The sequence below is a fragment of the Bufo gargarizans genome, chromosome 3 (genome assembly GCF_014858855.1).
Source record: "Bufo gargarizans isolate SCDJY-AF-19 chromosome 3, ASM1485885v1, whole genome shotgun sequence".
NCBI lineage: Eukaryota > Metazoa > Chordata > Amphibia > Anura > Bufonidae > Bufo > Bufo gargarizans.
The window spans coordinates 28,379,754-28,523,932 of NC_058082.1; positions in this window are offsets into that span (position 1 = coordinate 28,379,754).

The window sequence follows — 144,179 nt, forward strand, 5'->3', positions numbered from 1 at the left end:
GGTGGGTGTTAGGAGTGTAAGGCAGGGCCCCAGTGAAGCTTGCTGAAGGCAGATAAATACTGTGTGGATGCAGGTGTTGGTGCATGCAATGATGAGGCCGGGTTTTCAAACTCTGAACAGAACTATATTATATGTAATATAACTGTAGCGTTCAAATACAGTAGACACATTCTTTATCATGCATGGACCAACAGATCTTATATAGGTTGCAATTTCCACAATTCTCACAGTTCTGTAGGCTGCAAAAGTGGTAGAGCAAACTTGTGTTTTTAAGTTCAGCGTACAAGGTGCAGACTATCAGTTATCTAAGAATTCCGTTATGGATTCCACCCCCATGGACCATAAGTTATGGTCCGTAGTAGTGGAATCCATAACGGAATTCTTAGATAACCCGAACCTGAACCTTGTACACCGAACTTGAAGCACAAGTTCACTCAACACTAGTAGACAGGCCCAAATGCTCTCTGAGTCACTTCTCTTAATAAAAAATTCAATTTTCCCAACTGAACCAAGGGGCGACCCCATTTACGACAGACTAAGATTTGTTCCTCTTACAGGTTGCTCTATCTTCAGAAACAAAATCCTCATTTGCTTCCTCAGAGGCAGGTGGTATAAGGCTCTGTCTCCCAGGCTGGCAGGATAATCTCCCCAGGGGTGCTTTCCGCTGCTCCCTCTCTCCTCACTGTCTCAGCTCCAACTGACTGCATCAGCCAATATAAGTTACTCCCCATGGGGAGGGTATGGAATACCCCCCTAGCAACTTTATCTCCCAGGGCCATCTAACCCTTTTTGCATCCTGTAGACAGGGAACTATAACCCGTTCATCAAATTTTTAACCCTTTAAGTGGTGAGGCACTTGTTAGCAGTGGGACACTGCAAACCCCTCTTTTTTTAAAGGAAGCCGCCCCCGATGCAATCTTGACACATGGCTAGGTCACCTGGAAGACAGAGTAAGCATGCATGCATACATAATACCACATTTCCATTCTTGCATTCTTACCTTCTTCTTTGAGCTGCAAAAGAATCCAGCATAGCCACATAACATAGGGCAGTTATATCATAAAGCACAAGTGACAAGGGCCAGTGGCAAAAGACACAGTCTGTGACATAGTCCATAAAAATGCAACAGATAAATCAGTGCAATAACTGGGCCTGTAGAAGCATAGTCCTGGTTCGACAGTTCAGCTTTGAATGTAGCACTTTTTTTCTTATTGGCCCAAATTGCACATGAAACAGTAATGACCCAGACTGCCATTACTACTTCTTTTGGCACCTTGCTACCATTTCCTATTTGCAAATTTATATCATCTAATGTATTTTCTATAATGTGCATATTTATGCCTGAAACTGTTATATTCAAGTGTAATAACCTGGTCCACCATAAGATGGCGGCAGCAACATTGGCAGTATTAGCTTCCCTGGAGAGGAATCTTTTGTTTCCTTCCAGCCCTCTGTAGTTTAGGGAGGAGTTTAGTTAGTTAGTTAGCGAGTAGTTCTAGTCCACCCTCTGTACTCGTACTCAGTCTTAAAAAAAATGGTATCGGGACATCCCTAGTTGTGACACCTGGGACTCCCGCCGATCAGCTGTTAGAAGAGGCCTTGAGCGCCACAGTCTCTTCCTACTGTACACCAGTGACATCACTGTACATCGGTCACATGGCCTAGTTGCAGCTCAGCCTCATTCAAGTCAATGGGGCTGAGCTGCAATACCAAGCATTGCCACTATACAATGTACAGCGCTGTGCTTGGAAAGCTGCAGGGAGCTTGCATCACTCACCAGAGTATCGGTGAGGGCAGCGGCTCCATGAAACTGTTGATTGGATGGGATGCTGGGACATGGACTGCCACTGATGTGATAATGAAGACCTATCCTGCGGATAAGTCATCATTATCATTTGCAGGAAAACCCCTTTAAGGGGTACAGGTCCTTCTAAAAAAATTAACATATTGTGATAAAGTTCAGTATTTTCTGTAATGTACTGATAAACATTAGACTTTCATATATTTTAGATTCATTACACACCAACTGAAGTAGTTCAAGCCTTTTATTGTTTTAATATTGATGATTTTGGCATACAGCTCATGAAAACCCAAAATTCCTATCTAAAAAAATTTGCATATTTCATCCGACCAATAAAAGAAAAGTGTTTTTAATACAAAAAAAGTCAACCTTCAAATAATTATGTTCAGTTATGCACTCAATACTTGGTCGGGAATCCTTTTGCAGAAAGGACTGCTTCAATGCGGCGTGGCATGGAGGCAATCAGCCTGTGGCACTGCTGAGGTGTTATGGAGGCCCAGGATGCTTCGATAGCGGCCTTAAGCTCATTCAGAGTGTTGGGTCTTGCGTCTCTCAACTTTCTCTTCCCAATATCCCACAGATTCTCTATGGGGTTCAGGTCAGGAGAGTTGGCAGGCCAATTGAGCACAGTAATACCATGGTCAGTAAACCATTTACCAGTGGTTTTGGCACTGTGAGCAGGTGCCAGGTCGTGCTGAAAAATGAAATCTTCATCTTCATAAAGCTTTTCAGCAGATGGAAGCATGAAGTGCTCCAAAATCTCCTGATAGCTAGCTGCATTGACCCTGCCCTTGATAAAACACAGTGGACCAACACCAGCAGCTGACATGGCACCTCAGACCATCACTGACTGTGGGTACTTGACACTGGACTTCAGGCATTTTGGCATTTCCCTCTCCCCAGTCTTCCTCCAGACTATGGCACCTTGATTTCCGAATGACATGCAAAATTTGCTTTCATCCGAAAAAAGTACTTTGGACCACTGAGCAACAGTCCAGTGCTGCTTCTCTGTAGCCCAGGTCAGGCGCTTCTGCTGCTGTTTCTGGTTCAAAAGTGGCTTGACCTGGGGAATGCGGCACCTGTAGCCCATTTCCTGCACACGCCTGTACACGGTGGCTCTGGATGTTTCTACTCCAGACTCAGTCCACTGCTTCCGCAGGTCCCCCAAGGTCTGGAATCGGTCCTTCTCCACAATCTTCCTCAGGGTCCGGTCACCTCTTCTCGTTGTGCAGCTTTTTCTGCCACACTTTTTCCTTCCCACAGACTTCCCACTGAGGTGCCTTGATACAGCACTCTGGGAACAGTCTATTCGTTCAGAAATTTCTTTCTGTGTCTTACCCTCTTGCTTGAGGGTGTCAATGATGGCCTTCTGGACAGCAGTCAGGTCGGCAGTCTTACCCATGATTGCGGGTTTGAGTAATGAACCAGGCTGGGAGTTTTTAAAAGCCTCAGGAATCTTTTGCAGGTGTTTAGAGTTAATTAGTTGATTCAGATGATTAGGTTAATAGCTCGTTTAGAGAACCTTTTCATGATATGCTAATTTTTTTAGATAGGAGTTTTGGGTTTTCATGAGCTGTATGCCAAAATCATCAATATTAAAACAATAAAAGGCTTGAACTACTTCAGTTGTGTGTAATGAATCTAAAATATATGAAAGTCTAATGTTTATCAGTACATTACAGAAAATAATGAACTTTATCACAATATGCTAATTTTTTTAGAAGGACCTGTATATTTATCAAAACTGGTGTAAAGGAAAACTGGCCCATAGCAACCAATCAGTTTCCACCTTTCATCTTTCACAGCTCCTTTGGAAAATAAAAGGTGGAATCTGATTGCTTGCTATGGTCAACTAAGCCAGTTTTCAATCAAACCATGGAGAACTGCCTTAAATTGCAAATATAATACATTTAGTATGTCATTTTTATGGTGCATATCATAATATTGCAGAGATTGAATAATAGAGGACACATGGTCTTTGTCAGATTATTACCCTTCAGACTGACCTTAGAACACAGAAGCTTTTAGAAATATATACATACGGATTTTTTACACCCGTATTACTGCATTGTGATTACAGATGAAAGCGTGTATTGTCATCACATGACTCCAGTTTAATAGATGGGCTTTATGTCCGCGCCATTAGAAGTAATTGATTATTACACATTGCCTTTAGCGTTAATTCGGCTCTTCAGAGAGAATATAAAGCAGTGCTCGAATCGCAATGAATATACCATGAATGGTTTAACAGATCTGTAGAATTATTCTAGACTGTGAAAGGGTTGTTGCTGTTGTGGAACACTTTTTTTGAGGCCCGCTACATGGGCAAAGGTACAGTACTTTATGTGGACACCAGAACATCCATATCTTCATTCTGAAGCCATGGGCATTACTATGAAGCACTTCATAGCAAGGATAAAAAATAGAGGGTTTATTTACTAACAGAAATACGTCCATATTAGGTGTATTTATGGCGCAGATTGCAGCACAAAGGTTCTTTGCGCCGCAATCTGCAACTTTTCCCCACTCACACCAGGTCTCAAAAAGTGGGCCTGGCGGGGGAAGAGAAGGGGACGGGCTGGCAGGCACATCTCATGCATTATTTTCTACGCCTTTTTTAAATCTACTCCAGCAAGGGAGCTGGCATAGATTTAGAAGCAGCGTTGGATCCGCCGAAATTATGTATAGGCCAGTGCCTCTACATAACTTCAGCAGATCCACCGCCGGTGCAGGGCCTTATTAAGACCGACGTCTAAAACGCCGGTCTTAGTAAATGACCCCCTAGTTTCCATTCAGGAGCTGACAGAGGCTGAGGTCATGGTTTTAGTCCAAGTTTCTCTACATCAAGCTTGGCAATATATTCATTAAAGGGGTTGTCTCGTGATGACAACCAATTGTCTGTTACTGCAGCGATCACCTGATATTTGTATAGAAACAACAAATTCTTCTGCAGAGTATGTTTAAGTCCTTTACCTAGTTGGTGGTGCTGCTGAACTTGACATAAATCCATCAGAGCGCTGCTCTTGTTTCTGACAACTCTCTCTGCTCTCCCCCTCCCTTCTCCCAGGGTTTCAGACAGTAGCAGGAGCTTGTTCGGGACATAAGAGTATAGAGGGGGAGAGAATCCAAAGAGAACAGGTCACACACACTATAGACAAGGAGCAAAGCACATACAAGCAGTTTGCATGGGGTAAGGCAGCAGTATCCTGGACACACAGATCTCTCTTCTAGTATTTATTACTTGAAGGGACACATACACAAGATAAAAGTCTGAAACTAGGAGAAGGTTGAACATTGAATTTCCAGGGGTCTGAAAATGAATGAAGTATTAAAATATCATGTTATTTATTTTTTTGACATTAAACCCTATAAAAAATGGCAGAACTGTTTGTGCTCCCTTGCCATCCAAAGAAATTGAATAAAAAAATAATCAAATGGTCCCTCATAGGTATCCTAAAAATAGTATCAATGAATACTACAGATCACCCCTACAAAGAAGCCGTCCCACAGCTCCATCAGCAGAAAAAGAAAAAAGTCATGGGTTTGAGAATATAATAAAGTATAGTAAAGCTACTCACCATATTCTTACTGACATGAGAAAAACATAACCTGTCATTTGTATCGTGCAGTGAACACAGTAAAAACCAAAGCCTTCAAAATTATGTAGGAATCGCAGATCCTTAATTACCGAACTAGGCCATGTTCTTCTTCTCTGGGAATGATTTAAAATAGCTGCCAGCAACTCGTCCTAGAATGCAGCTCTGGGAGTGGAGGCAACCATTCCTGCTCACATTCTAGGACAGGCTATTTTAACTAATTTCCAGAGAAACCCTTTAAGGGGTAACTTATATTAAAGTTATAAAATGAGATCTAAGAGGGTCATTTATTATGGGAAGTGCACCACTTTTTTGAGTACTTTTGTCGCAGATTTGGTTGCGAAGGAGATTTGCAGCTGAATCTGCGACTTTTCCCGGCTCATGCCACTGTTCCGATACACCCGTTGCTACCGGGTGCTAGATTATTAGTGCATAAACATTAGTAGGAACAGTATATAATAAATGGCACTGGCTCTGACTGGTGAGTGACTGGCTGTGACTGAGACTGCTGGCACTGTGACTGGTGGCTGATGGCACTGACTGATGGCTGAGATGGCTGGCACTGATTGGTGGCACTGACTGGTGGTGCTGAGACTGCTGGCAGCGGCTGGTGGCTGAGACTGGTGGCTGTGGCTGGTGGCACTGACTGATGGCTGAGACGCCTGGCACTGACTGGTGGTTCTGAGACTGCTGGCAGCGACTGGTGATGCTGAGACTACTGGCACTGACTGGTGGCTTAGACTTCTGGCACTGTGACTGGTGGTTGATGGCACTGAATAATGAAATATGGCTGGCACTGACTAGTGACTGAGACTGCTGGCACTGTGACTGGTTGCTGTGGCTAGTGGCACTGACTGATGACTAAGACTGCTGGCACTGTGACTGGTGGCACTGACTGATGGCTGAGACGGCTGGCACTGACTGGCGGCTGAGACTGCTGGCACTGTGAATGGTGGCACTGTGACTGGCGCCTGTGGCTGGTGGCTGAGACTGCTGGCACTGTGACTGGTGGCTGGTGGCACTGACTGATAGCTGAGACGGCTGGCACTGACTGGTGGCTGAGACTGCTGGCACTGTGAATGGTGGCACTGACTGATGGCTGAGACTGCTGGCACTGACTGCTGTCTGAGACTGCTGGCACTGTGACTGGTGGATGTAGCTGGTGGTACTTACTAGTGGCTGAGACTGCTGGCACTGTGACTGGTGGCTGTGGCTGGTGGCACTGACTGATAGCTGAGATGGCTGGCACTGACTGGTGGCTGAGACTGCTGGCACTGTGACTGGTGGCACTGACTGATGGCGGAGATGGCTGGAACTGTGACTGCTGTCTGAGACTGCTGGCACTGTGACTGGTGGATGTGGCTGGCGGCACTGACTGATGGCAGAGATGGCTGGCACTGACTGGTAGTGCTGAGACTGCTGGCAGCGACTGGTGGCTGAGACTGCTGGCAGCAGCTGCTTTCTGTGGCTGAGAGTGCTGGGACTGTGTGGCTGTGTGATGCACGAACAGTAATAGCGGCGCTCAGACGTGGAGATCACACTATAACCTGCGAGCGGCAGTGGTGACTGGCCGGCACGCAGGTGTGGGCGTCGTGTGGAGCGCCGTGTGTTGACTGGATGGCATGCCGCACCATAATTCAATTATCGGCACACACACATGGTCACGCAGCCCTGATCATGCACATAGGGTTTTTATTATAGTAGATATCTATCCTCTATTATAAAATCCCTGTGTGCCTGTGCATCCGTGCGTGTGTGCCGATTAGTGAAGTGTGCATGCGCGCTGTGCCCAGCTCCGCCGTGCTTCCCCCTCCTGGTTCCTCTGCAACCGACTCACACCCAGGATCCGGGCCCGGCAACATCCGCCTGCCACAGCGTATCTTTCACCGGACACCCTTACGCACCGCCAACACCCATGCACCGGACAGAGAGTGGCCCCGTACCTGCTGCAGCATCGCATCCTGTAGTTCATAGAACTCCCAAAGATCCTGGGAGGACAAAACTGGGAGCACTGGGGACCTCTGATTCTGGACCCCTGGTATCTGGCAGCACATGTGTAAGGGTCAGCCGCTAGAAGTTACATTGCGCTGCATTGCTAGTGATAATGTTTCACACAGACTGTGATGCGTTCTTCCAGCCACAAGAGGCCGCTGTGTCTTTGAGTAAGAAATAAATGAAGTTGTTTGTTCCAGAGGATGTAGGAGGAGTTCAAGTTCCCGGGCTTTGGGCTGGAGTGGTTGTTCCTGGCTGATGTGAGCAACAGAGACTGTAAAGTGTGTCTGAGAAGAGTGATATCGTCAAATTCAGAGACTAGCGACAGGACGGGTATCCTAGCAGAGCTGAACTATGTGGATGCCTGCACCTGCAATCTAGACAGAGAGAGGAAAAGACAACGCGCTGGGACAAGAAAGCGATCAGATCAGGAGCCAGACTACACCTGCCCCCATGTACCAGACCAAGACAAGGAGCTACCTTGTGAGACAATATGATATGACTGATCTCTGCCCAGCTACCTACAGAACTGTGAGTGTGCACCGGTGCTAATCTGCGATAGGGCATAGAGCAGGATACTTTAGTCAGAGCGTTGTAGAAACATGCCCTGGTTAGCAGGGATCAGACAGGAAAATAGTAGAGGAGAGTAGCCTGTATTTTTATGTGCTTGCCAGTTGGAGAGCATTTGGTATATCACGTTTCAGTTACCGTTCCTGTAAGTTTCTGTAAACTTGTTAACACTGTTCCTGTCATTTGTCGATTGCGCCCCTGGTGCATCAGTACAATATTGTTAATCCGATTTTTCAGCCGTTATATTTTGTTATTTAATAAAGCCGGTATCTGCTTCAGCCTTCTTGTCTGCTGTACTGTATTTGAACCCTGCTCTGCCGTCTCCTGCTCCCCTGACCGCTACACAGGGGGCACATGTTAGTCCCCGCAGTGGCCGCATCCTCCTCGCTCCTATTTCGCCCTAACCTCGCCCACCAAAGTCAGGAAAAGGCCGCACATTAGCAAGTGAGGGAAGCTATCACAGGCTGGGAGCATTACACACATATTACACTCCAACCCCCATCATTGTATACATATCACACAGGGATTTTATTATATAGGATTACACTCCAGCCCCCATCATCCTACATAAATAGATAATAAAAGCCCTGTGTGAGTGCCCTGTGTTCGTCTGCCATTTGATATACTGGGCATGCGCGGCACGGGAACCTATCAGCACACAGCGCTCTACACGCCACCCGCACCTGCGCGCCGGCCCGCTGCTGTGCCCAGCTTTGCCGTGCCTCCTTCTCCCCCTCCAGCTTCCTCTGCAGCTGCCTCACATCCCGGTATCCCCATCATTATACACATACTACACTTCTACCCCCATCATTATACACATATTACACTCCAACCCCTATTATTACATACATATTACAGTCCAATGTGGGCTGTAGTTTAATGATGGGGGTTGGAGTGTAATATATGTACAATGATGGGGGTTGGAGTGTAATATGATGGAGGTTGGAGTGTAATATGTATACAATGATGGGGGTTGGAGTGTAATACTTGTGTAATGCTCCCTGCCTGTGATAACTTCCCTCACTTGCTATGGCCATTTCCTGGCTTTGGTGGGCTGCGGGAACTAACATGTGCCCCCTGTGCTGCCAGATACCCGAGGTAGAATCAGAATCAGAGGTCCCCAGTTCTCCCAGTTTTGTCCCCCCAGTCTCTTTGGGAGTTCTATGAACTCCAGGATGCGGCCACTCTCTGCCCGATGCGCAGGTGTGTAAGGGTGTCCGGTGAACGATACGCTGTGGCAGGCGGCGGTTGCAGGGCCCAAATCCCGGGGTGTGAGTCGGCTGCAGAAGAAGCCGGAGGGGGAGGAGGAGGCAAGGCTAAGCCGGCGAGCAGTTGTGGGCAGTGCATGCGGAGCACTGTGTGTTGATTAGCCGGCTCGCCATGCATGTGCACTTCACTAATCGGCACACAAGCACGGACACCAGCATGCACACAGTGCTTTTATTAGTATAGTATAGATATTTATAAAATGAATAAATACAGTACCAATCAAAGTTTGTTTTTAATTTCCTGTGTTATAGATTCATAATGAAGACATGAAGACAATGAGGGAACATTTGGACTTAAAGGGGTTTTGCCATCACATACAATGGGAGCATACCACTTGGATATGCCCCCATTTTTTGATAGGTGCGGGTCCCACCTCTGGAGCAGGGAAATGAGCGGAGGGTGCACTGTGCATGCACAGCCTCCCTCCATTCATTTCAATGGGGCCACCGAAAATAGCCGAGCGCTCGGCTATTTCCGTCTGCCCATAGAAATGAATGGGAGCAGGGGCCGCATGTGCGCTCCCATTCCCTTATATGGGAGCGCTTGGTGGTGGACGGACCTCCAGCCACAGCTCTCCCTGCTCAGTTCTCCTTGTAGGTGCAGGTCCCAGAGGTGGGACCCTTGCCTATCAGACAATGAGGGCATATATTAGCAATATGCCCCCATTGTATGTGATGGGAATACCTCTTTAAGCAGTATTAGCTTTGCACACTCTTGGCATTCTTCCAATCAGCTTCATGAGGTAGCCGTCTGGAATGGTTTTTCCAACAGTGGTGCTGAGCATTGTTGCCTGCTTTTCCTTCACTTTTTAGTCCAACTCATCCCAAATCACCTTAATTAGGTTAAGGTCGGGTGATTGTGTAGGCCTGTGATGGCTAACCTCTGGCACTGTGGTAAAACTACAACTCCCAAGATGTAGACTTGCTTGGCTGTTCTCAGAACTGAATGGAGCATGCTGGGAGTCGTAGTTTAACCACAGCTGGAGTGCCGGAAGTTAGCCATCACTGGTGAAGGCCATGTCATGTTATGCAGTACTTCATCACTCTTGGTCCATTAGCCCTGGAGGTGTGTTTGGGGTCTCACTAAGCACAAACCAGATGGAATGACATGTCTCTGCAGAATGCTGTGTTAACCATGCTGGTTAAGTGTGCCTTGAATTTTGAATAAATCACCAACAGTACTAGAAGTACTAGTAGTAGTAGCAGCAGACCACAGTTCCCCCCTAGCTTTGGATAATATTGAGGACAAAAAGGATGAGATTGTGGACTGAATTGCTCACTCCGCTTCTCTCCTCTCTCTCACTCACAGCAGAATGATGTGGAGGCCACTTCTGAGTCTGACACCGTGCCTTGCAACTATAGAACTAGGGGTCACAGCATTCCTACAGATCCTCCTCCTTGTGGTTCCAGAAAAGCCTTCTAATTGCATCAACTCTGTTGAAGCCATAAAACCTTACGAGCTGGTAAATACACTCTAAGGAGTCTCCCTGTTGATGAGTTGGATAAGAACAGTCAGCATTTGGACTGCCATGAGAAAAAGATTCAGGGGGAGTTGGGGGACCACATGCATATCTGTAGCCACTAGGTGGTTGGGGCAGTGGTAGCCCCAGGAACAGTGGCACTTGGGGCAAATACAGAGCATGGAATCAGGATGACAGCCAAGGAGCCCTCGATGACATATCACAGTCTGATGAGGATTGGGGGGATGAGTGCAACAACTGGACACCTTAGGGAAGATGTGTGTGAGCGTACTAGTGATAAGGTCCCGAGGATAGTAGTACTCACAGTTAAGTTGTCACTTGGGGCCGGCGTGCAGTGGATGGGAAGACAGCACAAAATCTTCCAGGGCACTCTCGGTTGCAGGGAACGCCAGCCAGATGGAAGTGGAGGTGCCCTTGATGTTGGTGGTGTTTAGGGTGCTTTTGGTGGCTGGGCCCCTGGTTCGTGATGCCAGCACCGTAAGGTGCAATTAAGAAATGGAGCAGAAGAATGAGGAATGAGGCAGTAGTTAAACCAAACAGGAACTTTACTTGTCAAATGTAGTAAGGCATCCAATAGCATCACTTGCTTACAGATGGCAAAAAGGGTAAAGCTGCAAATCCAAATTAGCAGGCTCCTTATGTTGAATTGTAGAGGTTAACTCCAGCTCACTTTATTAAAGGCAATGTTCTTACTTGTACTTGGTTCCTGATCCTGCTTTTACCTCTCATCCTTTCAGTAGTAGTTCAGATCCTCTGTATATAAGTATTCTCACAGATAGCCTTTCTGTCTTTAATTATGGTGGGTAGCCAGTAGCTTAGACTCTCTCCACCTGATGCAAAGGTGACTAAAACCTGGTAAACGGCAATTATCTTCCTTGTACATTACTGCATGGAATATATACAAAGACAATGATGGGGTTTAAAATTGTGTTTATTTATATCTAAATATTAAAAGTTATTTTATATAAAAACAGTTTTTATAAAAGCAGTTTTTGGCAGATTTGTTGTTGGGGATGGGGAGTCTTCTTTCTTAAGTGACTGTTCAGTTGGGATGTGTAAAAATGTGGTGTTTATTTGTGTTTATTTGTTGTAAAGGTTGGCTGGGGTGTAAGGTGTGTGGGTACTTGTGCCGGATGGTTCTTGGTTAGGTATTAGGTGTGGTAAAACTTCGGTGCGGTGTGTGAACTTCAGTGAGGATATGTGGCCACTGAGGAAGGAGCAGATTAAAAATCTCTGAAACGCGTCTGGTAAAAGGAACTCGAGGGTCATATACATTTATTCCTATTTCCACCTTTTTTCTTATATTACTTCCATATCCGTTTTTTGGGAAATCGTTTGAATTATCTTTTGAAAACCTTAAAACCAATCAGAAAGAACCACCCAAGAGCCGCCCAAAACTTAGGAGGCCCGCCCAAAACTTAGGGACCAATCGCAACCACCGCCAGGAGTGACGTGTTACCCCACCCTGTCACGTGAGACGACACAACACACCCACAACGGACCACGTGGGACGTCTCGTAGGTCCTTGCAGGGTAAAGAAAGCAACCCGACAAGCGGAACAAAACACAGCAAATTGGTAAAGTACGATCTACCCAACATAGAGACCTCTAGTGATGAAAGTATGTAGTGCATGTTACCAGCTTGTACTATGGATTCAGCAGCATAGACAAAGAAATAGTGCAAAATGACATCATAATACACAACAATTTGGAGTGGACCATACACACATATGTGGGACACTACATGAGGTGGCTCCAGCATCGGCAATGTATGTCCAAAACTGTCCAAAAAACTGCCAGGGCCAGATTTGCTTCTGTTATGGTCAGTTTGGGAACTGATGATGCCATTAATACTCAAAACATGCAAGATGTAAGTTAAGCTCGGCTACCGCTAGCTATGTGCAAGTATCTCCCATCTGGCAGTTTTTCTCAATGGTGCCAGCAGTCAAAAGCATTGCCGTGTGCACAATCTGCAGGATGAAAATAAGCTGTGCGCATTCAAACAGAAACCTAGGCACCACGGCTCTATTGCAGCACATGAAGCAGCAGCATACGATCCAGTTGGAAAATAGAACTGGCCACCAGCATTCGGAACAGTAGTGTCCTTTTCTGCGGCAGCCAAGCCACATCCACATTGTCATCATCAGTTACTGCTTCTTCGGCTCAGACTACTCCTCTTACTCTGCTCTGTCGTCAGCCATCAATAACAGAATATATACGCTGCCATACCACTTAGTGAATTCTGATGGCATGCACTCAGCCTCACTCGAAGATACCTAGCCATCATTATTTTTCTAAAAAAACAATCCCTGTCTTGCACTCTCACATGGTGGGGAACATGAGCCGCTCCTTGCAAATCTTGCTGTGCGGCAAGGTACACCCAACAGTGGACGCCTGTAACAGCTGTTACAGACAGGGACAGTACATGCCTTTGAATGTTTTTATGTGGCAGTGGCAATGCAGCACCCCAGCAACAAGGCCAGGTCCTATTGACACGTCCACTATTGTGTCTATCTGTTCCCACACCAGGCGCTTATTTGCCTCCTCCACATCCTGCTCAGTAGATATCCTCCTGTTCGAACGAACACGAACGAGCACGAACGTGTGCACCCCGTGGTCGTGCTGCGGCCCGCAAAATGCAGGCCGCAATGCACGAACACAGTCTGTGGGGCAGCCGCAGCAGATTGCGGACCCATTCACTTGAATGGGTCCGCGATCCGGCCTTTCTGCAAAAAGATAGGACATGTTCTATCTTTTTGCAGAACGGAAGTACGGGACAAAACCCCACGGAAGCACTTCGTAGTGCTTCAGTAGGGTTCCGTTCCATGCTTCCGTTCCGCACCATTTCGCATCTCCGGATTTGTGGACCCATTAAAGTGGATGGGTCCCCGCATCCATGATGCGGAATGCCCACGGAACGGCACCCGTGTATTGCGGATCCGCGAAAAAAATCCTGAATGATCGTGATCGGTGATCTCTTTAACGTTTAGTGAAATCAAATTGAAGAAAAACAACAGTAGAACTCAGGGCTATGGTTAATAGTGAAAGTAAGAGCATTTCCACACGCACAATGCAAAGAAATCAAGGGATTGGGACTGAACAGCTGTGTAGCTGTAAGAAAACCACTAATCAGTGAGGCAAACCAGAAAAAAGGCTTCAATTTGCTAGGGAGCATAAAGATTGGACTCTGGAGCAATGGAAGAAGGTCATGTGGTCTGATGAGTCCAGATTTACCCTGTTCCAGAGTGATGGGTAAGAAGAGAGCCAGATGTAGTAATGCACCTATCATGCCTAGTGCCTACTGTACAAGCCTGTGGGGGCAGTGCTATGACCTGGGGTTGCTGCAGTTGGTCAGGTCTAGGTTCAGCAACAGTATGTGCTCCAAGAATGAGGTCAGCGACTACCTGAACATACTGAATGACCAGGTTATTCCATCAATGGATTTGTTCTTCCCTGATGGCACCGGCATATTCCAAGATGACAATGCCAGGATTCATCAGGCTCAAATTGTGAAAGAGTGGTTCAGGGAGCATAAGACATCATTTTCACACATGGATTGGCCACCACAGAGTCCAGACCTTAACCCTATTGAGAATCTTGGGGATGTGCTGGAGAAGGCTTTGTGCAGCAGTCAGACTCCACCATCATCAATGCAAGATCTTGGTGAAAAATGAATGCACCACTGGATGGAAATAAATCTTGTGACATTGCAGAAGCTTATCGAAACAATGCCACAGCGAATGCGTGCCGTAATGAAAGCTAAAGGCGGTCAAAAAAAATATTAGAGTGTGTGACCTTTTTGGTTTTTTTGGTGGCGATTTTTGGGACAGACAGTGTACATTAGATAAGCATACTAAAATTATACAGGGCCCCACGACCATCAGTGAGTGGGACACTGCATATATGATTTTAAAAAAAGATTCTAGATGTCACTTTTGTGCCCTACATGTTTTTTCAGATGTGTAACTTTTTGGGGTATTTGTGGCCTTTTATATGAAAAGGAATACTTATACAATATCCAGTTTTCATAGGCAACTATCTTTTAAATCTCAGGCGTAGTTAGCTACACTGTATGCCGAAGCTGAGTAATGCCGCATGAGTCGGGTCATATGGCAATTAGTCATACTGTATGTATTATAGTGCCAGCCACACAACAGTGCCAAGGCTTCAATGGGAAATTCTTTAAAGGTGTTGTCCCACAAAAAATATTCTGAAGTTTTCAAACTAGCACCTGGATCTAAATACTTTTGTAATTGCATGTCATAAATTTTTTTTAGTTTGTATCAGTAGAGCACCACCTGCTGTATGTTCTTTTTCTATTTATTTCTTGACCTTGTTGATCTAGACGCACATGCTCAGTTCCATCCTTCTACTGCCTTCTGAGTTGTGATAGGGAGAGAGCTGCAGCAGAAAGGACACACCCCTGAGTTGCCAGCTTAATATAAATCTAGCAAAGCAATTGCAGCATTGAATGGGAAGAGTTCTGGATCCATGTGAGTTACAGGGCTTGTTCTAGCTTTATTAGGCTACTTTTACACCTAGTAGTAATAAAGATATGGCACTCATATATCTGGAGGACTGCTCAAAACAAACTACTTTATTTAAGTTCAAATATTAATAATTCACAATATTAAAAAGTCATAGTATTAAAAGGTCATACAAGATACGTAAATTGTATAGAAATTAACAAACAAATGGATAAAACATCACAAAAATGACAATGAAGATAAAAGTCACTTGAGGTAGGAATTTAACTGATTGTCACATAGGTCAGACAGCATATAAGTGCTTGGTATATCCACCACAAAGAAATCTAATTATCGATAATTCACCTGAAGCAAAGTTCTCGATTGTATAGTCACCAAAAATTCGATTACTATAATCGTCGATTCTCGGTAATATCATGTACTTATACACTTTTCACTACCGCACTTGCGTTTTTTCAATTGGAAGTAAGATCTTGTTGTAATATATAATATGTATGAGACCTATTAAATATGGAGAGGTGCTATATCTTCAAATAATCTCACTTTATTACCAATTTTATTGTATTCCACTATTATAATCCGGGCCGGATTTTTGTTGCCATGAGACTTGAATCCTGATCTAAAGACTGGATTCTGCACCATCTGGATCCAATTAGGAAAGAGGATATAAAAAGGTGGTTTAGTGGTAGCCAGGTTACCACTGAGGAAGAAGTCAGTACCTTTTGGGACTTCGAAAACGCGTCTAGGAGGAACCTGGACCCCATAATACCACCACTTTGGCGTACGCAAGAACATCTTCACCTTTATCTCCTCATCAATAACCTTCTAAGAGACTGACTCGTCCCATACAGAAACTTGTGCTCGTTAACTTCCTGGAGTGATACAGTTCCATTCCCAGCTTGATCGGAGCTAGTGAGGATTCGAGCACGAGGGACGCTGAAGGAGCGGTGATCAAACGAACAAGCCGCACTCTGATGCTGGAGGTAAGGGAATAAGATAGCTCGATAATAGGTGGCACGCCACCTAGAGCTAAAACTCCAGAATTACTCAAAATAACGATAAGCCTATGAACTGTTACATAAGAACTATTTGACTCTTCCAGCCGCTCGAACCAATAAACAAATCGAAAAGTGTATAAGTAAATCATATTACCGAGAATCGACGATTATAGTAATCACATTTTTGCTTCAGGTGAATTATCGATAATTAGATTTCTTTGTGGTGGAAATACCAAGCAGTTATATGCTGTCTGACCTATGTGACAATCAGTTAAATTCCTACCTCAAGTGACTTTTATCTTCAACATTTTTTGTGATGTTTTATCCATTTGTTTGTTAATTACTATACAATTTACGTATCTTGTATGACCTTTTAATACTATGACTTTTTAATATTGTGAATTATTAATATTTGAACTTAAATAAAGTAGTTTGTTTTGAGCAGTCCTCCAGATATATAAGTGCCATATCTTTATTACTACTACAAACCGGATTCCAAAAAAGTTGGGACACTATACAAATCGTGAATAAAAACTGAATGCAATGATGCGGAGGTGCCAACTTCTAATATTTTATTCAGAATAGAACATAAATCACGGAACAAAAGTTTAAACTGAGAAAATGTACCATTTTAAGGGAAAAATATGTTGAATCAGAATTTCATGGTGTCAACAAATCCCCAAAAAGTTAGGACAAGGCCATTTTCACCACTGTGTGGCATCTCCCCTTCTTCTTACAACACTCAACAGACGTCTGGGGACCGAGGAGACTAGTTTCTCAAGTTTAGAAATAGGAATACTCTCCCATTCTTGTCTAATACAGGCCTCTAACTGTTCAATCGTCTTGGGCCTTCTTTGTTGCACCTTCCTCTTTATGATGCGCCAAATGTTCTCTATAGGTGAAAGATCTGGACTGCAGACTGGCCATTTTAGTACCCGGATCCTTCTCCTACACAGCCATGATGTTGTGATTGATGCAGAATGTGGTCTGGCATTATCTTGTTGAAAAATGCAGGGTCTTCCCTGAAAGAGATGATGTCTGGATGGGAGCATATGTTGTTCTAGAATCTGAATATATTTTTCTGCATTAATGGTGCCTTTCCAGACATGCAAGCTGCCCATGCCACACGCACTCATGCAACCCCATACCATCAGAGATGCAGGCTTCTGAACTGAGCGTTGATAACAACTTGGGTTGTCCTTGTCCTCTTTGGTCCGGATGACATGGCGTCCCAGATTTCCAAAAAGAACTTCGAATCGTGACTCGTCTGACCACAGAACAGTCTTCTATTTTGCCACACTCCATTTTAAATGATCCCTGGCCCAGTGAAAACACCTGAGCTTGTGGATCTTGCTTAGAAATGGCTTCTTCTTTGCACTGTAGAGTTTCAGCTGGCAACGGCGGATGGCACGGTGGACTGTGTTCACTGACAATGGTTTCTGGAAGTATTCCTGAGCCCATTCTGTGATTTCCTTTACAGTAGCATTCCTGTTTGTGGTGCAGTGTCGTTTAAGGGCCCGGAGATCACGGGCATCCAGTATGGCTTTACGGCCTTGACCCTTACGCACAGAGATTGTTCCAGATTCTCTGAATCTTCGGATGATGTTATGCACAGTTGATGATGATGGATGCAAAGTCTTTGCAATTTTTCGCTGGGTAACACCTTTCTGATATTGCTCCACTATCTTTCTGTGCAACATTGTGGGAATTGGTGATCCTCTACCCATCTTGGCTTCTGAGAGACACTGCCACTCTGAGAAGCTCTTTTTATACCCAACTATGTTGCCAATTGACCTAATTAGTGTTAATTGGTCTTCCAGCTCTTCGTTATGCTCAAATTTACTTTTTCCAGCCTCTTATTGCTACTTGTCCCAACTTTTTGGGGATTTGTTGACACCGTGAAAATTTGAATCAACGCATTTTTCCTTTAAAATGATACATTTACTCGGATTAAACGTTTGATCTGTCATCTACGTTCTATTACAAATAAAATATTGACATTTGCCATCTCCACATCATTGCATTCAGTTTTCATTCACAATTTGTTTAGTGTCCCAACTTTTTTGGAATCCGGTTTGTATTTTAATTAAACCCCTGGTGTTTTGGAGTTAACACACAGATATTGAGCACCATCCTTTCCTACTGATTGGTAGAGCCACCCCATCTTGTTAGGCTACTTTTACACCTGCTTTTTTAAATGGCAGGCTGTTCTGGAAGAGGAAACGACTGCCGGATTTCACTGTATCTGGTGTAGCTGGGTACTAGCATTAACTGCTGGACACTATTGACTATGATGGGATCTGGCAGGGATCATGTATGCACTGGCTTTTGCCCGGCCGGTGAATGTCAGTATCTGGCTATGCCGGATACATGGAAATCCGGCAGGCTCTCTCAGCAGATGTGAAAGAAGCCTTAGGCCTCATGCACTCGACCGTTGTGTGCATCCGCTTCCGTTCCGTCATTTTTTACAGTTTAGCGGAGGTCTCATTCATTTCTATGCCGCTGTAAAAAAACTGCTAGTCCTCCATTTTTGCTCCGCGGCCGTGATCCGCGATTCCAGTCGATCAAAAAAATATAACCAGTCCTATTCTTGTCAGTGGAAAACGAAGGACGAACCCATTCAAGTCAATGGGTCCGTCAAAAAAAACGGATGCACAACTGGTATGTCGTCCGTGTCCGTTTTTTTCTACAAGACGTTGGTGCAGTAAAATTACACTTTTCATTAACCTTCCTTTTTTTCCCCCTGTCAGACAAAAAAAAAGGAAGACACGAGGAAACACAACTGAAGCAAAATTGGACACGGACCACTGAAGCCAAATCACTGACAGTGAAAAAACACTGTCGTGTGCATGAGGCCTTAGGCCTCATGCACACGACAGTATTTTTTCACGGTCTGCAAAAACGGGGTCCGTAGGTCCGTGATCCGTGACCGTTTTTTCGTCCGTGGGTCTTCCTTGATTTTTGGAGGATCCACGGACATGAAAAAAAAGTTGTTTTGGTGTCCGCCTGGCCGTGCGGAGCCAAACGGATCCGTCCTGAATTACAATGCAAGTCAATGGGGACGGATCCGTTTGACGTTGACAGAATATGGTGCCATTTCAAACGGATCCGTCCCCATTGACTTTCAATGTAAAGTCTGGAGTCCCTTTTATACCATCTGATCGGAGTTTTCTCCAATCCGATGGTATATTTTAACTTGAAGCGTCCCCATCACCATGGGAACGCCTCTATGTTAGAATATACTGTCGGATATGAGTTATATCGTGAAAACTCATTTCCGACAGTATATTCTAACACAGAGGCGTTCCCATGGTGATGGGGACGCTTCTAGTTAGAATATACTACAAACTGTGTACATGACTGCCCCCTGCTGCCTGGCAGCACCCGATCTCTTACAGGGGGCCGTGATCAGCACAATTAACCCCTCAGGTGCGGCACCTGAAGGGGTTAATTGTACTATAATATCCCCCTGTAAGAGATCAGGGCTGCCAGGCAGCAGGGGGCAGACCCCCCCCCACCTCCCCAGTTTGAATATCATTGGTGGCCAGTGCGGCCCCCCCCCCTCCCTCCCTCTATTGTAATAATTCGTTGGTGGCACAGTGTGCGGCCCCCCCCGCCCCCCCCTTCCTCCCTGTATTGTAATAATTATTCGTTGGTGGCACAGTGTGCGCCCCCCATAGGCCCCCTCCCTTCCTCCCTGTATTGTAATAATTATTCGTTGGTGGCACAGTGTGCACCACCCATCGCCACCCCCTTCCTCCCTGTATTGTAATAATTATTCGTTGGTGGCACAGTGTGCGCCCCCCATCGGCCCCCCCTTCCTCCCTGTATTGTAATAATTATTCGTTGGTGGCACAGTGTGCGCCCCCCATCGGCCCCCCTCCCTCTATAGCATTAACAACATTGGTGGCCAGTGTGCGGCCTCCCATCTCCCCCCCCCATCATTGGTGGCAGCGGAGTTCCGATCGGAGTCCCAGTTTAATCGCTGGGGCTCCGATCGGTAACCATGGCAACCAGGATGCTACTGCAGCCCTGGTTGCCATGGTTACTTAGCAATAGTACAATAGTAAAAGATTCATACTTACCTGGGAGCTGCGAAGTCTGTGTCCGGCCGGGAGCTCCTCCTACTGGTAAGTGACAGGTCTGTGTGGCGCATTGCTGTCACTTACCAGTAGGAGGAGCTCCCGGCCGGACACAGACATCGCAGCTCCCAGGTAAGTATGAATCTTTTACTATTGTACTATTGCTAAGTAACCATGGCAACCAGGGTTGCAGTAGCGTCCTGTTGCCATGGTTACCGATCGGAGCCCCAGCGATTAAACTGGGACTCCGATCGGAACTCCGCTGCCACCAATTATGGGGGGGGGGGCGATGGGGGGCGCACACTGTGCCACCAACGAATAATTATTACAATACAGGGAGGAAGGGGGGGCCGATGGGGGGCGCACACTGTGCCACCAACGAATAATTATTACAATACAGGGACGAAGGGGGGGGCCGATGGGGGGCGCACACTGTGCCACCAACGAATTATTACAATACAGGGAGGAAGGGGGGGGGGGGGCGGGGGGGCGCACACTGTGCCACCAACAAATTATTACAATAGAGGGAGGGAGGGGGGGCCGCACTGGCCACCAATGATATTCAAACTGGGGAGGGGGGAGGGGTCTGCCCCCTGCTGCCTGGCAGCCCTGATCTCTTACAGGGGGATATGATAGTACAATTAACCCCTTCAGGTGCCGCACCTGAAGGGGTTAATTGTGCTGATCACGGCCCCCTGTAAGAGATCGGGTGCTGCCAGGCAGCAGAGGGCAGTCATGTACACAGTTTGTAGTATATTCTAACTAGAAGCGTCCCCATCACCATGGGAACGCCTCTGTGTTAGAATATACTGTCGGATATGAGTTTTCACGAAGTGAAAACTTAGATCTGAAAAAGCTTTTATGCAGACGGATCTTTGGATCCGTCTGTATGGAAGTAACCTACGGCCACGGATCACGGACACGGATGCCAATCTTGTGTGCATCTGTGTTCTTTCACGGACCCATTGACTTGAATGGGTCCGTGAACCGTTGTCCGTCCAAAAAATAGGACAGGTCTTATTTTTTGGACGGACAGGATACACGGATCACGGTCTCGGCTGCAAAACGGTGCATTTTCCGATTTTTCCACGGACCCATTGAAAGTCAATGGGTCCGCGAAAAAAAACGGAAAACGGCACAACGGCCACGGATGCACACAACGGTCGTGTGCATGAGGCCTTAGAAAGAGATTTTCATGCACTATATGATGTCTGATTTTCATTTTTTACATTTATTATGAGATAACCTCTTTAAGAAATGCTGTCCAAAGATTTTCTTGTATTTAAAGGCTATGTAAACCTTCAGAGGCAATTTTTTATGATTGAATCTTACTCATTTTTGGCTAAAAATCATATTTTCAATTGGCCTTTATTTAAAAATATTGAACCAATCTGTCACAAAGCGTTAACTATTTTTCTAACTTTGTGACTGGTACTTTCAATTTCAGTTTGTGCTGGTCATCTAATAAACCTTATCTGTAAACTACTAAGAGGTCATAAATAGAGTTGAGCGAACACCTGGATGTTCGGGTTCGAGAAGTTCGGCCGAACTTCCCGGAAATGTTCGGGTTCGGGATCCGAACTTCGTCCCGAACCCGAACCCCATTGAAGTCAATGGGGACCCGAACTTTTCGGCACTAAAACGGCTGTAAAACAGCCCAGGAAAGGGCTAGAGGGCTGCAAAAGGCAGCAAAATGTAGGTAAATCCCCTACAAACAAATGTGGATAGGGAAATGAATTAAAATAAAATAAAAATTAACCAAAATCAATTGGAGAGAGGTCCCATAGCAGAGAATCTGGCTTCCCGTCACCCACCACTGGAACAGTCCATTCTCAGATATTTAGGCCCCGGCACCCAGGCAGAGGAGAGAGGTCCCGTAACAGACAATCTGGCTTCATGTCAGCAGAGAATCAGTCTGCATGTCATAGCAGAGAATCAGGCTTCACGTCACCCACCACTGCAACAGTCCATTTTCATAAATTTAGGCCCAGCACCCAGGCAGAGGAGAGAGGTCCCGTAACAGACAATCTGGCTTCATGTCAGCAGAGAATTAGTCTGCATGTCATAGAAGAGAATGAGGCTTCACGTCAGCCACCAATGCAACAGTCCATTGTCAGATATTTAGGCCCAGCACCCAGGCAGAGGAGAGAGGTCCCGTAACAGAGGATCTGGCTTCATGTCAGCAGAGAATCAGTCTTCATGTCATAGCAGAGAATCAGGCTTCACGTCACCCACCACTGTAAGAGTCCATTTTCATAAATTTAGGCCCAGCACCCAGGCAGAGGAGAGAGGTCCCGTAACAGAGGATCTGGCTTCATGTCAGCAGAGAATCAGTCTTCATATCATAGCAGAGAATCAGGCTTCACATCACCCACCACTGCAACAGTCCATTTTCATAAATTTAGGCCCAGCACCCAGGCAGAGGAGAGAGGTCCCGTAACAGACAATCTGGCTTCATGTCAGCAGAGAATTAGTCTGCATGTCATAGCAGAGAATGAGGCTTCACATCAGCCACCACTGCAACAGTCCATTGGCATATATTTAGGCCCAGCACACAGGCAGAGGAAAGAGGTCCCGTAACAGAGGATCTGGCTTCATGTCAGCAGAGAATCAGTCTGCATGTCATAGCAGAAAATCAGGCTTCACGTCAGCCACCACTGTAAGAGTCCATTTTCATAAATTTAGGCCCAGCACCCAGGCAGAGGAGAGAGGTCCCGTAACAGACAATCTGGCTTCATGTCAGCAGAGAATCAGTCTGCATGTCATAGCAGAGAATCAGGCTTCACTTCAGCCACCACTGCAAAAGTCCATTGTCATAAATTTAGGCCCAGCACCCAGGCAGAGGAGAGAGGTCCCGTAACAGAGAATATGGCTTCATGTCAGCAGAGAATCAGTCTTCATGTCATAGCAGAGAATCAGGCTTCACGTCACCCACCACTGCAACAGTCCATTTTCATAAATTTAGGCCCAGCACCCTGGCAGAGGAGAGAGGTCCCGTAACAGACAATCTGGCTTCATGTCAGCAGAGAATCAGTCTTCATGTCATAGCAGAGAATCAGGCTTCACGTCACCCACCACTGCAACAGTCCATTTTCATAAATTTAGGCCCAGCACCCTGGCAGAGGAGAGAGGTCCCGTAACAGACAATCTGGCTTCATGTCAGCAGAGAATTAGTCTGCATGTCATAGCAGAGAATCAGGCTTCACGTCAGCCACCACTGCAACAGTCCATTGGCATATATTTAGGCCCAGCACACAGGCAGAGGAGAGAGGTTTCGTAACAGAGGATCTGGCTTCATGTCAGCAGAGAATCAGTCTGCATGTCATAGCAGAAAATCAGGCTTCACGTCAGCCACCACTGTAAGAGTCCATTTTCATAAATTTAGGCCCAGCACCCAGGCAGAGGAGAGAGGTCCCGTAACAGACAATCTGGCTTCATGTCAGCAGAGAATTAGTCTGCATGTCATAGCAGAGAATGAGGCTTCACGTCAGCCACCACTGCAACAGTCCATTGGCATATATTTAGGCCCAGCACCCAGGCAGAGAAGAGGTCCCGTAACAGAGGATCTGGCTTCATGTCAGCAGAGAATCAGTCTTCATATCATAGCAGAGAATCAGGCTTCACGTCACCCACCACTGCAACAGTCCATTTTCATAAATTTAGGCCCAGCACCCAGGCAGAGGAGAGAGGTCCCGTAACAGACAATCTGGCTTCATGTCAGCAGAGAATCAGTCTGCATGTCATAGCAGAGAATCAGGCTTCACTTCAGCCACCACTGCAAAAGTCCATTGTCATAAATTTAGGCCCAGCACCCAGGCAGAGGAGAGAGGTCCCGTAACAGAGAATATGGCTTCATGTCAGCAGAGAATCAGTCTTCATGTCATAACAGAGAATCAGGCTTCACGTCACCCACCACTGCAACAGTCCATTTTCATAAATTTAGGCCCAGCACCCTGGCAGAGGAGAGAGGTCCCGTAACAGACAATCTGGCTTCATGTCAGCAGAGAATCAGTCTTCATGTCATAGCAGAGAATCAGGCTTCACGTCACCCACCACTGCAACAGTCCATTTTCATAAATTTAGGCCCAGCACCCTGGCAGAGGAGAGAGGTCCCGTAACAGACAATCTGGCTTCATGTCAGCAGAGAATTAGTCTGCATGTCATAGCAGAGAATCAGGCTTCACGTCAGCCACCACTGCAACAGTCCATTGGCATATATTTAGGCCCAGCACACAGGCAGAGGAGAGAGGTTTCGTAACAGAGGATCTGGCTTCATGTCAGCAGAGAATCAGTCTGCATGTCATAGCAGAAAATCAGGCTTCACGTCAGCCACCACTGTAAGAGTCCATTTTCATAAATTTAGGCCCAGCACCCAGGCAGAGGAGAGAGGTCCCGTAACAGACAATCTGGCTTCATGTCAGCAGAGAATTAGTCTGCATGTCATAGCAGAGAATGAGGCTTCACGTCAGCCACCACTGCAACAGTCCATTGGCATATATTTAGGCCCAGCACCCAGGCAGAGGAGAGAGGTCCCGTAACAGAGGATCTGGCTTCATGTCAGCAGAGAATCAGTCTTCATATCATAGCAGAGAATCAGGCTTCACGTCACCCACCACTGCAACAGTCCATTTTCATAAATTTAGGCCCAGCACCCAGGCAGAGGAGAGAGGTCCCGTAACAGACAATCTGGCTTCATGTCAGCAGAGAATTAGTCTGCATGTCATAGCAGAGAATGAGGCTTCACATCAGCCACCACAGCAACAGTCCATTGGCATATATTTAGGCCCAGCACACAGGCAGAGGAAAGAGGTCCCGTAACAGAGGATCTGGCTTCATGTCAGCAGAGAATCAGTCTGCATGTCATAGCAGAAAATCAGGCTTCACGTCAGCCACCACTGTAAGAGTCCATTTTCATAAATTTAGGCCCAGCACCCAGGCAGAGGAGAGAGGTCCCGTAACAGACAATCTGGCTTCATGTCAGCAGAGAATCAGTCTGCATGTCATAGCAGAGAATCAGGCTTCACTTCAGCCACCACTGCAAAAGTCCATTGTCATAAATTTAGGCCCAGCACCCAGGCAGAGGAGAGAGGTCCCGTAACAGAGAATATGGCTTCATGTCAGCAGAGAATCAGTCTTCATGTCATAGCAGAGAATCAGGCTTCACGTCACCCACCACTGCAACAGTCCATTTTCATAAATTTAGGCCCAGCACCCTGGCAGAGGAGAGAGGTCCCGTAACAGACAATCTGGCTTCATGTCAGCAGAGAATCAGTCTTCATGTCATAGCAGAGAATCAGGCTTCACATCACCCACCACTGCAACAGTCCATTTTCATAAATTTAGGCCCAGCACCCTGGCAGAGGAGAGAGGTCCCGTAACAGACAATCTGGCTTCATGTCAGCAGAGAATTAGTCTGCATGTCATAGCAGAGAATCAGGCTTCACGTCAGCCACCACTGCAACAGTCCATTGGCATATATTTAGGCCCAGCACACAGGCACAGGAGAGAGGTTTCGTAACAGAGGATCTGGCTTCAAGTCAGCAGAGAATCAGTCTGCATGTCATAGCAGAAAATCAGGCTTCACGTCAGCCACCACTGTAAGAGTCCATTTTCATAAATTTAGGCCCAGCACCCAGGCAGAGGAGAGAGGTCCCGTAACAGACAATCTGGCTTCATGTCAGCAGAGAATTAGTCTGCATGTCATAGCAGAGAATGAGGCTTCACGTCAGCCACCACTGCAACAGTCCATTGGCATATATTTAGGCCCAGCACCCAGGCAGAGGAGAGAGGTCCCGTAACAGAGGATCTGGCTTCATGTCAGCAGAGAATCAGTCTGCATGTCATAGCAGAAAATCAGGCTTCACGTCAGCCACCACTGTAAGAGTCCATTTTCATAAATTTAGGCCCAGCACCCAGGCAGAGGAGAGAGGTCCTGTAACAGACAATCTGGCTTCATGTCAGCAGAGAATCAGTCTTCATGTCATAGCAGAGAATCAGGCTTCACGTCACCCACCACTGCAACAGTCCATTTTCATAAATTTAGGCCCAGCACCCAGGCAGAGGAGAGAGGTCCCGTAACAGACAATCTGGCTTCATGTCAGCAGAGAATTAGTCTGCATGTCATAGCAGAGAATGAGGCTTCACATCAGCCACCACTGCAACAGTCCATTGGCATATATTTAGGCCCAGCACACAGGCAGAGGAGAGAGGTCCCGTAACAGAGGATCTGGCTTCATGTCAGCAGAGAATCAGTCTGCATGTCATAGCAGAAAATCAGGCTTCACGTCAGCCACCACTGTAGGAGTCCATTTTCATAAATTTAGGCCCAGCACCCAGGCAGAGGAGAGAGGTCTCGTAACAGACAATCTGGCTTCATGTCAGCAGAGAATCAGTCTTCATGTCATAGCAGAGAATCAGGCTTCACGTCACCCACCACTGCAACAGTCCATTTTCATAAATTTAGGCCCAGCACCCAGGCAGAGGAGAGAGGTCCCGTAACAGACGATCTGGCTTCATGTCAGCAGAGAATCAGTCTGCATGTCATAGCAGAGAATCAGGCTTCACGTCAGCCACCACTGCAAAAGTCCATTGTCATAAATTTAGGCCCAGCACCCAGGCAGAGGAGAGAGGTCCCGTAACAGACAATCTGGCTTCATGTCAGCAGAGAATCAGTCTTCATGTCATAGCAGAGAATCAGGCTTCACGTCACCCACCACTGCAACAGTCCATTTTCATAAATTTAGGCCCAGCACCCTGGCAGAGGAGAGAGGTCCCGTAACAGACAATCTGGCTTCATGTCAGCAGAGTGTCACGAGGGTGTCAAGAGCCACGCCTGACTCCGTTGTACCCGGGGTCAGGAGGTCGCAGCGGTTGGCTGCACGCTCTATGTCAGATAGGGAAGTTTCCTTATTGTAGCTTTCTGGGTTTGCTTTACAAACCCTTTTGGCTCACTCAGGGATCCGTAGCTCCTTCTCTCAGCTGTTCCTTGTCCAGCACTCCTAATCCTCCTTATATTCTCCTCTCACACTTCTCTGGTTGCCAGATATAGAGCTTCCTGCCTGGACATCTATTCTGACCCACTGGAGCTGTGTTGCTGCGTTCTCTGAGTGTTGCCTTAGAACGCTACCCTCCGGATCCCTGTTGGACCTTTGTGGATAATTGTTGCCGTCCACCTGGGTGTTTGTGTTTGTCTGTGTTTGTCTGTCCTCTCCCTGGTGTTTCCCTCTTAGTGCAGTGGTGAGGACTAGCGATCCCACCGGCCCGTTCATTATCTAGGGCTCATTTCAGGGAAAGCCAGGGTTTAGGCACGTGATCGCCGCACGGGTGAGGAACCCGTCTAGGGACGTCAGGGCAGGCAGGTGCCAGCTGCAAGGTGAGTTAGGGGTCACCACCTTTCCCTCTCCCTTGGGCAGGGCTTTCCCTGTTTTCCTCCCTGTGTGTGTTGCCGGTCATTATATTATATCTGGCCCTTATTTTTGTGTAGGTAAAAAAAAAAAAAAAAATTTTTTTACCTACTTAGAATCCAGTATGGATCCAATTGCTGCTCTGTCCGAACAATTTCATGGCCTGTCTTTGGAGGTGGCAGGATTGAAGGCGTCGGTCCTCCAGCAACAGCAGCAATTACAACAGACCGCAAGCCCAGCGGTTGCTACTGGTAACCAGGTTGTTGCGGAACCCAAGGTCCCTCTCCCTGACAGATTTTCTGGGGGAAGGGACAAGTTTTTGACTTTTCGTGAGGCCTGTAAACTATACTTTAAACTGCGTCCTTACTCCTCTGGTAATGAAGAACAGCGGGTGGGTGTTGTTATTTCCCTGCTGCAGGGGGACCCGCAGTCCTGGGCGTTCTCTTTACCTACTGATTCCCAGGCTCTTCGGTCAGTGGATGAGTTTTTCGGGGCCTTGGGTCTCATATATGACGACCCTGACCGAGTCGCACTGGCTGAATCAAAATTACGGAGACTCCTACAAGGAGAGCGGCCGGTAGAGAAGTATTGCTCTGACTTCCGTAGGTGGGCTACGGATACCCAATGGAACGACCCGGCTCTCAGGAGTCAGTTCTGCTCTGGGTTATCCGAAAGGGTTAAGGATGCGCTTGCATTGTATGAGACCCCCTTTTCCCTTGATGCAGTTATGTCCCTTTCTATCCGTATAGATAGACGCCTTAGGGACAGGTTGAAAAAACGGGAGCCATTGGTAACCCCTCCCAAGCAGCAGTTAGTCTGTACGGACTTAGACGAGCCTATGCAGCTAGGAGGAACTACTCGTCAGGTCCGTCCTCCTGAGGTTCGCCGTAGGCGTGGGGGTTGTTTTTTTTTGTGGGGAGAGGGGTCATTTCATTAATGTCTGTCCTTCTTTCCTCAGAAACAAAAAACCGTCGGAAAACTACTAACCCCAGGCTGTGTGGAGGATGTCAGCCGGGGGGTATACGTTTCCTCCATACGTACATCGCAATTTGTGTTGCCAGCGGTTATTGTTTTTGGTGATAAGACAGAGACTATTTCTTTCTTTCTAGACAGTGGAGCAGGGGTAAATTTGATAGATGCCCATTTTGCCCGCACTATGGGTTTGTCTCTCTGTACACTACGGAGACCTATTCCCATATTTGCTATTGATTCTGCTCCTCTGTCTCAGAGAAATCTCACCCACATGGTTCATAATTTACACCTTCGGGTAGGGGATCACCATAACGAGATGCTCTCATGTTTTGTTCTGGAGGGGCTTCCCGCTCCGGTAGTGCTGGGTCTTCCCTGGTTGGTAGCGCACAATCCAGTGGTGGATTGGCAGGCCAGGGAGATATTGGAGTGAAGTGAGCCGTGCAGAGAAAATTGCTTAAATAGCAATTGCTTAGTCGCCTCCATAGCTACCCTACCTACATTTGTTTCGGACTTTGAGGACGTTTTTTCTGAAAAGGGTTGTCAGAAGTTACCACCTCATCGTCCTTATGATTGCCCGGTTAACCTTATTCCCGGCGCAAAATTACCCAAGACCAGGTTATATAATCTTTCAGGTCCAGAGAGACAAGCCATGAAGGATTATATCTCCGAGAGTTTGGCTAAGGGACACATCAGACCCTCTTCTTCACCCGTGGCTGCAGGGTTTTTCTTCGTTAAAAAGAAAGATGGGGGCCTGCGTCCTTGCCTAGATTTTCGTGAATTAAATCGGATAACCATCCGAGACCCATACCCTCTTCCTCTCATTCCTGACCTGTTTAACCAGATTGCGGGTGCTAGGTGGTTCTCCAAACTCGATCTTAGGGGGGCCTACAATCTGATTCGTATTAAAGAGGGGGATGAGTGGAAAACAGCTTTTAACACCCCTGAGGGGCATTATGAAAATCTAGTTATGCCTTTCGGCCTGACCAATGCTCCTGCCGTTTTTCAACATTTCGTTAATGACATTTTTAGTCATCTAATCGGCAGGTTTGTGGTAATATACCTAGATGATATCTTAATTTATTCGTCTGATCTGAGAACACATGAGGAGCATGTCAGACAAGTACTACAGGTCCTACGGACGAATGAATTATATGCTAAAATTGAAAAATGTGTTTTTGCCGTTCAGGAGATACAATTCCTAGGTTATTATTTATCTGCGTCAGGTTTCCGTATGGATCCTAGGAAGGTCCAGGCAATTTTGGATTGGGATTTCCTGAGAACCTCAAAGCACTACAACGGTTCTTGGGCTTCGCGAATTTCTATAGGAAATTCATTAAAAATTATTCGGTGATCGTAAAACCCCTTACTGACATGACTAGGAAGGGGACTGATTTTTCTAAATGGTCTGACGCCGCTAAAGTTGCTTTTTCCTCTCTAAAAAAGAGGTTTACCTCAGCACCTGTACTAGTCCAACCTGATGTCTCTCAGCCTTTTATTGTTGAAGTCGATGCATCAGAGGTGGGAGTGGGGGCTGTACTGTCTCAGGGTCCGTCTCCTGGCAAATGGCGTCCTTGTGCTTTCTTTTCTAAAAAACTATCTGCAGCAGAACAGAACTACGATATTGGCAATAGGGAACTGTTAGCTATTAAACTTGCGTTTGAGGAGTGGCGTCACTTTTTAGAGGGGGCAGTCCACCCCGTCACTGTGTTTACGGACCACAAAAATCTGCTGTACCTCGAATCAGCTAAGCGTCTCACCCCTAGACAGGCTAGGTGGTCGCTATTTTTTACCAGGTTTAACTTTGTGATTACCTATCGTCCTGGGGTAAAGAATACCAAGGCTGATGCACTATCTCGTTGTTTCCCTGGAGGGGGTAATGTGAGTGATCCGGTACCCATTCTACAAAGAGGAGTGGTTGTCTCTGCGGTACACTCTGCTTTGGAGGGGAAGGTGTTAGAGGCCCAGGGGGACGCCCCGGTCTCTTGCCCCTCAGAGAAATTGTTTGTACCGTTGAACCTACGTCTCGAATTATTAAAGGAACATCATAATTCAGCACTTGCTGGGCACCCGGGTAGTAAAGCAACCTTAGAGCTATTGTCTCGTCGTTTTTGGTGGCCAAGGTTGCGTCAGGATGTATTGGATTTTGTGTCTTCTTGTTCTACCTGTGCGCGCGCAAAAGTTTCACATACACGTCCTGCAGGGTCTCTATTACCACTCGTCATTCCCAATAGACCATGGACACATCTGTCTATGGATTTTATCACTGACTTACCTTTGTCTGCGGGTAAAACAGTGATTTTGGTAGTAGTAGACAGGTTTAGCAAAATGGCACACTTTATTGCGTTACAAGCACTACCTAATGCTAAAACTCTTGCTCAGGTATTCGTCAGAGATCGTGAAGCTTCACGGGGTCCCCTCCGATGTTGTTTCGGATCGGGGAACCCAGTTTATTTCTAAATTTTGGAAAGCTTTTTGTTCCCGTTTGGGGGTTCACTTGTCCTTTTCCTCAGCTTTCCATCCTCAGTCGAATGGACAGACTGAGCGTACCAACCAAAACCTGGAGACATATCTAAGATGTTTTGTGTCTGAAAACCAAGAGTTGTGGTCGTCATATTTACCGTTAGCTGAGTTTGCCATAAATAATCGCCGTCAGGAATCCACTGGCAAGTCACCATTTCTTGGTGCATATGGTTTTCATCCCCAATTCTGTACTTTCAAAGAGGGGGGGTCTTCTGGGGTTCCTGAAGAGGAACGGTTTTCGTCATCTCTTTCATCAGTATGGCAGAAGGTGCAAGCTAACTTGAAAAATATGGGAGGTAAATACAAATGCATGGCTAATAAGAGACGGTCGCCAGGTCCGGACCTAGGAGTGAATGACTATGTGTGGTTGTCTACTAGGAATATCAAGTTGAAGGTTCCCTCTTGGAAACTGGGTCCTAGGTTTATTGGTCCTTACAAGATTGTAGCCATCATCAACCCCGTGGCTTTTCGCCTGGAGTTACCTCAGACTTTTAAAATCCATAATGTCTTTCATAAGTCGTTACTCAAAAAATATGTTCCACCTCTAGAACCGTCACCGCTGCCACCCCCTCCTGTTGTCGTGGATGGTAGTTTGGAATTTCAGATATCCAAAATTATTGATTCTCGTCGGGTCCGCCGCTCTCTCCAATATCTGGTGCACTGGAGAGGTTACGGTCCCGAGGAAAGAATGTGGGTTCCTGCGTCTGAGGTAAACGCCGACAGGCTAGTTCAGATTTTTCATGCCTCTCATCCTGAGAGACCTGGTCCTGAGTGTCCGGAGGCCCCTCGTAGAGAGGGGGGTACTGTCACGAGGGTGTCAAGAGCCACGCCTGACTCCGTTGTACCCGGGGTTAGGAGGTCGCAGCGGTTGGCTGCACGCTCTTTGTCAGATAGGGAAGTTTCCTTATTGTAGCTTTCTGGGTTTGCTTTACAAACCCTTTTGGCTCACTCAGGGATCCGTAGCTCCTTCTCTCAACTGTTCCTTGTCCAGCACTCCCAATCCTCCTTATATTCCCCTCTCACACTTCTCTGGTTGCCAGATATAGAGCTTCCTGCCTGGACATCTATTCTGACCCACTGGAGCTGTGTTCTCTGAGTGTTGCCTTAGAACGCTACCCTCCGGATCCCTGTTGGACCTTTGTGGACAATTGTTGCCGTCCACCTGGGTGTTTGTGTTTGTCTGTGTTTGTCTGTCCTCTCCCTGGTGTTTCCCTCTTAGTGCAGTGGTGAGGACTAGCGATCCCACCGGCCCGTTCATTATCTAGGGCTCATTTCAGGGAAAGCCAGGGTTTAGGCACGTGATCGCCGCACGGGTGAGGAACCCGTCTAGGGATGTCAGGGCAGGCAGGTGCCAGCTGCAAGGTGAGTTAGGGGTCACCACCTTTCCCTCTCCCTTGGGCAGGGCTTTCCCTGTTTTCCTCCCTGTGTGTGTTGCCGGTCATTACACAGAGAAACAGTCTTCATGTCATAGCAGAGAATCAGGCTTCACGTCACCCACCACTGCAACAGTCCATTTTCATAAATTTAGGCCCAGCACCCAGGCAGAGGAGAGAGGTCCCGTAACAGACATTCTGGCTTCATGTCAGCAGAGAATTAGTCTGCATGTCATAGCAGAGAATGAGGCTTCACATCAGCCACCACTGCAACAGTCCATTGGCATATATTTAGGCCCAGCACACAGGCAGAGGAGAGAGGTCCCGTAACAGAGGATCTGGCTTCATGTCAGCAGAGAATCAGTCTGCATGTCATAGCAGAAAATCAGGCTTCACGTCAGCCACCACTGTAGGAGTCCATTTTCATAAATTTAGGCCCAGCACCCAGGCAGAGGAGAGAGGTCCCGTAACAGACAATCTGGCTTCATGTCAGCAGAGAATCAGTCTTCATGTCATAGCAGAGAATCAGGCTTCACGTCACCCACCACTGCAACAGTCCATTTTCATAAATTTAGCCCAGCACCCAGGCAGAGGAGAGAGGTCCCATAACAGACGATCTGGCTTCATGTCAGCAGAGAATCAGTCTGCATGTCATAGCAGAGAATCAGGCTTCACGTCAGCCACCACTGCAAAAGTCCATTGTCATAAATTTAGGCCCAGCACCCAGGCAGAGGAGAGAGGTCCCGTAACAGAGAATCTGGCTTCATGTCAGCAGAGAATCAGTCTTCATGTCATAGCAGAGAATCAGGCTTCACGTCACCCACCACTGCAACAGTCCATTTTCATAAATTTAGGCCCAGCACCCTGGCAGAGGAGAGAGGTCCCGTAACAGACAATCTGGCTTCATGTCAGCAGAGAATCAGTCTTCATGTCATAGCAGAGAATCAGGCTTCACGTCACCCACCACTGCAACAGTCCATTTTCATAAATTTAGGCCCAGCACCCTGGCAGAGGAGAGAGGTCCCGTAACAGACAATCTGGCTTCATGTCAGCAGAGAATTAGTCTGCATGTCATAGCAGAGAATCAGGCTTCACATCAGCCACCAATGCAACAGTCCATTGTCAGATATTTAGGCCCAGCACCCAGGCAGAGGAGAGAGGTCCCGTAACAGAGGATCTGGCTTCATGTCAGCAGAGAATCAGGCTTCACGTCACCCACCACTGCAACAGTCCATTTTCATAAATTTAGGCCCAGCACCCAGGCAGGAGGAGAGAGATCCCGTAACAGACAATCTGGCTTCATGTCAGCAGAGAATTAGTCTGCATGTCATAGCAGAGAATGAGGCTTCACGTCAGCCACCACTGCAACAGTCCATTGGCATATATTTAGGCCCAGCACAAAGGCAGAGGAGAGAGGTCCCGTAACAGAGGATCTGGCTTCATGTCAGCAGAGAATCAGTCTGCATGTCATAGCAGAAAATCAGGCTTCACGTCACCCAGCACTGTAAGAGTCCATTTTCATAAATTTAGGCCCAGCACCCAGGCAGAGGAGAGAGGTCCCGTAACAGACAATCTGGCTTCATGTCAGCAGAGAATTAGTCTGCATGTCATAGCAGAGAATCAGGCTTCACGTCAGCCACCAATGCAACAGTCCATTGTCAGATATTTAGGCCCAGCACCCAGGCAGAGGAGAGAGGTCCCGTAACAGAGAATCTGTCTTCATGTCAGCAGAGAATTAGTCTGCATGTCATAGCAGAGAATCAGGCTTCACGTCACCCAACATTGGAACAGTCCATTGGCATATATTTAGGCCCCGGCACCCAGACAGAGGAGAGGTTCATTCAACTTTGGGTAGCCTCGCAATATAATGGTAAAATGAAAATAAAAATAGGATTGAATGAGGAAGTGCCCTGGAGTCCAATAATATATGGTTAAGGGGAGGTAGTTAATGTTTAATCTGGACAAGGGACGGACAGGTCCTGTGGGATCCATGCCTGGTTCATTTTTATGAACGTCAGCTTGTCCACATTGGCTGTAGACAGGTGGCTGCGTTTGTCTGTAATGACGCCCCCTGCCGTGCTGAATACACGTTCAGACAAAACGCTGGCCGCCGGGCAGGCCAGCACCTCCAAGGCATAAAAGGCTAGCTCTGGCCACGTGGACAATTTAGAGACCCAGAAGTTGAATGGGGCCGAACCATCAGTCAGTACGTGGAGGGGTGTGCACACGTACTGTTCCACCATGTTAGTGAAATGTTGCCTCCTGCTAACACGTTGCATATCAGGTGGTGGTGCAGTTAGCTGTGGCGTGTTGACAAAAGTTTTCCACATCTCTGCCATGCTAACCCTGCCCTCAGAGGAGCTGGCCGTGACACAGCTGCCTTGGCGACCTCTTGCTCCTCCTCTGCCTTGGCCTTGGGCTTCCACTTGTTCCCCTGTGACATTTGGGAATGCTCTCAGTAGCGCGTCTACAAACGTGCGCTTGTACTCGCGCATCTTCCTATCACGCTCCAGTGCAGGAAGTAAGGTGGGCACATTGTCTTTGTAGCGTGGATCCAGCAGGGTGGCAACCCAGTAGTCCGCACAGGTTAAAATGTGGGCAACTCTGCTGTCGTTGCGCAGGCACTGCAGCATGTAGTCGCTCATGTGTGCCAGGCTGCCCAGGGGTAAGGACAAGCTGTCCTCTGTGGGAGGCGTATCGTCATTGTCCTGCCTTTCCCCCCAGCCACGCACCAGTGATGGACCCGAGCTGCGTTGGGTGCCACCCCGCTGTGACCATGCTTCATCCTCATCCTCCTCCACCTCCTCCTCATCCTCGTCCTCCTCGTCCTCCAGTAGTGGGCCCTGTCTGGCCACATTTGTACCTGGCCTCTGCTGTTGCAAAAAACCTCCCTCTGAGTCACTTCGAAGAGACTGGCCTGAAAGTGATAAAAATGACCCCTCTTCCTCCTCCTCCTCCTCCTGGGCCACCTCCTCTTCCATCATCGCCCTAAGTGTTTTCTCAAGGAGACATAGAAGTGGTATTGTAACGCTGATAACGGCGTCATCGCCACTGGCCATGTTGGTGGAGTAATCGAAACAGCGCAACAGGGCACACAGGTCTCGCATGGAGGCCCAGTCATTGGTGGTGAAGTGGTGCTGTTCTGTAGTGCGACTGACCCGTGCGTGCTGCAGCTGAAACTCCACTATGGCCTGCTGCTGCTCGCACAGTCTGTCCAGCATGTGCAAGGTGGAGTTCCACCTGGTGGGAACGTCGCATATGAGGCGGTGAGCGGGAAGGCCGAAGTTACGCTGTAGCGCAGACAGGCGAGCAGCAGCAGGATGTGAACGCCGGAAGCGCGAACAGACGGCCCGCACTTTATGCAGCAGCTCTGACATGTCGGGGTAGTTGTGAATGAACTTCTGCACCACCAAATTCAGCACATGCGCCAAGCAAGGGATGTGCGTCAAATTGGCTAGTCCCAGAGCTGCAACGAGATTTCGCCCATTATCACACACCACCAGGCCAGGCTTCAGGCTCACCGGCAGCAACCACTCGTCAGTCTGTTGTTCTATACCCCGCCACAACTCCTGTGCGGTGTGGGGCCTGTCCCCCAAACATATGAGTTTCAGAATGGCCTGCTGACGTTTACCCCGGGCTGTGCTGAAGTTGGTGGTGAAGGTGTGTGGCTGACTGGATGAGCAGGTGGAAGAAGAGGAGGAGGAAGCCGAGAAGGAGGAGGTGGCAACAGGAGGCAAAGAATGTTGCCCTGCGATCCTTGGCGGCGGAAGGACGTGCGCTAAACAGCTCTCCGCCTGGGGCCCAGCTGCCACTACATTTACCCAGTGTGCAGTTAGGGAGATATAGCGTCCCTGGCCGTGCTTACTGGTCCACGTATCTGTGGTTAGGTGGACCTTGCTACAGATGGCGTTGCGCAGTGCACACTTGATTTTATCGGATACTTGGTTGTGCAGGGAAGGCACGGCTCTCTTGGAGAAGTAGTGGCGGCTGGGAACAACATACTGTGGGACAGCAAGCGACATGAGCTGTTTGAAGCTGTCTGTGTCCACCAGCCTAAATGACAGCATTTCATAGGCCAGTAGTTTAGAAATGCTGGCATTCAGGGCCAGGGATCGAGGGTGGCTAGGTGGGAATTAACGCTTTCTCTCAAATGTTTGTGAGATGGAGAGCTGAACGCTGCCGTGTGACATGGTTGAGATGCTTGGTGACGGAGGTGGTGGTGGTGTTGGTGGTACATCCCCTGTTTGCTGGGCGGCAGGTGCCAACGTTCCTCCAGAGGCGGAGGAAGAGGCCGAGGCGGCAGCAGCAGAAGAGGCCGAGGCGGCAGCAGCAGAAGAGGTAGCAGGGGGCGCCTGAGTGACTTCCTTGGTTTTAAGGTGTTTACTCCACTGCAGTTCATGCTTTGCATGCAGGTCCCTGGTCATGCAGGTTGTGCTCAGGTTCAGAACGTTAATGCCTCGCTTCAGGCTCTGATGGCACAGCGTGCAAACCACTCGGGTCTTGTCTTCAGCACATTGTTTGAAGAAGTGCCATGCCAGGGAACTCCTTGAAGCTGCCTTTGGGGTGCTCGGTCCCAGATGGCGGCAGTCAGTAGCAGGCGGAGTCTCTTGGCGGCGGGTGTTCTGCTTTTGCCCACTGCTCCCTCTTTTGCTACGCTGTTGGCTCGGTCTCACCACTGCCTCTTCCTCCGAACTGTGAAAGTCAGTGGCACGACCTTCATTCCATGTGGGGTCTAGGACCTCATCGTCCCCTGCATCGTCTTCCACCCAGTCTTGATCCCTGACCTCCTGTTCAGTCTGCACACTGCAGAAAGACGCAGCAGTTGGCACCTGTGTTTCGTCATCATCAGAGACATGCTGAGGTGGTATTCCCATGTCCTCATCATCAGGAAACATAAGTGGTTGTGCGTCAGTGCATTCTATGTCTTTCACCGCTGGGGAAGGGCTAGGTGGATGCCCTTGGGAAACCCTGCCAGCGGAGTCTTCAAACAGCATAAGAGACTGCTGCATAACTTGAGGCTGAGACAGTTTCCCTGGTATGCATGGGGGTGATGTGACAGACTGATGGGGTTGGTTTTCAGGCGCCATCTGTGCGCTTTCTGCAGAAGACTGGGTGGGAGATAATGTGAACGTGCTGGATCCACTGTCGGCCACCCAATTGACTAATGCCTGTACCTGCTCAGGCCTTACCATCCTTAGAACGGCATTGGGCCCCACCATATATCGCTGTAAATTCTGGCGGCTACTGGGACCTGAGGTAGTTGGTACACTAGGACGTGTGGATGTGGCAGAACGGCCACGTCCTCTCCCAGCACCAGAGGGTCCACTAACACCACCACGACCATGTCCACGTCCGCGTCCCTTACTAGATGTTTTCCTCATTGTTATGGTTCACCACAACAACAAAAATATTATTTGGCCCAATGTATTGTATTCAAATTCAGCGGGATATAAATTTGAGGCCTAGTATTTAGGCGCTGGGTGACCGGTATGAATTTAGTGACAGAATTAGACTTGGAAATGCACAGTAGCGTGTGTGTGAAGTTATTCTGAATGACCCAATGTGCACCTTGAATATTATATACCCTTTTAGGGATAGATTTCAAATAGCTCTGATATAGCAGAAACCACTAAATTATGAAATTGCTAAATTGGGAATTGTATTTCAACCCAGAACAAAAAATGTGCTTTGGCGGACACTAAATAACTTGCCCATCCACAACAGGACAGCGGTAACGAGAGATTTAGCGGGATATAAATTTGAGGCCTAGTATTTAGGCGCTGGGTGACCGGTATGGATTTAGTGACAGAATTAGACTTGGAAATGCACAGTAGCGTGTGTGTGAAGTTATTCTGAATGACCCTATGTGCACCTTGAATATTATATACCCTTTTAGGGATAGATTTCAAATAGCTCTGATATAGCAGAAACCACTAAATTATGAAATTGCTAAATTGGGAATTGTATTTCAACCCAGAACAAAAAATGTGCTTTGGCGGACACTAAATAACTTGCCCATCCACAACAGGACAGCGGTAACGACAGATTTAGCGGGATATAAATTTGAGGCCTAGTATTTAGGCGCTGGGTGACCGGTATGGATTTAGTGACAGAATTAGACTGGGATATGGCCAAAAAATAACCACTCTATTGCTGGTTAAATGCACTTGGTGTGACAGCTTGACCAACCACACTACTGAGGGTTAAATGCACTTGGTGACGGGCGCAGCTTGCCCCTGATGTAGTATATGGCCAAAAAATGAACAGACTATTGCTGGTTAAATGCACTTGGTGACAGGCGCAGCTTGCCCCTGATTTAGTATATGGCCAAAAAATGAACAGACTATTGCTGGTTAAATGCACTTGGTGTGACAGCTTGACCAACCACACTACTGAGGGTTAAATGCACATGGTGACGGGCGCAGCTTGCCCCTGATGTAGTATATGGCCAAAAAATGAACAGACTATTGCTGGTTAAATGCACTTGGTGACGAGCGCAGCTTGCCCCTGATTTAGTATATGGCCAAAAAATTAACAGACTATTGCTGGTTAAATGCACTTGGTGTGACAGCTTCACCCTGATGTAGGCTTTAGCCAAAAAACAACCACACCATTGAGGGTTAAATGCACTTGGTGACAGGCGCAGCTTGCCCCTGATGTAGTATATGGCCAAAAAATAAACAGACTATTGCTGGTTAAATGCACTTGGTGTGACAGCTTCACCCTGATGTAGGCTTTAGCCAAAAAACAACCACACCATTGAGGGTTAAATGCACTTGGTCGCAGCTTGGATGCACTTGGTCGCAGCACCGCACAAGACACAAAATGGCCGCCGATCACCCCAGAAAAAAGTGACTGACAAACGGTCTGGGCAGCCTAAAAACAGTGAGCAATTGAATTTCAGCAGCTCAATGACCCACAGCTGCAGATCGATCAATAATCAAGTCCTTTGGAGGAGTTAATCTGCCTAATCTCGCCCTACTGTCGCAGCCGCAACCTCTCCCTACGCTAATCAGAGCAGAGTGACGGGCGGCGCTATGTGACTCCAGCTTAAATAGAGGCTGGGTCACATGGTGCTCTTGCCAATCACAGCCATGCCAATAGTAGGCATGGCTGTGACGGCCTCTTGGGGCAAGTAGTATGACGCTTGTTGATTGGCTGCTTTGCAGCCTTTCAAAAAGCGCCAAGAAAGCGTCACAAACGCGCCAAGAAAGCGACGAACACCTAACCCGAACCCGGACTTTTACGAAAATGTCCGGGTTCGGGTCCGTGTCACGGACACCCCAAAATTCGGTACGAACCCGAACTATACAGTTCGAGTTCGCTCATCCCTAGTCATAAACACTTATTTAAGGGTACTTTCACACTTGTGTTAAAGTTTTCCGGTATTCAGTTCCATCACAGGGGTTCAATACAGGAAAAAAAAACACTTCAGTTTTATCCTATTGCATTCTGAATGGAAAGCATTCCGTTCAGGATGCATCAGGATGTCTTCAGTTCAGTCACTCTTACTGTATTTGGCCGGAGAAAATAACGCAGCATGCTGCTGTATTTTCTCCGGCCAAAATCCTGGAACACTTGCTGGAATGCCAGATCCGGCATTAATTTCCATTGAAATGTATTAATGCCGTATCCGGTACTAAGTGTTCCGGAAAACCAGATCCGGTTTCCCGATCTGCGCATGCGCAGACCTTTAAAAATGTGAAAAAAATTAATACCAGATCCGTTTTTCCAGATGACACCGGATTTTTACGGTGTTTCAATGCATTTGTCAGACGGATCCGGAAACAAATGCTATCCGTTTGTATACGGATTTCCATATCCGGCAACGGAACTGCCTGCCGGAATCCAACAACGCAAGTGTAAGAGTACCCTAACCCACATTCTTATCTGTAAGATAAAGATTGAGCTATAATAAGTGTTTATACAGGGAGTGCAGAATTATTAGGCAAATGAGTATTTTGACCACATCATCCTCTTTATGCATGTTGTCTTACTCCAAGCTGTATAGGCTCGAAAGCCTACTACCAATTAAGCATATTAGGTGATGTGCATCTCTGTAATGAGAAGGGGTGTGGTCTAATGACATCAACACCCTATATCAGGTGTGCATAATTATTAGGCAACTTCCTTTCCTTTGGCAAAATGGGTCAAAAGAAGGACTTGACAGGCTCAGAAAAGTCAAAAATAGTGAGATATCTTGCAGAGGGATGCAGCACTCTTAAAATTGCAAAGCTTCTGAAGCGTGATCATCGAACAATCAAGCTTTTCATTCAAAATAGTCAACAGGGTCGCAAGAAGCGTGTGGAAAAACCAAGGCGCAAAATAACTGCCCATGAACTGAGAAAAGTCAAGCGTGCAGCTGCCAAGATGCCACTTGCCACCAGTTTGGCCATATTTCAGAGCTGCAACATCACTGGAGTGCCCAAAAGCACAAGGTGTGCAATACTCAGAGACATGGCCAAGGTAAGAAAGGCTGAAAGACGACCACCACTGAACAAGACACACAAGCTGAAAGGTCAAGACTGGGCCAAGAAATATCTCAAGACTGATTTTTCTAAGGTTTTATGGACTGATGAAATGAGAGTGAGTCTTGATGGGCCAGATGGCTGGATTGGTAAAGGGCAGAGAGCTCCAGTCCGACTCAGACGCCAGCAAGGTGGAGGTGGAGTACTGGTTTGGGCTGGTATCATCAAAGATGAGCTTGTGGGGCCTTTTCGGGTTGAGGATGGAGTCAAGCTCAACTCCCAGTCCTACTGCCAGTTTCTGGAAGACACCTTCTTCAAGCAGTGGTACAGGAAGAAGTCTGCATCCTTCAAGAAAAATATGATTTTCATGCAGGACAATGCTCCATCACACGCGTCCAAGTACTCCACAGCGTGGCCGGCAAGAAAGGGTATAAAAGAAGAAAATCTAATGACATGGCCTCCTTGTTCACCTGATCTGAACCCCATTGAGAACCTGTGGTCCATCATCAAATGTGAGATTTACAAGGAGGGAAAACAGTACACCTCTCTGAACAGTGTCTGGGAGGCTGTGGTTGCTGCTGCACGCAATGTTGATGGTGAACAGATCAAAACACTGACAGAATCCATGGATGGCAGGCTTTTGACTGTCCTTGCAAAGAAAGGTGGCTATATTGGTCACTGATTTGTTTTTTTTTGTTTTTTGAATGTCAGAAATGTATATTTGTGAATGTTGAGATGTTATATTGGTTTCACTGGTAAAAAAAAAATAATTGAAATGGGTATATATTTGTTTTTTGTTAAGTTGCCTAATAATTATGCACAGTAATAGTCACCTGCACACACAGATATCCCCCTAAAATAGCTAAAACTAAAAACAAACTAAAAACTACTTCCAAAAATATTCAGCTTTGATATTAATGAGTTTTTTGGGTTCATTGAGAACATGGTTGTTGTTCAATAATAAAATGAATCCTCAAAAATACAACTTGCCTAATAATTCTGCACTCCCTGTATTGTCAGAGAGCAGAGATAAGGAGCCCGTCAGCTCCCCAACTGATGGAAAAGACAGAAAGTCCAAAGGGTGCTACTAGAGCATCTCAGCTCTGTACAGAAAAAAGGATTCCATATTTTTAATAAAGACCAACTGAAAAAAATATGTTTAGCTCAAAATGAATACAATGCAATAAAATAAAAATTGCCCCCAAAGGTGTACATACTGTAGCCTTCAAGCATCTCAGTTCCATAATTCAGGCAGATCATGCTCCATATATTACTTACAGCACTTGTACACCTTCTGCCATCTATTTATACTGAGCATTAAACTAAGTAGCATGTTAGCAGTCTGCCGTACTGTGCAATAAATTTGCACTTACTGGGATATTATACGCTTCTCCCTCATCGGTTTTGTTGTGATAGCATTTGTATTATGTTTCACATCAAGCATTTTAATGTCAGGAAGAGACAGATCGCACGCAGACAACTTTTCATCTCTATGAGTCATGAGTTTTAGATTGTGTAACATAATATCTAGACAGTGGTAATGAAATTTTGCATCAGCCAATTTTTTTAGCCAGACACAGAGTTGAAGCTAGGGATTTAGCACAGGGGGTGGGGTAAACTCTCCCAAGGCCTGCGTGGGGCCCAAAGCCAGGTATCATCTCATGACCACTACCAATACCATTAAATAGTAACTGAGTAATATTACCCCACTGCGACATAACAAAACAGTCCAGTTTTGTCTCATCTGTCCAAAGGACATTCTCCCAGAAGATTTGTGGCTTGTCAATATGCATTTTCTACAGCTCTTACAGTTGGTTCTCTTCAGTGCATGATAAAACTGTCTGTCTGCAGCCACCACTAGGGGGTGCTAAGTGGATAGGAATTTATACCATTACAATTGATATCAATGGAAGCTGTAAATAATCTCTTTGCACCGAAATAGTGGTGGCTGCTGGAAAATGCAGAAAATCTATGTTAGGAAGCAGTTCAGTGCTGGGACCCGCTCCCCAGGTCACCTACCAGTCGTGTGTACTGCCTCCATGGTAGGTACACCACTGCTTGAGCTTTCCTTTGCATACTGAACTGGACTTTTCAAAATTTCTTGCAGTGCTACAAATGAATGATGGATATAAGCTTAGAAATATCTTTATATTCGGCTGACAGGTTTCTTTTAAGTGGGATATCGCCTGCAAATTAGCAAGAGCCTGGAGTTGGCAAAAATCCTAACATCGTACCCTGCATAATCACATCCCTATATATCTTTGTGCCACTTTTTACTGCATCTGTCCCACGTCTCCTATAGTTATGTAAGTCTAATGATCCCCATATAGCAAATTATTCTTTTCAAATCTTCTGTCAATACCCGTATGACTCGGCAGAGCAGCTGCCAGAAGCATAACATTATAATAATTCTTGAATTAATGGAAAACATTACATTTAATTTTGCAGACAAATTTTACTTCTTTTTTTGTCTCGTAGATTCCTTTCAACGTCTCAAGTACAACAAAGGAATATTCTTACAAAGGTTGTCAGACGTCTGTTCTATTGTTTGGATTTTCAATCCCCATTTTGAGAGTTTTATACTTAGGTTAATAAGAGCTTTTATGCCATCAGTAAATAGCTAAGACAGGCACTCTGCATTTGAAACCATCCAAATAAAGTATATTTTTGTATAAATAAATGGTATTTAATATTATACAATCACATAAACAAATAAAACCAAGGAAAACACAAGTAATAATAAATTAGCCAAACAACATAAAAAAAACTAAAATCAAGGTAAAAATATATACCCCGTTCAGTGGTAATATCACACTGTTGGTTGTATGGGTTTGGTCGCCACCTTCTAAGGCCTCGTTCACATCACCGTTTCTCCTTTCCGTTCTCCGGCTCCGTTGAGGAGCAGGAGAACGGATAGGACGGATTCTGCAGATAACTGAGACCTAACTGAGCGTAACGGAGCCTAAAGACCCCATAGACTATAATGGGGTCCGTTCGGTGTTAGAACATGATTTTTGAGCGGAGACGAAAGTCCTGCATGCAACGAGGCCTAATATATACCGTAGGTATATATCATACATACAGCCATATTATAGTGCCATAGTGTATGTATAATATTATAATCAATTGTGTACAATTGCTTTGCTTCTTCTAAATAAAGCCATAGATTATGAAGAAGGTTTCTATATTCTGTATGGATAATCCACGTTGATCATGCTTAAAAGTCTCTTAGTTTATTCAGTGCATCAAGGTCTGGTAAGGCTACTTTCACACTAGCATTCGGCTGTCCGCTTGTGAGTTCCGTTTGAAGGCTCTCACAAGCGGCCCCGAACGCATCCGTCCAGCCCTAATGCATTCTGAGTGGATGCGGATCCGCTCAGAATGCATCAGTCTGGCAGCGGAGGCAAACGGATCCGTCCAGACTTACAATGTAAGTCAATGGGGACGGATCCGTTTGAATTTGACACTATATGGCTCAATTTTCAAACGGATCCGTCCTTTCAATGTAAAGTCTGGACGGATCCGTCTGAAGCTACTTTCACACTTAGAATTTTTTCTACAATATAATGCAGACGGATCCGTTCTGAATGGATCCCATCGTCTGCATTATATGAGCGGATCCTTCTGGGCAGACCCCAGACGGATCCGCTCTGAATGCAAGTGTGAAAGTAGCCTTAGTTTGTTTGGTACATCCAGATGGCAAAGCGGTACATTGAAATGGTAATTGAAGTGTTAGTCTGTTTATTATGCCAGAATGGTAAAGCGATACATTAAAATTTTATTTGTTTCATATTGTGTCCGTCGTACACTTATACTTGCATTTGGCTGCCTTTGCAATCTCCTATGTTTGCATTAATTGTTTCAAAGCGTAAGGTTCTAACAGTGGTCAATGTTAGGCACTCACTGTTAGTTATTAGCGTTTACCCACGTGGTGATATGCGAGCTTACCTCCGCGTCTGTATACCAAGTACTGATGCTTGTTACCTCTATTGCGGCAGAAGTCTCGCGGTCTCCGTGGCTTGGCGTCCCACGTGTTTAGACGCTTCAACCTTAAACTGCCCAAGTCCTCTAAACATGAAAGTTGTAAAGAATGAAAAGTTGTATTTGTGGAGCGCTCAACACACTTGTTAGAAAAGGGTCTTCCTCATATATCCATGGATTTCTTTACCAAGTGGGTACTGGATCCTATAAGTCAGGAATGGCCAACCTTACAGACACAAAGAGCCAGAAAAAAAAATCGTATGACTGCCAGGAGCCACAAGCTATCTGTTTACACAAATATGCGTGAACACGACAGTATTACTGCAATTGAGTTATCAAACATTTAAAAGACAGCTTTAGTGAGACTTCTGGCAATCTTTGTTTTTCACAATGTGCTTCAAGATTTCTCAGATGACACCCCATGCTCAGATGACCACCCTTATGCTCAGATGACAGCCCATGCTCAGATGACCACCCTTATGCTCAGATGACCGCCCATGCTCAGATGACCGCCCCATGCTCAGATGACCGCTCTATGCTCAGATGACCACCCCATGCTCAGATGACCGCCCCATGTTCAGATGACCGCCCCATGTTCAGATGACCGCCCATGCTCAGATGACCGCCCCATGTTCAGATGACCGCCCCATGTTCAGATGACCGCCCATGCTCAGATGACCGCCCATGCTCAGATGACGCCCCATGCTCAGATGACGCCCCATGCTCAGATGACGCCCCATGCTCAGATGACGCCCCATGCTCAGATGACCGCCCCATGCTCAGATGACCGCCCCATGCTCAGATGACCGCCCCATGTTCAGATGACCGCCCCATGTTCAGATGACCGCCCATGCACAGATGACCGCCCATGCACAGATGACCGCCCATGCTCAGATGACGCCCCATGCTCAGATGACCGCCCCATGCTCAGATGACCGCCCCATGCTCAGATGACCGCCCCATGCTCAGATGACCGACGTCATTGGTGGCAGTGGCTACAGACCCTCCCCTCCTCTTACCCTCTGCATTCTCATTGGTGGCAGCGGCAGCAGCACAGGGGAGGGCGGGACTGCTTTCTTCTTCCTTCTCCCGTGCTGCTAATATTTCGATACCTGCGACATCCCTGGCCCGCTCCCCTGCGAGCTGCATATGTAGAGGAGACCGCGCTCCTCTTAGAGCCTCAAGTGAAGGGGCGAGATGCCGCGGGTTGGCCACTCCTGCTATAAGTGTATCTCCTAATGCCAGATGCGTTTCAGAGTTTGCCTAACTCTTTCCTCAGTGGCTATGTACACTTGTACTTCCTTCCCACTTTTATACCTATCTTTCCGGTAGTCACAAAAACCCAAACTGGATTTTTTACTCACATCAGGTTTTATTGTTATTTACTCCCAATCTCAGAGGTAGATCTTGTATATATTCATCTTTGTACATCCATACGTTTTAGTTTTTTTCTTTATTACTGGTATGTCATATTACTGACATACCAGTAATATGACTGTGAGGTAGAGGCCAATTTTCCTCACTTAAGGGGAAAAATCCATTCAGGCATCAGAATAACTCCCTGGATCAACGATCTCTCTCTAGTAGCTGTAGCCTGTAATATTATTACACTCCAGAGATACATCCAGGCCCCTCTTGAACACTTTTATTGTACTCATCATCACCACCTCCTCAGGCAGAGAGTTCCATAGTCTCACTGCTCTTACCGTAAAGAATCCTCTTCTATGTTTGTGTACAAACCTTCTTTCCTCCAGACGCAGAGGATGTCCCCTCGTCATAGTCACAGTCCTGGGGATAAATAGATGATGGGAGTGATCTCTGTACTGACCCCTGATATATTTACACATAGTAATTAGATCTCCCCTCAGTCGTCTTTTTTGTAAAGTGAATAACCCTAATTTTTATAATCTTTCTGGGTACTGTAGTTGCCCCATTCCAGTTATTACTTTAGTTGCCCTCCTCTGGACCCTCTCCAGCTCTGCTATGTCTGCCTTGTTCACAGAAGCCCAGAACTGTACACATCTATGCCCCTTTTGATGCAACCCATTATCTTATTGGCCTTGGCAGCAGCAGTCCTTTTCCACGTCAGTGTTACCCAGTGTTTTACCATTTACATAGTGTGTACTGGTGACTTGCATTAGTCCTTCCCACGATGGCTAATTCCTCTCCCTCTGATTCTCCCTGGGCCGCGCATGCCATGAATGGAGGGCACAATCTGATAAAGATGTCCTATCCTGATAGGTCATCAATATTGTAGTCCTGGAAAGCACACTAGTCACATATACACTAAGTCACTATTATTTGAACAACCCTTACATAATTGAATAGTACTGGTGAATATAAGAAACTTTGTAATATATGTTATCAGAGAAAATGCCTTTTTCTCCCCTCACCTCTCTCCAAAACTAGAGTTCTCTGCTAAGTCCATTATGATATACAATACAGCTGTCAGCTCACTGAAGGATTACATTACATGCTACCTATAGAAGACTCTGTAGAGGGGAGGAGGAATGCTGCTAGAGGGAGAAAGAGGCATTGGATTCTGATAAGAGACCAAGTGAGCATTCAGCTGACAGCTATTCCATTAAACTCCACCATCAACATGCATATCCATGGCTCAGCCGAGTGTCCGTGTTTTTTGAAAGGGGAGAGATTAATAAGTCACATCTGGAACCCTATTTCACATGTTTAACCCAGAGTCATCAAATACAAAGAAAATATTCAACATTTCGGGTAATAACCCTGCATTAGGCTGGATAAGATGAGGTGACGTCTGATACTGGGATGGGAAGATCTAAAAATGTCAGTGCTCCAGTATAGTGAGAACTTAGTAGGATATAAGTAGCGCATACATTGCTCCTGAATGAACTGGAGCGGTGGCCATGAATGCGCGTGACTCTCTCCATTGGGACTTGAGTATTTGCTCAACCATCTATATCTCAATGAAGAGGGCCACATACATGCTGGTTGCCTCTTCTATATTGATTATATTAGGGTATCAGGGGGTTGGGTCTGGGTTCTGGAGGTAAGTTGGGACCACACCAGCCTAAATTTGGCACTGCTAAATCTATATGTTGAACAGAGCCTAAAATAGGGTAGAAATTACCTCCAAGATCTTGTAAGACTTAGGTTAGGTCTGGTTTGATTTTGAGTGAATTCACTTTTTTATTTTCATTCATATACATTATTAACACTCAAATTGCATCCCAGGGAAAATGCATAAAAAATTGGCTTTTTTAACCTCTGCTGTGATGTTGATTGATTTATTTGACATCACAGGAACATATACAGAATAGCTGCAATAAAAAATGTTGTGCCTAAAGGTCATGGATGGACCAGCGACTAGAGTATACTATGATCACAAATGCTGTACTGACATAGAAGTGAGAAATGTTGTCTCTCAGGGTTCCATACACATCATTCAGAACATCATATTGAACAATTATTGAAGCCAATCTCGGTATTTGTGCTGCTTGTAGACAGCACTTATCTTAATAACAGTAATCCGCCATGTTTGCCTTTCAGTCTATTGATTGTGATTGTGTCCATCAGCCTCGGTAATGATGGGAATGACACTGATGTAAGAAAGTCATGATGTTCCTCTCAGAAAATAAATAATGATGGCAAACAGTCTGTGTACTAGGTTTACAATGTACATATCAGTTACCAGAACAAAAGAAACAACAACTTCAGCAGGATCAACCTTAAAGGGGTATTCTAATCTCATGCAATGGGGGAAATATCACTAGGATATGCCCCCATTGTCTGATAGGTGCGGGTTCGAGAACAGAGCGGGGAAGGTGGTGACCAGAGGACCTAGGGTTTCCCTGGGTCTGGCCACCACCAAGTGCTCTCCCCAATAGTAATGATTGGGAGCACACCACGCTTGTGTGGCCACCGCTCCCATTTATTTCTATGGGGTCGACGGAAATAGCCGAGGCCATTTTTGGTGGCCCCATAGAAATGAATGGAGGGCGGTTTCGCAATTGCTGTGCTCCCTCCATAGATTTCGGGGCTCCGTTCTCTGTACAGCTGCAGAGGTGGGACCCACACCTATAAGACAATGGGGGTATATCCATACCCATTGTCTGAGATGGGAAAACCCCTTTAGTATATCAAGTATACTACCTGGTAAGGTTGATCCTGCTGAATAAAATGATACCTGCTCTCTGAAAATTACTCTTTATGCACGCTAGAACACCAGTGCACCGAGGAACAAGTGCTTCATAAATAAAGTGGCACTCCTTCTGAACGCCACATTTCTCCATGTACACCAGATAACTGGCAAAAAATACATTGATAAATCTCCAGTTTCACTTCTATTACAACCACCACTAGGGGGAGCTCAGTGCATAGGAATATATACAATTACCATTGACTGGAAAGGGAAATAATCACTTGGCAATGAGCTCCCACCAGTGGAAGCTGCAGGAAAATGCAGTTTGTTCTTGTCGGGAAAAGAAGTTCAGCGCAGAGCCCCCTTTCCCCGGGGGTCCATGGCACGCATGGTCTCTAGGGATGGGCAAATCGATTTGTACAAATTGATTTGTTAATCTGAACAAATTCTTGGTCTGTAAAGGGCTGTCTCTCTACAGATGATTCCCTGTCTTGGGGGTAGATTGACTGGCCTCACGACATCTCACGACTCGAGAGCAGTCAATCTGCTGCCAGGATAGGGATTCATCTGTAGAGGGACAGCCCTTTAGGGTGCCTACAAACGTGCCAGAAAATCTGCAAAATCAAGACTTTACCACATGTTATCCTATGGGGCTTAAAACCGTTCACCCTTGCACTATGTTCTACTGCAAAAATTAAAATTTCTCAGCCTAAATAATTAGAGATGAGCGAATCGAATCCCATGAAGTGGAAGTCGATCTGAATTTCAGGATAATCGATTTAACCTGAAATAGTATAAAAAAAAAAAATTCTAACTTACCTCCTCCATTTGCGTGCCGCCAGCCTCCATCTTGCTTGAATATCTTGGCTGAAATCCCGTGCAGCGCGAGATTACATCATCATACCTCATACGTCACCACACCAGCTGGCAAGATGGCGGCGGCCGGCCTGTTGAGAGAAAACGGAGGCGGTATGTTTATTAGAATTTTTTTTTTATTGTTAAATTTACACTGCGATCATGTATGAATGTGGCACCTGGGGGGGTACAATGATGGAGGCGGCGTTATCGCAGCTCCCTGTCATTGCACCCGCTACTTACAAAAAAATGTGCTTCGTGACAAAGTAATTCGTCACAAATCGAATTTTTGGGGAAATTCGGCGAATCAGCCGAATCAAACTTTTAAGAAATTCGCTCAGCTCTATAAATAATGTTTTGTTCGGGATTTTCTGTATGAGAATCTCTTTATTCAATTCAATGGGAAACTGATTCTGCAGTGGAAAGCTCGGCAGAAAAATCCAAACGGAAAAACAAAAAACTAAATCTGCACGATTTTGCTGTGGATTTTTCCACAGTGTCTTCATCTGCACAATAAATGTGCAACTGAATTACGGTAAATGGAGAGATTCTCATACAGGAAATCTGCAACAAAATCTGCATGATGATTCACACCAAAAAACGGTGGAAAAATCTGCATCCGCGGAATTTCTGAGGCAAATGTTTCCCCACGTGTGAAGGCATCCTTACAGATGGAGAATTTGTTCAGATGAATGAATCAATTCATACACATTGATATGCTCCTCCCTAAAGACCACACAAGGCTATGATAATCTTGCGCATGCGCTGTTAATGTGAGTAGCAGTGCGAGTGCGGCTGATCTGCCTGCAAATATAAAAAAGCGATCGTGTATGGAGCAATAAAATTCAGCGGCGCATGCAAAGTCATACACAGATAATCGGTAGCGCTAGTAATGGTAATGACACATGCTCGAGATTATTAGAGATGAGCGAAGTTCTGAAAAAAAATTCTGCTTCACCGAATTTCATAAAGAAATGTGATTTGTGACGAATTAGGAATTTTGTATGTAGCGGGCGCAATGACAGAGAACGGCGATCACGCCATCCCCAGTCATTGAACCACTCAGATGCCACATTTATCGCTGATCACTGCATCTGAGGCTACCATTTAGGCCTTTCAGGGGTTAATCAGGGTTAAAAAACAACAACTCACCTTATCCATTTGCTTGAGTAGAGGCCATCACGGCCATCTTAATTGAAGACACCACGCAAAATCTCACACAGTGACGTGATAACATCACGCTGGTCAAGCGCGTTGACATCATACATCACCCCGCACAAGATCTTCAATCAAGATGTCCTCTTCATGCGCAAATGGATGAGGTGAGTACGGTTTATTTATTTATTTTTTACCGCCCTTTTAGGGAAAATTGATTGATTTAACATGAAGCGCGAGGAAATTCATCTTCATGGCGAATCAAATTTGCAAAGGGGCCACACAGTCTGCCTCTTTGGTACTGTATGTACTGTACAAACTTGTCTATGCCTCTTTACATCCAAATAACATCACATAAGAAATTTTTGATATTGAAACTGTCAATCTATACTCATTAAAGGCTATGAATATTATATATTTTGGGCTAAAAATATTTTTTTCAATTGGTCTTTATTAAAAAGTTTCAGCCACTTTCTCAGTATAACGGCGCAGAGCAGCAGGGTTCTGTGCTTACATTGAATCCCGTTATCTGACGGCTCATGTGAATCCCTTATCAGTGATCTCCTGAAGCTCATAAACACTAATCTGTAAGGAGCTGGAATGATTATTTATGAGCTCAGATCAGGGCTACAAACTCTGCTGGATGAGGGCACTGGAAGTAAGTAGAAACTGTCTGCAGATGCACGCTCAATTAACCCCTGTGGTACAATAACTGCTGGAAATGTTTTAATAAAGACCAAATGAAAAAATGGGTAGAATGCAATAATAAACCAAATAACCACAAAGCTGTCCATATGTAGAAGAGTTAACACACATGCTTTATGAGACGTGTTATCTAAACTAAATGTGTTAAGCAAACACCTTCAATGGCTTTTCTTTCAAGATAACGCGATGAGTTAAGAAATTTGAGTTAAGAGTTTGTGTGTTAACCCTGCTACATCTGTATAAATGAGAATCTTGTGCTTTTTCTGCACTGCTACCTAATCAACATGCGGTCCTCAAGATCAATTTTATAGAAAGGTGAATGTTAATATGTAATAAATTAAGTGGACTAATTTTTACCAAATTAAAAAGTGGTAAAAAGTCATTATCCAGAGCTGATTCGGTGTTCGTGACTTGAAAACGTAAATCCCACCTAATGAGTCCCGGCTCCATGTATTCTGTCACTGCCCAATATTGAGTAGACTCTTCTGCTGATTGCATGTGAGGAGAGAAATCTGTTATTAAATACACTGTTTTCTAAACAGCCATAGCGCTACTGTAATGGCAAATAATGATGTGGCGTGTTCTGCAAAGGAACACTTCTAAATCAATATCATCGTGGCGAGAAACTAACCTCTAGTCTTTACAGCTGCAAGGGAGAAATCTCCAAATTGCTTAGAATTTGTTTTTGATTCTTAATCTAAGACAGATGACCAGCAGAGCTCGGACTGAGCAAGATCCACAAAGTCAAATTCTTAGATTTTTTTTAAATTTAATTAGAATAATCTGCTGTAGATGTACGATAATCCGCTCATTAAAATGAAGACTTTTTGTGAAAAAATAGAAATAATTAACTGTCCATTGCTTGCTGAAGGTCAACAATCATCTTTGTAGTCAAACTGCCAGGACAGAAAAAAAAACATCCCAAGGGAAAAGAGAAAGAAGCTGTACTTGGATATGAGATAAAATGAAGTGAATTTGTGTTGCAATTCTCAATGGAGAGAAGTGGATTCTTGAATTGCAATATCTTTGGTGCTGGCTAAACTGAGGAGCGGAGTTCTGATTCCCAGATTACTCACTGCAAGGAACGTTTGGCGCTGAAGTGAAGTTAAGGAGTGAAGGCAGGGGTCATCACCAGAAAACCAGAGGTAGATGAGAACCAGGCTACAAACGTAAAGGAGGCAAGGATAAGGTCAAAGTCAGGTAATACACAGTTAATGGAAAATACACTGACGAGCAAAAGGGTAACAATGTTTTGAACTTTTACTTTCAGGCTCCATATCTCACCATCCACTACAGCTTCCAACGTGAGACTCCCATCATTTTATAGATAATCATCTTGGCTATCTCATACATAAATTGGACTTGCAACTGTATTTAGAATATGATTCGTTCTGCAGATTCTTGTCATGTAACTGCATTGTTACTGTTTTGCTCCTGGTGGCAGAACAATTTTTTTCTTCTTGTATACTACAAATTACAACCTGTTCTCACATTCCCTAATAGATCAGTGTGTTATTAGGTTGAGTCCCAAGCAAAAGGTCACTGGTTCGAATCCAAGTGAGCAGCCATGAAGAAGATTTCCCTAGAAAAGTGAAACACCATTATCCAGTTCATCTGGTATCTCGGCCAAGAAAATCGCCAAACTGCCATGACAGTTGGAAGCATACGAAATGAAGTCCGTCTATCCATTCCAAAGCCAAGAGGTGAACGTCATGATGCTCCTATCTAACCTGGGAACTACACCATCCTCTGTGCCATTCCTTTACTAGATGTACAGGACCTATGATGACAAAATGCAAAAAAGTACGTGGACAGTAGAAGATTGCAAATGGGTGATTTGGAGCAATGAGACAAAAGACCATAGACTGGGCTCTGATGGTACAAATGGGTCTGGAAGAAACAAGGGAAAAGGGGGCTAAAGGATTGAGAAATTAAAGGAACTGTCAAGTTCAGTGGAGGAAGCCTGATGATATGGGGTTGTTTCATGGCCAAAAGCATTAAATACTTGACCAGGATCGATGGTGGTCTCAATGCTGAGCTATATCTGAGTATCCTACAAGATGAGTTACTTCATATGCTCGAGTACTATGGGTATGAAAAGGATGACATAGTGTTCCAGCATGACAACGACCTGAAGCATATGTCGAGATTGGCAAAGAAATCATTCAATGACAATGAAGTAGAGGTGCTGGATCGGGCCCCACATTCCCCAGACCTCAACCCAATCGAACACTTGTGGATAGAGTTGAAGAAATAAGTGTATTCGTACCCAAGTGAGTCGACCAGTATGCACCAACAGTGGGAACGTGTAGAAGAGAACTGGGAACAGATTTTGATCAAGACATGCTTGAATCTGATCGAGAGCATGCCCAGAAGTATCCAGGCAGTGTTGAAAGCCAAAGGTTGGATTTACAAAATAAAAAATAAAAAAATGTAGAATTTTATGAGCAAAATAGTAACAATGCAGTAACATGTTCAAATATTAACTAGTTATGTGGTGGCTCACCTGTTGCAATTTATGGAGTAAGGTGCTCTTTTAAAAAATGTTTACCCTGAAAAACCTCACAAAAAGACATATATAGAATTAATTAGATTAACATGCACTCTATCATCCAGGACTGTATTGAGAACACAATATCTGAAAATTCGTATCTAAAAAAATTATAAATAGAAAATAAATAAAGGAATAAGAGTCTCTCGGATTAATTAATAGACATTTTTTTCACAAGATATTGCAAAAAATAAAAATAAAAAAGCATCTGAACTGCAGGAACATTTTTTTATTTTTCTCTTTCTCTCATTCCTTCTTTGACAAAGAAATATTATAAGACAGACATTATATGGGTCTAAGATATACAATACACTGTATCCATTAAACAATTAATGGTGGAGAAAATCCACCTTATAATATATAGTACAGACCAAAAGTTTGGACACACCTTCTCATTCAAAGAGTTTTCTTTATTTTCATGACTATGAAAATTGTAGATTCACACTGAAGGCATCAAAACTATGAATTAACACATGTGGAATTACATAAATAACAAAAAAGTGGGAAACAACTGAAAATATGTCATATTCTAGGTTCTTCAAAGTAGTCACCTTTTGCTTTGATTACTGCTTTGCACACTCTTGGCATTCTCTTGACGAGCTTCAAGAGGTAGTCACCTGAAATGGTCTTCCAACAGTCTTGAAGTAGTTCCCAGAGATGCTTAGCACTTGTTGGCCCCTTTGCCTTCACTCTGCGGTCCAGCTCACCCCAAACCTTCTCGATTGGGTTCAGGTCCGGTGACTGTGGAGGCCAGGTCATCTGGCGCAGCACCCCATCACTCTCCTTCATGGTCAAATAGCCCTTACACAGCCTGAAGGTGTGTTTGGGGTCATTGTCCTGTTGAAAAATAAATGATGGTCCAACTAAACGCAAACCGGATGGAATAGCATGCCGCTGCAAGATGCTGTGGTAGCCATGCTGGTTTAATATGCCTTTAATTTTGAATAAATCCCCAACAGTGTCACCAGCAAAGCACCCCCACACCATCACACCTTCTCCTCCATGCTTTACGGTGGGAACCAGGCATGTAGAGTCCATCCGTTCACCTTTTCGGCGTCGCACAAAGACACAGTGGTTGGAACCAAAGATCTCAAATTTGGACTCATAAGACCAAACCACAGATTTCCACTGGTCTAATGTCCCTTCCTTGTGTTCTTTAGCCCAAACAAGTCTCTTCTGCTTGTTGCCTGTCCTTAGCAGTGGTTTCCTAGCAGATATTCTACCATGAAGGCCTGATTCACACAGTCTCCTCTTAACAGTTGTTCTAGAGATGTGTCTGCTGCTAGAACTCTGTGTGGCATTGACCTGGTCTCTAATCTGAGCTGCTGTTAACCTGCGATTTCTGAGGCTGGTGACTCGGATGAACTTATCCTCTGCAGCAGAGGTGACTCTTGGTCTTCCTTTCCTGGGGCGGTCCACATGTGAGCCAGTTTCTTTGTAGCGCTTGATGGTTTTTGTGACTGCACTTGGGGACACTTTCAAAATTTTCCCAATTTTTCGGACTGACTGACCTTCATTTCTTAAAGGAATGATGGCCACTCCTTTTTCTTTACTTAGCTGCTTTTTTCTTGCCACAATACCAATTCTAACAGTCTATTCAGTAGGACTATCAGCTGTGTATCCACCTGACTTCTCCACAATGCAACTGATGGTCCCAACCCCATTTATAAGGCAAGAAATCCCACTTATTAAACCTGACAGGGCACACCTGTGAAGTGAAAACCATTTCAGATGACCACCTCTTGAAGCTCATCAAGAGAATGCCAAGAGTGTGCAAAGCAGTAATCAAAGCAAAAGGTGGCTACTTTGAAGAACCTAGAATATGACATATTTTCAGTTGTTTCACACTTTTTTGTTATGTATATAATTCCACATGTGTTAATTCATAGTTTTGATGCCTTCAGTGTGTGTCACGGAAGGTGTACAGGAAACAAGACAACACAAAATGAATATACAACTCACTGGATCCAAAACTAAGGAACAAAAAGGGAGACCCCTGCATCAGACCTGGCACTCTCCCTGACTGCTCAGCCTATGCGAAAATCCCAATGGTAGATGATCGCATATCCTCGTACCTCGACTGTATAACACCTGAACACCCTATAATAGTGAGGGGACACGACCACCGGCTCACTACACTAGATACGGAGGGAGTCAGGGTCACCTGGGATCCAGCAAACAGAAAAACACAAATGAATAGACAACACTTATCTTGTAGAAGACTGGGAAGTAGGATCAGCATGCACACACACTCCAGGAAGTAATATAAACCGCAAACTGATGCACTATGGGGAGGAATTTAAAGGGATGCAATCAGTACAACTACATGACAGCTGAGAGAGGCTAATGAGATGAGGAACTGAAAGCAAAACAAAGGAAGCTCAAGGAGGAGGTTCTGAAAGGCACCTGTCAGAGCTTCTCAGGTGTCTGGTGGTGACAGTACCCCTCCCTCTACGAGTGGACTCGGGACACTCAGAGCCCACCTTCTCAGGATGGGACCTATGGAAAGCCCTGATGAGACGAGTGGCCTTAATGTCCGTCACTGGGACCCACATCCTCTCCTCAGGACCATAACCCTCCCAATGAACGAGGTACTGGAGAGAACCGCGGACAACACGAGAATCCACAATCCTAGAAACCTGAAATTCAAGATTACCATCAACCATAATCGGAGGAGGAGGCAAAGACGAGGGTACAATGGGTTGGACATAAGGTTTTAACCACCTCCCGACCGCCTAACGCACGGATGCGTCCGGAATGTGGTTGATCTACTCCTCCTGGACGCATCCGTGCGTCATCTCGCGATAGCCGAGATTTCCTGTGAACGCGCGCACACAGGCGCGCGCGCTCACAGGAACGGAAGGTAAGCGAGTGGATCTCCAGCCTGCCAGCGGCGATCGCTCGCTGGCAGGCTGGAGATGTGATTTTTTTAACCCCTAACAGGTATATTAGACGCTGTTTTGATAACAGCGTCTAATATACCTGCTACCTGGTCCTCTGGTGGTCCCTTTTGTTTGGATCGACCACCAGAGGACACAGGCAGCTCTGTAAAGTACCACAAAACACTACACTACACTACACCCCCTGTCACTTATTAACCCTTTATGAACCACTGATCACCCCATATAGACTCCCTGATCACCCCCCTGTAAGGCTCTATTCAGAGGTCCGTATGATTTTTACGGATACATGGATCGGATCCGCAAAACACATGCGGACCTCTGAATGGAGCCTTACAGGGGGGTGATCAATGACAAGGGGGTGATCACGCATATAGACTTCCTGATCACTTCCCTGTCATTGATCACTCCCCTGTCATTGATCACCCCCCTGTAAGGCTCCATTCAGAGGTCCGTATGATTTTTACGGATCCACGGATACATGGATCGGATCCGCAAAACACATGCGGACCTCTGAATGGAGCCTTACAGGGGGGTGATCAATGACAAGGGGGTGATCACGCATATAGACTTCCTGATCACTTCCCTGTCATTGATCACCCCCCTGTCATTGATCACCCCCCTGTAAGGCTCCATTCAGACGTCCGTATGATTTTTACGGATCCACTGATACATGGATCGGATCCGCAAAACACATGCGGACCTCTGAATGGAGCCTTACAGGGGGGGTGATCAGTGACAGAGGGGTGATCACCCATATAGACTCCCTGATCACCTCCATCATTGATCACCCCCCTGTAAGGCTCCATTCAGACGTCCGTATGATTTTTACGGATCCACTGATACATGGATCGAATCCGCAAAACACATGCGGACGTCTGAATGGAGCCTTACAGGGGGGTGATCAATGACAAGGGGGTGATCACGCATATAGACTTCCTGATCACTTCCCTGTCATTGATCACCCCCCTGTCATTGATCACCCCCCTGTAAGGCTCCATTCAGACGTCCGTATGATTTTTACGGATCCACTGATACATGGATTGGATCCGCAAAACACATGCGGACGTCTGAATGGAGCCTTACAGGGGGGTGATCAAAGACAAGGGGGTGATCACGCATATAGACTTCCTGATCACTTCCCTGTCATTGATCACCCCCCTGTCATTGATCAGCCCCCTGTAAGGCTCCATTCAGACGTCCGTATGATTTTTACGGATCCACTGATACATGGATCGGATCCGCAAAACACATACAGACGTCTGAATGGAGCCTTACAGGGGGGTGATCACCATGCCCCTCACGGAATACCTTGGGGTGTCTTCTTTCCAAAATGGGGTCACATGTGGGGTATTTATACTGCCCTGGCATGTTAGGGGCCCGAAAGCGTGAGAAGAAGTCTGGGATCCAAATGTCTAAAAATGCCCTCCTAAAAGGAATTTGGGCCGCTTTGCGCATCTAGGCTGCAAAAAAGTGTCACACATGTGGTATCGCCGTACTCAGGAGAAGTTGGGGAATGTGTTTTGGGGTGTAATTTTACATATACCCATGCTGGGTGAGATAAATATCTTGGTCAAAAGCCAACTTTGTATAAAATTTTTTGGAAAAGTTGTCTTTTGCCAAGATATTTCTCTCACCCAGCATGGGTATATGTAAAATGACACCCCAAAACACATTCCCCAACTTCTCCTGAGTACGGCGATTCCAGATGTGTGACACTTTATTGCAGCCTAGGTGGGCAAAGGGGCACACATTCCAAAGAGCACCTTATGGATTTCGCAGGCCATTTTTTACACATTTTGATTGCAAAGTACTTCTCACACATATGGGCCCCTAAATTGCCAGGGCAGTATAACTACGCCACAAGTGACCCCATTTTGGAAAGAAGACACCCCAAGGTATTCCGTGAGGGGCATGGCGAGTTCCTAGAATTTTTTATTTTTTGTCGCAAGTTAGTGGAATATGAGACTTTGTAAGAAAAATAAAAAAAAATAAAAAATCATCATTTTCCGCTAACTTGTGACAAAAAATAAAAAGTTCTATGAACTCACTATGCCCATCAGCGAATACCTTAGGGTGTCTACTTTCCGAAATGGGGTCAATTGTGGGGGTTTTCTACTGTCTGGGCATTGTAGAACCTCAGGAAACATGACAGGTGCTCAGAAAGTCAGAGCTGCTTCAAAAAGCGGAAATTCACATTTTTGTACCATAGTTTGTAAACGCTATAACTTTTACCTAAACCATTATTTTTTGCCCAAACATTTTTTTTTTATCAAAGACATGTAGAACAATAAATTTTGTGAAAAATTTATATATGGATGTCGTTTTTTTTGCAAAATTTTACAGCTGAAAGTGAAAAATGTCATTTTTTTGCAAAAAAATCTTTAAATTTAGATTAATAACAAAAAAAGTAAAAATTTCATCAGCAATAAAATACCACCAAATGAAAGCTCTATTAGTGAGAAGAAAAGGAGGTAAAATTAATTTGGGTGGTAAGTTGCATGACCGAGCAATAAACGGTGAAAGTAGTGTAGTGCAGAAGTGTAAAAAGTGGCCTGGTCATTAAGGGGGTTTTAGCTAGCGGGGTTAAAGTGGTTAATAAGGACTTATGAAAAACATTATGGATCTTCCAAGTCTGAGGAAGATCAAGACGGTAGGCAACAGGATTGATGACAGACAAGATTTTGTAAGGCCCAATAAACTTAGGACCCAACTTCCAGGAGGGAACCTTCAATTTGATATTCTTGGTAGACAACCACACCAGATCACCAACATTCAGGTCCGGACCAGGCACACGTCTCTTATCTGCCACACGCTTATATCTCTCACTCATGCTCTTTAGATTATCATGAATCTTTTGCCAAAGACAAAGACGAGGAGAATCTGTCCTCATCAGGTAAACCAGAAGACCCCTCTCCCGAGAATGTCCCAAACTGCGGATGAAACCCATATGCACCAAAAAATGGTGACTTATCAGAGGACTCCTGACGACGGTTATTTAAAGCAAACTCAGCAAGGGACAAAAAAGAACACCAATCCTCCTGATTCTCCGCCACAAAACAGCACAGATATGTCTCCAGATTCTGATTGACACGCTCTGTCTGGCCATTCGACTGCGGGTGGAAAGCAGAAGAGAATGACAACCGAACCCCCAAGCGAGAACAGAAAGCCTTCCAGAATCTGGAAACAAACTGCGCACCCCTATCAGAGACTATGTCTGAAGGAATACCATGCAATTTGACAATGTGATCAATAAATGCCTGCGCCAGCGTCTTAGCATTGGGCAAGCCAGGAAAAGGGATAAAATGCACCATTTTGCTAAAACGGTCCACCACCACCAGAATCACAGTCTTCCCCGAGGAACGAGGCAGGTCCGTAATGAAGTCCATGGACAGATGGGTCCAAGGACGGGAAGGAATGGGTAAGGGAAGGAGAGGACCTGATCGCCGTGAATGAGGGACTTTGGCACGAGCGCAGGTCTCGCAGGCTGCCACAAAACCCTCAACCGACTTACGAAGCGCCGGCCACCAGAATCTCCGAGCGATGAGATCCACTGTGGCTCTTGCCCCCGGGTGCCCAGCAAGGACCGTATCGTGGTGTTCTTTAAAAATCTTGTGTCTTAAAGCGAGAGGCACAAACAACCTCCCAGGAGGACAAAGATCAGGAGCCTCTGACTGGGCTGCCTGCACCTCTGCCTCCAATTCAGGAAAAAGAGCAGAGACCACCACACCTTCAGCCAAAATGGGACCCGGGTCTTCAAAATTCCCACCTCCCGGAAAACAACGTGACAGGGCATCTGCCTTCACATTCTTAACCCCAGGGCGGAACGTGACAACAAAATTAAACCTTGAAAAGAACAAAGACCATCTGGCCTGTCTCGGGTTCAGACGCTTGGCTGACTCCAAGTAGGCCAGATTTTTATGGTCAGTAAACACGGTAATAGGGTGTCTGGCTCCCTCTAGCCAATGGCGCCATTTCTCAAAAGCCAACTTGATGGCCAACAACTCCCTATCTTCCACATCGTAATTTCTCTCTGCGGAGGAGAGTTTCTTCGAGAAAAGGGCACACGGTCGCCATTTGGCAGGAGAGGAACCTTGAGACAAGACCGCACCCACACCCACCTCAGAAGCATCAACCTCAACTATGAAGGGTAGAGAAATATCAGGTTGTACCAAGATGGGAGCGGAAGCAAAACTCTCCTTGATATCAGAAAAGGCCTTACGCTCCTCTACCGACCAGGAAGAAAAATCTACCCCCTTTCTAGTCATATCAGTGAGTGGTTTAATAACAGAGGAATAATTCAAAATAAACTTCCTGTAATAATTGGCAAAGCCCAAAAAACGCATCAGCGCCTTCTGATTTTCAGGAAGCTCCCACTCAAGCACAGCGCAGACCTTCTCGGGGTCCATGCGAAAACCAGAAGCGGAGAGAAGAAACCCCAGAAATAGAATTTCTGGAACCGCAAACACATTTTTCCAGTTTCGCGTACAATTTATTCTCCCGCAGGATGAGCAAGACCTGACGTAAGTGTTCCTTATGAGTTTTGAAATCAGGAGAAAAAATCTAAATGTCATCCAAATACACTAATACAAATTTCCCCATTAAATGATAAAAAATGCTGTTCACAAAATGCTGAAAAACGGCTGGGGCATTCATCAAACCAAAAGGCATAACCAAATTCTCAAAATGGCCCTCAGGGGTATTGAAGGCCGTCTTCCATTCGTCTCCTTCTCTGACCCTGACCAGGTTGTATGCCCCTCTTAGATCTAATTTGGAAAAAACTTTAGCCCCAACAATCTGGTTAAACAGGTCCGGGATCAGAGGAAGCGGATAAGGGTCACGAATTGTGATACTGTTCAGCTCCCTGAAATCCAGACAAGGTCTTAAAGAACCATCTTTTTTCTTAACAAAGAAAAAACCAGCGGGTCGTATGTGTCCTTTTCTCAGACTCTCAGAGATATAAGCACACATAGCGACCCTTTCAAGTTGGGAGAGATTGTATAAACGAGATTTAGGCAGCTTGGCGCCTGGGATGAGATTAATAGGGCAATCGTACTCCCTGTGCGGGGGCAAATCCTGAACTCCGCTCTCAGAGAAGACATCCGAAAATTCAGAGAGAAAAGATGGTACAGTCTTAGTAGAAACCTCAGAAACAGATGTCGTGAGGCAATTCTCTCTGCAAAAGTCACTCCAACCATTTATTTGCCTCGCTTGCCAATCAATGGTGGGGTTATGTTTAGTGAGCCAGGGTAGCCCCAACACTAGAGGAGTAGGCAATCCGCTAAGGACGAAACATGACACATCCTCAACATGAACATCACTCTCAATTAAACGGATATTGTGAACTATGCCCTTTAATGATTTCTGAGAAAGTGGAGCGGAATCAATAGCAAAAACAGGAATATCCTTTCCCAAAGTGCATACCTGGAAACCATCAGTTATCGCAAATTGATTATCAATGATATTGACAGCTGCTCCACTATCTACAAAAATCTCACAAAAAATGTTCTTGCTCTCTGGCGCCACCCTGGCAGGCAGGACAAAACGGGAACTACAAGCAAACGGAAAACCTTCAATTTCCGCCTCAACATTGCCAATGTTAACAGATGGAACATTTTTAAAAGATTTTTTCCTTTTTGTTTCTTTATTACTCCCAAAAAACTGCCTGAATCTCCTAGAGGGACAAACATTTGCCAAATGATTTATACCTCCACAACAAAAACAAACCTTCCCATGCGGGCTGAATCTTCTATTGTCAGAGGCAATCAACCCCAGCTGCATGGGTTCCTGCTCAGAAGGGGTTGACAGCGACTGAGACCCCTGCGCACTGAATGAGACCACCGCACTGTGCTGGGATTGAGTATGACAGGAAGGAGTGATCTCTCCTCTCTCTCTAAGACGCCTGTCAATACGAACAGCCCGAGACATGGCAGAGTCCAAGGAGGTAGGGCTCTCATGAAAGGCAAATGCATCTTTCAATCCCTCTGAAAGACCATGGCAAAATTGACTTCGGAGTGCAGCATCATTCCAACCAGTATCAGCTGCCCATCTCCGAAATTCTGAGCAGTATATCTCTGCGGATTGTTTACCCTGGCATAACAGACGTAGTCTAGACTCAGCCAAAGCAATACGATCCGGATCATCATATATCTGACCCAGGGCTAAAAAGAATTCATCCACTGAACGGAGGGGCCGTGCCCCCACCGGCAGCGAAAAGGCCCACAACTGAGCGTTACCCCTGAGCAGAGATATAATGATCCCCACCCTCTGTTCCTCATCACCAGAGGAATGGGGAAGAAGGCGAAAATGGAGTTTGCAAGCCTCTCTAAAACGCACAAAATTCTCACTACCCCCAGAGAACGTATCCGGGAGCGAGATCTTAGGCTCAGAACAAACTCCATGAATGCAAGCTGAACCGGTCACTTGAAACTGAGAAAGAGTCTTATGGAGATCTGCTACCTCCAATGAAAGACCCTGGAAGCGTTCAGTAAAAAGTGAAACCGGATCCACGCTTGAGACGGTTTTGGCGGTTTATAATGTCACGGAAGGTGTACAGGAAACAAGACAACACAAAATGAATATACGACTCACTGGATCCAAAACTAAGGAACAAAAAGGGAGACCCCTGCATCAGACCTGGCACTCTCCTTGACTGCTCAGCCTATGCGAAAATCCCAATGGTAGATGATCGCATATCCTCGTACCTCGACTGTATAACACCCTATAATAGTGAGGGGACACGACCACCGGCTCCCTACACTAGATAAGGAGGGAGTCAGGGTCACCTGGGATCCAGCAAACAGAAAAACACAAATGAATGGACAACACTTATCTTGTAGAAGACTGGGAAGTAGGATCAGCATGCACACACACTCCAGGAAGTAATATAAACCGCAAACTGATGCACTATGGGAAGAAATTTAAAGGGATGCAATCAGTACAACTACATGACAGCTGAGAGAGGCTAACGAGATGAGGAACTGAAAGCAAAACAAAGGAAGCTTAAGGAGGAGGTTCTGAAAGGCATCTGTCAGAGCTTCGCAGGTGTCTGGTGGTGACAGTGTGAATCTACAATTTTCATAGTCATGAAAATAAAGAAAACTCTTTGAATGAGAAGGTGTGTCCAAACTTTTGGTCTGTACTGTATATGTTGCTATCTTTATTTATTAGTTGTTTTTGCTTTCATCAGCTATTCTAGCTTGTTATATGTGGTATAGATATTTTATGTGTGTTGGGTGAGAACTGTGGATTGACATGAAAGGGCTGATCCATTTTGGATTTTTCAAATGATATCTTCAAGTGATCTTCACCCGATGTATCTATAATTTAAAAAGCCTCCTCTAGAGATTGCATTTGTATACCACTGAGGAAAGAGCGTGCAGGCTCTGAAACGCGTCTGGTGATTGAACAAATGCAATCTAAGAAGTTCTCTTGAAGGATATTTGCAAAGATTGATAACCGCAAATATAACCCACTCAAAGGAAGGAACATTACTATTCACAGAGGGTATCATAGCGGCTATTCAGCTGGGGTGAGATTCCAACAACCCCATATTGAGCGTTGACCCAGCAATCTGGAGTAAAGGCAAGTTCAGTAACACGTGGGACGCCACGTGAGCAGGGCCGTCTTCAATATTGATTGGACCCTGGGCAAGAATTTATTTGGGCCCCCTGGATCCCACCTTCCCACACCCTAGCATGCAATAACGCCCTTCACCACAACACACACAGGAAAAAAAAATCCACACACCTCGTAGAGTAGTAAACTTATAATCATGAGTGGCCACTAGAAGTGTTCCTTGGCAGTTCCTTTTTGTCTGAAAAGGCAGTGTTTACATTAAAAAGCTTGCAGAGACATGCTATAGACACCAGAACTACTACGTTTAGCTGTTGTGGTTCTGGTGACTATAGTGTCCCTTAATATAGAGAGAAAAAAAAAAAGAATCAGCACAAAAGTATCAAATAAAATGGCTGTATCATTATTCTAAAAATTAAAAAAGCACAACTTCTGACACAAATATATAGTATTTTGCAGATTACTTTTTTTACAATGTGCAGATAGTACTGTACTACTAACCCCTCCATCCACCCCTACATACAGGGTAATACAGCGCCCCATACCTCTTACATCCAGTGACGTCTCTTTGATGTAGATGGTCTCTTTCGTCATCTTCTCCTTTCAGACCTTCAGACCAGACCACAATTTTTCAGCCATTTCTCATCTCTGCAGTTTGACAAACAAAATCTTAGTTTACTACTTTTCCATCATCCTCCCATCTTCTGGACAAATCATCCTTCCACCCCCAATACTGTGCCGCTGTGCCCCCCAATACTATACTGCAGAAACAGATAAACCCCCTGATAATACTAGTACCATGCAGATAGTGCCCTTCAATAATTATTGGCACACAGTGCCCTAAAATAACTGCGCCCAGCAAATAGTGCCCCTGACACTAATAGTGTAAACATAACTTCCCCCCAAAATAATTGTGGTAAGCTGATACTGTGCCAAGGTGCCCCCACAGTAATAGTGCTCCAAAAGGTCCCACCAATAGGAATAATTCTCTGCTAGAGCACACATAGTAGTAATAGTGCTCTTACAGTGCCCCCAACATGTCCCCACTGTGAACCAGAAGTAATAATGCTCCCATAGTGCCCATACTAGTAATCGTTTTCCCCATAGACTCCCAGTAGTAATAAAGCCCATCATAATGCCCCCCAGGAGTAATAATTTTCCTTATAATGTGCCAGTGCAAAAAATGCCCCCTTTAAATGCCCCCAGTTGAGCTAATGTCCCCATAGTGCCCCCATAATGTGTCAGTATAAAATACCGCTATATAGTGCCCCCAGTAAATACCCCATAGTGCTCCTCTCTCCCCTTCTTCCTAGTGCCCCCCCATAATATACCAGTATAAAATGTCCCATATATAGTGCCCCAGTAGATGCCCTCAGTGTCCCCCATAATTTGCAAGTATAAAATACCCCTTTTTAGTGCCCCCATATAAAATAATCCTTCTTTGTGGCCTCAGTAGAAGCCCCCATAGTGTTCTTCTCCCCTTTCCCCCATATAAAATACCCCTTCTTTGTGGCCCCAGTAAATGCCCCCATAGTGCCCCCAATAATTTGCCAGTAAGTGCCCCCATAGATGCCCCCATAGTGCCACGCAATAATGTGCCAGTAAAAATTGACACCAATAATGTGCCAGTAAGTGCCCCCATAGATGCCCCCCAATCATGTGCCAGTAACAAGTACCCCATAGATGCCCACCAATCATGTGCCAGTAACAAGTACCCCCATAGATGCCCCCAATCATGTGCCAGTAACAGTTTCCCCCATAGATGCCCCCCAATCATGTGCCAGTAACAGGTACCCCCATAGATGCCCCCCAATCATGTGCCAGTAACAGGTGCCCCCATAGATGCCCCCCAATCATGTGCCAGTAGTAGTACCATATAAAAAAAATAAACACTTTGCTTACCTCTATCAGGCTGGCAGCGATGCGATGCAGGCCTCTTCCGGCCTGTGTCCTGTGCTGTACAGCTCAGGCGGCGCGATGACGCCATCGCGCCGCCTGCACCGGCCTCCGATAGGCTGCAGGCCTAGTGCCTGCCGCCTATTATAGGAACGGTGAAGGGAGACGCCTCTCCCTCCCCTGCCCCACCGCAGCCCTTCCATTATTCCTTTATTTTATTTTACACCAGGCAAATTAAACGACATTTAATTAAATGTATATATATATATATCTTTAATGGAGTATAAACCAATAACTCTATAGCACGGATCACTATATCCATGTGTAAATATATATATATATATTTTTTTTTTCATTTTTTCTTCTTTTTTATTTTTTTTCACAAAGTTTTGCACAATCACTGGAAGTGCCCCCCCATGGACGTCACGTCGCGCGGACCCCTTTGGGGCTAGGAATCCCAAACTTTTAGGGTTTGTAGAGGAGGTGTAGGGCTACAAGAGGAGCCCTCGAGCTAGTCTGAGACACCTTCCCTCAAGGAATAGCAGCCCCTTTGATTAATCATGGTAAAAATAAATTTTTTACGTCAATTATGAGAATCCGATTCAGGCAAAATTACAGCAAAAAAAGGATCGCAAATCGATTCCTTTGGACTATTTTTTATATATTTTTTATTTTTTTTGTATGCTTTTTACCAAGTTTTTATGTATTAATTATTGATATATATTAGCATTTATGAAATATCACATAAATTGTATTTAATTAGTCTTTTTATATCTAATTAAAATGTGGGTTCTCAATATAGTCCTGGATGATAGAGTGCATGTTAATCTAATTAATTCTATAATGCAGTAACATGACAAGAATCTGCATAACTAATCATATGCTAAATAGTCACAAGTCCAATTTATGTATGAGATAGCCAAGATGATTGTCTATAAAATTATGGTAGTCTCAAGTTCGAAGCTGTGGTGGATGGTGAGATATGGAGCCTGAAAGTGTATCTTCTTCCACAGCCTTTGTTGTTCGGCTGAATTCCTCCTTAAATAGGCTGAGGCCGCCATGAGCTCAGGGTCAAAGGATTGGGAAGAATAAATTACAGTTTGATTTCCTTGGACAACTGACTTTACCTCTTGGTGGTGTCTGTTCACTGCATGGTAAAGACGCATGCTTGAGATTATTAGGGATTAGCGAAGTTATGAAACTGTGATTCACCTGCTTCACAGAATTTCACAAAGAAATTCGATTTGTAAATTACTTTATCACAAAGTGCATTTCTTTGTATGCAGTGATGAGCGGCAGGGGCAATATTCGAATTTGCGAATTTCGTGACTATTTGGGCAAATATTCTTCATATATTCGCGAATTCGTGATCTCCAGTCATTACCGTAGTTTTTTGATTGTGAAAATCTGCAATCGTAAAATTTGCAATAAAAATTTGCGATAAAAAATTTGTGATACAAAAATTTGCGATCGACACTACTCTCATTGGCCCACAAGCAAGAAGCAGTGAGGGATCATGGGTACTGATGAAAAAAAATCTAGAATATTCGCAATTACGGAGATATAGCACTATATTCTAGATGTTCGCAAATTCTTGAAGTGTCAATATTCGCGCTAAAAATGTGCGATTACAATATTCACGATCTACACTATTTGTATGTAGCGGGTGAAGAATATGGCTGTATTGGTGCCTCAGAGGCTGTTTCAAAGCAACATGGTGCCCGTAAACTAATCCATCAAACTCTGCGCTGCAAATGCCAAAAGGTGGTCTTTCCCTACTGAAACCTGCAACGTACCCAAAGAGCAGTTTTTATGGCCACATCTATGTTATTTCCGTACCCAGTAGAACCGGACTAACAATTTAACCGGTATGGTATGTCTAAAATGGCACAAGCTGGTCACAGCGTATTGGGGAATGAAATGCCATACTGTATCTGTGCAAAACTTGCAATTTTCATTTTGCACAATCCTTTGCTGATTAATTCCTGCAAAATACCTGTGATGTCACAATGCTCCCTCCACCCCTTGATAAATAACTTGAGGGGTGTAGTTTCCAAAATGGGATCACTTATTGGGGGGTTTTATTTTCTGGGTACCTCAAGGGCACTGCAATTGTGATGTCGCACCCAAAAATCATTCCAGCAGCTTCCCTCTAGAAGCCAATGATACTTCTTTCCTTCCGGGCCCTGTGGTGTCTCCATACAGTAGTTTACGATCACATATGAACTGTTGCTATATTGAAGAAAAAATGGATAACCAACTGTAGGGTGCTTTTTTTGTACTGCTACCCGTTGTGAAAATGAAAAATGTGCAGCTAAAGGGCCCTTTTTATTTAAGAAATAACATTTTTTATTGTCACTGCCAAGTGTATCTAAATTCTATGAAATCCCTGTATGGTCAAAGTGTTCACTACATTCCTCAAAAGATTTCTTGAGAGGTGTAGTTTCCAAAATGGGTTCACTTTTGGGGTGTTTCCTCTGTGGAGACACCTCAGGATCCCTTTGAAATGTGACATGGGTGCCCTACAACTAAATATACCCTCCAAAAATCATATGCACTCTTTCTCTTCTTAACCCTGCCATATGCCCATACAGCAGTTTACAACCACATATGTAACATCTCAGAGTTATGTTACTACACTCTTTTACCCCGCTACAACCTGTTAAGTGTATTTGTACTGTCATCTTGTGTAATTTAATATCACATCCTCAATAATGTGCATTTTCTAAGCCTGTTACATGTACTTTGCTGTAATTTCCATGTACACCAGCAGGTGGCAGCAATGTTACCAGGGACTTAGAGACAGTTTAGCATATCTAGACTGGAATAGTACATTCCAGTTTACCTCCACCCTCTTTGAGGAGGTGTGGAATGTTCCCACATCCTGCCTCATGGGGAGGAAAGGAAGTTATAATTAGTGTGCCAGCTACCCCTGCTTGGGAAAGGCTGTGCTGGTAGTGCAATGAGCAGGACACTGGTACAATGGCCAATGATGCAGTGGGTCAGGATATGTGTATATATATTTATGAGTTGCTCGTGACGCCAATTGCAGCTTGCGCAGGTACTGTTGCAGGGCCCTTTAAGATGTTATAGTTCACGTACCAGATGAGGCATGCCAGAGGGGGAAAATGTCTCTGTATAGCAGATATGGTAGTGTCAACGGTGTCTCCTACCTTGGTACGGCTGGACTCCTGGATCCTGGCTCACTTGCAATAAAATGAGTGTTGTTAATAGGAGTAACTGAGGAACTTTGGTAGCAGTAAATGAGATCCAGACTTGGAGATATAATCCAACTTGTCTTTACTAAGTAGCAGCAGTAATCCATACAAGTAACAGCATAAGTCTTTTAGGTATCAGCAGGTATTGGCAATGTATGGCAGGGATCAGTATCTCCTCTGCATCTATGCTATGTGCCTGCAGAATCTGCCAGGTATCTATCTTCTGCTCTGTCTGTCTTCTGCTTGTAATGGGCCTGACTAGCTGAGGAGGAACTTGGCTTCTCCTGGACTCTGGATATGTACTCACAGCTTGGCTCACAGGGAATGCTTCTTCCTGGAGGCTGGAGGTGGCTGCTTTTCTTGTCAACCAGCTGAGGCTGAGGGCTCAGGCTGGGAAGGTTCTCTGGTCTCAACCGAGACCGGGTCCTGACTTGGGATCCCTATTTTCTGGGAGCTCCAACTAACACAACCTTCCCCCAGTAGGGGTGGCTGGTATACTAACTGTAACTTCCTTTCCTCCCCATGAGGCAGGATGTTGGAACATTCCACACACCCTCAAAGAGGGGGGAGCTAACTGGAATTGAACTATTCCAGTCTAGCAATACTAAACTGTCTCTAAAAACAATGCTGCCACCTGCTGGTGAACATGAAAATTACAGCAAATACATTTAACAAGGGTTTATAATGCACATTTGTGAGGCTGTAATGTTAAATTACACAGGATGACAATGCAAACACACTTAACAGGTTGTAGCGGGGTAAAAGTGTTTCGTAACATAACTCTGGGATGTTACATTCTCCTTTACTTTATGTTAAGCCGTCCTCGGCTTACGTCTAGGAGGGTGAAGGAATCAGCTCTGGGTACCCAATGAAATACAAAGTGCTGCGTGAATTACACATAATGACATACTTAGACAAAACATGAAACAGATTTCCCAAGGTTCCTGCCCGCTAGAGTAAGGTGTCCAACACACAGTTTCCTTCTCTTGGTATAACCAGGTAACCTAAATACTGCACAAAGCAAACATCACTGACTGACTTTGTATGTTCTGGCCCTAAAACATCAAAGAAAGCATGGGGGTGTCTTTACTCCATAATCCTACTATTGTGTAATGCAATGCCCGCAAATAGAAGGGTGGCTTTATCCTGTATTCCCTTCCCTGCACCATAGCCTGAAGAAATTTGGCTTGTAGCACGATCACTATGATGACTGAGGGGAAGCTAAAATATGTCTCTAAGGCTTGGGGCGCCTTACCTTAGGCAAAAGCTCAGAAGGGGAGGTATTTATCGTCTCCATGTCTTCTGGCAATGTCACAGGAGGAGGGTAGCTTAATCCCGTTGCTCTCCTGGAAATGAGACACCTCAGGATGGGAACAATACTGAACATTTAACAAGCGAGAAGGAGCAGCCTAAGGCTTCTAATGATTCCCGAAGCAGCAGGGGTACCTGTGTAGAAACTGTATCTGCCTGGACTTACCACTTGGCCCTACCCACAGACGTGGACTGTCTTCATAGGGATGTTGAATACTAATGGCCTACACCCAGGGATGTATACCGGGTGTAGGCCATTAGTATTCAACGTTCCTATGAAGACAGTCCATATAAGGAGGGGAGAGAACAAGAGCTGTAAAAAGGCACACTTTAGTAATTTTTTGTTAAGTGCAATGGTTAAGTGCAATTGTTACAATAAGTGCATAAATTCACATTGTGGCACCTAGAAGGAGAATACACACAATGGGCATGTTATCTTGAACGTTGCATAACATGTAAACTTGTACAATAAGTGCAATAATATTATGCAAATATCAATGCAATGATACGCTCAAATAAGGCTTGAGTCTTTTTCCTTGAAGTGCTTGACTGTGGACAGGAACAAAAAGTCCATAAGTCACTTGTAATCCAATGGGCAACAATAGAGTTAATTATAATCCATACAAGGTAGTGGGTAATTTGCACAGTGAGTAGTTTTCCTTACAGGAAAGTATGGAAATCTTCCTCCTGGGTCCCATGTTTGAGGAGGCAAAAGTTCTTTCTTAAACTGTCTGGTGCTCTCTGCAGCTGTAATGGGGCACCACTGACCTCTGGTGGTGGTTGTAAGTACTGGCTGTGCAGACAGCCTGAAGAATGCAGCTGCGACTTGCTGCAAGCCGGGATCCCTAGCCGGTGCAGAGGTGGACAAAACCTCCGGCTGAAGGGTCTCTGGTAGGCAAACTGAGGGTGCCGGTGGCAGCTTCCAAGGAAGGACATAAGGTTGCACCCTGGGGTTAAATGTCAGCACAGAGTTATTTATCTGCCCCACCTGTAGAGCTGGAGCCGCAGGGATTTCAGGGCTTACTATGGGGACCTCTGGGTTTAAACGTCCCGCTCTAGCGGTATTGGCTCTGGGCGGCGGAGTGGAAGTTCCGGCCGCCTCCGCCGTACCAGTATGTGTGCATGACGGAGCAGGCTTGGGCCTATCAGGGGTATCGGGACCCACAGGGAGCGGTGCAGGGGCCATTCCGGACCGGGCCTGGGCCTCAGGGAGCGCATCTGCTCCTACCCGATTGCCTCCTGGTGATGCGCGGGAGCCTCCACGATAGGTGATGTCATCAGGGCCGTCTCCGGAGCTGCAGACGCCGTCGGTGATGCGGGTAGGTTCGGAGCTTGGGCAGCTCGGCTGGCGGTGGTATCCGCAGGAGCAGGCTTGACGCTGGCGGCCATCTTGGGGGACGTCTTGTCTGTGCGTTCGGTCATTGCGGAGGGATCCACAGCCTCCGGTGTCCGGACTGGAGATAGGACGTCTTCATCCGCGGGAGCGGGTTCCGGAACGGTGGCCATCTTTGTTTGAGCAGCGGCGGCGGTCTTGCCACCAGTTGAGGAACTCACAGCCTCCGGGGACACTCCAAAAGCGCTGGGGCCAGCTCTCTTCACAAGCTGGGAGACCCGGATTTCTGGTGGGTGAGCCTCGTACACTGGTTCTTCTGGTATCACCATCTGGCCCCACTTTGGCTTTGGGGACTGCACCATCTTCCTTGGCTCCTCTGTCACAATCAGTGCAGGAAATGAGGCTGGAGCCCAGAGGGAGGAGTCTGCAGTTTTCCCGCTTCTAGGGGGGCGTATTCGATAATTTTGCGCTCTTGAAAGTCATAAAGATGCTGCGCCATGAGGGAAACATGGCCGATTAACCCTTGCAGTGCTGACGCGCACAATGCAGCGTTTTCTGGTCCCGCAATGAAAGTAATAAAGTCCATTTTCATTTTTTTTTTTTTTGCACAATCTGCAGCTCTTGCAATACTGTGAAACATGCGATTTGATCCGGTTCTGTACACAATTGGATCCGATTCTGTTGGACAGGGATAGGCACACAATTTAATCCGATCCTGTTCCCGTGACGCCACTTATGCAATGAGCAGGACACTGGTACAATGGCCAATGATGCAGTGGGTCAGGATATGTGTATATTATATATTTATGAGTTGTTTGTGACGCCAATTGCCGCTTGCGCAGGTACTGTAGCAGGGCCCTTTAAGATGTTATAGCTCACGTACCAGGTGAGGAATGCCAGAGGGGGATAATGTCTCTGCGTAGTGTCAACGGTGTCTCCTACCTTGGTACGGCTGGACTCCTGGATTCTGGCTCACTTGCAATAAAATGAGTGTTGTTAATAGGAGTAACTGAGGAACTTTGGTAGCAGTAAATGAGATCCAGACTTGGAGATATAATCCAACTTGTCTTTACTAAGTAGCAGCAGTAATCCATACAAGTAACAGCATAAGTCTTTTAGGTCCTAGCAGGTATTGGCAATGTATGGCAGGGATCAATATCTCTTCTGCTTCTATGCTATGTGCCTGGAGAATGTGGCAGGTATTTATCTTCTGCTCTGTCTGTCTTCTGCTTGTAATGGGCCTGACTAGCTGAGGAGGAATTTGGCTTCTCCTGGACTCTGGATATGTACTCACAGCTCGGCTCACAGGGGATGCTTCTTCCTGGAGGCTGGAGATGGCTGCTTTTCTTGTCAACCAGCTGAGGCTGAGGGCTCAGGCTGGCAAGGTTCTCTGGTCTCAACCGAGACCGGGTCCTGACTTGGGATCCCTATTTTCTTGGAGCTCCAACTAACACAACCTTCCCCCAGCAGGGGTGGCTGGTACACTAACTGTAACTTCCTTTCCTCCCCATGAGGCAGGATGTTGGAACATTCCACACCCCCTCAAAGAGGGGGGAACTAACTGGAATGAACTATTCCAGTCTAGCAATACTAAACTGTCTCTAAACACATTGCTGCCACCTGCTGGTGAACATGAAAATGACAGCAAATACATTTAACAAGGGTTTATAATGCACATTTGTGAGGATGTGATGTTAAATTACACAGGATGACAATGCAAACACACTTAACAGGTTGTAGCGGGGTAAAAGTGTTTCGTAACATAACTCTGGGATGTTACATTCTCCTTTACTTTAAGTTAAGCAGCCCTCGGCTTACGTCTAGGAGGGTGAAGGAATCAGCTCTGGGTATCCAATGAAATACAAAGTGCTGCGTGAATTACACATAATGACATACTTTGATGACTATGATGACTGAGGGGAAGCTAAAATATGTCTCTAAGGCTTGAGGTGCCTTACCTTAGGCAAAAGCTCAGAAGGGGAGGTATTTATCGTCTCCATGTCTTCTGGCAATGTCACAGGAGGAGGGTAGCTTAATCCCGTCGCTCTCTTGGAAATGAGACACCTTTAGGATGGGAACAATACTGAACATTTAACAAGCGAGAAGGAGCAGCCTAAGGCTTCTAACGATTCCCGAAGCAGCAGGGGTACCTGTGTAGAAACTGGATCTGCCTGGACTTACCACTTGGTCCTACCCACAGAGGTGGGCTGTCTTCATAGGGACATTGAATACTAATGGCCTACACCTGGTGATGTATACCGGGTGTAGGCCATTAGTATTCAACATTCCTATGAAGACAGTCCGTATAAGGAGGGGAGAGAACAAGAGGTGTAAAAAGGCACACTTTAGTAAGTTGCAAAATTTTTTGTTAAGTGCAATGGTTAAGTGCAATTGTTACAATTAGTGCATAAATTCACATTGTGGCACCTAGAAGGAGAATACACACAATGGGCATGTTATCTTGAACGTTGCATAACATGTAAACTTGTACAATAAGTGCAATAATACTATGCAAATATCAATGCAATAATATGCTCAAATAAGGCTTGAGTCTTTTTCCTTGAAGTGCTTGACTGTGGACAGGAACAAAAAGTCCATAAGTCACTTGTAATCCAATGGGCAACAATAGAGTTAATTATAATCCATACAAGGTAGTGGGTAATTTGCACAATGAGTAGTTTTCCTTACAGGAAAGTATGGAAATCTTCCTCCTGGGTCCCATGTTTGAGGAGGCAAAAGTTCTTTCTTAACCACCTCCGGACCGCCTAACGCGCCGATGCGTCCGGAAGGTGGTTGCTTTTCTCCTCCTGGACGCATCGGCGCGTCATCTCGCGAGACGCGAGATTTCCTGTGAACGCGCGCACACAGGCGCGCGCGCTCACAGGAACGGAAGGTAAGCGAGTGGATCTCCAGCCTGCCAGCGGCGATCGCTCGCTGGCAGGCTGGAGATCCGAATTTTTTAACCCCTAACAGGTATATTAGACGCTGTTTTCATAACAGCGTCTAATATACCTCCTACCTGGTCCTCTGGTGGTCCCTTTTGTTAGGATCGACCACCAGAGGACTCAGGTAGGTCAGTACAGTCCCACCAAACACCACACTACACTACACTACACCCCCCCCCCCCCCTCCCCCGTCACTTATTAACCCCTTATAAACCCCTGATCACCCCATATAAACTCCCTGATCACCCCCCTGTCATTGATCACCGCCCTGTCATTGATCACCCCCCTGTCAGGCTCCGTTCAGACGTCCGCATGATTTTTACGGATCCGATCCATGTATCCATGGATCCGTAAAAATCATGCGGACGTCTGAATGGAGCCTTACAGGGGGGTGATCAATGACAGGCGGGTGATCACCCATATACACTCCCTGATCACCCCCTGTCATTGATCACCCCCCTGTCAGGCTCCATTCAGACGTCCGCATGATTTTTACGGATCCGATCCATGTATCCATGGATCCGTAAAAATCATGCGGACGTCTGAATGGAGCCTTACAGGGGGGGTGATCAGTGACAGGGGGGTGATCACCCTGATTACCCTGATCACCCCCTGTCATTGATAACCCCCCTGTAAGGCTCCATTCAGACGTCCGCATGCGTTCTGTGGATCCGATCCATGTATCCATGGATCCGTAAAAAATCATGCGGATGTCTGAATGGAGCCTTACAGGGGGGGTGATCAGTGACAGGGGGGTGATCACCCTGATTACCCTGATCACCCCCTGTCATTGATAACCTCCCTGTAAGGCTCCATTCAGACGTCCGCATGCGTTCTGTGGATCCGATCCATGTATCCATGGATCCGTAAAAAATCATGCGGATGTCTGAATGGAGCCTTACAGGGGGGTGATCAGTGACAGGGGGGTGATCACCCTGATTACCCTGATCACCCCCTGTCATTGATAACCCCCCTGTAAGGCTCCATTCAGACGTCCGCATGCGTTCTGTGGATCCGATCCATGTATCCATGGATCCGTAAAAAATCATGCGGATGTCTGAATGGAGCCTTACAGGGGGGGTGATCAGTGACAGGGGGGTGATCACCCTGATTACCCTGATCACCCCCTGTCATTGATAACCTCCCTGTAAGGCTCCATTCAGACGTCCGCATGCGTTCTGTGGATCCGATCCATGTATCCATGGATCCGTAAAAAATCATGCGGATGTCTGAATGGAGCCTTACAGGGGGGTGATCAGTGACAGGGGGGTGATTACCCTGATCACCCCCTGTCATTGATAACCCCCCTGTAAGGCTCCATTCAGACGTCCGCATGCGTTCTGTGGATCCGATCCATGTATCCATGGATCCGTAAAAAATCATGCGGATGTCTGAATGGAGCCTTACAGGGGGGGTGATCAGTGACAGGGGGGTGATCACCCTGATTACCCTGATCCCCCCCGGTCATTGATAACCCCCCTGTAAGGCTCCATTCAGACGTCCGCATGCGTTCTGTGGATCCGATCCATGTATCCATGGATCCGTAAAAAATCATGCGGATGTCTGAATGGAGCCTTACAGGGGGGGTGATCAATGACAGGGGGGTGATCAGGGAGTCTATATGGGTGATCACCCCCCTGTCATTGATCACCCCCCTGTCATTGATCACTCCCCCCTGTAAGGCTCCATTCAGACATCCGCATGATTTTTTACGGATCCATGGATACATGGATCGGATCCACAGAACGCATGCGGACGTCTGAATGGAGCCTTACAGGGGGGTTATCAATGACAGGGGGTGATCAGGGTAATCAGGGTGATCACCCCCCTGTCACTGATCACCCCCCCTGTAAGGCTCCATTCAGACGTCCGCATGCGTTCTGTGGATCCGATCCATGTATCCATGGATCCGTAAAAAATCATGCGGATGTCTGAATGGAGCCTTACAGGGGGGGTGATCAATGACAGGGGGGTGATCAGGGAGTCTATATGGGTTATCACCCCCCTGTCATTGATCACCCCCCTGTCATTGATCACCCCCCTGTCATTGATCACTCCCCCCCTGGTAAGGCTCCATTCAGCCATTTTTTTGGGCACAAGTTAGCGGACATTTTTTGTTTGTTTTTGTTTTTTCTTACTAAGTCTCATATTCTACTAACTTGTGCCAAAAAATAAAATCTCACATGGACGCACCATACCCCTCACGGAATCCAAATGCGTAAACATTTTTAGACATTTATATTCCAGACTTCTTCTCACGCTTTAGGGCCCCTAAAAAGCCAGGGCAGTATAAATACCCCACATGTGACCCCATTTCGGAAAGAAGACACCCCAAGGTATTCGCTGAGGGGCATATTGAGTCCATGAAAGATTGAAATTTTTGTCCTAAGTTAGCGGAAAGTGAGACTTTGTGAGAAAAAAAACAAAAAAAAATCAATATCCGCTAACTTATGCAAAAAAAAAAAAAATTCTAGGAACTCGCCATGCCCCTCATTGAATACCTTGGGGTGTCTTCTTTCCAAAGTGGGGTCACATGTGGGGTATTTATACTGCCCTGGCTTTTTAGGGGCCCGAAAGTGTGAGAAGAAGTCTGGGATCCAAATGTCTAAAAATGCCCTCCTAAAAGGAATTTGGGCCCCTTTGCGCATCTAGGCTGCAAAAAAGTGTCACACATCTGGTATCGCCGTACTCAGGAGAAGTTGGGGAATGTGTTTTGGGGTGTCATTTTACATATACCCATGCTGGGTGAGAAAAATATCTTGGTCAAATGCCAACTTTGTATAAAAAAATGGGAAAAGTTGTCTTTTGCCAAGATATTTCTCTCACCCAGCATGGGTATATGTAAAATGACCCCCCAAAACACATTGCCCAACTTCTCCTGAGTACGGCGATACCAGATGTGTGACACTTTTTTGCAGCCAAGGTGGGCAAAGGGGCACCTTTCGGATTTCGCAGGCCATTTTTTACACATTTTGATTTCAAGGTACTTCTTACACATTTGGGCCCCTAAATTGCCAGGGCAGTATAACTACGCCACAAGTGACCCCATTTTGGAAAGAAGACACCCCAAGGTATTCCGTGAGGGGCATGGCGAGTTCCTAGAATTTTTTATTTTTTGTCACAATTTAGCGGAAAATGATGATTTTTCTTTTTTTTTCTTTTTTCCTTACAAAGTCTCATATTCCACTAACTTGCGACAAAAAATAAAAAATTCTAGGAACTCGCCATGCCCCTCACGGAATACCTTGGGGTGTCTTCTTTCCAAAATGGGGTCACTTGTGGGGTAGTTATACTGCCCTGGCAATTTAGGGGCCCAAATGTGTGAGAAGAACTTTGCAATCAAAATGTGTAAAAAATGCCCTGCAAAATCCGAAAGGTGCACTTTGGAATATGTGCCCCTTTGCCCACCTTGGCAGCAAAAAAGTGTGACACATCTGGTATCGCCGTACTCAGGAGAAGTTGGGCAATGTGTTTTGGGGTGTCATTTTACATATACCCATGCTGGGTGAGAAAAATATCTTGGTCAAATGCCAACTTTGTATAAAAAAATGGGAAAAGTTGTCTTTTGCCAAGATATTTCTCTCACCCAGCATGGTTATATGTAAAATGACACCCCAAAACACATTCCCCAACTTCTCCTGAGTACGGCGATACCACATGTGTGACACTTTTTTGATGCCAAGGTGGGCAAAGGGGCACATATTCCAAAGTGCACCTTTCGGATTTCACCGGTCATTTTTTACAGATTTTGATTGCAAAGTACTTCTCACACATATGGGCCCCTAAATTGCCAGGGCAGTATAACTACGCCACAAGTGACCCCATTTTGGAAAGAAGACACCCCAAGGTATTCCGTGAGGGGCATGGCGAGTTCCTCGAATTTTTTTTTTTTGTCGCAAGTTAGTGGAATATGAGACTTTGTAAGGAAAAAAGAGAAAAAAAAAAAAAATCATCATTTTCCGCTAACTTGTGACAAAAAATAAAAAATTCTAGGAACTCGCAGTGCCCCTCACGGAATACCTTAGGGTGTCTTCTTTCCAAAATGGGGTCACTTGTGGCGTAGTTATACTGCCCTGGCAATTTAGGGGCCCAAATGTGTGAGAAGTACCTTGCAATCAAAATGTGTAAAAAATGCCCTGCAAAATCCGAAAGGTGCACTTTGGAATATGTGCCCCTTTGCCCACCTTGGCAGCAAAAAAGTGTGACACATCTGGTATCGCCGTACTCAGGAGAAGTTGGGCAATGTGTTTTGGGGTGTCATTTTACATATACCCATGCTGGGTGAGAAAAATATCTTGGTCAAATGCCAACTTTGTATAAAAAAATGGGAAAAGTTGTCTTTTGCCAAGATATTTCTCTCACCCAGCATGGTTATATGTAAAATGACACCCCAAAACACATTCCCCAACTTCTCCTGAGTACGGCGATACCACATGTGTGACACTTTTTTGCTGCCAAGGTGGGCAAAGGGGCACATATTCCAAAGTGCACCTTTCGGATTTCACCGGTCATTTCTTACACATTTTGATTGCAAAGTTCTTCTCACACATTTGGGCCCCTAAATTGCCAGGGCAGTATAACTACCCCACAAGTGACCCCATTTTGGAAAGAAGACACCCCAAGGTATTCTGTGAGGGGCATGGTGAGTTCCTAGAATTTTTTATTTTTTGTCGCAAGTTAGTGGAATAGGAGACTTTGTAAGAAAAAAATAAAAAAATAAAAATCATCATCATTTTCCGCTAACTTGTGACAAAAAATAAAAAGTTCTATGAACTCACTATGCCCATCAGCGAATACCTTAGGGTGTCTACTTTCCGAAATGGGGTCATTTGTGGGGTTTTTCTACTGTTTGGGCATTGTAGAACCTCAGGAAACATGAAAATCAGAGCCGTTTCAAAAAGCGGAAATTCACATTTTTGTACCATAGTTTGTAAATGCTATAACTTTTACCCAAACCATTTTTTTTTTGCCCAAACATTTTTTTTTTATCAAAGACATGTAGAACTATAAATTTAGCGAAAAATTTATATATGGATGTCGTTTTTTTTGCAAAATTTCACAGCTGAAAGTGAAAAATGTCATTTTTTTGCAAAAAAATCGTTACATTTTGATTAATAACAAAAAAAGTAAAAATGTCAGCAGCAATAAAATACCACCAAATGAAAGCTCCATTAGTGAGAAGAAAAGGAGGTAAAATTCATTTGGGTGGTAAGTTGCATGACCGAGCGATAAACGGTGAAAGGAGTGTAGTGCCGAAGTGTAAAAAGTGGCCTGGTCATGAAGGGGGTTTCACCTAGCGGGGCTGAAGTGGTTAAACTGTCTGGTGCTCTCTGCAGCTGTAATGGGGCACCACTGACCTCTGGTGGTGGTTGTAAGTACTGGCTGTGCAGACAGCCTGAAGAATGCAGCTGCGACTTGCTGCAAGCCGGGATCCCTAGCCGGTGCAGAGGTGGACAAAACCTCCGGCTGAAGGGTCTCTGGTAGGCAAACTGAGGGTGCCGGTGGCAGCTTCCAAGGAAGGACATAAGGTTGCACCCTGGGGTTAAATGTCAGCACAGAGTTATTTATCTGCCCCACCTGTAGAGCTGGAGCCGCAGGGATTTCAGGGCTTACTATGGGGACCTCTGGGTTTAAACGTCCCGCTCTAGCGGTATTGGCTCTGGGCGGCGGAGTGGAAGTTCCGGCCGCCTCCGCCGTACCAGTATGTGTGCATGACGGAGCAGGCTTGGGCCTATCAGGGGTATCGGGACCCACAGGGAGCGGTGCAGGGGCCATTCCGGACCGGGCCTGGGCCTCAGGGAGCGCATCTGCTCCTACCCGATTGCCTCCTGGTGATGCGCGGGAGCCTCCACGATAGGTGATGTCATCAGGGCCGTCTCCGGAGCTGCAGACGCCGTCGGTGATGCGGGTAGGTTCGGAGCTTGGGCAGCTCGGCTGGCGGTGGTATCCGCAGGAGCAGGCTTGACGCTGGCGGCCATCTTGGGGGACGTCTTGTCTGTGCGTTCGGTCATTGCGGAGGGATCCACAGCCTCCGGTGTCCGGACTGGAGATAGGACGTCTTCATCCGCGGGAGCGGGTTCCGGAACGGTGGCCATCTTTGTTTGAGCAGCGGCGGCGGTCTTGCCACCAGTTGAGGAACTCACAGCCTCCGGGGACACTCCAAAAGCGCTGGGGCCAGCTCTCTTCACAAGCTGGGAGACCCGGATTTCTGGTGGGTGAGCCTCGTACACTGGTTCTTCTGGTATCACCATCTGGCCCCACTTTGGCTTTGGGGACTGCACCATCTTCCTTGGCTCCTCTGTCACAATCAGTGCAGAAAATGAGGCTGGAGCCCAGAGGGAGGAGTCTGCAGTTTTCCCGCTTCTAGGGGGGCGTATTCGATAATTTTGCGCTCTTGAAAGTCATAAAGATGCTGCGCCATGAGGGAAACATGGCCGATTAACCCTTGCAGTGCTGACGCGCACAATGCAGCGTTTTCTGGTCCCGCAATGAAAGTAATAAAGTCCATTTTCAGTTTTTTTTTTTTTTGCACAATCTGCAGCTCTTGCAATACTGTGAAACATGCGATTTGATCCGGTTCTGTACACAATTGGATCCGATTCTGTTGGACAGGGATAGGCACACAATTTAATCCGATCCTGTTCCCGTGACGCCACTTATGCAATGAGCAGGACACTGGTACAATGGCCAATGATGCAGTGGGTCAGGATATGTGTATATTATATATTTATGAGTTGTTTGTGACGCCAATTGCCGCTTGCGCAGGTACTGTAGCAGGGCCCTTTAAGATGTTATAGCTCACGTACCAGGTGAGGAATGCCAGAGGGGGATAATGTCTCTGCGTAGTGTCAACGGTGTCTCCTACCTTGGTACGGCTGGACTCCTGGATCCTGGCTCACTTGCAATAAAATGAGTGTTGTTAATAGGAGTAACTGAGGAACTTTGGTAGCAGTAAATGAGATCCAGACTTGGAGATATAATCCAACTTGTCTTTACTAAGTAGCAGCAGTAATCCATACAAGTAACAGCATAAGTCTTTTAGGTCCCAGCAGGTATTGGCAATGTATGGCAGGGATCAATATCTCTTCTGCTTCTATGCTATGTGCCTGGAGAATCTGGCAGGTATTTATCTTCTGCTCTGTCTGTCTTCTGCTTGTAATGGGCCTGACTAGCTGAGGAGGAATTTGGCTTCTCCTGGACTTTGGATATGTACTCACAGCTTGGCTCACAGGGGATGCTTCTTCCTGGAGGCTGGAGATAGCTGCTTTTCTTGTCAACCAGCTGAGGCTGAGGGCTCAGGCTGGGAAGGTTCTCTGGTCTCAACCGAGACCGGGTCCTGACTTGGGATCCCTATTTTCTTGGAGCTCCAACTAACACAACCTTCCCCCAGCAGGGGTGGCTGGTACACTAACTGTAACTTCCTTTCCTCCCCATGAGGCAGGATGTGGGAACATTCCACACCCCCTCAAAGAGGGGGGAGCTAAACTGGAATGAACTATTCCAGTCTAGCAATACTAAACTGTCTCTAAACACATTGCTGTCACCTGCTGGTGAACATAAAAATTACAGCAAATACATTTAACAAGAGTTTAATGCACATTTGTGAGGATGTGATGTTAAATTACACAGGATGACAATGCAAACACACTTAACAGGTTGTAGCGGGGTAAAAGTTTTTCGTAACATAACTCTGGGATGTTACAGTAGGAGCTCCCAGAAATAGGGATCCCAAGCCAGGACCTTGTCTCGGTTGAGACCAGAGAGCATTCCCAGTCTGAGCCCTTCAGCCTCAGCTGGTTGACAAGCAAGCAGCACCTCCAGATCTCCAGGAAGAGCCATTCCCTGAGAGCTAACTGTCAGTAACTATCCAGAGACCAGGAGAAGCCAAATTCCTCCTCAGCTAGTCAGTCCCATACACAGCAGAAGACAGATAGCCCAGAATATAGATTCCTGCCACATATTACAGCCACAAGCAGACGACTAATCCTGCAAGAGAGCTCCAGGCACATGATAGAAGCAGAAGAGATATTGATCCCTGCCATACATTGCCAAATACCTGCTGGGACCTAGAAGACTATTGCTGTATCTCATATGGATTTATGCTGCCTCCAGTAAAAACAAGTTGAATTATATTCCAAGTCTGGATCTCATTCATTACTACCAAGTTCCTCAATTACTCCTACTAGCAACACACTCATTTATTGCAAGTGAGCCAGGATCCAGGAGTCCAGCCGTACCCAGGTAGGAGAGACCGTTGACACTATACCTACTACCACACAGAGACATTACCCACTCTGGCATTCCTAACCTGGTACGTGAGTTGCAACACCTTAAAGGGCCCTGAGACTGTACCCTGCACACGCTGCAATTGGCGTCACGAACAAAAACCATAGACTTCTATACCCATATCCGGACCCACTGCATATTTTGGCGTCCGCGTAACCGTACCACGGTCGTGCTCATTTCACATATACGGTAGGATGTTTCTGTAAACAGTAGAATCAGGGTAAAAAATATTGAGGTTTGTTTTTGCTGTTATCCCTTACTATGTTATAGAAAAAAGCTAATTAAAATTAAAATTCTGGAAAAAAAATACATTTTTAAATTTCACATTTTTTTGAGCTTCAGGCCACAAAAACTGCAAGCGAGTTCTGCAGTTAGATTTTCCTAAGTACTGCAAAATTACAGAAAAGTGTGAAAAATTACAGATCAGTGTATAGTTTAACGCTAGGCCATAGTTCAGCACAAGGACATAGGAACCAAGGTTTGTTAGAATTTCTGTGGGCATTGTTTGCTTGATTCTAGCAAATTCTCCAATTACAGCAGTCAGGGGTCTAAATTTTTTTCTTTACCAATCCCCATTTAAACATATGCTCCATGGACAATGCTACTAAGAGCCTGTCCTGTGCAATGTATACGTGCCTTCAAGAGCCATTGGAGGGTGAATACATTTGCACTAGATGCAAGCATGTTGCATATTTGGAGGCCCAGATTCTGGATCTAAATGTGCAGCTTGCAACACGCAGAAGCATTGAAAACCTGGAGAGAGGTTTGACCTCACTGTGCAGGAACTGGCTAGGGTCAGTGAAATTGAGGTGGAGGAGGGCAAGATCAGGACTATCAGGTCAGCAGTTGGGTTACTATTACAAGATGGCGTAGAGGGAAAAGTGCCAGGGAGGCTAGTCCTGAGCTGGAACACCCTAGTAAATAGGCCTACTTGTCTGACATCAGGGACGAAAGCCCAGGATGACTGATATAGGAAGGATGGAAAGAGGAGTGCAGCAAAGGTCAGGAAGATGCTGGTGGTAGAGGACTCTATTATTAGGCAGATAGACAGGGTCATCTGTGGTCGAGACTGTGAATGCCAAACAGTGTGTTGTCTTGTGGGTGCTCAGGTTCGGTATATTGGGGATCGGATAGATCAATTCTGGGAAGGGGTTAGGGAGGACCTGGTGGTTATGGTACACATTGGTACCAATGACAAAGTCAGAGGGAGATGGAAAGTCCTTAAAAATTATTTTGAGAGAATGCTACCAGTGACATGACTATCACTAGAAAGACAACGGCAGCTTAGGGAGTTAAATAAGTGGCTCAGATCCGCCGCCATGCCGCACAGCGCGGTGGGTTTATCAACAGAGGAAGGCGGGTCTGGGGGCCGGCATCTGGATTTGGAATGACAGCGGGGACAGGTGCAGTCCCTCTAATGCACCAGCCCCGCTCACTGTAGTATAATCTTATCTAACCTGCATTGTTAAGATATAATAATTATGTGTAATACATCTGTATTACTTACAGCATTAAGTTCCGTAGCAGAGAGGAGGGAGGAGGCAGGCAAGGAATTCCGGCGGGCGGCGCGTCACTCACTACGTCATGCACCTGCTCCACCCACTTTATGAAGCAGGCGGCACGGGAGCGTGACATAGGGAGTGACGCAATGCCCGCCCATCCTCCCGGCCTGCCTCCTCCCTCCTCTCTGCTACGGAACTTAATGTTGTAAGAAATACAGATGGATTACACATGATTATTATATCTTAAAGCAAACCTTTCACCAGGATTTCACATAATAAACTATTACCAGTACCTTATAGATTATCCTCATTGTGTTTCAATGCATTCTTGTGCCGCTTTCCTGGGATGGATATTCATGAAAAAAACGACTTATAAAGTCCTCGTCTCCAGCTCCTGAAGTCACGCTAGAAGTCAAGGGGGTAGCCCTTCCCTCACTCCGGGCTGTAACTCCCCTGCCCTAACCCCGCCTCTAAGTAGTGTAACTGACACCCGGCTCAGTCGCCAGGACCGCGCTTGTACAGGCGGCGCATGCGCCGTCGGACTCGAGCGCGATCCTGTAACTGAATCGCGCATGCACCGTCCCCGATGCCTGCCTGTCTTCTCTTCCTCACGAGCGATCCGTTACAGTACAAGCGCGGTCCCGGCGTCTGAGCCGGGTGTCAGTTACACTACTTAGAGGCGGGGTTAGGGCAGGGGAGGTACAGCCCGGAGTGAGGGAAGGGCTACCCCCTTGACTTCTAGCGTGACTTCAGGAGCTGGAGACGAGGACTTTATAAGTCATTTTTTTCATGAATATCCATCCCAGGAAAGTGGCACAAGAATGCATTGAAACACAATGAGGATAATCTATAAGGTACTGGTAATAGTTTATTAAGTGAAATCCTGGTGAAAGGTTCGCTTTAACAATGCAGGTTAGATAAGATTATACTACAGTGAGCGCGGCCGGTGCATTAGAATACAGGGACTGCATCGGTTCCCGCTGTTATTCCTAATCCAGATGCCACTGTATTTGGGGTTATTCACACTGCAGGGACACTGTTATGGGGGGGGGGGGGATCTGTGGATGGCACATAGCATAAGATGCTATATATGTGTCATCCACACATCCCCCCCCCCCATCACAGTGCCATCCACATATCATCATAACAGTGCCATCCACAGATCCCCCATAACAGTGCCATCCACAGATCCTCCATAACAGTGCCATCCACAGATCATCATAACAGTGCCATCCACAGATCCCCCATAACAGTGCCATCCACAGATCCTCCATAACAGTGTCATCCACAGATTCCCCCATAACAGTGCCATCCAGATTCCCCCATAACAGTGCCATCCACAGATCCCCCCATAACAGTGCCATCAACAGATCCCCCCCATAACAGTGCCATAAACAGATCCCCCCCCATAACAGTGCCATCCACAGATCCCCCCATAAGTGTTTGGATCACTTTGTTTCTTACACCATTCACACAATTCTTATGCACAGGATTCGTAGGATTCTAGATTCTAAAGATTCGATATATTCGAGAACCTTTTCGGATTCAGATTCGGATTTAAAAAAAATTGGATTCGTCCCACCTCTACTTAGAAGCTGGTGCAGGAAGGAAGCGTTTGGGTTCATGGACAACTGGGCTGACTTTTCTGTCAGTTAAAGGCTTTACAGTAGGGACGGGCTGCACCTTAATGGGGAGAGTGCAGCTGCTATAGGGGAAAGTGGTTAGATGGCTGGAGGAGCTTTTAAACTAGGATCTGGGGGGAGGTAAGGGGGTCATACTAATATTGGCGTAGATAGTGTAGATAGAGAGTGGGATAAAGGAGGGGACAATGAGGATTTAATGGGGGCTGCGGTTAATGAGGAAGATAGGGAGGTGACTGGACATAAATGTACACCCATGAAAAACAGAGCTGGTGGTAACATGGACCTGTTACAAACCAACAATATCATCCAAGGGACCCAAAAATTCCCAGATATTCACCTTCTGGGAACTGAATGTGAGAAATTAAATAGTAACTTAAAATGTATGTTCACAAATGCCAGAAGTCTAGCGAGAAAAATGGGGGAGCTGGAGGCTATGGTACTAGAGAAACATAGCTGTAGTTGGTGTGGCTAAAGGGCTTCTGTCACCCCACTAAACCTTTTTTTTTTTTTTGCTTACTTATAATCCCTACACTGCGATTTATGGCTACATGATCTAATTAATCATTTTGGTCCTGTAGATTTTGTTAAAAACGTGCTTTAAAAATATTCAAATTACCTTGCTACCAGCAAGTAGGGCGGCTACTTGCTGGTAGCAGCCGCATCCTCCGATCCTAAAGACGCCCCCTCCGCATTGTGATTGACAGGGCCAGGGAACGGAATCGTTCTCTGCTGGCCCTGCCTGTTTGCATTCAAAATCTGGCGCCTGCGCCGCGGCCGTACCTGTCTTCAATCGGCGCAGGCGCACTGAGAGGTGGCCGCTCGCTCGGCCGCTCCATCCTCAATGCGCCTGCGGCGGGTGTAGATGTGACGTCATCGGCGCAGGCGCATTGAGGATGTAGCTCGCTCGGCCGCCTCTCAGTGCGCCTGCGCCGATTGAAGACAGGTACGGCCGCGGCGCAGGCGCCAGATTTTGAATGCAAACAGGCAGGGCCAGCAGAGAACGATTCCGTTCCCTGGCCCTGTCAATCACAATGCGGAGGGGGCGTCTTTAGGATCGGAGGATGCGGCTGCTTACCAGCAAGTAGCCGCCCTACTTGCTGGTAGCAAGGTAATTTGCATATTTTTAAAGCATGTTTTTAACAAAATCTACAGGACCAAAATGATTAATTAGATCATGTAGCCATAAATCGCAGTGTAGGGATTATAAGTAAGCAAAAAAAAAAAAAGGTTTAGTGGGGTGACAGAAGCCCTTTAAGACATGGCTGGACTCTTCACATGACTGGGCTGTTAATATTCAGGGTTTTACACTCTTTAGGAAAGATAGGGTCAATAGAAGTGGCGGTGGCGTGTGTCTGCATGTGAGGAGTGATCTGAAGGAGAGTATGAAAGAGGAAATTGTGGTTGAGGATGTTGAAACCTTATGGGTGGAATTACAAAGGGAAATAAATATGCCACAGTAAGCTCCAGCTCACCTGTACCTTTTTTGTACCAGACGTGCACAGTTGTAGTCTCATTCCTGACCTTTTGTAATCCATAGAGTAAAAACCAGCCCTGTTCTTAAAAGCTGTGACGATACTTTATTCTTGAGTACAGCAGCAGGTAATGATTAAAGACATGTAGTTTGTCTGAAATGTATTTACACTCGAGGTGCCATGATTATTTGTATGCGCCTGCTGTACTCAAGAATAAAATATTGTTAAAGCTTTTAAGAACAATGCTGGTTTTTACTTTATGGATTACAAAAGTGAAATAAACTCTGAAAAAAATAGTACTTGGTGTTATTTATAGACCCCCTAACATCACAGAGGAGATAGAGAGGGCAGCACAGGCTGGTACAGTGGTAATAATGGGAGATTTTAAATTCCTAAATGTTGACTGGAGTAATGGTTCTGCCTCAACTGCAAAGGGGAGAAAATTCCCCAACTTGCTATAGGACCACTTTATGGGCAACTTGGTAGAAGCTCCCACTAGGGGCAATGCTTTTTGCATCTAGTAATTTCTAACAATATAGAATGTTACTGTTCATGTAACTCTTGGTAATATTGATCACACTATAATTTTATACCCCCTAAACTATAAAAAGCAAACTCTGACTGGGAGACAAAAACAATTAATTTGAGGGCAACATTTCAGGGCATAGACTAGGATCAGCTACTGTCACATAATACTAAGAATAAATGGGGGAGCTTTAAATCCACATTGGGTAATTACTCTGCAAAATGTGTTCCTATAGGTAACAAGTATAAACATCTACAATTAAACCCTACATGGCTTACATCTACTGTAAAAAGGGCAATACATGAAAAAAGGGCATTTAAAAATCTGAGGCTGTAGCCTGTAACGTTTACAAAGGGCTTAATAAAATCTGTAAAAAGAGAAAAAAAATCTGCAAAAATACAAAAAGAACAGCAGGTGTCAAAAGAGAAAAAAAAATATCTAAAAATTCTTTAAATATATAAATGCTAAAAAAACAATGTCAGAGCAGGTAGTTTCCCTAAATATTGGAAAAAGGGGGGGGGAGGTCACTGAAGATAAGGAAAAGGCAGATTTACTAAAGTAATTTTTTAGCTCTGTATATACAAAAGAAGAGAAAGGAGCTGATATTGGTGGTGCGAGGGTTGTTAGTACATCCAGTGATATATTCAACTGGACAAGTGTAGATATGGTCCAAGCTAAGTTAAATAAGGTAAATGTGAACAAGGCTCCGGGTCCAGATGGTGTCACGAGGGTGTCAAGAGCCACGTCTGACTCCGTTATACCCGGGGTCAGGAAGTCGCAGCGGGTGGCTGCGCGCTCTATGTCTAAAGATCACGTTGTTTCTTAGTGATTGTTTTCTGTGTTTGCCTTGCAATCCTTTTTGTCTCACTCAGGGATCCGTAGCTTCTCCTCCTCAGCTGTTTCTTGTCTGCCACTCCCAACCTCCTTATATTCTCCTCTCACACTTCTCTAGTTGCCAGTTATAGAGCTTCCTGCCTGGACATCTATACTGACCCACTGGAGCTGTGAATCCTGGTTGTTGTTCCAGAGTGCTTCCCTCCGGATCCCTGTTGGGCTTTTTGTTGTCTCCTGTTGTCGCCCACCTGGGATTATATGTTTAGTCTGTATTGTCTGTCCTCCCCTTGGTGTTTTCCTTTAGAGCTAGTGGTGCGGACTAGTGTTCCCACCGCCCTGTTCACTATCTAGGGCTCATCTTAGGGAAAGCCAGGGTTTTAGGCACGTGATCGGCGTACGGGTGAGGAACCCGTCTAGGGACGTCAGGGCAGCCAGGTGCCAGCCGCAAGGTGAGTCAGGGGTCACCACCTTCCCTCTCACTTGGGCAGGGCCTTCCTCTTTCCCTCCCTCTGTGTCACGTATGTGATAGTCACGCCGATCGTGATAGATGGATTACAACCAAGAGTGCTTAAAGTTCAGCGTTCATAATTATTAGAGATTCTCTAGAGACTGGTACAGTGCCAAGTGACTGGCGCAAGGCAAACGTGATGCCATATTCAAAAAGAGCTCTAGGTCCTTCATAGGTAATTATAGACCAGTTAGTTTAACTTCTGTTGTGGGAAAAATCTTTGAAGGACTCTTAAGGGACTATATACAGGAGTATGTGACTTTAAATAATATCTTAAGTGATAACCAGCATGGGTTTACTAAGGAAAGAAGTTCTCAGAATAATCTGATTTGGTTTTATGAGGAGGTGAGCAGTAGCCTGGACAGCGGGGCGGCTGTGGATGTAGTGTTTCTGGATTTTGCAAAGGCTTTTGATACTGTCCCTCATAGATGTTTTATAGGTAAAATAAGGACTATAGGCTTGGAAAGTATAGTTTGTAATTGGATTGAAAACTGGTTGAAGGTTGTCCAGAGAGTTGTGGTCAATGATTCCTATTCAGAATGATCCCAGGTTATAAGTGGTGACCCCAAGGTTCAGTGCTGGGTCCTCTATTATTTACTTCATTTATTAATAACATTGAGGATGGGATTAATAGCACCTTTTCTATTTTTGCAGATGACACCAAGTGATGTAGTATTGTGCAGTCTATGGAAGATGTCCAAAAACTTCAAGCTTACTTGGACACTCAGTGATTGGGCATCAACTTAGAAAATGAGGTTCAATGTGAATAAATATAAAGTTCTGCATCTTGGTAGTAATAATCTCTGTGCTTCATATGTCCCAGGGGATGAAACACTGGGAGGATTTGGGTGTCCTTGTAGATGGTAGATTAAATAACAGCACACAATGTCAATCAGCTGCTTCTAAGGCCACCAGGATATTGGCATGCGTTAAAAAAGGCATGGACTTGCGGGGCAAGGATGTAATATTACCACTTTACAAAGCGTTGGTGCGGCCTCATCTGGAACATGCAGTTCAGTTTTGGAAACCAGTCCATAGAAGGGATGCCCTGGAGCTGGAAAAAATGTATAAAGGAGAGCAACTAAACTGATAAGGGGGATGGAGGGTCTTAGGAAAAATTAAAATAATTAAATTTATTTAGTCTTGGGAAGAGACGTCTAAGGGGGGGACATGATTAACCTATACAAATATATAACTGGGCCGTACAAAAAATATGGTGAAAAACTGTTCCATGTAAAATGCCCTCAAAAGACAAGGGAGCACTGCCTCCGACTGGAGAAGAAAAAGTTCAATCTCCAAAGGTGTCAAGGTTGCTTCACTAGGAGAACAGTGAATCTGTGAAATAGACCATCTCAGAACGTCGTAACAGCAGGAACACTGGACAGTTTATAAAAAGGCCTAGATAAATTCTTCAAATTAAATTACATTAATGCTTATGAAAATGTGTACCAATCTGAGTCTAACTCCCTTTTCTAAAATTCGTGTCCCCTCCTATCCCTTGGTTGAACTTGATGGACTTATGTCTTTTTTTAACCGTATTAACTATGTAACCACCATTTTGCTTTAATTCCTGTGGATACCTAAATGGTTAACACAGTTTCTGAATTCAGTTTTGAAAAATGTGAGTGTGTAGTTCATAAAATAGGGTCATTTATGGGTGGTTTCTGTTATGTAGGCCCCTCAAAGGGACTTCAGAATTGAATAGATCCTTAAAATGTCAGTTTTGGAAACTTTCTTTAAAGTTTGAAATTATTTCTAAAATTCTAAAACTTCTAACATCCTAAAAAAATTAAATTACATTTACAAAATGATGCAAACATGAAGTAGATATATGGCGAATGTTAATTAATAACTATTTGTATTAAAGTATCATTATCTGTCTAAGAAGCAGAGGATTAAAAGGCAGAAAATAGCATTTTTTTCAAAATTTTCAGTAAATTTTGGATTTCTTTATAAATAAAGGTAAATCATACCTACCCAAATTTATCACTAAGGGCTCTTTCACACTTGCGTTCTTTTCTTCCGGCATAGAGTTCCGTTGTCGGGGTTCTATGCCGGAAGAATCCTGATCAGTTTTATCTTAATGCATTCTGAATGGAGTGAAATCCGTTCAGGATGCATCAGGATGTCTTCAGTTCCGGAACGGAACGTTTTTTGGGCGGAGAAAATACCGCAGCATGCTGCGCTTTTTGCTCCGGCCAAAAATCCTAAAGACTTGCCGCAAGGCCGCATGCCCATTGAAAGGCATTGATCCGGATCCGGCCTTAAGCTAAACGTCGTTTCGGCGCATTGCCGGATACGACGTTTAGCTTTTTCTGAATTGTTACCATGGCTGCCGGGACGCTAAAGTCCTGGCAGCCATGGTAAAGTGTAGTGGGGAGCGGGGGAGCGGCATACTTACCATCCGTGCGGCTCCCGGGGCGCTCCAGAGTGACGTCAGGGCGCCCCAAGCGCATGGATCACGTGATCACATGGCACGTCATCCATGCGCATGGGGAGCTCTGATGTCATTCTGGAGCGCCCCGGGAGCCGTACACGGACGGTAAGTATACTGCTCCCCCGCTCCCCGCTCCTACTATGGCAACCAGGACTTTAATAGCGTCCTGGCTGCCATAGTAACACTGAAAGCATTATGAAGACGGATCCGTCTTCAAATGCTTTCAGTACACTTGCGTTTTTCCGGATCCGGCGTGTAATTCCGGCAAGTGGAGTACACAACGGATCCGGACAACGCAAGTGTGAAAGAGGCCTAAGTTGAAGTATGATGTGTCACAAAAAAGCTGTCTCAGAATTGCCTGGATAAGTAAAAGCATTTCAAAGTTATTACCACAGAGTGATACATGAGATTTGCAAAATGAGGCTTAGTTAGGAAGGTGAAAACTGGCTTGGTCTTGAAGGGGTTAAGAGAAATGGAATCACATCCTAGAATTTCGTTCACAATTTTGGCAGTGAATGCAGTCAATTTCTTCCATTTACTTCCAATTCCTAATTATAGCTGCAGATCTGCTGAGAAGCGGCGCTGAATGAAAAGGACACGAGGTAAGTAGGGGCGATTTGTGCTCATCAAGCTTCCGCCCAGCTGGAGGCAAAGCAGCCTCAGCTCTGCATACTGTATGTAGTCACACAGGTGGGGGAGAAGAAGGGGGGGGGGAATTGATATTTTGGTGAACATGTAGAGAAGACAGCAAAGGAGTAGAGAAGATTTGAAGGAATAATAGACAAGAGCTGGAATCTAAAGTAACTATTGTGGAAACCCCAAGGTATAAAATTACTTTTATCTACAAAGTATCACAGCACAGTCAGCAGGGTAACCTACAATTCATCTATATACGAGATATGATCTGTACTTCAATATCTTATATCTTCCAGAAATCAAATTTCGTATTTGTCATTTATTCCTCCACTTGTCAGAAAGCAGAACCAAGAACATACACTCAAAGGAAGCATAAGGAGGAATAAGGAGGAACCATAGGGAACATGATGATGGACGGAGGAGAACCTTAATTGAAATTTCTTACACTAAAGACCTGCTTTGCATATGCTCTTAAAGGAATCATACAGGATCAGAAATGCGTGGCTGCCTTCTTCTAGAAACGGCACCATACCTCGCCATGGGTTGTGTATGATACTGCAGCTCAGCTCAACAGAGTTTTACTGAAACACACAAACTGTGGACAGTTGTGTCGCTGTTTTTGGCAGAACCTAACCATGTGTTTTTCCCTCTCCCGTGCAAAATTCACAAAATGTATTGTTATTCTAGACTGTGTGATAAATTTAGCGCATTTTGAGCTAGAGAGTGGAAAAAACATGTATTGCTCTAGACTGTAAAAGCAGACAACTTTAAAGGGGTTTTCCAGTGTTATCATAAACTTTCCAAAGTATGTCCAATCCATTTACTCACTAACATAAAATGCATAATTAGAGATGAGTGAACTGATTATAAATGAATCTGATTGATCAAAATTTCACAAAAATTTTTCTTCCAAACAAATCAGAAGTAGTGAAGATTTGCTTCAGATAAATTGTGCAAAACAGCACCTGCAATCTTACTTTTAAAATTCATTACAATAGCAAGGGAAACAGGGAAGAAGAAGATGGAGGATCACATGACCCCAGGCGGGGTCCACAATGTTTTGCAGTCAGCCAATCAGGAGGGAGGATTTTGACTGGTCAGTCGGTCTCTGTTCTAGCTCTGAAGAACCGACAATATTGTGAGCTCAGCCACTGTGGCCAATGCTGCAGGGACAGTGTGGGGATTGTGCAAAATATATATTTTGTCGTGTAGATTGAATTACTAGATGGAAAGTCAGGTTTTATCATTAGAGACAGGATAGGTGCTTTTAGGGCAACTGAAGCTATTCATAACTTCATGTATTGCACTACACATGAGCTTTTAAAGAGACATTACTTTCATTATTGTGCAAGAGCAAGCCTTTTTTTTGTCCAAAAACCATTTGCTAAGCTTCACTGCACAGGCTTAGAGAGATCCACATGTAATGCTTCTCTGAGTGAGACATGCAAGCCAGTTCTTCTCCCAAAAGGCCAAGAGTACTGAGTCTCTCAAGAGAAAATTTCGCTGGTTAGCTGAGTGGCCTTGGGAGGTGCTCTTTCTAATTAGGGAGACCACCTAGTATACACAAGGAGTTTAATAGTAAAGCCAATGCTGTTCTGCATTTCTAGGAAACATATATGCAAATTAGCATATCTTACATCTGCTGGCATCAGATAGGCTTAGTGTTCTATTCTTTTTGGAAGGAATGCTAATTAGAATTTCTTTCCTGGAAACCTTTGGGTTCCTGGGTTTCTCATAATATTGGGACATTCAGTACGGTTGTCTTTTTGGAAGGAGAGCCACTCACTGGCTGTGATGTGAACTGAAGCCTGTTTAGGGTTTTGCTGACATGTAGGAATAATGTATCTTAATTAGTATTATTATAAATTTGGGTCTTTTATGAAATTTGCAGACGGTAAGGATATACACATCTGGACAAATTAGCAATTAAAACCCAAATACTGTTCTAGCACAGGGACAATCTGTTGTTGGTGACCACCTCTGAGGAGTACTATCAATGGAATGTGACCGTTAAGGGGCGACCTTCAAGTTATATCTTCGAACCAAATGATTGTATTGTATTTGTTTCTTTGTGTATATGAAATCTGGACAATAAAGAAGGAGCATTGATAACTTATTTTTCCTATACTACCGTGTGTTTATAAACACGAGCAGATGCCCCCCCCGTTAAGGCATAATGTTCGTCTGCTTGTTCAGAACAAGCCACTGTTTTTTCAAATACCACAGCATGTGTTTAAACATGGGCAGGCATCTAAAAACTATAAAGGGACAATTTTTTGAACTTTTTTTTTTTTCAATTTAAAAAAAGCATAACTCCTAAGGTGAAGTGTTTTTAACCCCTTAGTGACCACCCATATGCCTTTTTATGGCGGTCACTAAGGGGCCTTAGGCTAAGCCGCCGCTTTTTTACGGCAGCCCACATGAGAGCCGCGGCCCTGCCCTAATAGCCCGGACTGGCAGGAGTGCCGATCCAGGCTGTTTAACACCTTACATGCCGCGAGAAATGCTATTGCGGGGTGCCGATGTGTGTGAAGGCTGGCTGTGGTCTTGTGTAGGCCCCAGACCAGCCTTGAGTAATTTCCAGCAGGCTGCGCCTCTGCTGGTCAATGTTAGAATAGCCATTAAAATGTAATGCACTATAGGGATAATGCATTGCATATTAAAATCTATCAAAAAACTGTCTGTTATAGTCCCCTTTATTCAACCAAAAAATCCCTTTAAACAATTAAGCTTTTTTTTTTTTTTGAAAATTCGCTTTTCAATGAAAATAAATTGCAAAAAAAGAAACTCTCCCATATGTTTGGTATTGCCGTGTCCGTCATGACCCGGACTACATAAATATCACATAAATTATCCCCTACGGTGAACACAAAAAAAAAAGATAGAATTGCTCATTTATTCTTAGTTGCCACAGAACAAACGTAATAACAAGCAATCAAAAAGCGCCATTTACTCCAAAATGATACCAATGAAAAATACAAGTCGTCAGGCAAAACTAAAGCCCTCACACAACTCCAGAGAAAGAAAAATAAAAAAAGTTATAGATCTTGGGAAGCAGCAATGCAAAAACATTTTTTTCTCTTAAAAAAAGGGGGTTTTATGCAAAGAAGTAGTAAAACAGAAAAAAAAAACAATATGTATTTGGTATCACTGTTCTCGTACTGACCCAGAAAATAAAGATATTAAGTTATTCATACCGAAAAATGAATGCCGTAAAATTTATAACGTAAAAACGCAGTGGCAGTATTGCTTTTTTTCCCATCTCACTCCCAGAAAGATTTAATAAAAGTTAATCAGAAAGTTATATGTACCCCAAAATGGCGCCATTAAAAACTACAACTTGTCCCGCAAAAAAAAACAAGCCCTCATAAAGCTATATAGACGGAAAAATTAAAAAGTTATAGCTCTTGCAACGCGACGATGAAAAAAGGAAGAAAAACGCTTGGTCAGTAACGCCCAAAACAGGCTGGTCACTAAGGGGTTAAACATGTTGTTTGTTTACACCATCAACCATGGATTCACCCTTAGACCTATATTACTATAGAGCTTGAGGGGAGGTGGGTCAGAAGGAAAAAAATAATCTAAAAATAAAAGAAAAATGAGAGAGAAAAAAAATCTGTCCTCAGAGTGTTATACACCAATTTTCAGACCAGTTTGAACGCACTTAGGTAGAATTTATTCATACCCAAATCTAATTTTCTGAACACGTAAAATTAATTTCAAGAAATTCCCTCATCTTTAGTTATTTTAGTTGGTAGACTATAGAGCAGGGATCAGTAACCTTCGGCACTCCAGTTGTTGTGAAACTACAACTCCCAGCATGCTCCTTCTACTTGTGTGGGAGTTTAGAGAACAGCCAAGCAAGTGTGCATGATGGGAGATGTAGTTTCACAACACCTGGAGTGACGGAGGTTGCTGACTAGAGTTGAGCGAACACCTGGATGTTCGGGTTCGAGAAGTTCGGCCGAACATCCCGGAAATGTTCGGGTTCGGGATCCGAACCCGATCCGAACTTCGTCCCGAACCCGAACCCCATTGAAGTCAATGGGGACCCGAACTTTTCGGCACTAAAAAGGCTGTAAAACAGCCCAGGAAAGAGCTAGAGGGCTGCAAAAGGCAGCAACATGTAGGTAAATCCCCTGCAAACAAATGTGGATAGGGAAATGAATTAAAATAAAAATTAAATAAATAAAAATTAACCAAAATCAATTGGAGAGAGGTTCCATAGCAGAGAATCTGGCTTCCCGTCACCCACCACTGGAACAGTCCATTCTCAGATATTTAGGCCCCGGCACCCAGGCAGAGGAGAGAGGTCCCGTAACAGAGAATCTGTCTTCATGTCAGCAGAGAATTAGTCTGCATGTCATAGCAGAGAATGAGGCTTCACGTCAGCCACCACTGCAACAGTCCATTGGCATATATTTAGGCCCAGCACACACACAGGCAGAGGAGAGAGGTCCCGTAACAGAGAATCTGGCTTCATGTCAGCAGAGAATCAGTCTGCATGTCATAGCAGAGAATCAGGCTTCACGTCAGCCACCACTGCAACAGTCCATTGTCATAAATTTAGGCCCAGCACCCAGGCAGAGGAGAGAGGTCCCGTAACAGAGAATCTGGCTTCATGTCAGCAGAGAATCAGTCTTCATATCATAGCAGAGAATCAGGCTTCACGTCACCCACCACTGTAAGAGTCAATTTTCATAAATTTAGGCCCAGAACCCAGGCAGAGGAGAAAGGTCCCGTAACAGACAATCTGGCTTCATGTCAGCAGAGAATCAGTCTTCATATCATAGCAGAGAATCAGGCTTCACGTCACCCACCACTGTAAGAGTCAATTTTCATAAATTTAGGCCCAGAACCCAGGCAGAGGAGAAAGGTCCCGTAACAGACAATCTGGCTTCATGTCAGCAGAGAATCAGTCTTCATATCATAGCAGAGAATCAGGCTTCACGTCACCCACCACTGTAAGAGTCAATTTTCATAAATTTAGGCCCAGAACCCAGGCAGAGGAGAAAGGTCCCGTAACAGACAATCTGGCTTCATGTCAGCAGAGAATCAGTCTTCATATCATAGCAGAGAATCTGGCTTCACGTCACCCACCACTGTAAGAGTCAATTTTCATAAATTTAGGCCCAGAACCCAGGCAGAGGAGAAAGGTCCCGTAACAGACAATCTGGCTTCATGTCAGCAGAGAATCAGTCTTCATATCATAGCAGAGAATCAGGCTTCACGTCACCCACCACTGTAAGAGTCAATTTTCATAAATTTAGGCCCAGAACCCAGGCAGAGGAGAAAGGTCCCGTAACAGACAATCTGGCTTCATGTCAGCAGAGAATCAGTCTTCATATCATAGCAGAGAATCAGGCTTCACGTCACCCACCACTGTAAGAGTCAATTTTCATAAATTTAGGCCCAGAACCCAGGTAGAGGAGAAAGGTCCCGTAACAGACAATCTGGCTTCATGACAGCAGAGAATCAGTCTGCATGTCATAGCAGAGAATCAGGCTTCACGTCAGCCACCACTGCAACAGTCCATTGTCATAAATTTAGGCCCAGCACCCAGGCAGAGGAGAGAGGTCCCGTAACAGAGGATCTGGCTTCATGTCAGCAGAGAATCAGTCTGCATGTCATAGCAGAGAATGAGGCTTCACGTCAGCCACCACTGCAACAGTCCATTGGCATATATTTAGGCCCAGCACACACACAGGCAGAGGAGAGAGGTCCCGTAACAGACAATCTGGCTTCATGTCAGCAGAGAATTAGTCTGCATGTCATAGCAGAGAATGAGGCTTCACGTCACCCACCACTGCAACAGTCCATTGGCATATATTCAGGCCCAGCACCCAGGCAGAGGAGAGAGGTCCCGTAACAGAGGATCTGGCTTCATGTCAGCAGAGAATCAGTCTGCATGTCATAGCAGAGAATGAGGCTTCACGTCAGCCACCACTGCAACAGTCCATTGTCATAAATTTAGGCCCAGCACCCAGGCAGAGGAGAGAGGTCCCGTAAAAGAGGATCTGGCTTCATGTCAGCAGAGAATCAGTCTGCATGTCATAGCAGAGAATCAGGCTTCACGTCAGCCACCACTGCAACAGTCCATTGTCATAAATTTAGGCCCAGCACCCAGGCAGAGGAGAGAGGTCCCGTAAAAGAGGATCTGGCTTCATGTCAGCAGAGAATCAGTCTGCATGTCATAGCAGAGAATCAGGCTTCACGTCAGCCACCACTGCAACAGTCCATTGTCATAAATTTAGGCCCAGCACCCAGGCAGAGGAGAGAGGTCCCGTAACAGAGGATCTGGCTTCATGTCAGCAGAGAATCAGTCTGCATGTCATAGCAGAGAATCAGGCTTCACGTCAGCCACCACTGCAACAGTCCATTGTCATAAATTTAGGCCCAGCACCCAGGCAGAGGAGAGAGGTCCCGTAACAGACAATCTGGCTTCATGTCAGCAGAGAATTAGTCTGCATGTCATAGCAGAGAATCAGGCTTCATGTTAGCCACCACTGCAACAGTCCATTGGCATATATTTAGGCCTAGCACACAGGCAGAGGAGAGGTTCATTCAACTTTGGGTAGCATCGCAATATAATGGTAAAATGAAAATAAAAATAGGATTGAATGAGGAAGTGCCCTGGAGTCCAATAATATATGGTTATGGGGAGGTAGTTAATGTCTAATCTGGACAAGGGACGGACAGGTCCTGTGGGATCCATGCCTGGTTCATTTTTATGAACGTCAGCTTGTCCACATTGGCTGTAGACAGGCGGCTGCGTTTGTCTGTAATGACGCCCCCTGCCGTGCTGAATACACGTTCAGACAAAACGCTGGCTGCCGGGCAGGCCAGCACCTCCAAGGCATAAAAGGCTAGCTCTGGCCACGTGGACAATTTAGAGACCCAGAAGTTGAATGGGGCCGAACCATCAGTCAGTACGTGGAGGGGTGTGCACACGTACTGTTCCACCATGTTAGTGAAATGTTGCCTCCTGCTAACACGTTGCGTATCAGGTGGTGGTGCAGTTAGCTGTGGCGTGTTGACAAAAGTTTTCCACATCTCTGCCATGCTAACCCTGCCCTCAGAGGAGCTGGCCGTGACACAGCTGCCTTGGCGACCTCTTGCTCCTCCTCTGCCTTGGCCTTGGGCTTCCACTTGTTCCCCTGTGACATTTGGGAATGCTCTCAGTAGCGCGTCTACCAACGTGCGCTTGTACTCGCGCATCTTCCTATCACGCTCCAGTGCAGGAAGTAAGGTGGGCACATTGTCTTTGTAGCGTGGATCCAGCAGGGTGGCAACCCAGTAGTCCGCACAGGTTAAAATGTGGGCAACTCTGCTGTCGTTGCGCAGGCACTGCAGCATGTAGTCGCTCATGTGTGCCAGGCTGCCCAGGGGTAAGGACAAGCTGTCCTCTGTGGGAGGCGTATCGTCATCGTCCTGCCTTTCCCCCCAGCCACGCACCAGTGATGGACCCGAGCTGCGTTGGGTGCCACCCCGCTGTGACCATGCTTCATCCTCATCCTCCTCCACCTCCTCCTCATCCTCGTCCTCCTCGTCCTCCAGTAGTGGGCCCTGGCTGGCCACATTTGTACCTGGCCTCTGCTGTTGCAAAAAACCTCCCTCTGAGTCACTTCGAAGAGACTGGCCTGAAAGTGCTAAAAATGACCCCTCTTCCTCATCCTCCTCCTCCTCCTCCTGGGCCACCTCCTGTTCCATCATCGCCCTAAGTGTTTTCTCAAGGAGACATAGAAGTGGTATTGTAACGCTGATAACGGTGTCATCGCCACTGGCCATGTTGGTGGAGTACTCGAAACAGCGCAACAGGGCACACAGGTCTCGCATGGAGGCCCAGTCATTGGTGGTGAAGTGGTGCTGTTCTGTAGTGCGACTGACCCGTGCGTGCTGCAGCTGAAACTCCACTATGGCCTGCTGCTGCTCGCACAGTCTGTCCAGCATGTGCAAGGTGGAGTTCCACCTGGTGGGCACGTCGCATATGAGGCGGTGAGCGGGAAGGCCGAAGTTACGCTGTAGCGCAGACAGGCGAGCAGCGGCAGGATGTGAACGCCGGAAGCGCGAACAGACGGCCCGCACTTTATGCAGCAGCTCTGACATGTCGGGGTAGTTGTGAATGAACTTCTGCACCACCAAATTCAGCACATGCGCCAAGCAAGGGATGTGCGTCAAATTGGCTAGTCCCAGAGCTGCAACGAGATTTCGCCCATTATCACACACCACCAGGCCGGGCTTGAGGCTCACCGGCAGCAACCACTCGTCGGTCTGTTGTTCAATACCCCGCCACAACTCCTGTGCGGTGTGGGGCCTGTCCCCCAAACATATGAGTTTCAGAATGGCCTGCTGACGTTTACCCCGGGCTGTGCTGAAGTTGGTGGTGAAGGTGTGTGGCTGACTGGATGAGCAGGTGGAAGAAGAGGAGGAGGAAGCCGAGAAGGAGGAGGTGGCAACAGGAGGCAAAGAATGTTGCCCTGCGATCCTTGGCGGCGGCAGGACGTGCGCCAAACAGCTCTCCGCCTGGGGCCCAGCTGCCACTACATTTACCCAGTGTGCAGTTAGGGAGATATAGCGTCCCTGGCCGTGCTTACTGGTCCACGTATCTGTGGTTAGGTGGACCTTGCTACAGATGGCGTTGCGCAGTGCACACTTGATTTTATCGGATACTTGGTTGTGCAGGGAAGGCACGGCTCTCTTGGAGAAGTAGTGCCGGCTGGGAACAACATACTGTGGGACAGCAAGCGACATGAGCTGTTTGAAGCTGTCTGTGTCCACCAGCCTAAATGACAGCATTTCATAGGCCAGTAGTTTAGAAATGCTGGCATTCAGGGCCAGGGATCGAGGGTGGCTAGGTGGGAATTTACGCTTTCTATCAAATGTTTGTGAGATGGAGAGCTGAACGCTGGCGTGTGACATGGTTGAGACGCTTGGTGACGGAGGTGGTGGTGGTGGTGTTGGTGGTACATCCCCTGTTTGCTGGGCGGCAGGTGCCAACGTTCCTCCAGAGGCGGAGGAAGAGGCCGAGGCGGCAGCAGCAGAATAGGCCGAGGCGGCAGCAGCAGAAGAGGTAGCAGGGGGAGCCTGAGTGACTTCCTTGGTTTTAAGGTGTTTACTCCACTGCAGTTCATGCTTTGCATGCAGGTGCCTGGTCATGCAGGTTGTGCTCAGGTTCAGAACGTTAATGCCTCGCTTCAGGCTCTGATGGCACAGCGTGCAAACCACTCGGGTCTTGTCGTCAGCACATTGTTTGAAGAAGTGCCATGCCAGGGAACTCCTTGAAGCTGCCTTTGGGGTTCTCGGTCCCAGATGGCGGCGGTCAGTAGCAGGCGGAGTCTCTTGGCGGCGGGTGTTCTGCTTTTGCCCACTGCTCCCTCTTTTGCTACGCTGTTGGCTCGGTCTCACCACTGCCTCTTCCTCCGAACTGTGAAAGTCAGTGGCACGACCTTCATTCCATGTGGGGTCTAGGACCTCATCGTCCCCTGCATCGTCTTCCACCCAGTCTTGATCCCTGACCTCCTGTTCAGTCTGCACACTGCAGAAAGACGCAGCAGTTGGCACCTGTGTTTCGTCATCATCAGAGACATACTGAGGTGGTATTCCCATGTCCTCATCATCAGGAAACATAAGTGGTTGTGCGTCAGTGCATTCTATGTCTTTCACCGCTGGGGAAGGGCTAGGTGGATGCCCTTGGGAAACCCTGCCAGCGGAGTCTTCAAACAGCATAAGAGACTGCTGCATAACTTGAGGCTGAGACAGTTTCCCTGGTATGCATGGGGGTGATGTGACAGACTGATGGGGTTGGTTTTCAGGCGCCATCTGTGCGCTTTCTGCAGAAGACTGGGTGGGAGATAATGTGAACGTGCTGGATCCACTGTCGGCCACCCAATTGACTAATGCCTGTACCTGCTCAGGCCTTACCATCCTTAGAACGGCATTGGGCCCCACCATATATCGCTGTAAATTCTGGCGGCTACTGGGACCTGAGGTAGTTGGTACACTAGGACGTGTGGATGTGGCAGAACGGCCACGTCCTCTCCCAGCACCAGAGGGTCCACTAACACCACCACGACCATGTCCACGTCCGCGTCCCTTACTAGATGTTTTTCTCATTGTTATGGTTCACCACAACAACAAATATATTATTTGGCCCAATGTATTGTATTCAAATTCAGCGGGATATAAATTTGAGGCCTAGTATTTAGGCGCTGGGTGACCGGTATGGATTTAGTGACAGAATTGGAAATGCACAGAAGCGTGTGTGTGAAGTTATTCTGAATGACCCAATGTGCACCTTGAATATTATATACCCTTTTTGGGATAGATTTCAAATAGCTCTGATATAGCAGGAACCACTAAATTATGAAATTGCTAAATTGGGAATTGTACTTCAACCCAGAACAAAAAATGTGCTTTGACGGGCACTAAATAACTTTCCCAGCTACAACAGGACAGCGGTAACGAGAGATTTAGAGGGATTTAAATTTGAGGCCTAGTATTTAGGCGCTGGGTGACAGGTATGGGTTTAGTGACAGAATTAGACTTGGAAATACACAGTAGCGGGTGTGTGTGAAGTTATTCTGAATGACCCAATGTGCACCTTGAATATTATATACCCTTTTTGGGATAGATTTCAAATAGCTCTGATATAGCAGGAACCACTAAATTATGAAATTGCTAAATTGGGAATTGTACTTGAACCCAGAACAAAAAATGTGCTTTGACGGGCACTAAATAACTTTCCCAGCTACAACAGGACAGCGGTAACGAGAGATTTAGAGGGATTTAAATTTGAGGCCTAGTATTTAGGCGCTGGGTGACAGGTATGGGTTTAGTGACAGAATTAGACTTGGAAATACACAGTAGCGGGTGTGTGTGAAGTTATTCTGAATGACCCAATGTGCACCTTCAATATTATATACCCTTTTTGGGATAGATTTCAAATAGCTCTGATATAGCAGGAACCACTAAATTATGAAATTGCTAAATTGGGAATTGTACTTCAACCCAGAACAAAAAATGTGCTTTGACGGACACTAAATATCTTGCCCAGCAACAACAGTACAGCGGTGGGTAACGAGAGATTTAGAGGGATTTAAATTTGAGGCCTAGTATTTAGGCGCTGGGTCACCGGTATGGATTTAGTGACAGAATTAGACTTGGAAATGCACAGAAGCGTGTGTGTGAAGTTATTCTGAATGACCCTATGTGCACCTTCAATATTATATACCCTTTTAGGGATAGATTTCAAATAGCTCTGATATAGCAGAAACCACTAAATTATGAAATTGCTAAATTGGGAATTGTACTTCAACCCAGAACAAAAAATGTGCTTTGACGGACACTAAATATCTTGCCCAGCAACAACAGTACAGCGGTGGGTAACGAGAGATTTAGAGGGATTTAAATTTGAGGCCTAGTATTTAGGCGCTGGGTCACCGGTATGGATTTAGTGACAGAATTAGACTTGGAAATGCACAGAAGCGTGTGTGTGAAGTTATTCTGAATGACCCTATGTGCACCTTCAATATTATATACCCTTTTAGGGATAGATTTCAAATAGCTCTGATATAGCAGAAACCACTAAATTATGAAATTGCTAAATTGGGAATTGTACTTCAACCCAGAACAAAAAATGTGCTTTGACGGACACTAAATATCTTGCCCAGCAACAACAGTACAGCGGTGGGTAACGAGAGATTTAGAGGGATTTAAATTTGAGGCCTAGTATTTAGGCGCTGGGTCACCGGTATGGATTTAGTGACAGAATTAGACTTGGAAATGCACAGAAGCGTGTGTGTGAAGTTATTCTGAATGACCCTATGTGCACCTTCAATATTATATACCCTTTTAGGGATAGATTTCAAATAGCTCTGATATAGCAGAAACCACTAAATTATGAAATTGCTAAATTGGGAATTGTACTTCAACCCAGAACAAAAAATGTGCTTTGACGGACACTAAATATCTTGCCCAGCAACAACAGTACAGCGGTGGGTAACGAGAGATTTAGAGGGATTTAAATTTGAGGCCTAGTATTTAGGCGCTGGGTCACCGGTATGGATTTAGTGACAGAATTAGACTTGGAAATGCACAGAAGCGTGTGTGTGAAGTTATTCTGAATGACCCTATGTGCACCTTCAATATTATATACCCTTTTAGGGATAGATTTCAAATAGCTCTGATATAGCAGAAACCACTAAATTATGAAATTGCTAAATTGGGAATTGTACTTCAACCCAGAACAAAAAATGTGCTTTGACGGACACTAAATATCTTGCCCAGCAACAACAGTACAGCGGTGGGTAACGAGAGATTTAGAGGGATTTAAATTTGAGGCCTAGTATTTAGGCGCTGGGTCACCGGTATGGATTTAGTGACAGAATTAGACTTGGAAATGCACAGAAGCGTGTGTGTGAAGTTATTCTGAATGACCCTATGTGCACCTTCAATATTATATACCCTTTTAGGGATAGATTTCAAATAGCTCTGATATAGCAGAAACCACTAAATTATGAAATTGCTAAATTGGGAATTGTACTTCAACCCAGAACAAAAAATGTGCTTTGACGGACACTAAATATCTTGCCCAGCAACAACAGTACAGCGGTGGGTAACGAGAGATTTAGAGGGATTTAAATTTGAGGCCTAGTATTTAGGCGCTGGGTCACCGGTATGGATTTAGTGACAGAATTAGACTTGGAAATGCACAGAAGCGTGTGTGTGAAGTTATTCTGAATGACCCTATGTGCACCTTCAATATTATATACCCTTTTAGGGATAGATTTCAAATAGCTCTGATATAGCAGAAACCACTAAATTATGAAATTGCTAAATTGGGAATTGTACTTCAACCCAGAACAAAAAATGTGCTTTGACGGACACTAAATATCTTGCCCAGCAACAACAGTACAGCGGTGGGTAACGAGAGATTTAGAGGGATTTAAATTTGAGGCCTAGTATTTAGGCGCTGGGTCACCGGTATGGATTTAGTGACAGAATTAGACTTGGAAATGCACAGAAGCGTGTGTGTGAAGTTATTCTGAATGACCCTATGTGCACCTTCAATATTATATACCCTTTTAGGGATAGATTTCAAATAGCTCTGATATAGCAGAAACCACTAAATTATGAAATTGCTAAATTGGGAATTGTACTTCAACCCAGAACAAAAAATGTGCTTTGACGGACACTAAATATCTTGCCCAGCAACAACAGTACAGCGGTAACGAGAGATTTAGAGGGATTTAAATTTGAGGCCTAGTATTTAGGCGCTGGGTGACAGGTATGGGTTTAGTGACAGAATTAGACTTGGAAATACACAGTAGCGGGTGTGTGTGAAGTTATTCTGAATGACCCAATGTGCACCTTCAATATTATATACCCTTTTTGGGATAGATTTCAAATAGCTCTGATATAGCAGGAACCACTAAATTATGAAATTGCTAAATTGGGAATTGTATTTCAACCCAGAACAAGAAATGTGCTTGAACGGACACTAAATAACTCGCCCAGCTACAGCACTAGGGACAGATTTAGCTGGATATAAATTTGAGGCCTAGTATTTAGGCGCTGGGTGACCGGTATGGATTTAGTGACAGAATTAGACTGGGATATGGCCAAAAAATAAACAGACTATTGCTGGTTAAATGCACTTGGTGTGACAGCTTCACCCTGATGTAGGCTTTAGCCAAAAAACAACCACACCATTGAGGGTTAAATGCACTTGGTGACAGGCGCAGCTTGCCCCTGATTTTGTATATGGCCAAAAAATGAAGAGACTATTGCTGGTTAAATGCACTTGGTGTGACAGCTTCACCCTGATGTAGGCTTTAGCCAAAAAACAACCACACCATTGAGGGTTAAATGCACTTGGTGACAGGCGCAGCTTGCCCCTGATTTTGTATATGGCCAAAAAATGAACAGACTATTGCTGGTTAAATGCACTTGGTGTCACAGCTTCACCCTGATGTAGGCTTTAGCCAAAAAACAACCACACCATTGAGGGTTAAATGCACTTGGTGACAGGCGCAGCTTGCCCCTGATTTTGTATATGGCCAAAAAATGAACAGACTATTGCTGGTTAAATGCACTTGGTGTGACAGCTTCACCCTGATGTAGGCTTTAGCCAAAAAACAACCACACCATTGAGGGTTAAATGCACTTGGTCGCAGCTTGTGCTGGCGCACCACAAGACACAAAATGGCCGCCGATCACCCCAGAAAAATGAGACTGACAAACGGTCTGTGCAGCCTAAAAACAGTGAGCAATTGAGGATCAGCAGCTCAATGATCCACAGCTGCAGATCGATCAGTTAATCAAGTCCTTTGGAGGAGTTAATCTGCCTAATCTCGCCCTACTGTCGCAGCCGCAACCTCTCCCTACGCTAATCAGAGCAGAGTGACGGGCGGCGCTATGTGACTCCAGCTTAAATAGAGGCTGGGTCACATGGTGCTCTGGCCAATCACAGCCATGCCAATAGTAGGCATGGCTGTGATGGCCTCTTGGGGCAAGTAGTATGACGCTTGTTGATTGGCTGCTTTGCAGCCTTTCAAAAAGCGCCAAGAAAGCGTCACAAAAGCGCCAAGAAAGCGACGAACACCGAACCCGAACCCGGACTTTTACGAAAATGTAAATATACAGTTCGAGTTCGCTCATCCCTATTGCTGACCCCTGCTAAAGAGACTGCTTAAAGGGGTTATCCAACCCCTATAATACTCCCTAGAATGCCCTGGCCCTTAATACAGGTTATATTTACCCTGCTCCCCGGTACCCGCATCGCTCCTTATGCCACTGCTGAACCCACCATGCTAGGGACGCTCGTCCCAGTCGGGGCCTGCTATTGGCTATCAGCGGCAGTCGTGCGGGCATCAGGAGCAACGCAGGTGCTGGGGAGCTGGGTAAATATAACTGGGGCACTAAAGGCAGGGTCATTATAGGGGTTAGATAACCCCTTTAAATGCTTATTTAGTAACCGGTCAAATAAATATTCCAGTGCATCCACCCTCGCTGTCTCACTGATGCCTGTCCACCTGCTCCTTACATCCTGACAAGATATCTTAGATATAAATATGGGTTTGTGTAGCATAATGAGGCAGCGCCCTGCTTAATAGACAGTATTTCTTATGACCTTTTTAGGATGCATGTAATAAATTGGTGGTCACCCGGACAGGAAATAAAGTGGCTACTAGACAACCTGAAGAATGCACATGGGTCTCATGGTAATAAAACAAACAGACTTTAAAAGAAAGGGATCTAATATTTATTGCATTGTGTACAGCCAGTCACTCTGGCAGATTTAGGCCTTTACAATCATTTCCATAGGAAACAAGCACTAGACATACAGCGCTTTAGCAGCAGGCAGAGACTAAGGTCAGACATCAATTTCAGATTCATACTTTAGACAATCAAGTAGTTTCATTACAATAATTGAATCGTCTTTCTGCAGAACACAATTATTGTAAGTGCATGGCAATAAGCTGCACAAACAAGCAATTAACTGATTAGAAAATAAATATTTCAGATGTTGGCAAAGAACATGGGGAATAAGCTGATGGCATGAGATGATTGTCGGCACAGGCGCACGTCGGGGGCTAATGCGCTGCTAATTTTAAAGATGCATTAAATAAACCACGATTAAAGCAATTAAACAGCAATTAGAATACATCGTACGGTAACCAAAGTACAACGTCTATCAGTAAAGACAAGCGTCACATACATTTCAAGGTGATTCCGTTAATACAGTTTAGTTTCTTTAGCCAAGAACCCAATGTTCTGGAAATTAGTACGACCCAGCATCGCCAAGTAAAAACATCTTCCAGATACATGACACATACAGAGCAAAATCAAGTATTAGGAGGGGAATTTATCATAAGGGGAATATTTGAAGTCAGTTTTATCAGATGTCGCATGTTGTTTGATAAATTTGACTTAGGGTCCATTCACACGTCCGTAACGTGTTTTACGGATCCGCGGACCCGCAAAACACGGACATGGCAATGTGCATTTTGCAGACGGCACATCGCCAGCACTAATAGAATATGCCTATTCTTGTCCGTAATTGCGGACAAGAATAAGACATGTTCTATTTTTTTCGGGAACGGAAATGCGGACCCGGAAGTGCGGGTCCGCATTTCCGGAGCCGAGCTGCAGATCGTGCGGCCCCATAGAAATGAATGGGTCCGCAATTCCGTTTTGCAAAATGCGGAACGAAATTGCAGACGTGTGAATGGGGCCTTATCCTTAAAGGGACTGTCCCAGCACCTAGATCTGAGTATCTTTGTAATTGCATGTAATTAAAAATGTTGTATAGCCACTGAGATATTCAATAATTTGTATCTGTGTAGCGCCACCTGCTCTTTGTTCCTTTTCTTATTTCTTTGTCCTGCTTACTGAGAAGGCCGCACATGCTCAGTTTCATCCTTCAGCTACCTCCTGGGCTGTGATAGGGAGAACATGGACACACACCCTGAGCTGCAGCAGAAAGGACACTCCCCTTGAGTTATAAGCTTGATATAAATCTAGCAGAGCAATGAATGTGGAGATCTCTGGATCCATGTGAGGTCCAGGGCTGGTTTTAGCTTTGTTAGAAAGAGATTGTCATGTACTGTATGATGTCTGGATGTCATTTTTAATATTAATCATGGGATAACCTTTTCAAACCAAAAACTTTTGTCTAGAAAAGCTACTCCAGTTTTCCTACTCCACCCTCCTTGCTCCTTTTTTTTGCGACTTTTAAAAAAAGTCTCACTGATTAACCTGGAGTGAGACTCATTAATATACGTAGCTAACCACATCCACTTTCCCACCCATTTTTCAAAACTGAAGTGAATGGTGTAAAAAGTCGCTAAAGTTTCGCGCAAGTGAGCCCAAAAAGTCTCAAAAGCCTCATTTTGCAACTTTATGAAGATAGAATTATGGAATAAAGGCATGATAAATCAGGGCCTTAGTACACAGACCCGACAGGAGCGAGAACTAGAGGGACCCTCTCTTTGAGTTCTTATCCTACAGACAATAAAAGTTTTCCCTTTTGCATCAGCATCCTTTAAAATAATCATTTATGAAGACCACTGTAATTTTTGGTAATGTATTTATTTTCCGTTTATTGCTCCTCTCTTCTGCTCTGGGCTATGGTCACATGGCCATGTCCATGCAGCTCACTCTTATTTCCTGCGATGTTCTGTCCATGGGCGGGGCAGTGATAGGGGAGTGTCTATGTAAGTAGCTGGGTGGGAGGGGCTATAAGTTAGCTGGGCGTTGTTAGGGGCAAAGCTAGAGCTGTGGCAGAGGAAGAAGAAGTGCATCATGGGTTTAGTTGGATACAGCAACAGGAAGTGCTACCTACAGGATGGAAAAATACCAGAGTGATTGGTTTACACGGTGAAAACGGGCCATGAGAGTCCAAATAAAAAAAGTTATAGCATCGGGAAGATGTACATAAAGGTAAGTTACTACATCAGCATATCTATTAAGGGAGTTAAAGGGATTGTGGGAAGATATAAGGATAGGGGATAAGGATCAGAATTTTGGGGGTCTGATTGCTGGCATTCCCATCGGTCATAAGAATAGGTGTCCTATGCCCCTGCGTGAATGGTGTGGCAGGTCACCTGTCAGATCACATTTCACTTATTCTTTATGGGACTATCAGAGATTATCAGGTACATAGCTCAGCAATCTCAAGCAGTCCCATAAAAAATAAATAGATCCCCAGAAGACATATGCAAACAGCCACTACATTTACAGTTTATGGAGACACAGGGCCTCCATTCTTATGATCAATGGGGTGTTCAGTATCAGAACCCCCCATAGATCAGATGCTTATCTCTTATGCTGTGGCTAGGGCATAAATTGATATCTTGACACAGCCCCTTCAATGGAGACCTGTGATGGACAAATCCTGATCCATTCTGGAGTGGTGTGCCTGGAGCCTGTATGACGGCACATAGAGTTTCAGTAATGCCGCTCTGGGCAAGAATAAAGGGTTCAGAGGCTGAAGATGTATCCTTGTCTGAGGCTGGTCCAATGACCCCTCTACATCAGTACTAGGGAGTGGACACATCATATGTGCAACTGCAGGAGAGGGGAGACACTATTTAGTACTGGTGGAGTGGTACATCAGTGGTATAACAGTGAAGGCTATTCTAGAAGGCAATGAATGGCAAGCACCCTACTTTCATTAAATTAGCAACTAGATAGCGAGAAGTCCATATACTATTTGTCATCAACGGTTCAAGAAAAAAAGAGAAAAAAGGCGGCACTCACCGAATCTTCGTTAAATCGTAGCTTTATTAGCTACTTACTTGGGCAGAGCACCACTCGATTTTTTGCATGGACGCTGAGAATTAGCTGCTCAGAAAATCCAGAAGGCAACCAAATTATAATGGAGTCAAGTACAGCGTTCAAATATACAGGGAGTGCAGAATTATTAGGCAAGTTGTATTTTTGAGGATTAATTTTATTATTGAACAACCATGTTCTCAATGAACCCAAAAAAACTCATTAATATCAAAGCTGAATATTTTGGGAAGTAGTTTTTAGTTTGTTTTTAGTTTTAGCTATTTTAGGGGGATATCTGTGTGTGCAGGTGACTATTACTGTGCATAATTATTAGGCAACTTAACAAAAAACAAATACATACCCATTTCAATTATTTATTTTTACCAGTGAAACCAATATAACATCTCAACATTCACAAATATCAATTTCTGACATTCAAAAACAAAACAAAAACAAATCTGTGACCAATATAGCCACCTTTCTTTGCAAGGACACTCAAAAGCCTGCCATCCATGGATTCTGTCAGTGTTTTGATCTGTTCACCATCAACATTGCGTGCAGCAGCAACCACAGCCTCCCAGACACTGTTCAGAGAGGTGTACTGTTTTCCCTCCTTGTAAATCTCACATTTGATGATGGACCACAGGTTCTCAATGGGGTTCAGATCAGGTGAACAAGGAGGCCATGTCATTAGATTTTCTTCTTTTATACCCTTTCTTGCCAGCCACGCTGTGGAGTACTTGGACGCGTGTGATGGAGCATTGTCCTGCATGAAAATCATGTTTTTCTTGAAGGATGCAGACTTCTTCCTGTACCACTGCTTGAAGAAGGTGTCTTCCAGAAACTGGCAGTAGGACTGGGAGTTGAGCTTGACTCCATCCTCAACCCGAAAAGGCCCCACAAGCTCATCTTTGATGATACCAGCCCAAAACAGTACTCCACCTCCACCTTGCTGGCGTCTGAGTCGGACTGGAGCTCTCTGCCCTTTACCAATCCAGCCACGGGCCCATCCATCTGGCCCATCAAGACTCACTCTCATTTCATCAGTCCATAAAACCTTAGAAAAATCAGCCTTGAGATATTTCTTGGCCCAGTCTTGACGTTTCAGCTTGTGTGTCTTGTTCAGTGGTGGTCGTCTTTCAGCCTTTCTTACCTTGGCCATGTCTCTGAGTATTGCACACCTTGTGCTTTTGGGCACTCCAGTGATGTTGCAGCTCTGAAATATGGCCAAACTGGTGGCAAGTGGCATCTTGGCAGCTGCAGGCTTGACTTTTCTCAGTTCATGGGCAGTTATTTTGCGCCTTGGTTTTTCCACACGCTTCTTGCGACCCTGTTGACTATTTTGAATGAAACGCTTGATTGTTCGATGATCACGCTTCAGAAGCTTTGCAATTTTAAGAGTGCTGCATCCCTCTGCAAGATATCTCACTATTTTTGACTTTTCTGAGCCTGTCAAGTCCTTCTTTTGACCCATTTTGCCAAAGGAAAGGAAGTTGCCTAATAATTATGCACACCTGATATAGGGTGTTGATGTCATTAGACCACACCCCTTCTCATTACAGAGATGCACATCACCTAATATGCTTAATTGGTAGTAGGCTTTTCGAGCCTATACAGCTTGGAGTATGACAACATGCATAAAGAGGATGATGTGGTCAAAATACTCATTTGCCTAATAATTCTGCACTCCCTGTAGACGAACATTAAAAAAGACCAGCAGAGATCTCTTTAGCTTCCAATTCGATCCTTCTGTAGGAACCAAAGGTTGCGCCAATAGTGAAGAACCACCAACAAAGGTAAAAAAGATAATTTCTTATACTCACAGAGGTAACAAGTTTATAGGCATATCATAAAGCTGCATCAGCCCTCGTGTCTTTGCCCAACCTAGGTTTCCCTTTCGCTTCGTCAGGGGCGCATACTCCACCCGCATCTCGGCTTCTAATTTATACAAATCTAGGGTGGGAAAAAATCCTCCCAATTGCATTAGGCCATAAACAACACAAAAATCATTCCTATCCCCAAATAAAACACTTGCAAAATAAAACTAAAAATAATTATTTCACTTTAAAACCAACCTATTTCTTCCACTTATCTCATAAAACATTCTGCCCTTATTGTTACTATTCCACTCTTTGTTTCGCAAAGAATTACTATTTAACATAGCTTTCCCGATCACGTGGTTGGGTTTAGCTAATAGGGAAGTGCACTGCTCTTTCATTCATAAAAGTCTCCTGACCCGTGATTAAGTCAGCCAATCATAGCCAGATCTTCTCTCATTCATTCTTTAAATCACGTGGTTTTATCGGACCAATAAACGAGTACTAGTGGATTCTATCTTGCACACAGGAAAGCACGGGAACAGGTCTGATTAATGACATACAGATGTAGCAGGGTTAGTACTTAAACTCTTTTTTTTTTTTTAACAAATCTTTATTTATTATTTTTTCAGCAATATGACAAATTGCACAAGAACATAAAATTTGGACAATATAAAAAAAGGTACATCCTTGTTCTGATACAGACATGTCGCATAGACCTGAGTGATAATTACATTAAGCAATGACAAATGTAATAATTGAGTGATACAGCTCATGTAAGTATATATATATCTCGTGACTACTAGATCATCCAACGCGTTTCATCATATTCCCTGGTTTACCTTTCTGCCCACCAAATCGTGGCTAAACAGGTATATTTCTGATTCACAAGCAACAACCATGGGACTATCTAGCCCCAGATATGTTTATACCATCAACAACAGGATACTAAATCCTATATTAGTTGACCAGAGGGGAATGACAGACAAAGCTGTGCTTGTATTGTTTTCAGCTACTTGGTTGAGTAGACACAAAGCCCCTAGCACTATTGACAGTACAATTACTAGTTTGCCACTTCAACTATGGATCCCACACCTTAAATAATTGTCATGAGACAGAGAACTCCAACTAGACATTTCCTCCAGTTGGCGTATCTCGTGTACTTTATCAATCCAATCTGTCAGTGACGGTACCTTACTGGAAAGCCAATACATTGGAATTAAAGGTTTCGCCGCTGCAACTAATGAAGCCAGCAGTGAGTGTTTTGTTAATTTAAAATTAATACTAGGCAAGTTAAGAAAGACCCCTATAGGGGGAAGTGGAGAGGAAGAAATACATATCTCCTGAATATGTTTAGAAATCTCATCCCAGAATGGGGTGATCAAGGGACAATCCCACCAGATGTGCAATAGAGTTCCTTTTGCTTCCTTGCATCTCCAGCACCTGTCTGACTGGGAGGGGTCCATGGTATGAAGTTTGGCCGGTGTGTTATACCACCTAGTAACCAGTTTGTAGGAATTTTCCTGAATCCATATGCACCTAGAATATCCGTGGGAATGACACAGGATCCTGTCTACCATGCCAGAGTCAAAGGTGGTACCTAAATCTTTTTCCCATTGGGAGATAAAAAGGGGCCTAGTTTGCTCTTCGCTATCTAGAATCTTATTGTATATCTTAGAGATGATCCCCTTCTTATTTGTCTGTTGAAGCAAAATCGGATCATACCAGGAGGGGTCGAGACGATCACATGTACACGCTAAGTATTGGTTACATATTTTCCGGAATTGTGAATAATGTAGGGATGACCATGGAATATGTGGAAACCTTGACTTAAGGTCATGAATGGGAGGGACCTTCCGCTGTGGCAATATATCTCCTATTGCTCCATTGCCCAATGCCGTCCAAAGTCCCAAGTCGTCTTGAAAACCATTCACAACCAAGTAAGGCACATAACATATGGGTGTAAATGGAGACAAGCAGGGAGAAGGGCGGATGATTACTGACATCTTAGACCATACAGCCAACACTCCTCCCAGAGGATCTAGGTTATCTCGGCTATTGCTACCCCTCATCACTAATTTGGGATCCCATAAATTCGCCAAGCCCCTAGGACCTAATAAATGCCTAGCTATTTTGCATCCCAGTTTATTCGACATAAGATTGCTAATTTCAGAGTGCAGCCTCATTTAAATAGCCTTATAATAAGTGGCCATGTCAGGAAGCCCAAAAAGGTGCTGTCCCTGCACTCCCTGCCCCCAACAAAACCAGACTGTTCAGGGGAAACTATCCCTGGCAGCAAGGGAGAGAGTCTGTTGGCTACGAGTTTAGCCCATAATTTCACATCTGCGTTCAGCAGAGAGATTGGTCTGTAGCTGGATGGGGCTTCTAAGTCTTTACCCGGTTTTGGCAAGACAACAATATGGGCCTTCAACACCTGTTTAGGTAGAGGGGATCCATTTAGTAGTGCATTGAAAAGAACCACCAATTGCGGGCCCAAGACCGGGAAGAATTTCTTATAATAAGCCACTGCAAGCCCATCTGGGCCAGGGCTTTTTCCGGACGGCGTAGAGCTAAGAACTCTCTTCACCTCCTCCAGAGTAACTGGAGCCAACAAGGACAATCCAGAGGGGCCATCAAGAACCGGAAGGGTCAAGTGTTTCAAGAAAGCTTCTATGTCTCTATCCCTTGCTGACTTCACATCTTCAGATTCCTCAGGCCTAAGGTTATATAGAGCATGATAATAATCACTAAATACCTTTGGAATCTTTTTAGTGTCAGTGGTGGTGGACCCCTCTTGCGTTTTCATGCGCTTAATGAAGACCCGATCATCTCGTTTTTTAATAAGTGCTGACATGAGTTTCCCCCCCCCTATTACCATGGACATACTGTTTATGCTTAACTCTCATGTAGGCCTTAGACGCTTTAGTATTTAGTAACTCCTTAAGTTCCTGCCTTAGGACTTTCAATTCCTCCAAATCCCTCAAAGCAAGTGAACGCTTGTGGGACATCTCAAGTATAGCAATGCGGGATAGTAGGTCAGCCATTTTACACATTCGGCTCTTTTTTATATGGGAGCCAAGCACAATAAATTCTCCTCTAATTACCGCCTTATGTGCCTCCCAAACTATGGTACTAGGCGTACTGGTATCTACGTTAATGTTAAAATATTCTTCTAGCTTTTGGGATATGGATAACACCTGAGAGCTAGAATCTAGGAGAGTATGGTTCAGTCTCCAGGTCCATTCTCTGCCACATAGATCAGGAAAATTAAGAACAAAGGAGACCGGTGCATGGTCAGAGACCGTGATATGTGAATCGTGGAAGATTGTACCTCAGATAGACATCTGTCAGAAATAAGAAGGTAATCCAACCTCTGATATGACTTGTGGGGGTTAGAGTAAAACTTATAATCACGTCTGTCACCATGCACCGACCTCCAAACATCACTAAGGTTAAGATTTCTGAGGTGTGACTGTACTGATTTCAGCGCGCGAAAAGAGATGGCTGATTTCCGCGTAGAGGTATCTAGTAACGGGTTCAGAGCGAGATTTAAGTCCCCGCCTAATAAAAGGATACTAGAAGCAAAAGCCCCAATCTTACCCAATACATCTTTCAGCCAGTTAGTCGGTTTTATGTTTGGCGCATATATATTACATATTGTGACAGCGTGGTGGCCTAACTCTCCCCTCAAGAAAAGATATCTACCTTCCGGATCCTTCACCTCTGAGTGCAGCGTAAAAGGGACACCTCGCCTAAAACCAACACTGACTCCCCTGGCTGCAGAGCTGCTGGAGCTGGCATGGTACCAGACATTAAAAGGGGAATTAGTAAGGTTAGGCACATGTGAATCAGAGAAATGGGTCTCCTGGAGGAGTACAATGTCAGCCGCAATGTTTTTAAGGACCTGAAATATTCTACTGCGTTTCATTGGATTATTACATCCATGCACATTAAAAGTGGATAAGCATAGTGTTAGTGGAGCCATTAGAAATTAGACATAGAGTCACGAGTTGAGAACGGACATCTGACCAGATAGCAAGGGTGTACATAACAGAACTATTAAAACCATAGAACGTAAAATATAACTATAGGTCAATTCCTGACAAATTCGGAATTTTGTGCTGGGGGGAGGAAAAATAAGATTACACATGTAAATGTCATGTGCATCCCAACCAGCCCAGAACCCCTACCTTCAGCCTCGTTTGCCATAATATAAAAAACTTCTATACTACTCTAATGTGCTCTTTTGTCATTAAGAAGGGACAATTCTGGAAATATATAGGTACCACAGCGGCTTTTGTGCATTAAGCTATAAGCGAAATTAAAACATTATAAGGGTCAGCCACTATAACAGAACAACCCAGGAATAATGGCTCTATAGGCCAAATGAGGACAATAACTCTTGAATCAAACCCTCAGTCTGGTGCTCCCTGGGACCAGGCTCTTTTGTTCTTTCCGGATCTTTGAGGTTTTGGACGCATCTATTTTGACACCGAAGGAAGCGGTGGTAAGTCCTCCATAGGTGGCACAGGTAGCCAGGAAGGGATCTCTACCGGCGAAAGCTGCAGCGCTTCCCAGACTGGGGGTAGATCTTCAGGGGTGCGAACAGTTATGCGACGGTTCCCAGCCGTGATCAGGATCCCAAACGGAAAAAGCCACCTGTATGGGAATTTTGCGGTGCGTAGGAGGTCAGTGAGAGGCTTTAACAGTCTCCGCTTTTGCAAAGTTGAGGCTGCCAGGTCTTGGTAGATCTGTACACTGGACCCCTGGAGTTTTATCTCGCCCCTCTTTCTAGCAGCTTGTATAATCAATTCAGTATCCCTGTAGCTCAGGATACCACATATTATGTCTCTGGGGTTGTCTCGGGATGCCGGTTTAGGCTTCAGTGCCCTATGTACCCTCTCTACCGTAACATGAGCTGCTTGTTCTGGGCCCAGCAACACTTGGAAGAGGGAGTCCATTACCTTGAATAGGTCCTCTTTCTTCAGCTTCAGGTAAGCCTCTGAGCCTGATGTTCCTCCGTCTATTTCTGTTCTCCTGATCCTCCATCTGCAATAGGAGGGTGTTCATAGCTCTGGCATGAGAGAGCAAGGATTCTTTTACCGCTGCATTAAATGTGAGTTTAGCGTCCTGTGACTGCTCAAGCATTTCCACCCGGTCACCAATATGGTGAATGTCCGTTTTGATGGACGCCAAGTTCCTTCCAGGAACTCACTGGTGAGATTAGACCCCTCATCACCATGCTGGGAGCTGTATTCGCTACAGGCAGTCTCCTCTCTCAGTGTCAGGGACTCCTGTGGTGCTGGTTCGCATGAGGCCGCGCCATGCTGTTTCGGCGCCATCTTAGCGGTATGTGCCGGCTGCTGTGAAGCCGCTTTATTAAGGAATTTATCCATTTCTGGCTTCGGGCTCGGGTCCTCTTTGTGCCCTGGGATGTTCAGCATACAGTCCTTCGATTGGATCTTCATACCGGTTACAGAGTAGAGCTGTGATAAAGGCTAAGACAGGGTCTGGTGGCGAGAGCTCTGCTAACAAGCAGCCGCCATCAAGCTCGGTCAGGCCACGCCCCCAGTACTCAAACTCTTAACTAAAATTTCTTAAATCATCATGTTAACTTTAAACAAAAGCTATTGAAAAGCAATTGAAGGTGTTTGCTTAGTTTAGATAACACATCTCAGAAATCATGAGTGTTACTCTACTACATCGGTACCATGATCTCGTCCGGACTGAGCTTCACAACTAAAATAAATCTTGCAACATAAAACATACTAGTAGTTATACTAAACAAGGCTTAAGATCAAATTCAATGTTTAATCCTTGCGGTTGTAAGGCTCCCAATCTAAAAAATCCACTCCACTTAACACCGACTGATCTTAACCAGTGGGTCTCCTTCCCGCCACTTCTGATTAACCCTTCCTATACCAGTAAATACTAACCCACTGGGATCTCTGCCGTGTGCTATTTTAAAATGTAGAGGAGCACTATGAGTTTTTAGATCTTTTTTGATGTTCCGGATATGTTCTTGAACTCTCGTTTTAAGCTTTCTCATAGAACATCCAACATACTGGAGGCCACAAGGGCACTCCAGTAGGTAGATAACCCCTGCATGATCACATGTAACTTCCCCTTTTATTTTGAAACTAGAACCATTTTTAGTGGACTGGATTATATCAGGTTTAACTGGAATCACAGATCCCCAAAAAGGATCATTCTTAAGTACAGCCCAATTTTTCATAATAGCATTTTTTATAGGACCTGCATTGGCATTAGACTGGGTAAGAAAAGTAATCCTAAAATCTGTTCCTCTTTTCACTTCTCCTTGGACTTCTTTACCTTGTGTTTTTGCACTTTCTGCTACATTTTTACTACAAGTAGCAATTTTTTTTTAGTAGCTCTTGAATTATCTGACTCTGTTTTCTATAGTCTTCTACATCTGTACAGTTTCGATAGATTCTTTTTAACTGCCCTTTGGGAATTTTCTCCAGCCATGAACTGTAATGACAGCTCGTTGTTTCAATATATGCATTTATGTAGTCGTTTTAACTAGGTGACACAGTAAGCAGGTGGCCCATTGATTGCAATAAATATGGTTTCTCTTTACTTAATTTGCTGATAGAAGACGTAGTACAAACAGCAGCAAAGGCACAGTTCCAAGGTATATCACAGTGCATTACACTTCCAATAGCAAAGTATAAGAGGTGTACACAAATCTCATGGGGCCCCCTTCAAACACTTAGTATGGGCCCCCTGCACCACCAATTTCCCAGTATGCATGGATCAAGCATTCCCAGGTAACATGGAATGCAAACTGCAACACCCAAGATTTCAAATTTACAGTCTTTTTCTCGCCCAGGGGCCTTCTGTTGTTGGTGCCCACCTCTGAGCAGTCCACAGAGTCAGGGTCTGCATTAAACCAATGTGCTTCTTTACAGGAGGAAATTCAAGTGCAAAACAATACAGGCAAGGCATAGGGCTGGCTTCTCCAGTCTTCTCCCGGGAAGAAGGGTTTGATGCTGAGGAAAGGCCTGAGCTAGCTGTCCCTCTCTCTCAGACGGCTGGTTCCCTGGCCGAAGGCTGGAGGCCAAAGATCTGTGGCTCAGTAGTCCAACTGGCAACTTGGTCACAGGGCTGGTGACCCATGGTCTGTGGCTCAGCATCCTCATCTCAGCGTCTGGTCAACCATGCAGTCTGGCATGAGTCTTTTCTTCTAAGCACTGATACATAACTGCTGAACACTAGGGCTCTGACTGCTCACCTTATATACAGTTCCTGGCTGATCTAGAACCTTCTAGTGGGAGGGGTGAAGTGGAGAAACTCAGCACAAACACAATGTTACAGTTATCGACTATCATAGACTTGCATTAGACCTTCAGTAATAACCAATGGCAATGACAAAGCAGTTTTTTCCAGACAAAATCTAACTAAACCAGACATCTAAACGGTCAGTCTGTCTGGTTTTGGTGGTGAAGAAATCTAGCATTTTCCCTCCCAAAAAATTATGTACCTCCAATAGATGCACACCACACAACTCCTCTGGGGCCCATGGTGAAAAGGGGCCCTCAGTGAACTAAAGGCCTCTCCCCCTAATTACTCTCATTACTGTCTAGCTCCAGTATAGTATCCCTATCATCAGTGGAGAAAGTTGTACATCTAGTTCCCAGGTTAAATAGGACCTCACATGATGCAGTTGTGCAATTTTCTTGGCTGAGATATCACTATCAATGAGATGATGATGCACTTTCTCCTGATGGCTGCTTCTGGATTTGAACCAGCAACCTTTTCCTTGGGAATCAACCTAATAACACACTGAGCTATTAGAGAATGTGAGAACAGGCTGTAATTTGTAGTATACAAGAAGAAAAAGATTGTTCCACCACCAGGAGCAAAACAGTAGCAATGCAGTTACATGCCGAGAATCTGCATAGCTAATTATATGCTAAATAGATGCAAGTCCAATTTATGTATTAGATAGCCAAGATGATTGTCTATAAAATGATGGTAGTCTCACATTTGTATGTAGTGGATGGTGAGATATGGAGCCTGAAAGTCAAACATTCAAAACATTGTTACCCTTTTGCTTGTCAGTGTATATATATATATATATATATACAAAACACAAATAGTGCAGCAGCACAGTCAGAGCCAATGGACTGGGTGCAAATCCCCACAGAGGCAGGCCGCTCCTCCACGGTATATAGTAGACGAAATAACGAGGCAGCACTTCCAGCTTCTAGTGTACGGGTGAAGACCCCAAACTTTAATCCAAGCGACGTTTCGGCCTACTCAATGAGGCCTTTATCAAGCTACATAACAGTGCAAATGACTGGGTATATATACCCACACTACATAGACAAATAAGTGACATTCAGTGATTACACCTGTTAACAATCAAGTCACATGACCTGGGACTGCATAGTCACATGATGTCCAGATATAGTAAACATAATACTTTCACACATTTACGTGCATCAAAAGTGTACATCTTGTTCATAAAAACATAAGTGATGTGTACAGCAGTTATAGTGCATATACAATACGTAATGTATAGAGGATCCAAGCCCCTTTTATACAGTGACCATTATACAGTGCAGTACACACAGAGTTAAAATCATATGCTGCAGTTGCAGCTGAACCATATTAAAAATTGGAGGGAGCTCACCATCTACGCACATTATGCTTGTCAACATCGCCATGCCTTCAGCGTTAGCGTCCCCTAGTCGGCAGTGCGCATGCGCCGGACCCGACAGCTCTGGCCGCGCCCCCGACAGCGCCACGCCCCCACGTCACGCTCCAATGGACCGCAGCGTCATCCACCGGAACGCACGCAGGAGCCGCAGCTGCTGGGGGAGGGAGGCCAGACCATGTGGTTCAGCGCACGTCACGTCGCAGGCGGGACCCCGCCGTCACCATGGCGACGCAAACAAGCCTAGACCAGCGGACGAGCCCAGCACGGCCAGGGCAACTACATGCGCACAAATCCAGAATAACAGTATAATTGGAAATGGCCAAGGGGGAGGAAAATCAAGCCCAGCCATTAGCTCAGGCGATTATATCGTCTCCCTTTGCCATCACCAATAACTTCATGTAGTGTGGCTGTCATGGGACACATTCATCCCATCAGCATACACAAATTCAAGATAGCGTGTATGTCAAGTCACTGACCATCAAATGTGTGGCCAGAGACGCGCATACATCAGCAGTCTATAAGTACAATATAAAACAGTGTTGGACAAATAGTGCAATCATGTACTGATCCCAGGCCGTCTGACGTCGTCCCATATGCGTCCACATGTAATTTCAAAATCAGATCCTTATCCAAGGACTAAGGTGGCTCCATCCAATACCAAGATAAAAGTTCATCAAGTTAATCAACACATCCTGGAATAGAAAAAATACAGTGTCAGTATATCATATTAGTATGTTCAAAAAGGCGTGCACTGTTACGTTTCTCCTACACCAGACTAAACGAACAAGAAACCCCCACGTTGATGAGCTATGCACATATTTCCTTTATCCATATAGTTCCCATCTACACTCCGCATTAAGGCCATCTGGCTTCAGTGTGTGTAGTCTGTGTATCCACAGGATCTCACGTTGTTTCAACAATTTCTCCCTATTGCCTCCCCTTTTTAGTGGGGGGATGTGATCTATGACCCTGAATTTGAGGTCCTTTTCTTTGTGTCCTGCTTCCACAAAGTGTTTGGGCACCGGAAGATCTCTCCTCTTCTGTCGGATCGAATACCTGTGATAGTTCATCCTGGTCTTGACCTCGCAAATTGTCTCCCCCACATAAGGTAGATTGCTGATGGGATGAATGTGTCCCATGACAGCCACACTACATGAAGTTATTGGTGATGGCAAAGGGAGACGATATAATCGCCTGAGCTAATGGCTGGGCTTGATTTTCCTCCCCCTTGGCCATTTCCAATTATACTGTTATTCTGGATTTGTGCGCATGTAGTTGCCCTGGCCGTGCTGGGCTCGTCCGCTGGTCTAGGCTTGTTTGCGTCGCCATGGTGACGGCGGGGTCCCGCCTGCGACGTGACGTGCGCTGAACCACATGGTCTGGCCTCCCTCCCCCAGCAGCTGCGGCTCTTGCGTGCGTTCCGGTGGATGACGCTGCGGTCCATTGGAGCGTGACGTGGGGGCGTGGCGCTGTCGGGGGCGCGGCCAGAGCTGTCGGGTCCGGCGCATGCGCACTGCCGACTAGGGGACGCTAACGCTGAAGGCATGGCGATGTTGACAAGCATAATGTGCGTAGATGGTGAGCTCCCTCCAATTTTTAATATGGTTCAGCTGCAACTGCAGCATATGATTTTAACTCTGTGTGTACTGCACTGTATAATGGTCACTGTATAAAAGGGGCTTGGATCCTCTATACATTACGTATTGTATATGCACTATAACTGCTGTACACATCACTTATGTTTTTATGAACAAGATGTACACTTTTGATGCACGTAAATGTGTGAAAGTATTATGTTTACTATATCTGGACATCATGTGACTATGCAGTCCCAGGTCATGTGACTTGATTGTTAACAGGTGTAATCACTGAATGTCACTTATTTGTCTATGTAGTGTGGGTATATATACCCAGTCATTTGCACTGTTATGTAGCTTGATAAAGGCCTCATTGAGTAGGCCGAAACGTCGCTTGGATTAAAGTTTGGGGTCTTCACCCGTACACTAGAAGCTGGAAGTGCTGCCTCGTTATTTCGTCTACTATATACCGTGGAGGAGCGGCCTGCCTCTGTGGGGATTTGCACCCAGTCCATTGGCTCTGACTGTGCTGCTGCACTATTTGTGTTTTGTATATAAGGACTTGGCAGCTTAGCACTGTATTGACCTGAACATGGAAACTACTGAGAGAGACCCCGCTGATGTGTTCTCCTACACCAGGCAGGATGAAGAGAGGATCCTCCACGATTTGGTGAGCGACTGCACGTTTTTGTCCACCCCGTCAGTTACAGAGCTGAAAAAAGGCTATGAGGCGGATGGTAAACGACTGGCATCTATGGAGCTGCATCTGGCGACTTTAGCGGAATACTATAAGTCGCACAGAATCCCAAGGGGAATGCGCTCCCAATTGAAACCAAGTCTGTTTCCAGCGGACAGTAAGTTTGCGCATAAATTTACACAAATTTCAAACAAATACGCCCTTGATGTGATACTATTGAATTTGGAGTTTCTGCAATATGAATTGGGCACGGTACGTGAGCACTTTGAAGGAGCTCTGATTAGGCTCAAGGAAGCCCTCCCTGTACAGGACTTTGACACATATTTGACCAGTTGCTCCACCTATTTGGATAAATACAAGAAAGAACAAGAAGCGATCAAACGACGCAAATGGCAGCGGGATGAAGAGGACTATAGACGAGGCAATGTCTATACCTGGCAGGAACCTAAAGGACAGAGACGTCGACCATTCTCTGGTAATTCCAATAATAACAAATGGAATAACTCCAATCCTAGGAGGAAAATGGTACCTACCAATGATGAAGGAGCCATTCAAGTCACACAGCAGCATGATTTTTTAGGCCCTGCTATGGATCCAAAAGGACCAGACGTGGTGGGCGGAGACAATTCAAATGGAGAAAAAGAACAACGGAGTGTAAGGAATCGGCCAGCAAGGAGAAAGAATCCATAGTGGTAAATATATCTTCCCATGAACTGACCAGTGCACAGACCGATCTTCTATCTAAAGGTCTATCTTTTTGTCCCGCGGTGGGAGTGGACTGGTTCCAATTGGAAGTAGACCTGCAAAAATTTTTTAGAAGTCTTAAGTTAAAGGTGTGGTTTTTTGAAACCGATAGACATATGAATAATGTTGATACCCAGCGTGGGTGTGAACTCTCCCTTCGCGGTGTAGGCTTATACGCCAAGGGGGACTTCACACCACAGATTAAGAATCCAGCCATTGACACATATATCAATGCAGTGAGGGCTGATATTGAGGCACTGAAGGAGTCCATAACTGTGGGAGGTCTCAGACATCCTAACATGACGTCTGCGGAGATGTGTGCGTTGGGTGAACTTTGCAACAACGGCTCCCTCACGGTCAAACCGGCCGATAAGGGGGGAGCCGTGGTTGTGATGGACACCCAATGGTACATCTCTGAGATATTGAGACAATTAGGAGACTCCCTGGTATATAGGAAACTCAATCATGACCCCAAGTTTGAGGTTATTAAGGTCATCACAGGATTACTGGATGGAGCCCTGTCAAGGGGTCTGATTGATGAAGCCCTGTACAAATATCTACTGATTACACAGCCAAAGACACCATTGATATATGTGTTACCTAAAGTTCATAAAAGCTTACAGAATCCCCCTGGGAGACCCATAGTGTCCGGGAGGGAGTCAGTGTTCTCAAATTTGGCCATCTTCTTAGATAAGATACTGAGATGTTATGCTGTTGGGGCAAAATCATATGTACGAGACACTGGTGATTTTCTGAATAAGATTGCTAATGCACAAGTGACGACACATACGCTGCTGGTTTCTTTTGATGTGGTGAGCCTCTACACCTCTATCAACCATGATAGAGGTGTGGAGGCAGTCAGAAGGTTTCTGGCTCAATCCCCATACACTGATGAATGTAGGGAGTTCATATTGGACCTGCTCGGTGTAGTCTTAAGGTACAACTATTTTGCATTTCAGGATGGGTATTACTTACAACAGCGGGGAACCGCAATGGGTTCAAATATGGCGCCTACTTATGCCAACATGTTCATGTCTGCCCTAGAGGCTGAACACGTCTATGTATCCCACCACTACAGCCGAGTGCGGGGGTGGTGGAGATACATAGATGATGTTTTTGTCATCTGGGAGGGCACTGAGGATGAGTTGGCAGAGTTTCACACGTTTCTGAACAATATGGATCCTGAGATCCAGTTCACGCTTGTATACTCCACCGAGCAGGTCCAATTTTTGGATACCATGGTAAGAAAACAGGGTACCTCACTGGTCACTGACCTTTACATAAAGCCAACAGACCGTAACAAGCTATTGAGGTTTGAGAGCTGCCATCCGAGATCTATGGTTAAGACTTTGCCACGGAGTCAGTTTCTCCGTGTGCAACGCATAGTGAAAGATCCAGCATTGTGTAAGACTAGGTTGTTACAGATGGCAGACAAATTCACCCAGAGAGGATATCCGAGGAGTTTGGTATGTAGACAGTTGGATGGGATCGGAATTAGGAGGACTAGTGAGGTTACCAAACAGAGTAGGGTGCCTTTCATTTCCACATATAATGAGGGCAGCTACCAGATAGCGGGAGCCATTAAGAAACATTGGCCGATATTGAACAATAGCTTCAAAAAGGTGAAGGAGTTTGCTGTGCCCCCCTTAATGTCGTACAGGAGAGCGGATAGTCTGAGGGACAAATTGGTGAGGGCTGATGTTATCGGGGGTAAGGCCCCAGTTCAAACCTACATAGGCCGCAAGAAAAATGGGTGCTACCCATGTTTAAATTGTGTTAACTGCAACTATATGTTGAAAGGGGATAAATTTGTACATCCGGTACTGAACACCCGGTTTGAAATCAGACATTTTCTGACCTGTGATAGTTCATTCGTGGTATACCTCCTGTCTTGCCCCTGCAATCTACTTTATGTGGGGGAGACAATTTGCGAGGTCAAGACCAGGATGAACTATCACAGGTATTCGATCCGACAGAAGAGGAGAGATCTTCCGGTGCCCAAACACTTTGTGGAAGCAGGACACAAAGAAAAGGACCTCAAATTCAGGGTCATAGATCACATCCCCCCACTAAAAAGGGGAGGCAATAGGGAGAAATTGTTGAAACAACGTGAGATCCTGTGGATACACAGACTACACACACTGAAGCCAGATGGCCTTAATGCGGAGTGTAGATGGGAACTATATGGATAAAGGAAATATGTGCATAGCTCATCAACGTGGGGGTTTCTTGTTCGTTTAGTCTGGTGTAGGAGAAACGTAACAGTGCACGCCTTTTTGAACATACTAATATGATATACTGACACTGTATTTTTTCTATTCCAGGATGTGTTGATTAACTTGATGAACTTTTATCTTGGTATTGGATGGAGCCACCTTAGTCCTTGGATAAGGATCTGATTTTGAAATTACATGTGGACGCATATGGGACGACGTCAGACGGCCTGGGATCAGTACATGATTGCACTATTTGTCCAACACTGTTTTATATTGTACTTATAGACTGCTGATGTATGCGCGTCTCTGGCCACACATTTGATGGTCAGTGACTTGACATACACGCTATCTTGAATTTGTGTATGCTGATGGGATGAATGTGTCCCATGACAGCCACACTACATGAAGTTATTGGTGATGGCAAAGGGAGACGATATAATCGCCTGAGCTAATGGCTGGGCTTGATTTTCCTCCCCCTTGGCCATTTCCAATTATACTGTTATTCTGGATTTGTGCGCATGTAGTTGCCCTGGCCGTGCTGGGCTCGTCCGCTGGTCTAGGCTTGTTTGCGTCGCCATGGTGACGGCGGGGTCCCGCCTGCGACGTGACGTGCGCTGAACCACATGGTCTGGCCTCCCTCCCCCAGCAGCTGCGGCTCCTGCGTGCGTTCCGGTGGATGACGCTGCGGTCCATTGGAGCGTGACGTGGGGGCGTGGCGCTGTCGGGGGCGCGGCCAGAGCTGTCGGGTCCGGCGCATGCGCACTGCCGACTAGGGGACGCTAACGCTGAAGGCATGGCGATGTTGACAAGCATAATGTGCGTAGATGGTGAGCTCCCTCCAATTTTTAATATGGTTCAGCTGCAACTGCAGCATATGATTTTAACTCTGTGTGTACTGCACTGTATAATGGTCACTGTATAAAAGGGGCTTGGATCCTCTATACATTACGTATTGTATATGCACTATAACTGCTGTACACATCACTTATGTTTTTATGAACAAGATGTACACTTTTGATGCACGTAAATGTGTGAAAGTATTATGTTTACTATATCTGGACATCATGTGACTATGCAGTCCCAGGTCATGTGACTTGATTGTTAACAGGTGTAATCACTGAATGTCACTTATTTGTCTATGTAGTGTGGGTATATATACCCAGTCATTTGCACTGTTATGTAGCTTGATAAAGGCCTCATTGAGTAGGCCGAAACGTCGCTTGGATTAAAGTTTGGGGTCTTCACCCGTACACTAGAAGCTGGAAGTGCTGCCTCGTTATTTCGTCTACTATATATATATATATATATATAATTCTCCAAAGAAGAGGCATCACTCCAGTGTATTGAAGGTGAAAAGACCCGCTTTATTGTCCCTTTGCAACGTTTCAACTGCTCATTGCAGTCTTTATCAAGCATGAGCAGTTGAAACGTTGCAGAGGGACAATAAAGCGGGTCTTTTCACCTTCAATACACTGGAGTGCTGCCTCTTCTGTGGAGAATTATAACTACTGATGACTGCCCTGTGCGTGGTCTGAGGAATTGCACCTGGATTTACAACCTAGTGCTGCTGCTTTCTCTTTGTTGGATATATATATATATATATATTTGTGGTCGAGGCTAAATACGAGACTAGGGCAGAGTGCCTGCCTGGAACCTAAACCGGCTGGGGTGTGCCTGGAGCCGGGTATGAGAGTAGCCTAAAAGGGGGCTACCCCAAGGAAGACCCTTGAAATGAAGGGAATGGGTGGGTGGGACAAAGAACCGGAACGCCCACTGTGATGAGGTAAGTGGGGGTTTAAGAAGGCTCAAGCCCCTCCCACAAATGCAGGCTGAACTTCAGCCTTACCAACTTGTGGTCGAGGCTAAATACGAGACTAGGGCAGAGTGCCTGCCTGGAACCTAAACCGGCTGGGGTGTGCCTGGAGCCGGGTATGAGAGTAGCCTAAAAGGGGGCAAAAATGACAACAATAGTTAAGGTGTAAGACTTTATTACCTTATAACACCAAAGACCGAAAAGCCAGCGAAATCTCCACCTGCGGGTTAGGTATGTACCTGGCGAAGCAAGACGAACGCCATCTCCCCATTTTCCGGATGACATGGGCGGGGACCCCCCGCCGGGAAGCCGCGGAGGCGGCACCAATGCGGAAGGAATGACCGGATATCGTTCCTGAGTCCAATCCCAAGCCAGCCGCCACCGTGCGGATGTGGCCGATGAATTGCGCCGTGGTGAGAGCTCCCTTCAGATGGGGTAGCAGAGGGCTGTGAGGTGGCTCCTCCCGGAGGGCGAGGATGAGCCGGTCAAATACCTGTATCGGACACCATTCATTGCTAGTGGGAAAGAACTGGACCTCCACCGGGGGGCCAGTTTGACTGGTTTTGGTGGTAATTATCTTCAGCGCGTAATGGTCAATCCCCCTCACCAGCTGCTCTCTGTGCAGGCTGCACCGTCCCGCCGAACCGCACGTGAACTCGCCTGGCCTAAGGAAGCCATAAAATGCTAAGTACATGGCAGCTTTGATGACCAAGCTGGGAAAGGGCCCAAAAGGAGCACCATCCAGGGCTGAAGATAATTTCCGGAACATTTCCCCCGTGATGCCCTGTCTGCGGGACTGGTCATTGGGCCCACCCTTCTGGACCCCTCGCAAGGTGGCCTTGACCGCATGTGCAGAAAGAATGGACCCGCCCCCTGGATTGCGGAGCATGGTGTGGTGTTGCACGCCCGCTAGGTACAACTTAATGGTGTTGTAGGAGAGGTGTAACTGGTGGTGACAATGGGCGATGAAGGCCATGACGTAGGGAATGTCTTCCAGGCCAGCCTGCGGGTGCAGGCGTGAGAACTCCTGGAAGGTTCTTAGGCCTGAAAGGTAGTTCCTGGCCATGTTGGGGGCAAGGGACTGCTGCGCCAGGTCCCTTGCTGACGCGATCAGTATGCTTAGTCCATTGTCAGGGAACTGAAGGGCGGGGTGGGAAATCTGCGTGGCTCGGCCTCCGGCATTACCTGGAAGAAAAGTTCGAAATTAAATCTGGACAGCGCGTCGGCTGCTATATTCTTCTCCCCCGGGATGTGGCTACAATGCACGTGGAAGTTATGTGACAGGGCCAGCCAAACCAGCTGGCGCAACAGCGCCATGATTTTGGGGGACTTGGCCCTGCCCTTGGCCAATATGTCGACCAAGGCCTGGTTATCTGTCACAAACATCACTGGCAAGTTGGCCCAGAGGTGGCCCCAAGCCTGAGCTGCTGCCACAATGGGGTATAACTCCAACAAAGAGGAGGTGCGGATGGATTCAGCCTCCTCTAAGATGGCGCTGGGCCAACGGTCTGCTAGCCACTGGGAACCCCAAATGGCAGCGTAGCCGCAAGATGCCGCTGCGTCTGAAAAAATAGTCGGGCAGGAGGAAGACCAAGGTGACACGAAAAAGGAGACACCGTTCCACCGGGACAGGAACAACTCCCACATAGCCAGGTCCGCCATGGCCTGGCCGTCCAAACGGATGACGCTGTCCTGTTCGGGTGCCGAGGGAAGAAGCTGGAGTAGCCTTGACACGAAGGTTCTCCCTTGGGGCATAATCCTGGAGGCAAAGTTGAGCCGCCCCAGAAGAGACTGCAACTCGACTCTAGTGAGGCATCCCGTGGCTGCCGCATGGGAAATGACCTCCCGACACTGAGCGAGTTTCTCCTCTGGTAGGCTGGCTTGCAACAGAACCGAATCCAGGATGATGCCCAAGAATGATACCCTCGTGGCCGGACCCTCAGTCTTAGCCTCCGCGACCGGAACAGCCAGACTGGCAAACAATTCGAGGAGGACGGAAAGTATGCCGGACCCGCCCTGTGGATCCTCGACAACAAGAAAATCGTCAAGGTAGTGAATGACCGACCGGAGGCCCCCGTGATGGATCAGGATCCAATGTAGCGCCTTGGCCAGCTGGTCGAATAACCACGGGCTACTCTTGGATCCAAACGTGAGCCTGTTGGCGAAAAAATACTGGCCGGCCCACTCAATACCGTAGAACTGCCATAACTGCGGCAGGATGGGAAGGAGTTTAAATGCATCTGCAATGTCAACTTTTGCCAGCCAAGCGCCCCTACCATGCGACAGGATGGCCTGGATGGCGTCGTCCACCGAGGAATACCGCATGGAAAATTCTTCTGAGGGGATCAGAGAATTGAGGCTTGGAACACCGGACACATGAGGGGCGGACAGATCATAAATTAATCTTTTTTTATTGGTGTTTTTCTTTGCTACCAGGCCGATGGGGTTAATGCGCCATGAGGAAAATGGAATGCGTGGGAATGGGCCTATGAGGAATCCCTTGGATACCTCGGACTGGAGCAATTCGCTAGTTGCCGGTGGGTCCAGGGTGGCGGACAGCAGATTCTTGCCCTCCCAGGGCACCTGTGGCAGAGCGATGAGCCCTGTGTGGAACCCCTTGCGGAAGCCTGCCAACAAGAACGCCACGAAGTTCTGATCGTGGTGGTCGCGAAGGAGTGCCGCCAAGAGGTCCACGTTGATGTCCGCTAGTCAGGAACCCTTGGAAGACTTCTTTGGGCAGGCGGACCGTGGGTGGGCCCTGAAGCACAGGGAGCAGACATGGAGCGATCGGCAGCTTGCATAAGAACACCCCCCTGAATTAAAGTTATTGCAGACCTGGCTCTTCCCCAGGTAGACAATGGGTCTGCCGAGCTTGTCTGTGGAGGGGTTGGAAGGAAATGATCCAGAGGTCCCCGGGATGGGCCTGTCCTGAGACGGGTGCGCGGTATTGGGGCACCATTCAGAGGAGTGGAAAATTGACTGACATGTCGCACAGTTGGGAGCCCTGAGGCCAGCGAAGTGACGGCAGAAAAGCTTGGTGTCAATCAAGGACCAGCTGGTGACATACTGGAACTGGGCCAGGGCTGCCGCCGCCTTAGCTGCAAAGGAACGGTGGTAGTCATAGAAGGCCGACCCACCGTATTTGTGCCCCAAGTCAGTGACTAGGTACAAATAGCTGTCCAGCTTCTCTCTTCTCTCTGGCTGTGCGGCGCAAACGATGTCCCTGAAGAGGCTGAAGGCCAGGACAAATTCCGGGATGGACAACTTGCGGTTGAGCCGTGAATCCTTGGCCCGAAGGACCACCGACACATCACCACAGTTGATGACCCGGTTCTCGGGCACATCTTGAGCGGCAATGAGGATTGATGCCAAATTGACATCTTTCCCCGCCAGGATGTCTCTTTTAAGGTTGTCAGGGATGAAGTGAGAGGGGGACACCTGTGGAACGGGTCTTGGCGTACCTGTAGCCAGCCAGCCTGATGTAGATGGGGTCATCAGTGGAACGGGAGCCGGGGGTACCACGGGTGGCCGGGCTTCAAGCTCCGAAACTCTAGCCCGAACGTCCGCTACCGAGTCCACCAGGGAATTCAGGGTTGCCTGCAGCTGCACCAGGGACAACTGGATGGCCGACGCCTCCGGTTGCACGGCCGTGGTGCTAGGGCTGGTTATAAGCAGTTTATATAACTCTGCCTTTCTAGCGGTGGCCGGGTGTGGAATGCCCCTCCGGTTTAACTCGGCCAATAGCTTTGGGATGGTCCAGCTCCGAAGGGACGAGGGAACCGCTTGGCTTGATGCGATCGAGCCGGAGATGGAAAGGCCGTCCTCCATATCCGAGGCTCGAGACATGGCAGAGCAGCTAAAAAATATAAGGTATGAAAAATAAAGGGAGAAAGGGAAGGGAGAGAGAGAAAAAAAACAAAAAAAAAAAAAACGAAGGTGATGACGTACTTGGAGGTTAAATTGGTGCACGACCGAGAGACACGTACCGGTAACGGAATTCGGAAGATGGTTCCGACGAACCTGGCCTATCCGAACAGACGAAGGTAATTAACGCATGGCTATGACTGGATTGGGACCGAGGTGGTGCCAGCACGAACTTACCTGCACAGGACCGAAAAAGGAACGGAGAACTGGGAACAAAACTCCTGTAAATAGAGCAACAGGCGAAACATTTGAAAGTGCAGAGGCCATGGGTGTCCCCCAACCTGCGAAACCAGGCGAACTGGCCAGGCTGGGGCCCACCCTAAGGCCAGGTGACCATCCGAGCACATCGGATCGGACACCTGACCGAAGAGAGCCGTCTGGGCGAACCAGGCGGTTTGACAGGAGAGAAGGCGCGTAGCCCTGAAAATGAAGGCTGCGCGAAGCAGCGGCCCGCGAAGGGCAGTGGTAAGCCATGAACTTCGGATTTACGGACAGCAAGGAAGCCCAGGGGAGAAGCCGAAGATGGCCGCCTAAGGAGACCTTGAGCCGAAGGACAGGTGCGTGAACCCGTGTGTGAGACAAGACACGTGAAGACCTGGGCGTACCAGGAGTGAGCCGAGCCCTGAGCGTACCAGGGCAGGCGGGGGCGCCACCAACCGTGAGCGGCCACCTGACTGTAACCGGCATACAATGACCTGGTGACCTGACAAAACATGATAGCCTGGGCGAACCAGGGAAACCAGACCCCTCAGATGTGACCAGCTGGCCGAAGTGGGAAGGAGCCAGACTGGTCCCAGGAGGACCCCTGAATTAAAAAATTATTAAAAAATTTTTTTTATTTTTTTTTTTACTATATGGCGGGTTTCCAGTAACTAATTTCCCCTTTTTTTTTTTCTTTATATGGCGGGTTTGTCTGTGAACCATCTTCTTCCCTTTTTTTTTTTGCAGGCAGGTGTATAAAATCTTTTTTTTTTTTTTTTACCATATGGCGGGTTTCCAGTACCTAATTTCCCCTTTTTTTTTTTTTTTTGGCAGTTGATTAGCTATTGAATTCTATGGTGGTTTAATTTCTACCTATTTATTCCTATGGCGGTTCGTATCATTACAGTTTATATATATATCGGGCTTGGTTAAAAAACGTTTGTTTTATATTTTATTTATTGTTTATATTTTTTCCCTGTACTGATAGCAGGTTTAGAACAATCAAAGGCCGATCTGCCCAGGGCCCTGCCCTGTGTGCCAGGACCATACAGACCCCTGGAGAACTGTCCCTCTCTCTCTCTCCACCCCCCCTCTCTCTCCCCCCCCCCCCCCCCCCGGCTGGCCCGGCCGCCCCGGCCGCCCGCGAGCCCGCGCTCCACGAGGGAGACCGAGACCAGCCAGGGAGACCAGCCGGGGGGGGGGGGGGGGGTGACGTCACCAGTGGCCCGGAAGTAGTGTCGGGGAGACGCCGGGGTGTGCAGACTCATCCCCGGTCCGCCCGCCGTCGGAAGCCCGTGGAGCAGCCGGGTACCGGCATACTGGAAGGCCCGCCTCCGTGGGAAGAGGCGAGCCTGCCAGGCAAACGAGCACCACCCCGGCAGGGAAGTCGTGCCAGCCACCGGGTGCGCTCCCCCTCACCACGCCGCCAGGCAAACATGGAGAGAGATAGGCGGTGGAGGGGAGCCGGAAGCACGTGCGTTCCACGCTGGAACGCACGCCTCCGTGCGCAGTGTCGGGGAAGAGGTGAGCCGGCCAGACAAGCGGGCACCCCCCGGCATGGAAGAGCCGAGCCAGCCACCGGGTGCGCTCCCTATCACCACGCTGTCAGGCAAACAGGGAGATGGGCGGTGGAGGGGAGCCGGAAGCGCGTGCGTTCCACGCTGGAACGCACCCGTAGAATGAGGCGGCGGGAAGGAGCCGGCGGGAAGGACCCTGCGAAAGAGACCCCCTACTTACCACCAGAAGAGACGAAACTCTGCATGAGGCGACCGTAGGTACCAGGAGACACACAACAATAGCAAGTGAATCACAAAGAACCGGAACGCCCACTGTGATGAGGTAAGTGGGGGTTTAAGAAGGCTCAAGCCCCTCCCACAAATGCAGGCTGAACTTCAGCCTTACCAACATATATACATACACACTGCCCGTCCCAAAAAAAAGTCGCCACCAAAAATATTTTGTTGGACCGCCTTTAGCTTTGATTACGGCACGCATTCGCTGTGGCATTGTTTAGATAAGCTTTTGCAATGTCACAAGATTTATTTCCATCCAGTGTTGCATTCATTTTTCACCAAGATCTTGCATTGATGATGGTAGAGTCTGACTGCTGCGCAAAGCCTTCGCCAGCACATCCCGGACTCTGTGGTGGCCAATCCATGTGTGAAAATGATGTCTCATGCTCCCTGAACCACTCTTTCACAATTTGAGCCCGATGAATCCTGGCATTGTCATCTTGGAATATGCCTGTGCCATCAGGGAAGAACAAATCCATTGCTGGAATAACCTGGTCATTCAGTATGTTCAGGTAGTCAGCTGACCTCATTATTGGAGCACATACTGTTGCTGAACCTAGACCTGACCAACTGCAGCAACCCCAGATCATAGCACTGCCCCCACAGGCTTGTACAGTAGGCACTAGGCATGATGGGTGCATCACTTCATCTGCCTCTCTTCTTACCCTGATGCGCCCATCACTCTGGAACAGGGAAAATCTGGACTCATCAGACCACATCACCTTCTTCCATTGCTCCAGAGTCCAATCTTTATGCTCCCTCGCAAATTGAAGCCTTTTTTCTGGTTTGCCTCACTGATTAGTGGTCTTCTTACGGCTACACAGCTGTTCAGTCCCAATCCCTTGAGTTCTCTTTGCACTGTGCGTGTGGAAATGCTCTTACTTTCACTATTAAACATAGCCCTGAGTTCTACTGTTGTTTTTCTTCAATTTGATTTCACCAAACGTTTAAGTAATCGACAATCACGATCATTCAGTATTTTTTCCCCGCCACATTTCTTCCTCGAATCCGATGGGTCCCCACTATCCTTCCAGTTTTTAATATTGCGTTGGACAGTTCTTAACCCAATTTTAGTAGTTTCTGCAATCTCCTTAGATGTTTTCTCTGCTTGATGCATGCCAATGATTTGATCCTTCTCAAACAGACTGACATCTTTTCCACGACCACGAGATGTGTCTTTCGACATGATTGTTTAAGAAATGAGAAGCAACTCATTGCACCAGTTGGGGTTAAATAACTTGTTGCAGCTGAAAGATAATCGCCCATGCAGTAATTATCCAATAGGAGGCTCAGAACTATTTGCTTAGTTACATCCAGGTGGCGACTTTTTTTTTGGACAGGCAGTGTATATATATAAATATTTATGGGAAAAGGTAGAAGCAGCACACTGTATCAGGGGGGTGCAAATCGGGCAAAGACCAGCGACCAAGATCCAAAACGATATGTGAAGTGTTAGTGTGTTATTAATTATAATGGACACCATAACATATATAGTATATACGCTGTGTACTGACATGTGAGGAACAGGCTGTAATTTTTACCTCATACCACACATATCAGTACACTGCTGTTTATACTGGCCAGGAACAGGTAGTGGTATGGACTATGAATGGGGCATAGGGCCCAATTTACATTCTTGCTATGGGGCTCTGTGATTTCTATGTACGTCCTGCTCCAAAACATACTCTTCTTTAAACCTTATGGTAACTGTGGAAAATCACAGAAAACATAAAAAATGCAGTCACACAGTATTAAACAGTATGTCAGTGCAAGTTAACCCTTTAAAGTGAAATAAAGTAAGAAGTTGATGACTTTGTATAGGGATAACAGGCAAATGTCCACACTTCAAAGTACCCTTTGCTTCAGGGCACTACACTGACTCTTTGTAACCGATGACCTATCCAGAGGATGAGTCATTAGCATCTGATCAGTGGGGGTCCGAAACCTGGGATTCTGGTGGATCAGCTGTTTGAGAAGGCCGCAATACTCCTGGGAGCGCCACAGCCTTCTCACTGCTTACCCTAGGCCATTGACGTCACGGCCATCTGTCATGTGGCCTAGGCAAAGCTCAGCCCGATTCACTTTTAAGGGGGACTGTCAAGTTGCGCCTTCAGACCAAATGATTGTATTGTATATGTCTCTTTTTGTACATGAAATCTGAACAATAAAGAAGGAACGTTGACACATTTGAACTGTTAGAGAAGAATACTGAGGATGGAAGGGAAGCAATCAAGGAAGAATTTGGGGGCAAATTGAATTCAACTTTTTAGCAGAATGCACTGACATGTCCAAATGTTCAGATCTTCACAAGCTACAAAGGCTAGGTTCACATCTTTGATGGTAGTTCAATTTTATCGTCCTGTTATAGGAGCAGAAAAGGAACATACTGACAGTGCCATATCCATTATATGAAGGACACCGATGGCACATGAGAGACCCCATTTACAATAATAGGGTCCATCAGGTCACGGTGTCTAGCATACTGTGCTATTTTATTACAGATTTTTTAAGGGAACCTAATGAAACTTCTGAAGCAGAGATGAACCTAGCCTTACTATTAAATGTTGGACCAGCAAAAGTAGAAAAAATCTGGAATGTATAATATCAATTTTTGTTAGTAAGCAGATTTCACAGAGCCATAATATGGCCATATTTTTGTATCCATATTAGGGCTACAATGCTCCCTCAAGCTCCACTGAGCTGAACACACAATAGATCACCATAGGACCCAAAGTTGACCTAAGATCAGCAGATCTACAAGGTGTTGGTGACATAGTGTGGACATCATATGGTGGATGTGTAACAGCTGTGTGCAACTGCCAACAATGTAAATGGTAATAATATTAGAGGCGGCCGAGGGATCAGGAAGTTTTTTATGATGCTACAGGAGAAGATTTGGTCACCTCTGTTTCGCAGTAAAGCTGGTGTTACACCTAGGTTCTTGTGCCAGTTCTTGACATAGTTTTTTGTGTGAAAGGAAAAAGTGGATCCAGCAGGAAGGAGAAGTAGATGTTTTACCTTTATATTTCTCTTTTTCTTCCAACCCACTTCTGGCTTCGGCTTTAAAAAAAACTGCATCACAAACTGCCACAAAAAGCTGTGTGATACCATCCTAATGCATTAGCTGAGATTAGGTTTTTGTAGATCGAAGCAGATAAATCTGTAGTAGGTTTGGGACATTAGCAGAACTGACATTTCTAATCAAGAATGAAATAGTGAAAATCTTATGTGAGGTACATACTGTAACTTTCCACAATAATAGCAATAAAAGGGGCAGGACAACCCATGGGTCTCCATAGCCAAACTTTAGCGGCACGTCAGTTCAAGATGAGTGTATATCAAGATCAAGACTCATTGAGATGATCTTCATCAAGCAGACTGCTGTACATCTCAATGTTGGACAGACACCTTTTTCAAGTCAGAATATCCTAGATTTTTCAGTGTAGGATAATGCTGATGTGATTTATTTTTTTCTCAAATGAGGATTTTACGTAATTAGAATGACAGAAAATCGAGTTTTAAATGATTCTAATTGTCTCATTAGATGGATGAGTGATCGCAGTAATTACTATTTGGTATTATCAGTACAGATTCCAGTCCATCAAGTGCAACTGAAGATGTTCTTACCAAACACATGTGAATTTATGAATATAAATGGTACAGTGAAAAATCTCAGCTTCCTATTCTTTATATGAATCTAAGCTAGAGAGGAGCGAATTTCTTAAAAAAAAATTCATAGCTGATTCATTAAATTTTAAAAATCCAAATCAATGCTACATGAATAAAATATGCTTCAGTTTGACTGAAAATTGGTATATAAAACTCTGAGGTCTCCTAGGACATTTTATATATTTTTGTAAGCGTTTTATGATTTCCCTCCCCCCCATTCCCTTTAAGCTCTTGAACACAATGATAGCAATAGTGCAGTACGCAGCCCTAAGTTACTAACCGAGGGTGTTTTGGGTACTCACAGTTTCTTTATATATACCCTGGGCAGGCGTACAGCAGTGATGGAGAGGCTGGCACAGGGATCCTCTGGGGCACTCTCTATGTATAGGGACCAGGCCAGGTGGTAGGTGAGGTTCCCTGGGTGTTGCAGGTTTAATGTGCCGGTGGCAAGATCCCTTTAAGTTTGTGACGCCAGTGCCGGTGACGGAGGCACACCAATTTATTGTAGGAATAATTGAGGAACACAAGTTGCAGTGAACCAGAACTTCCTTTTACTGAACAGTTCAACTATTTACAGTCTTTAGTTAGTTCCACATGTAAAATGTTGTAACAGGCAGGCTTTATATAAAACGGCAGGCAAAGTCCTTGCAAGATACTCAGAGGGAAAAACCAAAAAAGGGGGTCAGTCAGCACATACCAAACCGCAGGAGCACATTGCTAGGGCAGGGAACAACATTGAAAGACAGAGACATGCAATGCGACAATTAACTGCAATATAGAGTAAAAAATTGCATAATATTAACAAGAGCTACACTATAAGTGCGAGATACTTGGCAAATCGTTTTGTACAAAATTATTTGAGCCCGTCTGCCGAGCGTCAAGGCGATCTCTGTTAGACGGGTTCCTACGCTAAATTCTACCTGTTAGGTGCCATGACGGCTACCATACACTTCAGGGAGTGTAGGTTACACAGCAGGCCCACTCCACAACACCACCGGCGCCAAACGGCTACCAAGGACTGCAGTGAGAGTCCACAAACTATCTCACTCCTGGTGCCGTGGCTTCAGTGAGTGAGGGGGAGCAGGCCTGACTATGTACTAACACTAATTAAAATCAGCCTATAGGGCAGACAGGGTGGTCAGGAGTGCATGACTGAGGAGGCAGCCACACCTCCAGTAGAAACTGCAAAGAAAAAACAAAAAAGGGGGTCAGTCAGCACATACCAAACCACAGGAGCACATTGCTAGGGCAGGGAACATGCGTCAATTAACTGCAATATAGAGTACAAAATTGCATAATAATAACAAGTGCTACACTATAAGTGCGAGATACTTGGCAAATCGTTTTGTACAAAATTATTTGAGCCCATCTGCCGAGCGTCAAGGCGATCTCTGTTAGACGGATACTCAGATACTCAGGGGGAATAACACTCACAGATCAGGCTGGCTTTCTCCAAGGCCCGTATGCCCTATTGCTGGCTTTATCATTGGGTAGGGAAACCTTCCTCTGGCATATGTCTACTTGCTGTAGAATATACTTCTGCCCTTCAGCTCTCTGTTTGGCTGGGTACAACTTGGCTCACAGGAGGCAAACTCTTACTTGCTTACTTTTGCTCAGCAAACTCAGGCAGGCTAGACTGCACTAACTAGCCTCCTGGACTATACTGCACTGACTCTTTCCTGTCTGGGCCTAACTATATATACTAGGTGTTCCCTAGCTCCCTCTACTGTCTGAGAGGAGGAACTACCCATAACAGGCCTAATACAGGAGATAACAGGAAAAACACATTAAAAAACATCATATAAAATACAATGACCATGTTCCACAGGAGGTGGAGAATAACGTGGCCATATTGACCCTCGTGTAGTGCCCACATTTACCTAGTGGGACACTACAATAGCAAATAATGTCGGAATGACACTGACAGGGGCGTAACTACCATAGTGTCACGGTGGGGAGTGGGGGAAAAACACCGTACAATGTTAAAGGGATCAGGTAGCAGGTCACCTCCTATTGCGTCCCTAATCCTCTTCCTAACTCCTAACCATATAAGCGGACCTTGATGGTGGGGCGGCTCATACCCTGGATACCTAAAATCCTGAGAAATCCCTCACTTAGGAGCAGGGGAGAGATGACTTGTAACATCCCAGAGTTATGTTACTAAACTCTTTTTCCCCACTACTATTTGTTGGTAACGTGTGCCTTGTCATCTAATGTGATTTTATTTAAAGGGATTCTGTCACCAGGTTTCACCCCCTTTAGATAAAAATATGGTTATGTTCAGGGAGCTTTAACCATTCCTAATGTGGTCTTATAAATGTAATCTGTAGGCTCATTTTGCTCATTATTACTAACCTGTCAGTCATAAAAATAAGGTGCCCAAGGGGATGTAAATGGCTCCAAGCTGCCGCCCTCACCTGCTGCCGTTCGTGCCCAGCGCCGCCTCATAATCTTCTGTGACGCCTCCAGCTCTCCCTCTGTAACATGCTGTGAAAGCCTCCTGCTCGCTCTCTCTCCCTCCCCCCTCCTCCCTCCTCCCTCTGTAACATGCTGTGAAAGCCTCCTGCTCTCCCTCCCTCCCCCCTCCTCCTGCTGCTGTAACATTGCGATGTGTTAGCAGGGCTTTAGTGTTAGTTTAGTGTTTCTAAACTGGAATAGTACATTCCAGTTTAGTCCCCCCTCTTTGAGCAGAAGTGGGCTGGCCCATGTCCTGCCTCATGGGGAGGAAAGGAAGTTACAGTTAGAGTGCCAGCCACCCCGGCTTGGGGAAGGCTGTGTAAGTAGGAGCTCCCAGTTCTAGGGATCCCAACCCGGGATCTTGTCTCGGTTGAGACCAAAGATCACCATTCCCAGTCTGATCCCTTCAGTCTCAACTGGTGACAAGCAAGCAGCCATTTCCAGAACTCCAGGACGAACCATTCCCTGTGAGCATAACTGTGAGTACCATCCAGAGACCAGGAGAAGCCAAATTCCTCCTCTGCTAGTCAGTCCCATACACAGCAGAAGATAGACAGAGCAGAATATATAGATTCCTGCCACATATTCTCCAGGCACATGATAGAAGCAGAAGAGATATAGATTCCTGCCATACATTGCCAATACCTGCTGGGACCCAAGACTATTGCTGTATCTTGTGTGGATTAATGCTGCCTCCAGTAAAGACAAGTTGAATTATATTTCAAGTCTGGATCTCATTCATTACTACCAAGTTCCTCAATTACTCCTACTAGCAACACTCAATTTATTGCAAGTGAGCCAGGATCCAGGAGTCCAGCCGTACCCAGGTAGGAGACACCGTTGACACTATTACCACTACCACACAGAGACATTATACCACTCTGGCATTCCTAACCTGGTACGTGAGTTGCAACACCTTAAAGGGCCCTGAGACTGTACCCTGCGCACACTGCAATTGGCGTCACGAACAAAAACATTGCAGACCTGTTCATCCACAACACGGAGGAAAAGGAGTCTCTAAAGGCCTAGAAGCAGGGAAAAGGGAAGCCCATACACAGCTAGAGGATCGGCAGGTAAGAACAACAAGACAACTCACTTACCTGCCGAAGCCTCCGCAACTGGAACCCGTGCATCAGTACAGGAGCCCGAACACACAGCAGGTCACAGTACAAACAACCACACAGGAATCCAGCATACCAACTCTGCCAGAGCCGCCCATGCTCACACAGTGCATGGCAGCCCCAAGTAGCGCTACAAACAGGCTTCAACATACAGGGCAAACGTCAAACATACATGAAGGGACAAACACCAACAACAGCCGAGACATGTAACAACCATGAAGACGTACAACACACCCTGAACATAAACCCACACCTAACAAATAACAAGTGAGGTAGGGAACCAGGAGCAAACATAAGGAAAGACAATTTATGTCCAATAAGGTGGCCCTCAAAGACTGGGCAGAATCACCCAGGCAGAGCTCCATCACCCAAAAATGCCTCATGCAGATGTCCGTGTCAGTTTTGGATCAGTGCTAACACGGACTGTGTTCAATCCGTGTTTTCTCCCGTGACAGATCTATGTTGGGTCTGTGGGTCATTTTTTTGCTGTCCGTGTTGCATCCGTCTTTCACTAACACTCAACAGCTGAAAAATAATTTTCAAAGAATCGCTTGTTAATGATCCGTGAAACACGGATGCAACACGGATGGCATCCGTGGTTTTCATGGACCCATAAACTATAATGGGCGTGATGGATCCGTGAACACGGACAAAATAGAGCATGCATTCGTGGTAAAAACACTGATGTGTGAATACACACATTAAAATTAATAGGGACGTGTGCTGTCTGTGGAGAACAGGTACAGCAAACGTCCATGAAACACTGACGTCTGCATGAGGCTTAAGGCTGTAGAACAACTGCCCCCAGCCTGCAAGCCACAGGTATATAACAAGCTTGCGGCCACACCCAGGACACACCATAATCCCCACTAGCTAGAAGATTAACCCCTAGCACACCAAACAGCAGGGAGGCACACCTTGAAGGGGAATTGCACGTGCAAACCAAAAACTACATGTTCCCACCAGCAACGAGTCTGCACAGCAACCGCGTCACGGTCAAACAACAATTAGACCGTGACACATAGCGGCAGACCATGCGACTGCTATGGGGCCCAAGGCAAGAGGGCGCCCAGTTGGGATTGTCTCCTCTTCTACTGGGGGTGAAAACTTGGTCAGGACTCTGTAAAGAAACAACATTTATCAAACGAGGCAGTGGAAAAAATGGTCTAAGGGTTATTGAAATGGGTTTAGGTGGAAACCCTTCTGTCCTGTGTTGGGGGCCTGTTTTGATCCTTCCTATGGGGCCCTTACTTCTCTATGTAAACCACTGGACGCTAACATATATAGGTATAGGTAAACGCATGGTTGACTGTGTTTAAAAACACACTGTGCCTTCACATGTGTTATTCTTCTACATATTAGAAAACTTCAAAAAATTGTCCCTTATTGTTCAAACACACACAGTATTATGGGGAACAAACTGTGGCTTGTTGGGACCAATCATCCAAACACACGTTAATGTTGTAAGAAATAGTGGCTTGTTCTGGACAAGCATCCAATGGGAGCAGAATGCACACACAAGTGTTAATTGTCGGAGCAGCAGCAGTATGGTGTAAATTTGGAAAAAGTAGGATAATAGCGGCATGCAGCCAGCGTCATGCAGTAGCGGTGCAGCATAGAACAGACAAGGCAATAGATGTGTTTGTGGCTGTTTAGGGGTAGAAGTAGTATTAGTGATGGCTGTCTAGTGGTAATGGTAGCGGCAGTAACAGGAATAGAAGTGGCAGTAGAGGGATTAGCAGAAGGAAGCAGCTGCAGTTTCAGCAGCCTATATGGTATAGAACATGATGGT